Genomic DNA, 138,764 nt, shown 5'->3' with positions numbered 1-138,764 from the left:
TTCCCTCCTAGCTGCTGCCACGGTATTGCTCCTCGGCGAGCGATATATAAGCCCTGCAGCAGCACAGGGCTGGTTTTCAGGACACTCTTATGGCTGGCTTTTCAGCATGAGGAATAGCAGCCCAGCTGCAGACGGGAGGATAAAAAGTCCCTCTAAAATTCCTCCAGCAGATCCATACTCCATTTCTGGTGGTGCAAAAACAAGTGCACAATTGATCGGCTCTTAAGCCCAAATTTGTGAGTTGCAGAAAGTTGCTGGCTCCAAAGTCACTTAAATTCCCGGCATGTCCCAGAGGAGCTGTTAGTTCTTGAGCAGCTGAAATCATTGAGCTGACCCCCTCTCCTGCACCCGCACCAGCCTGGAAATCACCTGAGCCTCACAGAGCTCGCACAATCCAGCTGCTAGGAATGGGTCTTGCTCCACATGTGACAGCTCCTGTTTCGTTATACAGGATGAGATGAAGAATCCCAATCTTCTCCTTAGTTATTCCTTCCCTACTTTCTTCCTGATTGCTCAATACAAAAGCTTCGAGCCATCTTTAAACCAAATTGCTTCACAAATGACAAATAACAAGGAAATAGGCTTCATAACCAGGAATAATGAAAGAAATCATTCACTTTGATATCAGGAGCTGGTCGGTGCTAAAGGAGCCCTTCAGCCTGAATAGCAGAAAAGCACATTGCAATTTTCATGTGCTTACTAGGATAAAACATGTGACTCCATGGATGCTGCAGCTGTCATCTCACACTGGTCTTTACACTTTGATGCTGAATTGCACAGGTTATCTTGACACTTGCTGATAAATTTTAAATCACCTCTTTTGCTGTATGCGAGAAGGGGCAGGGAGAGCACATCTGAATACAAATGTTAATGATATTTTTTAGACCTTGCCAGAGAGTGGGAGAAGTGGTGGGGATGGTGTTGACCGCTGTGCCCCCAGCTCTGACCCTCCTGCCACAGCAGGGCTCCAGAGCACAGCTGCCAGCCCCAGCTCTGCCAGCTCTGCCTAGGAGGGGGCCCTGCTGCCCTTCCCACCCCCCAGCTCCTCACCTACACACTTCAGACCAACGAAATACTCTTGGCGCAATTAAGCAAATTCCTGAGCAAAACTGACTAATTTTCCAAAGCTTTTATCTTGGCAGCTACAATAATGGCTGTAAGAAGATAATGGCTACAAATATGTGTGCCCACACCAACTGGCAATTAGAAAATTGTAATTTTGATTCCATCCTGGTTTTGTCCACAGAGAGCTCTGCCGAGAGTTAGATTAGCTTGATATGGAAAACTTTCTATTCAAAATATGACAAACAGTGAGGACACTCAGAAAAACACCAGAAGCAGCCCCTGCCGAGCTGCCTGGGCAGATGTGCCACAGTGGAAGGAGGCTGGTGCTGCTGGTGTTCAGCGTGGGACTCGGGAATGTGGGGCACAGAGCTGGCACCCAGCTGCAGGGCTCACAGCTCCCTGGGGAGCGCCCAGCTTTCCAAAACCCCTTCCCCATTCTGATCTGACTGAAGCAGCCACAGCAGCAGGACCTTTTTTCCACCTCGACAATGCCTTTGCCCTTCTCCCCTTTCTTCCCCAACTAAGACAGAACACTCAGGGTTCAGAGAGGAGTTTGCCCCAAGGATGCTCAAGCATTAGGAAAATCTCTAGTGCAAACAGATTAATTAATCTAATCAGACACATCTCTCTAGAGGAATTGGATTAGTCTTTTTTAAGGATGGCATTAAGCTGATAAGTAACACATGCAATGTGATGTTGATTTATTGGAAAGGTAGGATTTGAAAATTCTCACAGGTTCCTGATCTCATCCTGGGGCTCCAGGTTACTCCTGAGCAAATAAAACAGCCACATGCTCCGAAGGTCCCTTTGACACTGCAGAAGGCCCTGAGCCCTGCATGGCCAGGGAGTCACTTCTGCCCTGGCACCTGCTGGCAACCCCTGGCACACAGCACTGGCCTGGTCACCTCCATCCCCATGCTGCTGGGAACCAGCCCTTTGGGATGTGTAGCCAGCATGTTCAGCTCGGGGTAAGCGGGGCTGAGTGAGCATTGGGCACACTCCTACCCTGCAGGCTCTGCTGGGGTGGGGATACCCCTGGGATGGCCCAGGGGGTGCTTGGAGGGGGCTGCAAAACATTTAACTACTCCATGACATCAAATGCTCTTTCTTCCCAGCTGAAGATCTGTTCTATGGGGGCAAGGGCTGGTGAAGCAGGAAGGACAGCCAAGGTTTGATTTTTTTAAAGTTTTTTGCCAGAACATGAGCATATTCAGGGGAAGATTTTATCTGAAGATAGAGAATTCTGCTCTTCGCCTAGCTCACACTTGAAGTGCCAGAACAGACTTCTCTGCTCTCGTCTTGTGTGAATACAAAGCACCATCTGTTTCCTCTTGTCCCACAAGTCTTGGCATGCAAAGAGTTAGCAGGTGCTGCTCTGTCTGTCTTCACTGAGATGGAAAAGTCCCCAAGACAATCAGGACAGCACATCCTTTACAGTCTGTCCATTTAATGACTGTCCACAAGACACCAGACATCCATCCCCATTTAGTCAGGTGTCAGTGGTAGTTCTACCCATATCCGGCATGCTTAAAAGCACAAGTGCAGCTCTGTGCCCCAGGGATCCACTGCCATTCCAGGGGCTCCCCTCTATGCCAGCTGATGGCACCAGGACTTGCTCAGGCACTTTGGGGATGGATGGGAATGTTTCCAAGGTCCTTGTTCCCCAGGCAGGGGACAGCATGGGTGCACTGTGGCAACAGGAGCTGGCTTCACAGCGTACCTGGGCACAGCATGGTCCTGGCTGTTACAGGGAGGAGCAGTGCATCCATGGAGAGGCATCTGGTGACCGATGTAGGGAAGGCACCAGGCCAGAAGGTCAGCTTGGCAAGTAGGGCACGAAGTGGGCAAGAGCCCATCTGCAGGGCCAGGTGCCCAAGCCTAGTGCCAGCTTTCATTAGGTGCTCAGAAAGCTGTGCCACAATGGCTTTGTCACAGCTGTTTTCCCCGCCTACGGATTTCCCTACAAAGCTGTTGTTTTGCTTGCTGCAGTTTCCTCAACATCACCTCAGGAACCTGAGTGTCTCTGCGCAGCCACTCGTCCTTTGCTTGGCTCTGTGCTGCCAGCACAGCAAAAATACAGGGGAACTGCAGAGAGCAGCAGCTGCCTGGGGCCATGCTGTCGGTCACGGTTACAGGTGCTTAACAGGGTGGAATGAAGTGGCAGGCGCTGCTTTCAGAGTCCCATCTCTAGCAAGGAGGGCAGGTGAGTGCTGATCCCCCCCTGCCCTGCTCCCTGCCGTGCTGGGGGCTGCAGCTCTCCAGGTCAGAGCACAGCCCTGGCTCCCCACGGGCTCCTTGGCACCCACTCCCCGTCTGTCTTCTCCAGACACCTAAACAAAACCAGGCACTGGCGAGGGCTGGATGGACACATCTCCTCCTCCTGATCCTGGTCTGGCCTTGTCTGTGCCCACACAAGGATCTTCCACACAGAGGCAGCCTGGCTATCCCACAGGGAATGCAGCAAATCCTCCTCTTCCAAGCCCCCAAGTCCCCTCCACTGCCATTCCCAGGGTGACTGTGCAGTCTGATATAAGTCTGAGGAGCCTTCAGCACCATTAAGAGTAGAGTGGATCCCCAAAATCACTGCACTGCCGACCTGTGTGTGACAGATGTGGGCTGCTTGCACACCACTGGAGTTTGCAGGGTAATTCAGCTGGGAAAGCTCTTCATGAGCTGGCAGCAAACACAGCTGCTCACTGCCGCCCACCTCACCTACAGTGCCCTCTCCTGCCTTAGGAAAACAGAATAAAAAGTTCACAGAGTGAATTTCTCAGCTGGAAAAAAATGCAGAAACAAACACAACTTACTTGAACTCTCACAGCAGGTGCAGTGTTGCCTGCTGCTCGGGAATCAAGCAGGCAAGTGCCTGATCCTAAACACAGGCAGCTGCTCCCTAGCAGCCAACAGGGGCATCCTGGAGAGGGGGAGCTGCCTCTGGCCCAGGACCAGCCTTTGCTTCTCCCCCCTGAGCACCAGACAGGACAGGAGCCTCCCACAGCCCCAGCAGACAGAAAGTTCAGTCAGCCCTGGAGGCAGTTGGGCCCTTGGACAGAAGCATTGCCCAGGCAAAGCCTCCTGAGCAAGCAGATCCAGCTGCAGTGCTCCTGCTGCTGCTCAGAACTGCCATGGTGGGCACTGGAACCCAGCTGAGCTGGGCGCAGCTGCACAGCAGCTCCCTCCCATTGTTCGACACTGCTGCCACCCTGCCTGGGGCTTCTACAGCACCTTCCCTAGGCAGTAAGGTGTCACACAAAATTAAAGAGCCCAGAACAGAGAGTTGCCTTTCTTTGTGTTCTTTCGGGCAGAAGAGGTAAAAGAAGAAGCTGTTGCAACCCAGCCTTGCTCCACAGGAGCACATTGTGCCCATGTACCAGGCAGCATGACAGGCAGCTAGACTGCACCGTGCGCAATCACACACAGACAGCCGAGGGAACGGCTACAGTTCCCACCCAGCAAGTGTGTCAAGGTAGTTTCTGCTCGTATGGGACTATGCAGCATGTCATTCTCCTCGGGGACAGGCAGCTCCTGGCCGCTGGGGAGAGGCTGTGATGGTGCCGCAGCTGGACCAGGCTCCCCCAGGCCAGCAAGCCTCCAGCCGGATTTGGCAGGACAGCACAGGGGCCAGCACAGGACCACAGGGTACAGAGCCACAGCAATGGGCAGCACCTCTAGGGTCTCTAGGGTCTCTGAGGCCCACCTGGGCCCAGAATGGCTCAGAAGTTTGCAGAGGCGGCGCTGAAGCGGGCAGGATGAGCGGTGACCTGTGCGGCAGATGGAGGCACGAGGCAGCCCCTGTTCACGCCTGGCCTCAACTGGTGCCAGCACATGTTTGCATGTTCAGGGCCGTCAGTCTCTTATCACAAGTAACAAGCAATAGGATCAGAAACAGCAGCCTGAGGTTTTGCCAGAATGGGGTTTAGATGGGATATTTTGGGAAATTCCTTCCAGGGCGGCTCAGGGCCGTTCCCTGCGGCAGGAGCGGCTCAGCCCGGGCAGAGAGCGCCCTCTGCTGAGGCACCGCGGGACGGCACCGCCGGCGCCAGGGGCTCCGGCCCGTCACCACCGCAACCGCCCCGCGGCCATCCCCGCTGTCATCCTCGTTATCCCCGCTGTTATCCTCGTTATCCGCGTCGTTTTCCCCGCCGCTATCCCCGTTGTTGTCCCCGTCGCTGTCCCCGCTGCCGCCGCCCCTGCGCTCCGCGCCCGCCAGGGGTCGCTGCCGGCCGCGGAGCCGTGAGGCGCCTGAGGGGCCGCGCCGCCTCCCCGGCACAAAATGGCGCCTGAGGGGCGGGGCAGGGCGGCAGGGAGGGTTCTGGGGGCGCCTCCAATTTCAGTTTGATTCATACGTCGTTCTGTTAGTTTGTGTGTAATTAACAAGATTGAGAGCAGAGGTTGGAGGAGCTGCATGGGCTTGTCCCTGGTGTTTAACGGAGAGGCGGGACGGTCGGACACATGCCCAGCAGCGACTACTCCCGAGGAGCAATGGCAGCTGCTGCCAGACTGCAGCTGACTCTGGCTTCAGCTTCCCCAGAGCTGCTACACAGCCAGGGGAAATCTTAAAACACATCCCTGGAGGTTTAGACACAGTCACCCCAGTGCGATCCGAGTCCCAGAATCCCAGAACCATTTCGTTTGGAAAAGACCTCCAAGACTATTGAGTCCAACCCTTGGCTGACCATCACTTTGTCCACCAAACCAGAGCACTGACTTCCACATCCAGTCGTTTCCTGGACACCTCCAGGGATGGAAACTCCATCCCCTTCCTGGGCGGCCCCTTCAGTGCCTGACACCCTTTCCATGAAGTTCTGCCTCATGTCCCATCAGTCTCCCCTGGCACAGTTAGAGGCCGTTTCCATCATCCTGTCCCTGGTTCCCTGGGAGCAGAGCCTGACCCGCTAGAGGTTGCTACAGCCTCCTGTCAGGAGCTGTAGAGAGCTCCCACCTTGTCCCTGAGCTGCGTGCTGGGGCTCCCGTCCTTCCCAGGCCCTGACCCTGAGCCCTGGCAGGTGCCTGGCAGCAGGCTTGCCTCTCTGCAGGGACCAAACAGCCCTGGCCCCACTGGCCACGCTTGGCCATGGCTTAACCCCAAGCTGCCACTGAGGAGAGTGGGTGAAACTACAAAAACAAGTGGTTTTCCTCCTGCATTTCTCTCTTTTCCTAACGGCCCCAGCACAGTGATCTCAGTGGCATTGTTTAGCCAATTACTAATTTACTAGGAGTTTAGTTTAATGCATTAATAAATGTTGTCATTTTCATGACAAATTATCATAATAACACATTTTAATGGGCTCCAAGAGTTGGGAGAATAGTGGGAAACAAGTATATTTTAGTATTATTCACTACATTTGTACCTAATTATATTTGCGGAATAATTACAGTGGCACTGTTCCCCACACTGAGTTTGTGTTGGCAGCACAGGGGCGATAAATCCCTGGCAGCCACAGCAGCCCCCTGCCGTGGCCATCCCAGCCCTCCATCACAGCAGGGCAGCCCCCAGGTGACACTGGCCGGCCGGGCCCTCTGCCAGCTGCTGATTTACCTGCTGATTCCTCTGCTCAGGGGAACTTGTCAGGGAGATGGATTGCTGCAAGGACCCTCTGTGCCAGGCATGAATCACGCTTTAATCACAGCCTCCCTGGGCTAAAGAGCGCAGAGCCAAGGCTGCCCCAGGCGAGGAGCCCAGGTGATCTCAGTGCTGCAGTGCTGGGCTGGAGGGACCCCTGCATCCACCAGGGTCCCTTGGCAGCCCCCGAGCAGCCCCTGGATGCCAGGGTGCCACACGGAGGAGGGATGGTGGGACAGGGTGGCTGTGCAGCAGCTCTGGCAGTGCCTGGCACACGGGACCCGCTGCCAGCCAAGGGATGGGCGATGGGCTCCCTTCTGAAGAGTGTAGAGCAGAGACCGCCAGACGCTGGGCCTGGCCGGTCTGAGCTGCTGCTGCTGAGGGTTGTGTCACCCCGTGGTGTCACCCATCAGCCTGTGGGCGCTGTGTCACCCCACAGGGCAGGGACAGGCTGGAACAGACCAGCTGGGCTGTGTGGAGGGCACTGGCAGGGAGAACCCAGGAGCACTGGTGCACTGACAGAGCTTCCCAAGATCCAGGAGGACAGGAGAGCAGCAGGACAGCAGCAGGACACGAGGGCAGCCCTGCACATACTCTCATAAAGGTCAGCACTTGGGCTGGCGGTGGCACCGCTCCATCCTGCCACTTTGTGTGGGCTCTGAAGGGTCCTGGGCAGCAGCAACGAGCAACAATTATGCAAGACCTTTTGATCATAACAGATTTATTCAAAACTCATGCATAAATATTAATGTCCCTGAAGATTTTGAACAACTATTTGGCATAAGCAGAGCAAATATTTAAATCAAACCTGACGGCTGTGCATTGCAAACAGAAGGGCAGCTCTGCACACGATGGCACCTCTGGCAAAGCCTGTCTGTGCACTGGCATTTCTGGGAGCCCTACAGGCATGAGCCTGCCCCCACAGCTGCCCTCCTGTGCCCTGCTGTCAGGGGCAGCCGTGTGGGTGGCACCTGGGTGGAGGGGAGTCCCTCTGCCCAGCCTGGACCTGGGCTGCAGCCGGGGCAGCCCCCAGCCTGTGATCACCCTCCCGCAGCTGGCAGCACAGCCAGCAGCCACTGGTGCTCAGGGGGTCAGCAGGGACTGGCCACAAGCCCCTTTGCCCCATTTTGCCCCACTCTGAGGGCAGCACACGTGCCTGGTAGTCCTGCAGTAATGAACACAGATGTGTGTGCTGTCATCAGGCAGCATGAAAGGTTATAAAACTATACTCAGCTCCTCTTACCACTGATGAAGCGTGTCCACTTTGGGCAAATTGCCATTTTCTCGTTTAACAGGATTTCAGCTGCTCTCCAGGGATCTGCCCAGGGGCCTGTGTGGGGCTGTCCCTGCACCACTGCCAGCTGCAGCTCCTGCCCCACGGGTCCTGGTACCATCCTCAGGCTGATCTAAAGCCTCCCTGCTCCTGCTCTCTTCCTGCTCAAGAGGGCAGGTCTGCAGCCCCCGGTGCAAGGACAGTGTTCATCACCCTGCTCTGCCCTCATGGAGGGGGGAAGCTCCAGGCTGTGGGAAGTGCAGGTCTGTGGCGGGTGCAGCTCCTGACCAGGCTGCTCCCATGACCTGTCCATGTGCATTGGCTGTTCATGGCCATAATTCCAGGGCACTGCTGGTGAAGGGTCAGTGTCAGAGACCCGCAGTCTCTGGCAGCTGCAGTGTGAAGCAGGGATAACAGAAGTCACCTGTTCAGCCCTGATGAAGGGACCTTTTGGGCTTGGCCATGTGGTGCTGCACCCCACGGCTTCTGGCTGAGTGGGGCCATGCTCCCTCCTGGCCAGGGCTGTGCAAAGGAGCAGGAGTCATTTGGGAGATCACTTAGAAAGGAACACCTTCTGCTTTGAAGTGCGTGGGGGTTCTTCTCCCCGTTGACACCTCAGGGTTTGTCTGTCCCCCTCAGCTACCCGAGGTGGGTCAGGCTCCAGCCCTCCAGGATGGCTTTGGGCAGCTGGCGGCCAGGGCTGCCTCCCGAGGGAGGCTGGAGGGGCAGCTGAGCCCAGCACACAGGGCAGGACCTGGCACTGCCCCTGCGCCCTCCCCGGGCACACCCTGCTCCCTCCTGCCCTCCTGGTGCCCCGCTGGCATCAGCAATGCAGGAGCAGCAAATACCTTGGCCATGCTTGCAGCTTATGCAGAACTGGAACAAGATGAAAATGCCCCGAGAGGTGCTTGAAGTGTGTGATTTCACAGAATGGTAGAATTCCTTGTGAGGTTTAGAGAACAGCCCTAATTCTGTCCCTTTGAACAACAAACATCCTCTTATATGGGGGAAACTGGCAAATTGCAGCAATTTTCTGTGAAATGGGCTGTTTTGAGGCTACAGATGTTGGCACCAGTCTGTCTAAAATAAAAATAATTGCAGACCATTACAATAAAGTAATCTTTTCAGATGAGAAACAATTATGTTTTTCAAAGCAAGCACACGTCTTTACACCTCGTAATTATCAATTACAGAGATACCTGCTCTGTTATCTCAACAGCATCTCCAGTTGGCTTCTCAGGGCTAATTGCAGGGGATTTAATTCAGAACTCAAACACTAATGATTTTGACCTTTATGCCTATTCCTGAGGTGTGATAACACTTTAAAGGCTGCGCAAAACTGATCTGCCTGTGGTTTGCATTGCACTTGCCCACCTTTTAGCATGGAGAACCTCTCTTAGCCCTGTCTGGCCTTCCTGTTACCCCTGGCCTCTGTGGGGGCTGGACAGGAGGGGACAGGCCCTGGCCGCAGTCACAGCTCCAGAGCCCCGGGAATGCTCCTGCCAGGGCTCCAGGGCAGTGTCAGGCAGGCAGAGCCCAGCAAGGAGCAAATTCAGGCACGGAGTAACTGCAAAGCAGCCAAATGTCAGGGATAAGTGTGCCAGAAGTCCCAGCGGTGGACGGGCTTCCATCACACTCCTAACGGTGTCATCAGCATTCCATGTTTTCTGTAGAAATGAGCTTGGAAAGTCTAGTCTCCAATACAAATTGTCCTTTTTTATTGCAGAAGGTGGGAACCTGATCTCACAGGGCCTTTGGGGCTGGCACAGGCCCCCTCCCCTCTCCTGCTCTGTGTTACATTTCTGAGTTTTAATATTTAATTGGTGTTGTTTTGCTATTTTGGTCTACTGGCACTTTGCCGCAGTTGAGAGCTGGAGGTCAGCAGCGGGGGGAGGCTGTGTATTAGTTCATCAGGTTTTTATGATTTATTTGTTATGGATGCGTCACCAGGCCTTTCCCAGAACTCTTGGCTCCTTCCCTTACCTGTTATTTATAGGCTTGTCTTCCCCTCCCCAGTACCCTGAGCTTTGGCAGGCTCACTGATGGAACCCACCTCGGGGGGCTGGGACCCCACAAACCTCCCAAACAGATGCTGAGGGGAGGAGAGGGCAGAGCCAGGGGGAGATGGAGGCTAGGGAATGTGGGGGAAGCCCTTTGAGAACCTCACCCCAGTGACAGGTTAGTGCCCGGGGGGATGCAGCCCTGCAGCTGGAGGCACCCTGGTCTCAGCCAAGCCCCGCTGGCGGGATGGTGCTGCGGCCGGGGCAGGGTGGGGGTCACGGTGTGGCTCAGCAGGGCTCTGGGGCCATGGGGCCACGGGCAGTGACTCACCTCACTCCCTCCTCAGCTCCACTCCGCCCCGGGGCTGAGCTCCTTGCGCCAGCTGGCATTGTGCCTCTGTTGTCTAGGCAAAGGTTTCCATGACACTAAATAAAGCAAAATATGGTTTTGCACAGCTGGATTCTGTCTTAGATGCAGGTTAGGGACAAGAAATGCACATCCAGCAGAGAGCTGTGGGTAGCAAATTATAAGGGCTGTGATCCGTGATGGCAACAAGCAGAAAAATACCAATTTTTAGGAGTTATTCAGCTGACTCCCAACCAGATGTTTACTTCCAAAGCTGTGTCTTGTTTGTTGGTCTTGCATAATCAGCTCATGGCATGAGGATGGAAAGTGTTCAAGCCGTGCCATGGAATAAATGAGTAGCTGGAGGGGATGTTTATCTGGGCCTGGGCTCCCACACAGGGAGCTCACGTCGTGCCCGGGATCATCCGGCAGCCTTGGCCATGTGCTGAGCCACCGGCCCAGTTCGGTACCAGTGGCACCTGCAGAACCTGCTGCTGGGCAGGTGCATCTCCCCACAGAGGGCTTAAACTGCACCTGGTGCGAGGGTTTCTTTAAATACCTTTGAGATGCAGCATTTGGTGGGATCGTCTCTGTGAAGATAGAAGCTTTACGTGTCTTATTTTAGGAAATTTAATGGAATGTTATGGGATGTCAAGTATACTATGTTAATTGCTGTTAATTGGGAAGTTGTCTGAGTTCTGGAGACTCAATTAGAAGGAATTAAAATCCATTCTCATTTATTCCTGCATACGAAATACATACTGCCTTTCCACTCCTCCCTTCCCATGAGAAGCCAACAGCATGTCCAGGCCCAGGGTGCACCCCATTTTCTGGGGAGAAATAGGTGAGAAATGCCAGACTGGGAAGGGAAATCAGAATAGAGATGCATTACAGCCTTAGGGAGGTAGCTGGAAAAGAGCCTTCTGTGGTCACAACTCAACTGATTTGCAGCAGATCAGGAGTTAAGAGCAGCTCCAGGTGCCTGCCAGGCAGGGATGGGCTCAGCCAGAGGTGAGGAGAGGAAGAGAAGACCGTGCAGGATACCTGGCAGGGGCCAGGCAGGGCTGTGACCATGGGAGGGAGGAACAGGAGGCCTGGCTGTCTGGGAGCAGGTGGATTGCAGGTGAGCAGGGCCCTTAACCCTCCCTTCCCACTTATTGTGTAGACAAACACCCAGAGCTTGCAGAATGATAATGTAAACATAAATAAATAAATATATACTGGGAGGAGGCAAGGAGTGGGAATGCCTGGCCAAGAGACTGCTGCCCCTGCCCACCCAGCACTCACAGTGCCTCTACAAATTAGCCAGGAAATCAGGACATGGTGGGAGCTTTGAAATAGGGAGTTTAGGGAGAGTTTGTAAAGTGTTTAAAAGGCAGAAGCAACACAAAGCCTCGATTTTAATTATTGCCGTTTTAATCAGTGGAATAGTTTATTATGCCCTGAATAGTGAAGTAATTGGAAATGAGAACAGAGTTGGCTTGTGGTGTAAATTACAAAGTCGGGAGAGGAGCAGCCGAGCCCGAAGAGGCTCCAGGCTCTGGGGAGGGAAGGGGATGCAGGAGAGAGGAGAAGGCTGGGGGTGCAATGGGGACAGTGCACTGGTGCCGGCCAGTTGTTGGGGTGGCAGGTGGGCATTGAGCCCCCACCTCCTTTTCAGGGAGGTCTGCCAGCTCTGCCACTTGGCATGGGCAGCTCTGCCTGCTGCTGTCCCTGGGGGCTGGTGGCATGTGCACGTCTCCCATGGGTGGCAGTGCTGGCAGGGCTGCAGGACACTGCGCCCATTCCTCACTGCAGGAGCTGTGCAATGTGCTCGATGCATTGCAGGCCCCGTTACCCCTGAGCTGCCCTGTGGGTGCCCTGGGTGGGCACTGGCTGCACAAGGGTGGGTCACATTCCCCCAGGACTGATGGATCGTGTGCCCCCAGGGCAGGCGGGTCGCATCCCTCTGGGGCAGAACTGCTGCCTTTCCCAGGCAGTGCTGAGCTGTGCCACAGGGTGCCAGTGGGCAGCCAGGGGCTGGGAGTGTCTGTGCCCAGAGCCAGGGTGCGGGCAGGGGGCTGACAGCTCCTCTGGCTGCCGCAGGGACAGCAGCCTGCTGCCATGCGTAACATGGAAGGCATTGATAGCGAGGAAGGGATATTCCTGCTCTCAGTCATGTTTAGGTAATTGGAAGTAAATAACTCCTTTCATCCTAAAACCGGATGACTTCATACATGAGGTAAATGGAAGAAACAAAATCCCGATTTTCGTTCGTGTTCCACGCACGTAGTAAAAATGAACCTTCGTCTGCAGCAATTCTGAGCTAATGAAAAACGAATGAGGTTTTAAATCAAGCCCAAACGCAGAGCTCTGCTGCCAGAGCCACGCGGGGCTGCTGTAGGACAGCCTCCATTTCCAAGGCTTCTCACAGAATCCTGAATAATTTTATTAGATTTTGAGCAAGGCTATTGCCAAAACATTCATTATTGCACCCAACAAACAGCGGGAGACCGGGAGACACAGGGATGTCTGTAGGGCTGATGCCATAGACAAATCCTGGCTTTCTCTTCTCTCCCTGAAGTTCCAGAGGGCTGAGGTTTATTTAGTGGTGTCTGTACATCACTCAGATGATGCAGAGTGACCGGCCCTGCCTGATCACTTCTTCTGGAAGGGTCCCTCCTGCACAGCCTTAAATCATGTCTGAACACGTTATAATTCTCCCATGTGCCTGGTGACTTCTGTGTATTTGATCAGTTCAGATTCCATAAAAATGTAAATAATCAAAGCCCTTCTGCTGTTATTTATAATGCCTCACTCTGGGCTGTAATTTATGAATTAATTTCAGCTGCAAGTTTCTGGAGGGAGGGGAAAAAAAGATGAATAATCGGATGTGTGGCTGCCAGTAACAGCCATGACTGCCGGTGTCTCCTCCAGCGTACGTCCCCCAAACCCTGCAGACCTGACTGTGGCCCCTGGGGAAGCACGGGCCGGTCCCTGCCCTGGCATCTGCCATTGGGGTGCCCACAATGGGTCCCATGGGTGCTGGGAGGGTCCAGGCCAAGCTGCTGCTGGCTGGGATGCTACCCTCAGCCCCAGCTGTCACCAGGCGCTGTCCCAGCCATGGGTGCCCCTGTGCTGGGAGCCCAAGGGAGCCAGCAGGACCCTGCAGGCATCAGCACAGCACAGAGCAGCGTGGGGTGGTGGCAGAGAACCCACTCCTTGGCACTGGCACCTGGTGTGCCATACAACCTGCCAGCTCACTGCTCGACACTTGTGGGGGTCTTTAGAGCCAATGGTCCACCCGGCAGAGGCTGGCAGAGGCAGCTGTGGTGGGACCTGGCTCCCTGTGGCCAAGGACGGCCACAGGCCCCAGGAACCAGCACAGGTCTGCCCAGCTACAGCCAGCAGGGAGCTGCAGGCTGGCCTGGCCACGCCAGCCATGCCCACAGCCCACTATTACCTCTCTGTTAAGCGTCCTATCTGATCCAGACACAGCATTATATGCATTTCTCTGTGAATAAGCCCTGCTTGACACAGTCTGTGATTGCTTTTTTAAAACCATGTGGGGAGGATCAGTTCTTTCATCCACTGATAAGGTATCAGGTGACAGAGGGATCAGCATCCACCACATAAATCTGCAACTAATCCTTTGGAATCAATATTTTTCATTAAGAACCTGTGAGAGTTGGGCCATTATAGGGAAAAATCTGTTTAGGTTGACACCTTGATGAAGTTATTCAGTTCAGGGGCTTAAGTCATTGGAAGGTAATAAAGAGCAAAGAGCACAGAAAGATCGAGGTGCCGGTTATGAGAGTTCACGACGGGAATAGGGGCTTTATTGCAGAGAGAAATTATCATACTGATTTATTGTGGAATTATGGGAACTTTAAAAGGCTGGCAGCACTGCCCCGATGTCACTGCTGGCTGGGGACACTGAGTGCTCTTGCTTGTGCCAGGGACTTGCCCCTCCTGTGCTGTGCCGTGGGATCACTGTGCCCTCGCACAGCGCTGCGTGCCAGCCAAGAGACCATCTGCGATGCCCAAACACTGCTGCCAGTGTGGGCACCGCTGGGGCTGGAGGAGCTGGTGCTCCATGGCTGGGGCACAGGCACTCCTGGGCGCTCAGGAGCTCGGGTGACCCCCAGTGTCACCTTCCCACACTGCTCCCCCCGTGAAGCGCTTCCAGCCAGCAGCACTGTCTGCTGGGGCTCCCAGATGGATTTACTCCCAGCCAGCTCCCTTCCTGGCCCCAACGGGGGCAGCAGCCCCATGACTGCAGGGGGGACGGGGGGACACAGGGAGTGCAGGGTAGTGGGGAGCTGGGGCCCTGTGAGGAGCAGCACGGGGCTCGGCAGGAGAGCAAAGGCTTAATCACTAAATAAACTGTAAGAGAAGGAGCGTACACAAACTCGTATACACTGGGGCTGCTTTGAATGTGCAGGGTGCTGCTGGATCCTCTGTGCAGAGCGAGCAGGGCACTGCACCTGCTGCCACTCTGCAAACCCAGCTTTAATAACCAAAGAAGTCAAACTTATCCGGAAGTTTCCTTTATAGGTTAACCAAGGTTAATTGTGTGAGCTGCAAATGAAAATATCTTATTCATAAATCCCCAAACCTCATTAAAGAGGATTAAATGATATGACTACTTTGTAAATCCTAAAATTTCACACAAACCTCTCATAAACAAACACGAGGCCCCTGACATGCTCAGTCTCTGCTGGTGCAGGTGCTTTTTCCAGGGGCAAGTAGAAAACAAGCAGCCCCCTTTGTGCAGCCACGAGGGTGGGCGCTGCTGGCAGTGCAGGAGGACGGTGGCTGCATGGCCAGGGCTGCATGGCCAGGGCTGCATGGCCAGGGCTGCATGCCCAGTGCTGCATGGCCAGGGCTGCATGGCCAGGGCTGCATGCCCAGTGCTGCATGCCCAGTGCTGCATGGCCAGGGCTGCATGGCCAGTGCTGCATGCCCAGTGATGCATGCCCAGTGCTGCATGCCCAGGGCTGCATGGCCAATGCTGCATGCCCAGTGATGCATGGCCAGTGCTGCATGCCCAGTGCTGCATGCCCAGTGATGCATGCCCAGTGATGCATGGCCAATGCTGCATGCCCAGTGCTGCATGCCCAGTGATGCATGCCCAGTGCTGCATGCCCAGGGCTGCATGGCCAGTGCTGCATGCCCAGTGATGCATGCCCAGTGCTGCATGCCCAGTGCTGCATGCCCAGTGATGCATGCCCAGTGATGCATGCCCAGTGCTGCATGCCCAGTGCTGCATGGCCAGTGCTGCATGCCCAGGGCTGCATGCCCAGGGCTGCATGGCCAATGCTGCATGCCCAGGGCTGCATGCCCAGGGCTGCATGGCCAATGCTGCATGCCCAGGGCTGCATGCCCAGGGCTGCATGGCCAATGCTGCATGCCCAGGGCTGCATGCCCAGGGCTGCATGGCCAATGCTGCATGCCCAGGGCTGCATGCCCAGTGCTGCATGCCCAGTGTGCACATCCTGCACCCAGCCAGCGCCCGCAGCACAGGGCAGGTGTGAGAGCACAGCCAGACAGCTCTGCCGGGCCAGAGCTGTGCCAGCTCCCATCACTGGGCATCCTGCTCCACCTGAGCCAGCAAACAGAGGCACATCATAATCCCTTGGATCTGGGTAATGCCACGGAAATTCTGCAATAACCACCTTGGCTCTGAGCCATCACTGGTGTTTTTTCTTCCAGAAAGGTTTTGTTGTGCAGCTCCTCCAGCAATAATTTGTTTCTATCCTCACTGACTATCCCCAGCCAGCACTAAATGCAGCGGGGAGGGGGAGGTACAGGGAACAGAACCGGAGGGCAGCGCCCAAAGGGGAGGCAGCGCCCGAGGCAGGCTCAGTGGGCAGGCACTGCCAGCAGCAGCCGTGCTGCTCCCAGGAGGAATGGGGTCCACTGAAGGGGAGTTCTGGCCAGCATCGTCACAGCCCTGCAGGGATGCTGCTCCTCTGCCACGCAGAAAAGGCATAAACCACCCAAATCTTAATGAGCAATTAAAAGCTAATCAAAGGCAAATCTGTCAGATAAGGGTTGGTGTGTGTGTTTTTACTCGGCTTTGCATCTATTTGTGGAACAAAACATATTGTCAGTGAGATTTGTAGCACTGAGCTTTTCATTGTGGTTCCTGGATCTAATTCAGCTTTGTATCGATGGGTTGGGAAGGATGGGATTCTTCTGTTAACAGCAGCCTTTAGTTTAGATTTAAGCTAACTTCTACGTGCTCTGTAAATTCCTGCATGTGCCAGGCACATTTCCTTAATTTATGATGGTGCTGTGAACTGCTGTCACTCCCTCTGCTCTCTCCCAAAATTCCCTTCCATCTGGCTACTGGAGCAGGGATGTCAGGGACCCCCAGCGCTCCACTGGCTGTGGATCTGCATGGGGCACTGTCCCCCCACCCTACTGCCATGGTTCACAGGCACCTGCATTGCCCCATACCCTGGGGCTCAGTTCAGTGTCTGCTGGGGTTTTAGCTTTGATTGGCTAAAAAAACTCTAAACATTTTTAAAGAAGAAGACCAAAAGGCCTGTGTCCAGTGTGATGCAGCGGTGACCCCTTGCCAGGCCTACTGTATTAAGTGCAGTGAAAGGCTTGGCAGTTCTGCCCACCCCCTTGTGCTCCAGTCACCACCAGTAAAGGATCCAACATTCCCAGTTCAGATGTGTATCAGTGTTTTGCTGAGCGAATGCTGCTCTCTGAGATCTGAATAGGAACAGATTGTTCAGAGTATCTTCCACATTCCTGATCTATTGATTAACCCGGGAGTGGGAATCTATGTAGAAACACTCTCCCAATTCACTCCGTCTACATCACTTCAGCTTCTTAACTAAATCCCTTCCAAATCCTTGCAAAAATCTAACGGAGAGCTGGTGCCTCTGGGTGGAGGAGCCGCAGCCTTACTCAGCCAGTAAATGGCGTGTGAATGTGAGGGAGCCTATTGTTGCCCAACACGGTCCCATCAATAATAGATTCACAAACCTCTGAGGGAGCTAAAAATTTCTCCTTTAGGTATGAATTATGGATGTAGTTTAGTGTAATGTAGACATATCTCAGAGGTTTTTCCCAGTTTATATGCTAGTAAAAGCCAGCAATTTGCTTGTGTTCCATCTATAGGTTTTGTAAAATAAAGAAATCCTCTCTTCTGCAATAAATTCTGGTATTAATGAAGGTGAAGACAAATCTTTAACATGAATTTTATGCACAGGATGAGTGTGTCCAGGTGGGAGGTGTGCAGGGCTGCCAGTGAGGGTCCAGTGCCAGCAGTGCTGGGCATCACCCAGCCACGTGCTGCAGGCAGTGGGAGCGAGCTGTGTCCAGGGCCAGGGCAGCCCCACAGGGGCACTCACCTCCTCCCTGGGGCTCTGGGCTGAGACCGTCTCTGCCCCAAGTAGATTTTGGATGTGGTGGGGCAGGGGAATGGGGTGGCACCAAAGGTGCTGAGCAGAGCCTGCTCCAAAGTGTGCTGAGCACAGCCTGCTCTGAAGGTGCTGAGCAGAGCCCGCTCCAAAGGGTGCTGAGCAGATCCTGCTCTGAAGGTGCTGAGCAGAGCCCGCTCCAAGGGGTGCTGAGCAGAGCCTGCTCCGAGGGGTGCTGAGCAGAGCCTGCTCCATGGGGTGCTGAGCAGAGCCTGTCCCGAGGGGTGCTGAGCAGAGTCCGCTCCAAGGGGTGCTGAGCAGAGCCTGCTCCAAAGGGTGCTGAGCACAGCCTGCCCCGAGGGGTGCTGAGCAGATCCTGCTCTGAAGGTGCTGAGCAGAGCCTGCTCTGAAGGTGCTGAGCAGAGCCTGCTCCAAAGGGTGCTGAGCAGAGCCTGATCCAAAGGTGCTGAGCAGAGCCTGCTCTGAAGGTGCTGAGCAGAGCCTGCTCTGAAGGTGCTGAGCACAGCCTGCTCTGAAGGTGCTGAGCACAGCCTGCTCTGAAGGTGCTGAGCAGAGCCCGCTCCAAGGGGTGCTGAGCAGAGCCCGCTCCAAGGGGTGCTGAGCAGATCCGGCTCCAAGGGGTGCTGAGCAGAGCCCGTTCCAAAGGTGCTGAGCAGAGCCTGCTCCAAGGGGTGCTGAGCAGAGCCTGCTCCATGGGGTGCTGAGCAGAGCCTGCTCCAAAGGTGCTGAGCAGAGCCTGCTCTGAAGGTGCTGAGCAGAGCCTGCTCCGAGGGGTGCTGAGCAGAGCCTGCTCCAAGGGGTGCTGAGCACAGCCTGCTCCAAGGGGTGCTGAGCAGAGCCTGCTCCAAGGGGTGCTGAGCAGAGCCTGCTCTGAAGGTGCAGAGCAGAGCCTGCTCTGAAGGTGCTGAGCAGAGCCCGCTCCAAGGGGTGCTGAACACAGCCTGCTCTGAAGGTGCTGAGCAGAGCCTGCTCCAAGGGGTGCTGAACACAGCCTGCTCCATGGGGTGCTGAGCAGAGCCCGCTCCAAGGGGTGCTGAGCAGATCCGGCTCCAAGGGGTGCTGAGCAGAGCCCATTCCAAAGGTGCTGAGCAGAGCCTGCTCCAAGGGGTGCTGAGCAGAGCCTGCTCCATGGGGTGCTGAGCAGAGCCCGCTCCAAGGGGTGCCTAGCAGAGCCTGCTGCGAGGGGCTGCCTGGAGCAGGGTGTCCGGCTCTGCACAGAGGGCAGGGGGCTGCCAGCAGGGATGGCCTCAGCACAGAGGGTCAGCAGGCAGCGGTGCCAGCGCTGCTGCCGGAGGCTCCCACTGCCCAGCACCTGCCCCTGATGCCTCAAGGCATCACCCCCATCCTGAGGAACAGCCCCTGGCCCCATAGATCTGTGGGAGACACTTGACAAGCCCTGAGCATCTCCAGGGGTCAGAGGGCTAATGCTTTTCTTAATACCCTCTAATAATTAATACTCTACCTCTACAATGAAAAATCATTATAAAAAGATTGGTTATAACTAAGTAGCTCCTTCTCAAGCACAGAATGAGCAGCAATCCCGAGGGCTCAGCTTCTGTCAGAAAAAATCCATAGCTGCAGATTCATGTCAGCGTTTCCTGCAGCTCCAACAACCGCGGAGCGACCAGTGGGAATGAACAACGCTGGCAGCTGCTGGCCCTGGCGGGACCAGCACAGCAGCATCCCCAGCACAGCGGCATCCCCAGCACAGCGGCATCCCCAGCACAGCGGCATGCCCAGCACAGCAGCATCCCCTCCAGGCCTCCCTGGGCAGCAGTCGGGTGCTGTGGGGTGCTGCGGGGTGCTGCTGGGTGCTGTAGGGTGCTGTGGGGTGCTGCTGGGTGCTGCTGGGTGCTGCTGGGTGCTGTGGGGTGCTGTGGGGTGCTGCTGGGTGCTGTGGGGTGCTGTGGGGTGCTGCTGGGTGCTGTGGGGTGCTGTGGGGTGCTGCTGGGTGCTGCTGGGTGCTGCTGGGTGCTGTGGGGTGCTGTGGGGTGCTGCTGGGTGCTGCTGGGTGCTGTGGGGTGCTGTGGGGTGCTGTGGGGTGCTGTGGGGTGCTGCTGGGTGCTGTGGGGTGCTGTGGGGTGCTGCTGGGTGCTGTGGGGTGCTGCTGGGCGCTGCTGGGTGCTGCTGGGCACTGCTGGGTGCTGTTGGGTGCTGTGGGGTGCATTGGGGTGCTGCTGGGTGCTGTTGGGTGCTGTGGGGTGCTGCTGGGTGCTGCTGGGTGCTGCGGGGTGCCAAGCAAGCCCAGCAGCAGCACTGTCTGTCTTGGCTCTCACTTCCATCCCTGGTGGGAGTCCCAGATGTCCTTTGTGAGTGGCTGAGGGGATTCCTTATGCATCCAGGGCGTTGCAGGATCCACTGTGGTGCCAGTGCCAGCGGCTGGCTGTCCTCGTGGTGCTGGCATTGACATGGAACAGGGGACAGCAGTAGCTTTGCAGCCTCTCCAGCCCTGCTGGAGTGAGCATCAGTAGTCCTGTTGGCTGGGGGTAACCCCAACAGAGCCCTGCCGCCCAGGAGAGGGGCAGGGCATGGCTGCTCTCCTCTGTGGGATGGAGTTCGCGGTAACTGCAGCATTTCCACAATATGGGGCCAGAACTGTCAGGGAAATTCCTAGTTTTCCAAAGGCATTGGCTGAAACACAGTTTATACACAAAATCTTTTTCATTTCCTATCAGCCATAAAGAGGGTCTTTAAGCACATCTCTTGCAGACATAATGTTTCAATTTGCAAGTTTAATTTTTTTCCATTTTTTTCCAGTGAGGCGTTGTCAAATGTGTATTTATTTTTTAAAGAAAGATCAAACTTTTACAGACCTTCTGCAAAACCTTGTAAAAATATAATCTCTCCTTGTGCCAGACAACTGGTGCCTGCTGACTCAATTGCTTTTATATATGACAAGGCTTGAAAAAAAATGATTGCTACTGCCTAACTCCGAGCAGATTGGAGTGAAGTGCGGGACTCATCCATCAGAGGTGCCATGTTGGGTAGTGCAGAGCCCTGGGGCTGGGAGGGAGCACCATGATGGTTTTCTCCTAAATCTTCCCTTCAGCCATGGCACGGAAGGGCCGGGTGCCCCTGGCTGCGGCCAGAACAGCACCATGGCAGGGTAATGCCCCAGTGCTGCCAGTCAGGCGCTGCCTCCAGCCGCTGGCGGCTGCTTGTCAGGCAGAGTAATCACAGGCATAAACTGTCTTCAATTTAATAAATATGCAAAGCAGTGTTTAACAGCCCTGAAATAAACTGCTGAGCGACGTGGCCCATAGAGCTGATGTCATCCTCACCCCCAGCGCCGCAGCCGGGTGCATGCACGTTTGAGGGTGTCACATGTGCTGCACCCACTGATGCATCCCCGCTGCCCCGTCCTGCCCCACTCCAGCACCCCAGGCTCAGTGACAGCGGGCAGCGGGCTCCTGTCCCCTGGGTTAGGACTAAGGGGCTTGGGGGCAGCATCCTGCTCACCCAGGGACAGGGGGTCTCTGCTGGAGCAGGAGGAGCCAGACTGGAGGTGGGTGTGATGGGAGTCGTGTCTGTTAATAAATTGAGGAAGTGACAGCCCAGTGCAGTGTGGCAGGGTCGGGGTGGTATTTCTTGGAAGTTTTGTGGTGCAGGGACTTAGGCAGGACCATTGATCTGAGTGCAGGCGGAGCAGCACAGGAGCCAGTCATGGGTGCGTTATTAACGGGCTCTGCTCATACCTGCTGATGGCTCATGAATAAGTGCCCTTGGCTGGGGCCAGAGGTCAGGCTGCTCTGCCATGATGGATGCCTTTTGAAATTGCTGGATTTGAGTTGTCAGTGTTTCATTCCAATGGGTCCTGTGTGTTACCTGTCCTTTGCTTCCCACTTTTCCACCCCCTTGACGTGGCAAATCCAGTGGGCAGAGCCACACTGCTGCTGCTTCCCTTAGAGCATATTGCCCTTCCCTTAGAGCAAAGTTGTGTCCCAGGAAGGTCCCACGTGCCCTGCAGGCACCCCTTTCTGCCGGAGGGGCCCTGGCTCTCACACTGTCATCAAGGGCTGGGCAGTTCTGCTGCTGGGGGACCAGCACAGGTCACTGTGGGTTGGCGTGAGTCATCTCAGGCCCAGAGCCCAGCCCAGGCTGCAGCCTGCCACAGGGACTGGGGCACCTTGCAGGGACTTGGTTTGATGCTGAGGCATGGCCCCGCTCACTGCAACAGGACCCTGGCATCACCAAGCACTCCAGTGCCAGTGGTGCCTGCTCCTCCTGCTCTGGGACCAGGGACAGGTAAGGGGTGGCAGGGGGCAAGTGAGACCTCTCAGTCCATCTTTGCCACTCTCTGAGGGGGAAGAAATTCCCCTAGAAAAGCTGTTCCCTGCTCCTGTTTCCTGCATCCAAGATTCAGTGCTCGAGAGATGTCCCTGTGCCAGAGCTGGTGTCAGGGGCCAGCCTGCAGTGGGGGTCTGGGTGAGGTGCACCCATCCCATCAGCTGCCCGAGCCTTTGGCTCAGTCCTGCAGCAAGGACAGCTCATCCCCTTGCCTAGAGTGCCCATGGGGACCCACAGCATGAGAGGGCAGGCTGAACTGGGGAGTGTTTAACCGACTAATTAAGCACAGAGCTTGCATGTGGGGACTTCCTGAACAGGGAGATGCCAGGGGGACATTTCTGACTGCTGCTCTACTGCTGAAAATTAATTCTTTGAGATGTTGTGTGGATTAAAAGGCAGAGGCAGGCTGGAGCTGGTAATTAGCAGCTCTGGGATCAGGCAGTCACAGCTAATGGGGCAGCTGCTCCAGGGTGGAACCTGCCTGGACAGGAGCTCCAGAGGGCAGCAGGTGTGCTGGGGACAGTGGGGTCAGGTCCACCACGGATGTCAGTGCCCATGATAACCAACACACATGATCAGAACTGGGCAGACAAAGCATAACCCCATCCCTGGAGCCCCACTCAGGGGGCCCAGATCCCCAGAACCAGGGACAGGAGCTGCCAGGCCCTGTGGTGGGAGTGGGCAGGAGGCGCTTGCCCCATCACCACCCATGCTGATGCTGAGATGTTCTGAGGGAAAGTGTCAGCACTGATGAAACTCCCAGTGGAAAATACTGGCAATGATTTGAGGTATAAATGCCAACTTTCATTACAGCTTTCCTGACTGTTTTGTTACAGCTTCCCTGTAGCATTTTCTATGAGACAAGATCACATTCATATTATCACTGAAACATTCCTTCCTCAGCCTATGAACTCACTTTCTCCCCAGCTGCCCACCCACAAGATTCATGAGAATTTGACTTTGTCCTGGTTTGTGATGACCAACAGTCAAGGAAGATCTTTGCCCAGAAAGATGTGTGTGAGTGGACCTGCAAGCCCACAAAGCAGGAATCTGCAAAGCTCTGGTAGGAAACGCGCCCTGAGCCTGCTGAAGGACAGAGCAGGAGGGGAAGGTGTTGTACAGCAGAGATGAGGGGATCCTCTGACCCCTCCAGGGAACGTGGAGGCTGCTGAGCTGCTGCGTGATGAATGAGAAACCCAGAGATTACAATAATTTTGTTAAAGGGTTCTTAGCTCTGCTCTGCTCTTTTGATTAATGGGATTTTATGAAGAGTGCAGGGAAAGGTCATCTGACACGTGTTCAACAGCTGATGGCATTATTCAGCTCAGCCGGGAGCTGCTGTTCCCAAGCACCTGCCCATGTGCTGCACCGGCAGCTGTGAAGTCCTGCAGCCTCTCCCCAGCTGCACCGGGCATCCCCAGCACGCCCACAGGGATGAGTGATGCTCCAGACAAGCCTTGTTACCCGAGTCTGCAGGACGAGGTGGCACAGCCCCCTCAGTGCCCTCACTGCACTTCTTGGGAAGGGCTGGTAAATAACTGGCTGTCTGTGTGCTTCCCGTGGCAGGCAGATGCGTGGTGCTTCACACATGTTATATCCATTACACACAGTGCATTGCACAGCGGCAGCAGCTGCCCACCGGGTCTGTGCCTGCCTCTCCCCGGCTGCAGCTGCCTCTGGGGCTCAGTGCCTCAGTTCCTGGGCACTCACTGGTTTGGGAGCTCAGCCCTGCACAGCCCAGCCCAGCTGGGATTCCCCAAGGTCAGGCTCATCCCAGAGCTGCTGCTCCCAGCCCAAGCTGACTGCTGCCAGCTCCTGGCCCTGTCCCTGCAATCCATGGAGCGCCCGCCCTCTGGAACACATCCCAAAAGCGTGAGGAGATGAGGCAGTGATCCCCAGCCCCGTGTGTAAATCTCAGCCTCACCGGCGCTCAGTGAGGGCTCCCAGCAGGGCTGGCCCAGGCTGCTGACATCCCTGCTAACGCTCCTAAAGCACTGCTCCCTGCTGCCTCTCCAGCTACCGCTCAGCCACAGATTTACGGCCGTAGCAGCAGCGAGCACGGTGCCACTGGAGCTGTGCCTCAGCGCCACTGCTTGCCCCAGGCTGGCACCCGGAGCAGACACTGTTCTGGGTGCCCCACACCCTCCATCCCCTCTGCAGGGACAGGGGCACAGGCTGTCTCAGCCCTGCCCTTGCAGGGAGCCTGATGCAGCTCAGGGGCTCCTCGTGGTGCATCTGGCAGAGGCTGGCACATTGCCACCCAGGGCTCGCATCACCATCGGCTGGTGCTGAGGCTGCAGCGTGCTCGATGGCAGCGCCAGCTTGGGCTGCTGCTCCTTTTTATTGCAGGTTGTTTCCCCAGGGGTACTGAGTTCTCTGCAGGAATCTGGGTCGATCCTGAAACTAATTAGATATCACAATAGCTCTTAAAAACAGTGCATATTATTCAGTGTCTGGGAGCCCCTCTTCTTCCAGGTGAGGATTCTCCTGGTGGCTGGGGCACACAGGTCAGTCATCAGCAGGATCTGTACACGGTCTGAGGGCATTGGCACATTCCTGGCAGGCTGATGGCACAGGTGTTATTCCTCCTTTCCTATGCTGTGTCTCTGATGAGTCCTGTCCCCTCCCAGGGGCTCAGCACCAGCGTGGAAGAGCAGGAGTGCCCCTTCCCCACTTTGCATGTTCTGCAGCTTCCACTGTTCTTCCGGTAACAAAACTTCTGTATTGTGATATGATAATCTGCTGGGTGTAAATGGCTTGTCCAGCCAGCCCTGCAAATCACCTCTTATCATCACACTCAATGGGCTGTGTCAACCCAATTTCACAGACAAACGCTTCTCTCCCTGACCATGGGCACTGACACGGATAACTCTGATTTACAAAGCCAATAAAAATAAAATCACTAAGAATTACTAAGAACCACTGACTTAATATAGGAGATTAGAATCTCCAAATTTAGGGTGACTGAAAGCCATTTGATACATGAACAGTGGCAAATGGGTTATAGAAATGTCGGCCATGCCAGGGTCAGGTGCCAGAGCACGATGATTTATTTGGTGAGAGAAGGGCTAATTGGTGAGTTACCTTTGATGCTTTCCACAGAGGCCAGGTTATTTGTATCAGAGTTTGTTTGTCGTCTTTTACTTTTGGGGTCGACCAAAATTTTTTATGGTAAGACAAACCTCAGCATCGTGTTCATTAAAGTAGCAAGGTCAGGCCAAAGGGTGGAATTGAGCTGGAAATAATCAGGTTGGTGTGATTAACTCCAGCCTCACTGCCACTCAGAGCGAGCCTCCGGCACAGCCACCCTTCAGGGGACAAAGCACCAGCCACCAACCACAGGCAGAGAGAACTCCAAAAACCACCCATCAATAGGCAGAGGAGGTGATGTACAGCAAGGAGAGGGAGTGCCTGTGTTTCTTACCCTGTCTCTGTCCCTCACTGGGAGCTGCTCCTGCCTGGGGAGGGTCCCATGGTCTCCTGTGTGCCCTGCAGGGGTGAGAGGGTACCCAGGCAGCTGCAGGAAAACCCCAGGAGCTTCCTCTGGGATCCCCCTGCCTGGGGAGCTCAGCCTCTCCCCACCTCTTTGCATGATTTTTACCCTTAAAGATCTTGTTCTGTCCCTTGTCCCGCACCCTGTTTGCAGATGTTTGCAGATGTTGTTTGCCGTCACAGCAGAGTCTCCAGGCTGAAGGCCTGCCCTTCAGGGCAGGAGATCGGGGGCTGCACCCTCCATGGGCACAGGCACAGCCAGAAAAGGGGATCCATGAGCCAGATGGCAGCACAGTTCCCAGGTGCTTGTTAGGAGGGATGGGAAATTGCAAATGAAAGGCTTGTGTAGACTTTAAACTTCACTCTGCCTTCATAAAGGTGTCAGCTGGAATTATTTTGGGCATTTACTTGCGTGGTCTAGTGCATCACTAGCTAAAACAGTTTTTTTTAAATAATGGAATTTGCTGCTTGGCTCATGCATAAAAAATAGCAGGAATGCGACCCAGTTGCATAATTTTTTAGTAATAAATAGAGTCAAAAGTGTTGAGCTCAGCTGCTGGCACAGTGAGACACCCTGAGCAGGGGCAGAGGGCAGGGTGCCCTGGGGGGCAGCCCCCCATGACATATTGGGAACACATCCTCAGGCAGCATGGAGGGGACACCCTGGGACACGTGGCACCTCAGTGGCCAAAGCACAGGGGGACCCTTCCCACAGGGCTGCCCTGGCTTCCTGTCGCTCCTGCTTCCACACATCCTGCACACATCCTGCTCAGTCCTAGCATGGCAAGGCTCCTCTTCCCACTCCAATTCTCCATCTCCAGGAAAGCCACTCTCTCAAATGTAGAGCATGAACCATTTAATCTCTGCACTGTTAAGCTATTGGTGCATGAAGCACGTTTCTAAAGGAACACCCACAGACATTCCCTGGACACAGCCCAGCGTGAATGGGGGAGTCACTGAGGCTGCCAGGAGTGCAAGGTGTGGCTGGAGGGACGTGGCGGGAATGACAAGGCCAAGGCCAAGGCCAAGGCCAGCCCCTGGGCCCCGCTGGTGTCAGGAATCTCCCGTGGCACTGCCTCTGGGCTCTGTCACACTGGGCTCAGCTGGGCCCTGCTGCTGACAGGCATCACCAGGGGTCTCTGGAGCTCTGGGTGGACACAGGACCAAAGGGACCCACATTGCAGCCTCCTGCTGCCTGCACAGCCTCTCCTGCCCCAGCACACCGGGACACGTGCTGCCCTTGTCCTGCTGACCATTACAAAGGATTGCAGCAGCTCATGGTGCCTGCGATGAACCTGGAGAGAGCACGGGGGCTGGTTATGGCCCCCAAGAAGCCATTCTGTTCCTCTTGGCCGGAGGAGGCCTGGGGAAGGGCACAGAGAACCCCCCATGACATTGCCACCCAGTGCAGGAGTCTGGGGCACGGCACAGGCTGGTCCTGGCCCTGCTGCCCTGTGCCATGGGGTGCTCGGGAGCCCAGGGACTGCAGTGGGAGAATGCCCTGCCCGAGGCAGAGCAGTGCCCTGAGCACAGGGCCAGCAGCCCCTCCTCCTGCACAGAGGCCGTTGTATAAGAAGTGGCATTTTGATTGATGCCATTTGACATATGGAGAATTCCCCACAGCAGGCAGTCACTCACCCAGCTGATTACGGACTCTGACTTCTTTCTCTAATTAAAACTCTCCCTCCCATTTTAATTCCTTTGCCCCAATCTCCCTGTTCTGGATGATTTCATAATGTGACACTAACTGCCTGAGACAGGCAGCAGGGACGCCCCACGCCCAGCCAGCCCGCTCTGGTGCCATCGAGCACAGAGCCCAGCCCAGCCCCACGGGCTCGGGGGTGAGGGGACACCCCTGGCACCCCTGTTCCCCTACAGGCTGCTGTGATCCAGCCAGCAGGGCCTCTGCCCTGGCCAGGTGTGACCCAGCCCGACCAGATGGGCTCCTGCCCCTGCTCCAGCCAAGGCCTGTCCCCCTCTGCATGTCCCCCTCTGCATGTTCCCCTCCCCATGTCCCCCTCCCCATATCCCCCTCTGCATGTCCCCCTCTGCATGTCCCCCTCTGCATGTTCCCCTCCCCATGTCCCCCTCCCCATGTCCCCCTCTGCATGTCCCCCTCTGCATGTCCCCCTCCCCATATCCCCCTCTGCATGTCCCCCCTCTGAGTGTTCCTCTCTGCATGTTCCCCTCCCCATGTCCCCCTCCCCATGTCCCCCTCTGCATGTCCCCCTCTGCATGTCCTCCTCTGTGTGTTCCCCTCTGCATGTCCCCCTCCCCATATGCCCCTCCCCATATCCCCCTCTGCATGTCCCCCTCCCCATGTCCCCCTCTGCATGTTCCCCTCCCCATGTCCCCCTCCCCATATCCCCCTCTGCATGTCCCCCTCTGCATGTCCCCCTCTGCATGTCCCCCTCCCCATGTCCCCCTCCCCATATCCCCCTCCCCATATCCCCCTCTGCATGTCCCCCTCCCCATGTCCCCCTCTGCATGTCCCCCTCTGCATGTCCCCCTCCCCATGTCCCCCTCCCCATATCCCCCTCTGCATGTCCCCCTCTGCATGTCCCCCTCCCCATGTCCCCCTCTGCGTGTCCCCCTCTGCATGTCCCCCTCCCCATGTCCCCCTCCCCACGTCCCCCTCCCCATGTCCCCCTCTGCATGTCCCCCTCCCCATGTCCCCCTCCCCATATCCCCCTCTGCATGTCCCCCTCTGCATGTCCCCCTCCCCATGTCCCCCTCTGCGTGTTCCCCTCTGCATGTCCCCCTCCCCATGTCCCCCTCCCCACGTCCCCCTCCCCATGTCCCCCTCTGCATGTCCCCCTCCCCATGTCCCCCTCCCCATATCCCCCTCTGCATGTCCCCCTCTGCATGTCCCCCTCCCCATGTCCCCCTCTGCGTGTTCCCCTCTGCATGTCCCCCTCCCCATGTCCCTCTCCCCACGTCCCCCTCCCCATGTCCCCCTCTGCATGTTCCCCTCTCCATGTCCCCCTCCCCATGTTCCCCTCCCCATGTCCCCCTCTCCATGTCCCCCTCCCCATGTCCCCCTCCCCATGTCCCCTGACTGTTGTCCAGTGCCCATAGGGACACTCAGCCCACAGCCCCTCCTTGCAAGCCCGAGGTCGGGATTTTTGGTGGGCATCAATTTGCAATAGCCTGACCAGGAGTATTCCTGCACAGCTTCCCCTGCACCAAGTGACATTTCAATGACTAAGTTGCAATAATTTCCCTCTGCCCCTAAATCCCACACTGGATAGGAGCCACTCCAATCAAATCCCTTCCCTTAAAGCCATCCCACCTCCCTGCAGGCAGGGCAAACAGGGTGGGCAGGCAGGCTCAGCTGCAGACCACATTTCAGCTCTCTCTGGTTCGAGCTCACCGAGGCAGGGTGGGTACACCAGGGTAAAACAGGTCCTTCCTTGCTGAAGGAAGGCAGCAGTCCTCCCGGGGCTGCCGAGCTTGACAGGTCCCACATGGACTTTTGACCTGCTCAGACTCAGTTTTAATGTAACTAAGAGAAAAACTGTGTTCGAACATGGGATTTAACCCTCTGACAGGAGCTTCATTCTAGCTGAGAGTAAATCCCCAGGAAGCAGAGCCCGTGCAGAGGCTGGGGGGAGCTGGGCAGAAGCAGGGGCGGCAATGCCAGCAGGACACGGTGCTGCCAGGACAGAGCCCACCCGCAGACCCCTTTTAGGGACCATGGCCACCTTCCCCCTTCCTGCTCAGCTGCACACAGCCTTCCCAGTGTCTCCCTCCTGTGTCCTTTCTGCGGGGGGGTTGTTGTTCCAGAACATCTGTATTCAGCCCCAGCACCCGCCGGATTGAGGCTGTTTGCCACAAAAACATGTGCTGTTGTTTTATATAAACAAGTTGCCAAGCTGGAGTTGGACTGCAGCGGTAAATACTGGGTCAGACCCCTTCTCAGCAATGTCAGTCCCACCGTAATTAATATTGATTTTGTGCAGCTGAAATATGGCTACACAATTTAATTTTGCTGCTAAGATTTTTGACATCGCTGTTCTTAGAGATTAATGTGGGATTTAATGAAGGATTTGGGCTCTCATCTGTGATGTTCCCTCATCCCGTGGTGTGCCGTGGACCTGCTGCTGGCTGCTCTGGACACAGCTCACAGCTGCTGGCGCCGTGGGCAGTGCCTGGCCCGTGCCTGCTGGGGCCGGGGGTCCGGGGACCAGGGCACTGAGCACACTGCAGCACGGGCAGCCAGTGACCTGCCCAGCCACTGGGACAGTGACACCACGGACAGCAGCGCCGGGGACAGGGGAGGCTCCTTTCCCGGACCCCTGAGGGAGCATGATGGCTCCCAGCCTCAAACAGAAGTGTAAATTGTCTTGTCTCAGCTCTAGGTCCAGAAAGAGCAAGGTGGGGCATGTGGACCCTCAGCCCTTTATTTAGGGCTGGGACCAGGGACAGCACAGCAGAGCATGGCGTGGCACGGCTGGCAGGGCCAGAATCCTCTGCCACAGGAAAGGGCCATGCTGGCCCTCGAGCTCAGGGTGGCACTGTCCTTGCCAGCGTCTCTGTGGGGACACAGCACATGCAACAGAGACCATGTGGCCAAAGCAGATTTTTTGCTTATCAAATCAAGGAGCAGCTGGATTAGAAGATTAGAAACCAAATTAATTACTAATGACTTCCTGGGGCCTGGGTGGTTCTGACAGGAGTCTCCAGGCAGCGGCAGTGCCGGTGGCGCCAGGCAGGCACAGGGGCACCGTTCACCAGTGGGACAAATGTGTGGAGCCAGAGGCCACAACCCGGTCCCTGCTGGGGCTGTGTGCCACACGGCCGTGCCACTGCAAGCAAGCCTGGCAGGGCTGGGGGAGCCGTGCAGCCCCCAACTCCAGCTCCTGCTTATCCATGGTGAGATGTGGCCCCCCAGCCCAGGGGAGTTCAGGTCAGGGGGCTCGCCGTGGCGGCACTCCCCAGCCCTGGGATGAGCGGGCACTGCCCCCATTTCCCTGAGGGATTCTGCTCTTGAAGCAGCATGTGCCCCAGCCTGCCTGTGCTGTCAGCGCCCATCTCTGCAGTGTGGCCTTGTGGCCCAGCCTGCTGGGTGCTGCTGGAGGGCAGAGCAGGCGTGGGAGTGGGCGAGGGCTGGTGCTGCTGGCATGGTCAATGGAGCTGGCACAGCCAAGCAGGCGCTGGGAAACAGCCGCTCCTGTCCCTGCTTGCCAGGACAGCCGGGCTCCTCGCCATCTGCTTCCTGACCTGGATATTAAACTGCACTAGATGATTAAATATGTCAATGGGAAGAAAGTTTTCTTCTGCCTGCCAGAGCCTTTTGCTCAAGTGAGCAAGGGCCAGGCAGAGGGATGGAAGAATAGAAGGAAGGCCAGAAGGATGGAAGGACAGAAGGACGTCATGAAGAAGAGTGAGCCAGGTAACAGGCTGACCTCTGGATGGAGGCTGGGCTGTTCTTAACCACTTCCCTCAGAGCCTACAGAGGAGCTTCCCAGGGACCTGGAAGCCCCTGAAGTCCCTGAGGAGAGCATGGGGCATCCCAGTCAGTGCAGGGCACTTCAGCCCCTGCCACCACTGCACTTGAGGGCCAGCCCACCGTGACCAGCCATCATCTCCCAGGATGTGGGACATGAATCTGAATATGTGCACAGCTCTGCACAGATGGCACCAACAGGCAGGGCCCTGTGTGAGGCTGCTGGAGCACCCCAGCCTGCTGGGCAGCCCCCAGCTCCTTACACTTGTTACACTGGGCTAATTGGTTTAACAGAGATTGCTGGGTCACTAATTACGGAGCCTATTGAACAGTGTATCTCAGCTAAGGGATACAATTAAAAGTTCACCCTAATTAATCAGAGGTAATTAACAGACCTTGCATTTCTCTGACATTAATTAATCAAGGAATCCCAAGCAAATCAATGTAGGCAGGGGGGAGTCAGGGGACGCAGGGAGTGGGTGTTGCAGAGGTGATGTGCTCCCTGACCCACTTTTCTGGGCTGGGAGCAGAGCTGGGGTCCCCACGGCAGCCCCAACAGCATCTCTGTCTGCATCACCCCCTGGCCGCTGCCAGAGCTGGACCCCGCTCTGCTCCCTCCTCAGCGTGAAGTTGGTGTGGCCACAGTGACACAGGACCTGGGTCCTGCTGCGGGTCTGGCCAGTGACAGAACTGCAGCATTGCCACCAGCACCGCAAAGGTCTGGTCCTGCAGGGTCCTGCCCACCAAAGCATCATGCCCCGCTCCACCCTTCCTCAGCACATCACAGGGGCAGCAGTGGCCATGCAGGCTGCGAGCCCAGAGGACACAGGGCCAGCGGCCAGAGCCCCGCGGTGCCCTGGGCTGCTGCAGCTGTGCCAATCGTTAGCCGTGGTTTGGCTGCAGCTGCCTCATCTCCATCTCCCCGAGGAGATGTGTATGGAGATAATCCAGACAAATGATAGATGGACATCGGTGTCTTGTGTATGGATCTGGCTGGGGGTCTGCAATATTTTGCTGCTAAGGAAACCCTCATTTGTGGCATGATCGAGGACCCCATGCCAAATCAAGGAAATTGATGTGCTTGTAGTAGGAAACTTAATCACCAGAGGGGAAATGCCCACCTCGTTTTTCTCATGAAAGAGGAATGCAGTGCTTTGATTTTTGGCTCTAGTATAAACAGGGTGTGATTAAATATTGTTTCCCCACTCTTTCTTGTCATTAATCAGGATATAGCTGCAAGCACTGGGCGTGACGTGGGGACACTTGCTTTGATTCCTCAAGTTCTTAAATGGTTTTGTTCTCTTTTCAATCCCATTAAAAATAGCAGGCGGGGTGTTCAAAGTACTCCTGCTGGAGAGAACTTCTGATCTGAAGGATGCGCGCTCATGGGGGACGCGCCTTCGGCAGGGAGCGCACCCCGCGGCTCCGCCCGCGCCCGCCGGAGCGGCACCGCCGGGCCGAGCCGAGCCGGGCCGAGCCAAGCAGGGCCAAGCCAAGCCGGGCCGAGCCGGGCCAAGCCGAGCCGAGCCGGGCCGAGCCGAGCAGGGCCAAGCCGAGCCGGGCCGAGCCGAGCCAGGCCGAGCCGGGCCAAGCCGAGCCGAGCAGGGCCAAGCCGGGCCGAGCAGGGCCAAGCCGGGCCGAGCCGAGCCGAGCAGGGCCAAGCCGAGCCGAGCAGGGCCAAGCCAGGCCGAGCCGAGCCGAGCAGGGCCAAGCCGAGCCGAGCAGGGCCAAGCCGGGCCGAGCCGAGCCGAGCAGGGCCAAGCCAAGCCGGGCCGAGCTGAGCCGGGCCAAGCCGAGCGGGGCCAAGCCAAGCCGGGCTGAGCCGAGCCGGGCCAAGCCGAGCAGGGCCAAGCCAAGCCGGGCCGAGCCGAGCCGGGCCGAGCCGAGCCGGGCCGAGCCGAGCAGCCTTGGGAGGAGAACCCCCAGCAGCCGCGGCAGCGCCAGCCCTGCCGGGGCAGTCAGTGCCCGCTGTGCCAGCACAGGCACCTGACCCGGGGAGCTGCAGGGCAGCCCGTCCCCAGGACCCTGCTGGAGCTGCATTATCACCTGGCACGGGCACGGCCGGAGCCTTGCTGCAAAGAGCCGTTATCCACAGAGCCCATGGGCTGCGATCCGGGCGGGATCCGGACGGAGCTGCTGCAGGAGGGCCCCAGGAATGGGCCAGCGCTGAACACGCCGAGCTGGGAGCCCTCTCGGCTGCCCGCCGCCTCTGCCACCCCCGGCAAAGACAGAGAGCGCTGCCGGGAGAGGCTGTTCCGGGCTGTTTCCACAGGTGCAGAGCAGCCACAAAGCCGGCAGGCTGCCGGGAGCGGAGGGCAGGCTCAGGGCAAGTATTGCTGCTGGGAGACCATCATCACACTGCTGATCGCAGCCCCTCCGCCCGGCCGGGCTGGCAGCGATCCCTGCCCAGCAGCTGCACCACGGGGCACCGAGACGGGAGCACGTCACTTCTTCACTCCCACCTGTGCCCTGCACTCACTCACAGCTCCGGAGCCCATGGAAATGCACCAGAAACTGCTGTCAAACGAGTTAATTTTAGTGCAAAGCTGCCACCAAAGCTTCTGCTGTTCTGCCTGCCACAACCTCCCGTGTACCTGTCCCTCCCTGGTACGGCCGTGTACCTGTCCCTCCTGGGCTGCCCCCGAGCCTGCAGCCATGGCCCTGTCCAGCATCCCCACGGCGAGCCCGTGCAGGTGCAGGTGCCCTCTGGGCCCCCGAGCCCCAGGTGAGGTCAGTCAAGACACTTCAATTGGCTCTTGGGGAGGCTTTAAAAGCCCCCAGCAGTGCAGGGCTGTCAGTGCAGGGGTTGGTGTTGCCTGGACCTTCTGCGTGTGCTGGCTCTGTGGGGGTCAGGTGGGTCCCCTGAGCTGTGCCCAGTTCCCCCTGCACCAGAGCCATGGGTTGGTCACCCAGAGGGAACAAGAGGAGGGAACCACTCCCAGATGCCCAGCAGTCCCCGAAGATGGCACAGGTGGGTTGGGGTCAGTTTTGCAGGGACCCCTCCTGGGAGAGGAGCTGCTGCCTCCACAGCCTCAGACCTTTGCCAGCACGTCCTGCTCTGCTGGTCCTTTGTGGCTTTTTAGCCAGCCCAAAGCTTTCAACATGGGCAGTGACACCTCCTGGTATGTGGAGGGGGAGCCTCAGTGAAGCAAGGAAGAGGAGGGCAGGCCTTCCTCCACCCAGCAAGGTGCCAGAGGAGGCAGCAGTGTTGGGAACAAGAGTGAGTGACCCAGTCCTGTCCCTTCGGTGGGAACGGGGCAGCTCAGTTCTGATTTTCTGCCTTCAAGTTTACGTAAGGCAAGGACGGGGTTACAGAGCTGTGGAAGAGCTGGGCTGAACATGAGGTGACACTGAAAACAAGCTTCAAAAAAAATTTACCAGCTTGTGTTTGAGTACAGATTCCTCATTTGCAGTTAAATATAATTGTGAAGGTCTGTGAGCCAGAGAGATATTTCTAGTTATTGGAGAGCTAGCTCCTGCCCCTGTGATCCCCGAGGAATGATAATGAGATTTACCCTAAGCAGGCGCTGCGGAGAGCCGGGAGAGCTCCGTGCTGGTGTGTGATGAGAGCAGAGATGGTTACAGGGTCCCCGCCTGCCGCAGCACACAGATGAACCCTGCCACTGCATCATTTCTGTGCTGTTCACACCGTGCCTGCGCTGACAGACCCAGAACAGCCGCCTGGAGCCCCTGGCACCAGGGAGGCGGCTCTGGCTCCTTTGGGGCAGGAGGGATGCTCATGGGGAGAGGGAGGATCCAGCCACCCTCCCTGGGCAACAGGACACAGGGAACCTGTGGGTCACCCTCGCCTGCCTGCACTGCCTCCTCCCAGAGCCCTTCCCTCCTTTCCTTCAGGTTCTGGTGCATTCCCAGCCCCGCACGGCCAGCAGGTGCCCAGTGCCATAGATTCAGCCTGCAGGCCCACAGCTGCTGCCCTCCCTGCCCAGGTGGTCACGGCTGGGACAGAGGGCCAGGCCCCCCCCGGCATCCTCACTGTCAGAAGGCAGCACCGGGGTCAGTGCCCGCTGGACCTCACCCCAGCAGGAGCAGCAGTGGCCGTGGCATGGTGGGCAGCATGAGGGGCAGAGCTGGGAGGGGGCGGCACACCCGTGCCCACCTCGGTTATGGTCTTTGCAGCGTCAGTGACAGATATGTAAGGATTAAATTGCAGTAATCTGTAATCTACTCAGTGAGATTAAAACCTCCCCCCGCCCCCAGACTTTATCCCTTTCATTCCAGGACTCTTAGCAGTGATTACAGCCGGGGGGAAGCCATTTAGCTTTTAAGCACCACTCCATCCTGCTTAAAAATGCATTTCAGAATCAAATGAGTTTGTGCAGCACAGCCAGGGCTGGCTGCTCCGGCTGGGCAGGAGGCTCAGAATTAGGACCAAAGTAGCTTGAGTCAGAGTCAAAATTAAATTTATTGTTTCTGACCTTATTGAGAATACAGTGCATTTACAACTGATTAATGAGGCTTAACAGGAGTTCAGACCCAATTGAAGGCAGCTCCACAGCCTGCACTTCCATCCTGCTGTCTGACGGGCACTTTGAGACTCCCCTGGCCTTAGGAGACCCCGAAGTGCAGAGCTGGGAGATGTGCCAGCCAGCGCTGGGAGGGCTGTGACGGAGCCGAGGGGCTGTGCCAGCCAGGAGCAGCCCCCAGGAGCAGCTCAGGGGCCGGGGCAGCTGAGTGCCAGTAGCTGGGACTGAACCCCCACCCTCTGCAGCACCGAGCCCGTGGCTCCCACCCAGGGAGGGCACCACTCAGATGGTGTGAGTGGTGCCAGTGAGTCACCGGTGAGTGCTGAGGGCTGACGGTGCCACGGTGATCCTGGAGACTCTGGGAGCGAGGATGCAGTCCCAGTGTGCTTGCAGTGCTTGGGAATGGCTGAGTCCTGCTGGCCTGTGCCCCCACAGTGTCCACAGTATCCTGGGGATGTGCAGCAAGTCTCTGAGCGCCATCAGCCCCGATCCCCATCCCTGCATCCTCCTGGCCCCTCACAGCTGCCCATGGATCTGGCTCAATGCATCCCTCTGCTCCACTGCCCAACTCCAAAATGCCAAAATGTCCTTTTAGCAGCTCCAAGTTTCCTGCCAGGACAAGAAGAACAGGGAGGCACTTGAGCAACAGGCCTGGAGTCTGTTTCAGGACCTTATCAGGGCCACGGGGCTGCAGCAGCTCAGCTCTGGCTGCCCCGCAGCGCTGAGGATCTCCCTGTCCCTGCACGTGCAGTGCTCAGCCCCTGATTCCCAACACAAGGGTAGGTGGCAGTTTGTCAGCCCAGAACCAAAAGGTTCTTAATGACATCAATATTAGATGCAGAAAACTGGACTAACAGTGACACTTGGGCACTGAGCAATTTCTTTGGCTCTGGAAATAAATTCTAAACTTGTTCTGTTCTGCCTTCAACACAGAGACATAACTTGGGCAGGACACCACTTTTAATCATATTTGTTCTTTCTAGTGTGCACTTTATTGCTTCCCTATTCTTTTAGGTTTAATGTGATCCTGGCACAAACTTTGTGTATTTCTGTAATAATCTCCTGATCCCTACACTTTGTAGGGAGCTTTTCTCTCTGCCTGCCTGGCAGCTGTCTGTGCTTGGGATGAGCCCTGGACCAGGTCCTCCCTGGAAAACACAGAGCTGTGAGCCCCCAGCAGTGGTTCCTGCTGCTGTCAGTTCATGCTATGGTGAGATCAGTCTCTCAGAGGGGAAACAAGGCAAAGGGGCTGGCCTGAGGCCTGAAGACAGGCCCCAAACCCCTTCTGTGGTGTCTGTCATGAGCGCTGTTTGGCCACAGCCCCACAGTCCCATGAGCCAAGCGCTGCTCTGAGCAGGAGAGGCTGCAGGAGCCATACTGGAGAAACTGCCCTGGGCAAAGCAGCATCGAGGAGCTGCAGGTGGCCTGGGAGGGACAGGATGCTGGGGTCCTTCAGGGTTAGTGTCAGACAAGGCACTGGGGTCCCTAGCTGCTTTGGTAAATGTACAGCCAGAGATTGGAGAGCTTGGGAGTGATGAAGGAGGCAAGATGGGAAAGATCTGCTTGGGAACAGAGCCAGGGACCCAAGAGGGATGGGGAGGAGAGGGAGCACTGGTGGGACTCTGAAAAGTGGCAAAGGGAGGTGGGGAAGAGAAGATGAAGGAGAGGATGGTATCAGGCTGGGAGCAGGATGCAGCAGCAGCTCCACAAAGGACCAGGTGAGGGGGCAGAAGGAGGCAGGATGTTTCCAGCTCTTCCTCCAGGCCCCATGCTGCAAGGCACTGGCTGAGGAGGGGGTATCTTCTGCAGTGATCCAGTGGGCTCTTTCCCCCTGCAATGCCAGAGCCTGGCACCCCACTCTGGGGATCCCACTGGGGGCTGGCTCCCAGGGCTCTGTTAGCACAGGCAGCAGGGCCGGGAGCGTGCTGATGGCACCAGAAAGCTGTTGTTTATGTGGAGTGGGGCGTAAACAGCAAACATGTCATGGAAAAGACGTGCCCTGCACAGATACAAAGACTGGAAGCAAAATTGTCGTCTTTACAAAACATTCCTCCCTTGCAAGTAGAGAAACGTGGAGGTGTTGAGGCATCCGCAGCAGCTTTATTTATCCAGACGCCTCTAATGTTCATGCTTAGGCAATGTGTCTGCTGCCGAGGCTGGATCACCACATGGAGGTGGTGATCTAAAACGGAAAAAGCAACTTTTCCACAGATTTGGCAGTTTGTCATGGAGAGGAACTAAGTGACAGATACTTTCCTCCGTAGAAAACAGAGCCTGCCAATGCCTGGCCCCTCAGGTAGCTCCACCCTTGCTGTTGCTGCCCAGGCAGGGCAGTGGCCCAGGCTGAGGTCCTGTAGGCTCTGTCAGTGCCAGGGCCCTGCCCAGCCCTGTGCTGGCTCTGGTGCAGCATGTGAGAGGGGGAGAACCAGCCCTGGGTGCATTCACATCAGTCAGGGATTGCCCAGGGGCTGGTGCTGTGCCCCTGGCTCCATCCCCCTGCTTTGAGCCACACAGAGGGGCTGGGGCTCAGCCCTGCCTGCCACAACCTGCTGCCACACAGACCAGGGCACACTGTACCCAGTGTCCCAAAAAGAAACACCCGTGGGTCACTGAGGAGGATGAGGTTTGTCTCCACAAGGACTCAGCCCATCCTCTAGATCCAGGGCTCTCCTGAGGCAACAGGACATGTCTTCCTGGAAACTCCATTCCTGCTCCCAGGGAGGAGCAGTGCCACGCTCCCACCCCAGCCAGGTGAGAGGCTGCAGGCAGCACTGCTTTTCATTTTTTTCCATTGTTTCTCAGGTCTGCACCGAGTTCTGGGTGTTGCACAGGAGGGAACCTGGTCCCTGCCCTGGACTGGCAGCCAGGAGCCTGCGGCATCCTCGTTTGTGTCGGGCTGGCACTTCTTGCCTGTCTCTCCCTGTCATCATCCTTCTTCCCAAGGAACAAGACAAGTACTTTTCTGCAGCCGATCAAGCTTCTAGTGCTGAGAAAGCAGGAGCGATGGCTGCTAATGTCTAAGCGGTGCCGCACGCAGCCCTTTGGCTCAGCAGGAGCAGCCAAGCGGAAGCCTGGGATGTCGGGGCGCAAGGGGAAAGGAAAGAAAAGGGGAGCCGGGGATGGGGATGGAGCAGTCCGCATTCAGAGTCTGCCGCAGCCGGTGGGCTTCCCGGCTCAGCCTGCATGTGGGGCATCGGAGCCGGGACAGGCGGGGCTGAGCAGCCCCAGCCCGGCAGTGAAATTTAATTCATGCGTCACTTTAAAGCTTTCCCTCCTACTTACCGGCGGCACGGCGGCGGCCGATGGCTGCTCCTCCTGCCCTCCCGAGGACAGAAGCGACTGCTACCGTGGGGCGGCCCCGCCGCGCTCCCCTCGGGGCCGGATTGTTGGGGCAGCGCGGCTCTGGCACCGGGCTGGGGCATCCCGGGACCGGCCGTGACCCCGGCAGCCCCGAGCCCCGGCTGCCGCTGCCGGCGAGGGCTGCTCAGCCCGCTCCGCCGCTGCTCCCCGCTCCCGGGCGGAGGGTGCGCGGCTGCGGGGACGGAGGCGGCTGCCCCGGCTCCACAGCGCTGCTTCGAGCGGTTCAGGGCTGGATGTGGGGGCAGAGCGGGGCAGGGCCGGCCAGGACAGCGCGACCGGGGACGGGACGAGCGCAGCGGCACCGGGGCCGGGCAGGGCGGGCCTCGGCGGGCGGCCCGGTCCCGGGAGGAAGGGCTGTGCGCGGCGGCACCCCCGGCCCGGCCCGGCCCGGCCCGGCCCGGCCCGGCCCGGGGGAGGCACCGGCCGCCGAGCGGCCGCGGGGGCTCCGGGAGGCGCTGACGTCAGGCGGCCCCTTAAATAGCGACGCAGCCGCCGCTGCCCCGGCACTTCCCGCGGAGGCAGCGCGGAGCCGCCGCCGCCCGATGGCGGGGATGGCCGCGGCGGGGCGGCGGGCGCAGGGGGGCCGGGGCGGGCGCGGCCCCCTCGGGCGGCCCGGCCGCGCCGCCGCGTAGCCGCGGGCGATGCCGGAGCGGCCGCGCCGGGGCCGGGGCGCCGGGCCGGGGCCCGCCGTGCCCGGCGGCGCGGCCCCATGGAGCCATGGCGCGTAGGGCGCCGAGCGGGCGGGCCCCGGCCGTGGCTCCGGCTCCGTCCCGGCGGCTGGCAGGGAGGGTCCTCGTCCTCTTCACGCTGTCGCTGTCCTGCTCGTACCTGTGCTACAGCCTCCTGTGCTGCTGCGGCAGCCCCGCCGCGCCCCGCGCCCGCTGCCCGCCCGCCCGCGCCGCCGCCGCCAAGAAACTTCTGCAGCAGTCGCGGCCGTGCGGGCGGGCGGCCCCCGCCCCGCCGGCCGGCAGCGCCCCGGGGCCCGCCCGCCCGAGCACCAAGCGCCTGCCGCGGGCCATCGTGGTGGGCGTCAAGAAGGGCGGCACCCGCGCCGTGCTGGAGTTCATCCGGGTGCACCCCGAGGTGCGCGCCCTGGGCACCGAGCCCCACTTCTTCGACAGGAACTACCACCGCGGGCTGGAGTGGTACAGGTGAGGGCGGGGGGCTGCGGCACCGGCCCCCGCCCGCCCCGGGCACCCCTTGGCCGTCCCCCGTCCCGGAGCATCCCCGTCCCTCCGCACCGCGGGCACTCGCCGCCCCGCTGCCCGTCCCCTCTCCTCTCCCGGCGCTCTCGCTGTCGTTGCGGACTCGGCTCCGCGTTCCTCGGTCGCTCGATGGAGCCGGCGGGGCCGGAGCGGTTCCGGCGGGCGGGCGGGCGGCGGGGGCTGTCGCCCGCCCGCACTCCGGGAGTTTTCCTTAATCTCCTCTTGCTGTAGCCCAGCGCGTCGCGGCTCGGTCCTGCCCGTTCGCCGGGGCTCTCGGCGGCAGCCCCCCGAGCCCCGGCCCTGCCGATAGGCACCCCGGAGCCGGGACGATGCCAGGGCATCCCTTCCATCCCGTCTGAGGAAACGTTTGCTTGGGTGAACGGTTCTCCAAAACGCGTGAGTGCCTGCACGGAATGCACTGTCCTCCCGCCGCCCTGCTCGGTGCGCCCCGGCACCCTTCTGCTGCCGGCTTTGATCGCTGGCTCCTGAGAGGGACACTCCTTGTCCTCTGCCATCCCCTCTCTCCGAACTCGAGTAACTGTGGATCTATTGGAATCTCTAATCATTTGCAGAGGTCAGCGAGTGTGTCTCCAGCAGGAGATGGTGGGATTTTAATTTCCATGAGGGCTTTTGTGAGGTGCAGTGGGCGCTCTGGGAGAGGCAGTGCTGCTGTAAGCAGGTCACGGCACCCATGGGCTCAGCCCCTGCTCCCCGAGCGGCGCTTGCTGTGCTCTGGGACGCTGCTGGGTGCTGGTGCAAGGCCACGGCACTTCTGCTGGGCATCAGCCTCGGGAAGCAGAGTGGGGCTTGGCCTGGCCCTGGCTGCCTGTGCTCAGAGCAGGGGAAAGGGCTCTGTCCGTGTGTCGGGGCACCGTGGTGGCAGAGGAGGCGGCCTGTGGGTCACACCAAGCTCTCCTGCCTCCATCTTGACGGAGCTTTCCTGGCAGGGATGTCCCCAGTTCCGAAGCAGGTCAGTGCCCAGTGGCAGGCAGGTGGAAGTCAGGGTGACGTTGTGCTCGCTCCCAGCTCTGCTCGGGTCCTGGTGGCCGGGGCTCGTGCCTTGAGAGGCAGTGCAGGCATGCATGGAGACCTGCAGCGCTGCTGCCCTGTGTTCAGATCCTTTGGTACTGGTGGCAGGTGACAGGAGAGCCAAGACAGGCACAGGTGAAGCTCATGGGAGCTATTTCCTTCTCTTGAGGGTGTCCTGCAGCATGCCCTGCTCCTCCTGCTCTTCAGAGAGTAGCTACAGCAATACTCTTGATCTGCTCTTGCCTCTTGGCAGGTCTGTGTCATTCCCACGTCCTCTCCCAACATCAGGCACTGTCACCCCTCCTGCATCCCCCAAAAGCCTGCAGCTGTGAGCAGCCCTGCAGCACAGGCATGTGAGGACAGTGCTCTCTCTGAAAGACACCCAGAGTGTCAGGATGGGTGATGGAGCAGAAGATGGGTCCTGGCTGAGCCCCTGGCTCAGAGGGGAGCTCCATGGGCTCAGCACCTAGCTGGGAAGCAACCCCCCAAATCCTGAGCTGGGATCCTTCCCTACATCCCTGTGTCTGCGACTGATGTGGGCTGTGCTTCCCCTGTGTGCTGTCAGTGTGGGAAATGTGGGGCTGGGAGCCTCATGGACAGTGCAGGACTGAACCTGTGACACTCCCCCCTTACGAGGTTTGGGACACGGAGCCTGCCCTGAATGAAGTGACAGACCCTTCTGGGGCATGTAGGAGCACCTGGGGACCCCAGGGATGGTGCTGACCAGGAGCTGTGCCCTCTCCCCTCCCACTGGCACTGAGGGGCTGCAGCAGCGTGCAGCTGACCAGCCAGCCTCCCACCCTGAGCCGTTGTTCCATCTGGGATTCTCCATGTGAAGGAACTTGTCCATGACCAGGAGGGATGCAGCCTGTGGCCGTGGCAGGGTGGTTTTGGAGCAGCAGTGGGAGCGTGGCCAGGTGAGCAGCGCCCTGCCCCAGGGCCCAGCTCTGTCTGGATCAATAGAGAGATCACGCCAGAGCAGCGGGGCCTGCAAATTAGTTCAGCTAAAACAATTAAATGACACTTCCTTGGTTTTATTACCTTATTTTTTTTAAACTGACAAATGTGCCAAAACTTAAGCGCAGAGGCTTCTAAAGTATAAAATGTGGAATTGATTTTTCTCCTTGCAACTGGAGCAATTAATGTGGAGCAGGTCTAACCCACAGTGGGATAAGCTGCTGTGGCTCTGCCAAGAGCCTGGGAGCAGAGAGCAGAGTCCTGCCCGTGGCCATGGCCCAGAAGGACAGAGCAGAGGCTGGGGCAGCAGATGTGGGGGCTGTGAGGGATTGCAGGGGCTGCCTGCCCGGAGCCCGGGGTGGGGGGCTGCCCCTGGCCTGGCTGGGGCTGTGTTCCAGCTTCTGGCTGGGGAGAGCCGGCGCTGCCAGGCTGGTGGAGGGTGGTCCCTGCAGGCTGCCCAGAGCACTGACCCCTTGGAAAGGCAAAGGTAAAGGTAAAGGCACTCCCTGGTGTGAGTAGAGACTTTGCCTGTGGGAGCCCTGGCTGCTGATGCCAAGTCAGCTGTGTCTTTCCCTCGTGCCCCAGTGGGGACCCAAGTGGAGAGACCAAGGTGGTCTTTGGTGCGGTTGCAAGTAGCGTGAGAACTGAGCCCCTTTGATGCTCCAGAAACGTTGGTTATCATTTTCTCACGTTTCCCCCTGCCCTGGCATTTGTCTGACGCAGAGATGGCAGAGCTAGCGGGAGGGGACACCTCCTCATCTGCCTGCCCTTGCCTCTCCAAATGTCATGCTTGTTCACAGCTGCTCTCATGGTGCCTCTGCCTCAGCTGCTGCCATGGCCCGCAGCAGCCCCAGCTCCCCGTGCAGGGGGATGAAGGCTGGGCAGAGCCAGCCCCAGCTCCCCCCGTGTGGGACCAGCACCCAGGGCTGCCGCTCACCGGCTCCACACCCTGAGCCCCGTGCTGCTTCCAGTTCCCATCACTCTCTAATCCACCTCATTAGCTACAGATACACTACAGGAAAGATATTTTTAGCAAGGTCTGTTTTAAGACAACTGAAACCAAACAGCAGCTTCTGGGGAATATCGATTCATTACCAATTCTGCACTAAATGTTCAATATTGAGCTTTTTCCTGCTGCAAGTCGTGTGGGCCAATAACCTTCAATATTTTCCAGAACACAGGGAAGATGGTGTGATCTAAACTGCCGTTAACTTTGAGCAGTGGCTCTAATTGCAGCATCTCGGGGTGCCGTTTTCCTGCTCAGGATTCCGGAGTGGTCCTGTCAGGCGTCCCAGAGCTGTTTTCGCAGAGAGGGGCTGAGCCCGGCTGCCCCCATGCCGTGGCTCCCACAGCCGAGCCCTGCCTGAGGCGGTGCTGGCGCGGGGCAGAGCCCTCTGGCTCTGTACGGAGCCACCTGCCGGAATGCCCTGACCGCAGGGGTGGCACCTGGGCCGGGCCTGGCTCTCCTGTGCCGCCGGTCCCTGGAGCTCGGCGCCGCTGCGGCTCTGCCCCGGCCCTGCCCTGCTCCGGTGCTCCCGGCGCTGCGGCTGCCCCAGGAGGGTGGCTGGAGCACCCTGCGGGACCCGGCCGTGTCCCCGAGCCCCGGGGCTGCGGCAGGGCAAGCACGGAGCCGGCAGACGCTAATTGCTCCCGGCCACTGCTAATTGCTGCCGGCTAATGGCCGGGCTGGCACACGCACAAATGGGAGCCCATTAGGCTTTGCCCGGGACTTGGTTGTGGGCTTTACTGACAGTGCATTTGGGTGAAGTTAATTAGCGAGAAGAGAAGAAGGCAGCAGCTTCAAGGATGCTTTGAAATTTCCTTGACTTCAGAGAGTGCCCTGGCTCTGGGGAATGTGCCTGGAAGCCGTGGCAGAGAGTGCTGCATGCAGCTGTGCTGGGCAGCGCTCCCTGGGCACTGCCCTGCCCCTGCTGCCCCTGCACGGCTCCTGCTGACCTGCCCGGCCTGGGCCAGGGGCTGCTGGGCCCTCACTCGGGCCAGGAGAGCCCCCCTGTCTGAGGAGCTGGGGGAGATGCTGGAGATGAGCTCATGCTGGGTGCCTCACCTTCGGTGTTAAAGATGTGTATGCCAGCTCCGTTCCTTCACCTTGCTTGTAATCTGCAGTTTGTTCTCACCTTGCTTTGGAAGCACCAAATTCTGCTGGTGGCCTGGCACACCATGGGAGGCTGGTGAGAAAAGGCCGGCAGGCCCTGGTGGCCCTGGGTGTCCATGGTGGGGCAGGCTGTGCCCACAGCGTGTGCCCAGAGATGAGCACACAGGGAGCAGGGCCAGAGCTGCTCACAGGGCCTCTGGGTGATGGGGAGCCCACAGGAGCCATTGCTGGGATGGAGGGGTTTGTGTTTGGTCGTTCTGCACTCACCTGGCACAGGGAGGTCTCCGTGGCTCTGCCACAGGTCACTGGCTCGGGAGTTGCTGCAGCAGCTGGGGCACGGGCAGAGGTTTTAAAAACGAGTATTCAGTTTTGGAGTTTCACCTGTGGAAGGAGTTGCCTTGGAAATGGGAAAGGGGGAGCCTCCGGGCAGTGTCCATGAGCAGAGAGCAGTCCCCAGCAGGGCTGAGAGCCGGGCTCTGTGCAAGCTGTGCAGGAAGCCCTCCCTTGCCTCCTGCTCCTTGCCAGCTCCGCTGCCCTCAGAGCTGCCTTGGCCTCTGCCAGACCCTCCACCAGTGCTGAGCGATTACTGAGGAAGGTGAGAGTCACACATAGGTGTGTGTCTGTGAAGGGCAATGGCAGTGTGCCCTCTGGAAAAGAATCTCTTGACTTAAAGGACACTGCAAATCTCTGGAGCATTTAAATGATTAAAAATGAATCAGCAACAAAGTTAATTACTGTGTTCGCTCTGCTTTTATGCATGGAAATGTCCCTCATTAGCTGTCTGCAAGCACTGGTGTAAATTCTTTGAACATAAACATTTATTAAAGGGAGCTGCTCCGTCATTAAATCGTGGCTGCAGTAGAGTGGGGTGGTGGCAGGGGCCGTGGGGCTCAGCCACTGCTGCCAGGGCCAGGGGCCCTCGGGGGGCGTTTGTGGCTGTGGGCACGGTGCTGTCCCTGCAGGCTGGGCATGCAGCCCCTGGGTCCTGCTGGGCATGGCAGTGCCCAGCTCTGGCCAGCTGGTCCAGCCTGTGGGGTGCCAGCGTGGCAGAGCTGCTGGGGATCCCCTCTGTCCCCTCAGCCCCTCGCAGCCCTTGGCAGGGTGGTGCAGCCCCCAGCCAGGGCGTTGCTGTCCCCCTGACCCCGGGATATCTCTCAGCCAGAGATTTTTGTTTCCATCACACCTCGGTTCTCACACGTTTAACCAGTTTTGTTCAAACTTCCCGGAGCTACCAGAAGCAGCTTTGCTGGAGCTTTCATCCACCACTGCCACCCACGGTCCTGCTTAGCAGAGGTGCCAGGCAGGAGCTGAGGGTGCTGTCAGCTGTGTGTGCACCCGTGGCACGGCATGGCACGGCATGGCACAGCATGGCATGGCCTGGCACAGCACGGCGTGGCACAGCATGGCACAGCACAACCCTGCTGGGAGCAGTGCCAGCTCCTGTGCCTCCCCTGCTCACCTCCCAGCACAGCAAGCTGGAGACCCGCTCACAGCCCACCCTGCTCTGCTGCGGCCATCAGCTGGCACAGGGGGACGCAGAGCCCTCACCCCAGGAGCTGGCACTCGGGGCTTTTGCCAAATTAAGCAGTTTGTTTCTATGCCACTGAGCAGATGGAGCCAGGACCCCACAGGCCAAGCTCTGCACACAGCAGGGGCTGACCCAGAGCTGCTCCGGGCAGGGCAGTGATGGGATTATCAGTGGGCACTGCCCTCCTCACTCTTATCTGCAATATTTCAATTGTTTGATGAGATTTGGTACAAATTCCTCCCTGGGAGAGTGTTTCAGGCATGTTCAACATCAAAGCAGTGCAGCCAGTGAGGGAGTGCATGTTTCTTTAATGTGGGAGTGTTGTAGGGGCCGCAGGGTGCCCAAAGGCAGATTATAACAAAATTAATAATTCAGGCTCGGGAAGGTGCTGGTGAGGAGTTAACCCCTTCAGGGCAAGCCGCTGCCTTCGTGCTGGCACAGCCAGGCCAGGCTCTGCTGCTGCTGCCCAGCACCTCTGGGGTGGCGGGGGCACAGCTGGACACAGCTGGGCACAGCAGCTCCCCTGGGCTGTCACCCACCTGTCCCCGTGTCACTAACATGGGCAACCCCTAAATCTGGGCTGAAGGGAGTGTCAGTGCCCGTATCAAGTGGCAATTAGGGGCTTTAAGAACTGGGCAGCTCTAATGAAAGCAGTCTCTAACTGGGGAGGAATTAATGCTGTCCCTGCAGCCAGAGCAATGTGCCCAGCGAGTGCCCCAGCCATCCTCCCCCTGCCAGCGTCACTCGCGCATCACTGTCCCCAGGCTGGCACCGCTGGCTCAGCACATGCCAGGGGCCAGTGCCAAGGCCAGCTGGGGACATCAGCAGAGCCAAGGGACGTGCCCTGGAGCAGCAGGAGCAGCTCCTGGCTCAGCCCTGGCCACGCACTGCGGGCCAGCACCAAGAACCTTCACACCTACACCTGCCAGCCTGGGCCTTAGAGCTGTGTGACATGCTATTTGTATGCAAATAACCCTGTGAGTGCAGAAGTCCAAAAATATTATTTTAAAGTCTGGTGTAATTAAGTTTGCCATGCATTTCCCTGCTCCTGCAGCCCTGGGGATCCTGCTGTTAGTGGGAAAATGAATGCCTGGATGACATCTCTCCCCCTTGCATGGCTTCACTGGTGATTTATTTATCTGCCCGTGCTGTGTTTTGTTGTCTCAGCAGTCTCTGTTTCTCATGAGCAGCAAACACTGGGAGTCCATTTAAAAAAAACAACTCTTGTCTCATTTCAGTAATTTACTATGCAGAGGTTTTGTGTTTTTCATAATAGATTAGAACCTGTAATTTTGTATTTTGAATGCATGGACCTAATAACTCACGTAATGAAAATCTAACAGGCTTGAGGATGAGCCATTAATGAAACAGCAGTTTTATGATCCAACACAATATATTGTAATAGTGAATCACTTACAGAGCTGTCCTGTGCTGATTTATGATGAAACTTGTTTGTGATGTGGAGATAGAACCATGTGCCTGTGCTTCCTGACAGTCATTAACCAATGGGAATCGTAATCGGGATTTATGGGGTTTGAAGCAGAGCACTGGGAAAGGCCAATTAAGCACCATCCATGCTCAGGTACCTCAGTGAACCAGCCCTGCTAATTTATGCTGACTAATTAGTTTGTTTTCTCTCAAATTAGGAGGCTGGTCAAGAGCACATGAGGGTGCGTGGGATGGTGCCCTGGGCAGGTGCCCCCACTCCCCTCCGTGCCCCGGGTTCATCTCTGTCCTCTGCTCACACAGGTGCTCTGGGCTGCTCTTGGACCTCCTCCCAGTCAGGTCTTTCATCAGCCCAAAGCTGCTGGCCATGGGCTGTGTTTTAGGGATGCTGGAGGTGCCGGGTCCTGGTCACTGCCCTGGCCCGGCCTGGGGAGCCCTGGTGGCCCTGGCAGCTGTCTGGGTTTGTGGCACGGATAACCCAGTGCCCCGGGCTCTCCAGAGGGATGGCTGCAGGCAGGGATGCACAGAGGGACGGTGTGTTTGCTTTCCCTGGCTGCTGCTGGCCTTGTGTTCAGCTCCACAACCTGAACTGGGGCTGTGCCTGCCCACAGCACAGCAGCTGCTGCTGCCACAGGGCACTGCTGGGGTGTGGGTGCAGCAGAAGGATGCTGGCCTCATCCTGGCTGCCACAACTCCCTGTGCACTCCAGCCAGGCATTCCCTACCTGCTCCCTGCCTGCTCCAGCCAGGGGTCCTCCAGTGCCATGAATCTGACTGCAGTGGATTTGATAGTTTACTCTAGTAATACAAGACCAATTTATAAATCTTTCCGTCCCATTAGTTTTTATTTGATTTGGATGTTCAGATGTCAAAGCAAATGATTTAATTAGTGCTAAGCTGGGCTGCAGGGATGCTGCATTTCCCCCAGGCTGGTGCTCCTTGCCTGGCCTGCAGCCCAGCTGCCAGTGCCAGAAACAGATGTGTGTACCCAGGAGCCCATTTGGAGCTCTTGGGCCAGGCCCTGGTGGGGTGGATGATACCCTGGTGGGCACAAGCCCCACATCCCTGTCCCAGCTCCCACCAGCAGAGCGGCACAGCCCCCTGGGGTCTGTCATTGCTCCTCAAGGCTGCTTGTGGTGGTGGTGTGGCACAGCCATCCCACTCCTGCGTCCTGGCTCTGGACACACACTGCTCTGTGTGTGTGGGGCTGCTGGTGCCCCCATCCTCTGCCCAGGCTGTCCCCTGCGACTGGGATGGACCTGGAAGCCATCCATGGGTCCTCCACAGAGCTGCTGGAGGGGTCTGTGCCTGCCTGGTCCCACTGGGAGGGGACGTGTCACCAGCCCCATGGCGCCGTCACCACCTCCCGGTGCCTGTCCCGGCTCCTCCCTTACCATCACCCTCTGCTTCGCCTGCAGGAGCCTGATGCCACGAACACTTGACAGCCAGATCACGGTGGAGAAGACCCCCAGCTACTTTGTGACCAAGGAGGCCCCGCGGCGCATCTTCAACATGTCCCGGGACACGAAGCTGATCGTGGTGGTGCGCAACCCGGTGACCCGCGCCATCTCGGACTACACGCAGACGCTGTCCAAGAAGCCAGACATCCCCACCTTCGAGGGGCTGACCTTCCGCAACCGCAGCCTGGGGCTGGTGGACACCTCCTGGAACGCCATCCGCATCGGCATGTACGCCGTGCACCTGCAGAGCTGGCTCCAGTACTTCCCCCTGTCCCAGATCCACTTCGTCAGCGGCGAGAGGCTGATCACGGACCCGGCGGGCGAGATGGGCAAAGTCCAGGATTTCCTGGGCATCAAACGGGTTATCACAGACAAGCACTTCTACTTCAACAAGACAAAAGGCTTTCCGTGCCTGAAGAAGTCAGAGAGCAGCGGCTTGCCCCGCTGCCTTGGCAAGTCCAAGGGCAGGACTCACGTGCAGATAGACCCCGAGGTCATCGAGCAGCTTCGGGACTTTTATAGACCTTATAACATCAAATTCTATGAAACAGTCGGGCAGGACTTCAGGTGGGAGTAAGTGTCCAGGAGCAGAGCTGCAGTGACAGGAAGCTGCGGTGTTCTCTGAGGAGGGCCCAAGGGGGCTGGAGCCAGGACCCCTCAGCCCATCCTGCCCAGAATTGTGGGCAGAGGCAGGCAAGGGGTTCCCCTGTCCCTGAGGAGTCTGCAGCGCTCCGGAGAACCAAGACAAGGAAGACTCAGAGTCCTGCTGCAGCCCCCAAGCTAAGGGATGAGTGCCCAGCAGCACTGCCTGTCCCAGCTGCCTCTGTGGGGTCCTGTTTGCTCTGAGCACCACATGGTCCCCAGGCCACGGGGATGGCCCTGTCCTGCGGCCTGTGCTCAGGCTGCTCCAGAGCACATCCCTCTGTGTCCCAAAGCAGATGGGTGCTCCTGGACAGTGGCAGTGGGACTGTCCCTGCCAGGCCCTGTCCTGGGCAGGCAGAGCTGCTCTTTGTCACTTGCGCGCCATGTGTACCCCTGAGGACAGTGAGATGTATCTGCTTGACACAGAATCTATGGAAAATGTTGTACTGATATTTTGTCCTGTGAATAAAGCACAGAATCCTGCTGTTACGGGTACAATAGTGGCACTAATTTCCTTGTTGAGCTTGTGATCCCTTCATGTAAATAAAGTGGCTTCCACCAGTCCGTATGCATGGGCTGTTCTTAGGACAGGGCTGGGCAGAGCTGGGGGGCCACGGGGAGCCCCCCCACCCCCAGACAGGCGAGGGAACGGGCAGGGGCTCGGGCAGGACAGGGGCTCAGCCCTACACAACCAAGGGGAAGCTGTGGCACAGCCCTGCCTGGGGCTGCCCAGGCTCATCCCCTGGCACGGGGCTGGGATGTCTCAGAATGGTGCACAGGGACCACACAGGGATGCAGCACATCATGGACCAGTTTGCAAGGCCTTACTGAGAGTGATTAGTAACCAGTGAGCTCTAATAGGAAAAAATTGGAGTTAATTAGTGGCCACCTAAGAGAGCCCCATCTGCATCTCTGCCAATGCCAGCCGCAGGGGAAGACACAGCAGAGAGGGGACCCAGAGGCAGGTATGGGCAGGTGGAGGGAATTAATGGCCATTGACAGGAAAATGGGATATTTGCTTGTATGATTTTTCCTTTAAAGGAGAAAAACATTCATAGCGAGACTCACAAATCCCAGCCTCACAGTAGAAAAGCCATTTCCAATCCACTCCAAGGAGGCAGAAGGTGCCAGGTTAGATTGATCCTCCTGACAATACTGTATTAGTGGGAAATTAGAGCTGGAGCCTGAGGAAACTGCTGCGATATCAAACAATTACTTTACATTTGTCCTTACAAATGGAGGGAGCAGAAATGTGCTTAAATCAAGTATTAGCTTTCCAAAGGGTGAGCAAATGAGGGCACAGGCAGGGCTGCACTGAAAATGCAGAGCACATTAGGAGCTCTTAAAAATGGCTTAAAAAGCCCCAAGCAGGCAATTTGCGTGCCGAGGAGGCAGGGCAGGGGTTTGCTGAGGATGGCAGGGTTTGGTGAGGACATGGAGTGGTGCTGGTTTGGAGATGTGAGGCTGAGCAGAGGGGCTGCCAGAGGGAGCCCCCGTGCTGGCCCAGCCTGGCAGGGCACAGGGAACAGGGGCTCTGCTCTCAGGGCTGTCACACCACTGCTTGCAGCCATCCCTGGCACAGCACGGCCCCAGCTGTCCCCACAGCAGCCACCCCGTCCTGTGTGCTGTGTTTTGATGGGTTCACTCAGGCCTGAACCCCAGAGAGCAGCTGTTCAATATTTATCAGCTCATAAATAGTTAAACATAATGAATGTGGTTTAAGTGGTCCCTGATCCAGCTGAAGAGCTCTTGAGATGAGCTGGGCCAAGGGAGTCCTTCCCTGGCCCGTTCCCATCAGCGGTCAGTGCCCTGCCCAGGAGAGCAGAGCCACTGGCACATCCACAGAGTCACAGCTCCACTCCGGCCTGGAAGCAGCCTCTCCTCCCAGAATGGTCCTTTCCCCACTGGGACTGCCCCAGGCCCCCCAGTCAGGATCTTACCTGTGACAGAGCGTCCCCTCCAGTTCCTCACCCTGCCTGGCCCTGATGAGCACACCTGACCCAGGGGGGAGCACCACGACTCCAGTGTCTCCCATGGTCCCTGGAGCAGCTCGTTAAATTCAGCCCTGGTATTTCCACGTGCACAAGGAGCGTTGTTATCCCTCTGACCATGGCAGGATCACAGCACCGTGAGCACCGAGAAAATTTGATTAACTTCTTATTAAGCTAATGTGATTCAATTTCAGTGCTGGCTCCATGTTTACTGGAGCAGGCAGAGTCCTGTGAGTGGCTGTGGGGGACTCCCAGCCCTGTCCCCCCACTGCAATGCTTGGCTGTGTGCTCCCAACTCACCTCCTTCCCCGCACACAGAGCGGGCAGCAAGTGAATACACTCATTAATGGAGACCTCCAACCCCTCGGCGACGATGGATGCTCAGGGCAGCTGGGATGCACACACAGTCAAGTAGGTCAAGCTTCCTCCTATTATTCCATCAGGCTGCAGCAAGGAACAGGAGCATGGGCTGGTGTGACTCAGGGCTCTGTCACTGCTGCCCAGCACAGCTGGATGGGCACAGCTGGGTGGGTACAGCTGGATGGGCACAGCTAGATGGGCACAGCTGGATGGGCACGGCTGGATGGGCATGGCTGGGTGGGTATGGCGGGATGGGCACAGCTGGATGGGCACAGCTAGATGGGCACAGCTGGATGGGCATGGCTGGGTGGGTATGGCTGGATGGGCACAGCTGGATGGGCACAGCTGGATGGGTACAGCTGGGTGGTTATGGCTGGATGGGCACAGCTGGGTGGGTATGGCTGGATGGGCACAGCTGGATGGGCACAGCTGGGTGGTTATGGCTGGATGGGCACAGCTGGGTGGGTATGGCTGGATGGGCACAGCTGGATGGGCACAGCTGGATGGGCATGGCTGGATGGGCACAGCTGGGTGGGTATGGCTGGATGGGCACAGCTGGATGGGCACAGCTGGATGGGCATGGCTGGATGGGCACAGCTGGGTGGTTATGGCTGGATGGGCACAGCTGGGTGGGTATAGCTGGATGGGCACAGCTCCCACAGGGACAGGGGACATCGCTGCTGGGGCTCACAGGGTGTGATGCTGAGTCCTGGCCAGCCCTGAGCCGCAGCATGAGGCTGGGTCAGAGCAGTGAATAGGTGTGTGAATAGGTGTGTGAATAGGTGTGTGAATAGGTGTGTGCATAGGTGTGTGAATAGGTGTGTCAAGGTGTGTGAATAGGTGTGCATAGGTGTGTGAATAGGTGTGCGAATAGGTGTGTCAAGGTGTGTGAATAGGTGTGTCAAGGTGTGTGAATAGGTGTGTCAAGGTGTGTCAAGGTGTGTGAATAGGTGTGTCAAGGTGTGTGAATAGGTGTGTGAATAGGTGTGTGAATAGGTGTGTCAAGGTGTGTGAATAGGTGTGTCAAGGTGTGTGAATAGGTGTGTGAATAGGTGTGTCAAGGTGTGTCAAGGTGTGTGAATAGGTGTGTCAAGGTGTGTGAATAGGTGTGTGAATAGGTGTGTGAATAGGTGTGTCAAGGTGTGTTAATAGGTGTGTTAATAGGTTTGTGAATACGTGTGTGAATAGGTGTGTCAAGGTGTGTGAATAGGTGTGAATAGGTGTGTGAATAGGTGTGTGAATAGGTGTGTCAAGGTGTGTGAATAGGTGTGAATAGGTGTGTGCATAGGTGTGTGAATAGGTGTGTCAAGGTGTGTGCATAGGTGTGTGAATAGGTGTGAATAAGTGTGTGCATAGGTGTGTCAAGGTGTGTTAATAGGTGTGTGCATAGGTGTGTCAAGGTGTGTTAACAGGTGTGTCAAGGTGTGAAGGGACCTTATCGTGCCCGCTCCCCCAGCTGGCTCCTGCGGCGAGCACGGCGTGGGGACAGCAAAGCGTCTCTGGCACGCTCCAGTGGCTGGAGATAAGGACAGCTTAGGGATAAATATTTACCCAGTGACTGAATGGATTCAACCGAGTTCATTCCTATTAGAGAATCTGTTAGTAATTATCTGAAGACTCGTTATTACCTGGGGACCTATAATCTCCCACAGTAATGAGTTGGAGTGGCTCCTGTGGCATATCAAGCAGGAGGGGGAAGGTGGGAAGGGGCCACTGCCACTGCAGCAAGGGCAGGCAGGGCTCAAGGACAGGGGAGCTGGCTCGGCCTTGGGCAGCTGGCACCATGGGGCACAGAGCTGCCACTTCACCTCCCTGCCGGCCCAGGGGCAAGCCCCGGGCAGAGCTCGGAGAGCCCAGAGAGGCAAAAGCTGAGACTTGGATGGAGCTGCTGCATCCCCAGGCAGGCGTGGCTGCCGGGGATGTGCTTCAGGACACGGCCCCTGTGCCAGGCATGGGTGAGTCCCAGCCCCAGGGGCAGCCCTGGCAGTGGGCTCTGTGCTGGACTGTGCCTCAGCAGCATTGTCCCAGTCCTGCCCCCATAGGCACTAATTCTGCAAACCTGAACCCATTTTGTATGGCTCAAATGAAGTAACTGAAGAGCAAGGTGCAAGGCAGGGCAGATATTGACAGATCCCACACCTGCAAGGGAGGAAAACCCCCTCCAGGGACACATATCCAGGGTTCCTGCATGCCAGCAGAGGGATGGTCCCCACTGCCACTGCCGCTCAGGGCATGCTCATCCCCCTGTCCATCCACAAACCCTGCAGGGCACAGCAGCTCTGTGCCACAGCTCTGTGGATGCTCAAAAGAGCAACCCAGGAGGGAAAGTGTTGGTAGGTCCTGGTGGATTTGTGTGTTTTAAATAATTTGTGTGTTTCTTTATTTATTTTAAACACACCAATTTTATTTCGAACACCCAAAGAGGCAAATGCTCTCAGCCCCATCTCTGCCTGCCCCAGAGCTGCCATGTGGCAGTGCTGTGTTTAGTCACAGCACTGTTATGAGACCAATCCATTCATTTAGCTCTAATCTCTAAAACAAAGATAAAATTACATGATTAAGATCTAATTAAAGTCTGACTACCAGCACCATGAATCACTTCAGCACAACTTTAATGGATGCCTTTCGAAGCCATCATGCATTTGGTTTCCTTCCGTGGCCAGTGATTTCCCTGCAGGGACTGGGTCTGCTCAGGCTGATGTTTGCTCTCACTGGCTCTGATTTGGCTGGGGACCACTAAAAATGTTTACATGTGAGCGAGGAGCTCGAAAATCCATTTCTAACCAGACAGAAAATTTCATTTGACAAGCTCATTCAGATGCGCTGTGTCTCTGCAGAGCTGAGTGGAGCAGGGGGGCACCTCAGCCACGCCAGCCCCGGCCCCAGCGGGGGACAATCCCCCCAGCCCTGCCGTGTGCTTGGTGTGGCACACAGGGTGCTCGGTGCCCCAGTGGCACCAAGGGTGGCTGATGGCCAGAGCTGCACTAAACGCCATTAGCTCTCCTTGGGGAGAAAAAGCAAATTAAATTCCTTCTCACAGCTCTTGGGTTGTCCACCCTGAGGCACAGCCCTATAATAATGTTGATGGAGAATACTGTCATTTCCCTCTTTCCCAGCAAATCACTGCCTGTCGTTGTCCCAGCGCTGTCCCTGCCAGATCAACACAAGCATTTTAATGCCCTCACTCCTGTGCTTGCAGCTTGTCAAGGCAGAGACTCTGCCAAGGGCTGCCTCTACCAAAGGGCTGCCTGCCTGGGACCAGCAGCCCTGGCAAAAACTGCAAGTCCAAATTATCAGTGCAATGGCCACCATTAGCCCTGCTGATGGCATCTTGTCCAGGGGAGCAGCTGGGGGATCCCCCCACAGGATCCCCCCACGTGCAGCCCCACGGGATCAGCCAAGGGATCCCCCCACGTGCTTGGGAGGGCACACCAAACCCGCTGCTTCCCCGTTGCTCACCCGTGGGGGACAGATGAAATGGGTGTTGTGGGAAACAAGACAAAGAAAACTTACAGCCCATTCAGGTTTGTGCTGTGTCTTTTTCAGCAGAAGGATGTGTAGTTTTCCTGACGGTGGCACATTAAGTGCACAGCATCCTCTGGGGATGGTGGCTCTGCAACAGGTACCTGAGAGGCTCAGTGGGAGGGGAGATTATCATCATTAATCACCACTGGGAAAAAAGGCACTTTCTCCAAACTGCAGTCCTTGTCCTGGGGATTGTACACACATGCAGCCATACGTCAGGGGAATGGTCCATCCCTGGATGACTCAGCCAACCAGAGGAGATAAAAGAACTGAAATTCAGGAGTGCTGCTGGCTTACATCTTCAGAGGGATGAGCCTTCTGAAACACTCATTGCTACACAGCAGGGCTCAGCACTGGGTGGCTCCTGTTACGGGCCAGACAAACACACCCTTGGCTTTGGGAAATACAGAAGAGCAGCAGGACAAGCCCAGGGACAGGTGGGCTCACGGTGCCCAGGGGGCCTTGGTGCCAGCAGCTCCCCCCACCCCTGTGCCAGGCCACGGGCGCTCACTCATGGCCACTGAGAAGCTCTGGTGCCGCAGCCACCTGCTTAAATCAGCGTGGGCCAGCCTGCCTGCAAGCACAGCTTAGCTCAGAGCCCAGCGTGGCCCTGTCCCATCTGCTCAGGCTCTTCCTGCCTGCAGAGCTGGGGTGAGCGTGTGCTGGTGAGCAGTGTGGCGCTGCAGTGACCAGTGCCAATCCTGTTGGAGCGCAGGTGACTGGGCAGCTGTGGGAAGCACAGCAGGTTTGCACCTGGCGGGGCCAGGAAGGGACAGACTGGGCTGGGACCGACGGGGAGGAAGGGGAGAGGATTGGCACAGGTGGAGTGGGGCAGAGGATGCTGCAGAACAGCACCACAGCCCTCCCTGCCAGCTCCAGCAGCCACGGCTCACCTCCACACCAGGACAGGGCAAACTTCAAAAGGGGGAGAAAATGTTATTTCTCAGAGTTAATATTCCCTTGAGGATCTTGCTCTGCTCATTATTCTGGTTGTTACTTAAGCAGCAGCTGCTCGTCACTCGTGGTGCGGTGCTGAGAAGGGCTGAGTGCAAGAGGCTAATTTATTTTCTTTTAGTGCTTCTCATCCATGGCAGCCCCTGGCTGCTCCTCACCACTGGAAACCAATCGGAGGCATTTCAGATATTTCTAATGTATGACAGCAACTGGGAAACAGAAATTACCCTCTCTGAAATAATTCCTGAGACAGATTTCTTTTGGCACTTTGCAATGGAGACGCAGAGGAAACGCGAGCTGCATGTACTAGTTTGCTTTTCCTGGGCAATTTATTAGCCCCACCATCTGGTTAGACCCTGTTCCTCTCCCCAAACACCCCTCACTGCAGGGAGAGCACCTGGGGGCACCTGGGAGTGCAGAGGAGCACGAGGAGCCTCCTGCCCTCCGTGGCCTCAGTGCTCCAGCAGCCCCAGCACTGCCACTTCTGGCACTTTGTGCCCTGTGGGGCTTTGCTGAGCCAGGCTCCCACCTTGAGGGTGCTCCTGTGGCACGGGGGGAGTGTGGTGGCCCCATAGGAGGGACCAGAGGGTCCCTGCCCGTGAGCCCTGCCCCAGAGCCCTGCCCCGGCAGCAGGGCCCTGGGGGCAGCAGGGCTCGATGCCCTCCTGCTCCGGCCATCCTGGCTCCAGCCATGAGGAGCTGCTGGCAGTGGGTCCCTGCCAAACCCAGAGCAGGAGACAAATGATCTGCTCAGGATGCGCTGCCTCCGCTCCACCTGCTCAGCCCAAATGAAATTAAAATATTGACAGAAACAATTTCCAGAGGGAAATTGGAAGCGTTAGTGGCAGTGCTGGAGCCAAGTGCCTCCTGCAGCCCGGCTGCTGTCACCTTCCCAGGCAGCGGGGACAGGCAGCGTCCTCCAGCCAGGCAGGGCCAGGTGCCCAGGCACGGGGCAGAGAGTGCTCTGGCTGTGACATGCCATCCCACCATGGCATCTCCTGCCAGGGCACCAGAGATGTGGGCACAGTTTCTGCTGCTTTCACAACACTCAGAATCATTTTCACGTAATAGTTTGAATAAAGCAAACTTAACGTTTTGTGCGCACACGTTTTCCCCAGGGAGCCAGTGCTGTGGGGAGGGGAGTTCTGCTCCTGTGCCAGGCAGGCAATTCCCTGCCCCAGAGCAGCAGCAGCAGCAGCAGCAGCAGCAGCAGGAGCAGCTCTCGTGTCTCTCCTCCACTCCCCCTGCCCAAGCACCAGACATCCCTGCCCCACAGCACCACCGCTCCCACCCCTGGACGGAGACTCAGCTCCCCAGGAAGACACTGCCCCTGCCAGCTGCAGAACAAGGCTTTCCCTCCCCTTCCTCAGTCCTGCATTCCAATCCTTTTTCATCACTTATTGCCCAGGGCATTGTGGCACTGAGGGAAACACAGGCCATTGCTGTGCCACCACCAAACTCAACCTCATCAAAGAACGAAATCAGGTCGGTTTGACAGGACCTACTTCTGTTCAACCACGCTGACAGGCATGAATTTATATTCCCAGGCTCTAATTCTCCCATTAATTGAATTTTGCAGTGATTTTTCCACATGTTTGCCCAGGATTAATGTCAGGCTAATTGGATGCAGTTGTCCGAACCATCTCACTCGCTCACTCTGCTGTCTCTCCGTTTACGCTCTCCTCCGGCCCAACACGAGGCTCCAGCTCCTCAGGATCAAGAGGGAAACTCCAAGGGGAGCTGCTTCTGACTCTGATACAAACCCCTCTGGTCCAGGCTGCCCAGGACCCCGCAGCAGCACCCAGCAGCAGCTCTGTGCTTGCCACACAGCCTCGAGTCCCCCGTGTGGCACTGCCTGCCCTGCTGCCCTGCACACCACAGCCCTGGAGGGCTTGCAGAGCTGCTGCTTTCCTTGTGCTTTTTTTTCCCCATTTGAAAACTTCTTCTTGAGCATTTAATAGATAATTTGCATCTTGCAGATTAATTTTTAAAAAATGTTTTTAATGAAGGAATGAAGGTTCTTGGCTGTGCACATATCTGCATGTGCCACCCATCCTGGCCATATAAACCTCTGCTACTTGTGGAAAAGCTAATTAAAGGTAATCATGAAAACCTCATTAGTCCTCATTTACATAAGTTACACAGAGAAATTTCCTAACCTTTGATCCTGGCCATCACAGTCCATGAGACCTCCCTGCACATTGGTTGAAAGGCAGGAGCACATCTCCAGCCCTGCACAAGCCAAGCCCTGAGCTCTGCTCTGGGCCACAAGGGGAGAGCTGGCCTGGCTGCCTCGAGTGCAGCTGGCAGAGCCCGGGGCTGGCACAGGCCAGGGGCACGGCAAGGGGAGCCTGTCCTGCAATGCAGGCACAGGTCAGCACGTCCTGCCTGCCCTGAGCCTGCGCTGCTGCCCTGCACGAGAGCACACAGGGCCTGACCCTGCCCTGGCATCCCCTTGTCCCAAGAGGTGCCACCTCTGTCACCCCCACCTGACCCGAGGCTTTGCCCCAGCCCCAGCCCAAGTGTCCAGTAACAAGAGCAGCTCTGCTGGGGAGAGAAAAGACCAAGAAATGGCCCTGGGGAACACCAAGTTCCTGTTCCCTGCACATTTCCATCATCTCCAGCATCAGCCTCATCATCACCTCAATAATCCCTGCTAGTGGCTACACTGGGGATCAGCACAGCAACTGGTGACAGTGACAGCCACGCTGCCAAGGTGCCCACAAGCCACCGTGTGCCAGCACAGCTCCCTCACACCCCGCAGACCCTGGGCTCTCATGCTCCTGGTACTGCAGCAGTGCAATTAGAACCTGTCATGCCATAAAAATATTGGAGCATTAAATGTATTAGATAAAACTCCCTCTGCTATTACAGTAGCTCACATCCTGGAAATCTGAGCAGTGAGCAGTGCAATTTCACCCAGTGATGGGACTGGATTAAGTTCTCCCCACAAAAGCCTCTTGTTGTATGAAAAAGACCATTAGCAGCCATGGAAATCAATAGGGGCCGGCCGCGGTGCTGCAGCTCAGCCGAGAGCCCCGGGGCCGCTGCCGCGCTCTGGGATGGAGCTGGGCTGGAGCCGGGGCTGGTGCCGCGCTGCTGCCAGCACTGGCAGCTGGCTGGGAGGAGCGATCCCGGAGCCCAGGGAGCCTTCCCGGCCAGGCACAGGCCGGGGGGATGGAGCGCTGCCAGCCCGGAGCAACACTGCGGGGCCCTTCCCGTCCTTCTCCCCACCGCCTCTGCGGCTGCTCAGCTCTTTTCTCTGCAAACGGGGCTGGGAGCTTTCCCCTCAGCCCTGCAAGGGGCCACTCCAGAGCCCTCCGCTCCAGGGGCCGGGCTGGGAGCTCACGGGGCACTGGGCACTGGCCTTGAGATGGAATTTCCAGTGATCCTCCCAAGGGAATTCACACCCTACAACAAACAGATGCAACGCACAAGGGAGAAGGAAAAGTTTCCTGGGTTTAAAAAAAAACACTCAGTAACAGCGAGTGAGGGCAATACATTATTTAAAGGCTTTTCCAAGGAAAGAAAATAATTTCAGCTTAGTTAGCTTTTTAGGACACGCTAGCAGGGAGCAGGGAGCGCGGCGCTGCGGGGCGATGCGCAGAGCCCGCGGCCAAAGGGCACCGGCACCGCGGGCCCGGCCCGGACACGGGCACGGCACGGGGGCGACACGGGGACGACACGGGGACACGGAGCCCAGCTCCGTGCTGGGTGCGAGGCCAGGCGCTGTGGGACGCGCTGTGATGGAGGGTGCGGCACGGCAGCTCTGTGGTGCGGGCACGCTGATAAATTAGGTGTCAGCGGCGTTAATCCAGAGCCATTAGCCATGCTGAACGTCCGCATATCATTTGTTAAACTAATGGATCGCTGGAGGTCATTCGGTAATAAGAAAGGGAGAGGAGGGTTATTAGTTTTTATCAGACATTAATTGGCCAAAATCGATTGCTTGTTTGGTGTCTGCAGTGCTGCGTTTCCCCCAGCAGCCCCCGCCCGGCGGAGCGGCACCGGCAGAGCCCGGCCCGGGCCGGCACAGCCCCGGCGGCGGCGCTGCCTGGGCCGGACCTGGGGCGGACCTCGCCGGACCTCGGGAGGACCTGGGGCGGATCTCGGGCCGGACCTCGGCCGGACCTGGGGCGGACCTGGGGCGGACCTCGGGCCCGATCTCGGGCGGACCTCGGGCGGATCTCGGGCCGGACCTCGGCCGGACCTGGGGCGGATCTCGGGCCGGACCTCGGCCGGACCTGGGGCGGACCTCGGGCCCGATCTCGGGCGGACCTCGGGCGGATCTCGGGCCGGACCTCGGCCGGACCTGGGGCGGATCTCGGGCCGGACCTCGGCCGGACCTGGGGCGGACCTCGGGCCCGATCTCGGGCGGATCTCGGGCCGGATCTCGGGCCGGACCTCGGGCAGATCTCGGGCCGCTGCCATCGCGAGCGGCTCGGGCTGAGCGCATCCCGGCCCCGGAGCAGCCGCAGCCCCTCCAGGGCAGCGCCAGCAGCCGCGGACCCGCAGTCCCCACCTCGCCCCATCCCTCCAAGCTCCCCCGGCTGCGGCTCGGAGAAGCAGAAATGAGCTGGGAACCACTCAGGTGATGTCACATTTATCTAACAAGTTTCCAAATGAAAACTAGCATTTGGACTTACTGCATTCAGGCTCAAAATTTGATTACATTTTTCTACAGCTGTAAATCTGCTTTCCTTTCTGCAACATTATTATTAAAGCCAGTATTGAATTGGTGGTGTGATACGTAAAATTTCAATCCTGGCTTTGACATTCCAGGAAGTTAAAAACCAATTACAGTGTGTGCTTTGCCTCAGGACAGAATGAATCATTGAACACAGCCACTTCACCGAGAGAAATTAAAGGCTGAAGCAGCAACATGGGGAAGGTATTACGTTAAAAATCAAAGGTCAATTAAAGAAAAACTGAGTCTATTTTATTTTTACTATTTTGCTTACATTTTCATTCCTTTCTGATGAGCAGGGAGACAAAATAAACCTGCACTTGTATTTGTCTGCCAGGTAATAAATCCGGGCTGAAGCTGGTTTCAGGAGCTGAGGGGAAACATTGAGGTGATAAAAACTCCCAATAACCAGCATTAATCTCGCTGTAACGAAGCCAGCACAGCAATAGGGCAGCCCCTGCCCTCCCTGCAGTGGCGGCCGCCCCCGCAGCAGAGAAGGGGTACCCAGGGGACAATGTCCAGTCGCGGTCACTCTGAGCCCACAGGGCCCCCTTTTGGCCCAGCTTGGCTGTGCCACACGGGGACGGGCGGTGCCGACTGCAGAAGGTGTGAAAGGGGGTGCAGGGCAGACCCTGGAGGGCAAAGAGCTTCGTGCCCCGCAGCCAGCGCCTTCCGGCCCCCGCCGGGTCACGGATGGGGCAGCACCGCAGGTCCCGGGGCACGACCGGCCCTGCAATACAAATCACCTGAGAAGGCAGTGAAGCAGCTGCCCACCCGCCTCCCTCAGAGCTGCAGAGGTGATGCCACAGCCCATGAACCATCCAGCACTGGGGGAAGCCGCCACCAGGTTCCGAACTCCTAGCCAGGCACGACAGGAGCTCTGGGCCGTGGCAGGACAGGTGCCACCCGGCCAGGGACAGGTGTTCAGCGCTGTCCCGAGGGCACTGAGCTGTCTCCAAGCTGCGGCAGGAGGTGCTGACCCCTCCTGCCACTCAACAGATCGCTCGTACTTGCCTCGCTCGGCAGCAGCTTGTCATCGCAGATGCCTTCAACATGAGCTCTAATAGATAATCCACACCTTGAAATGCAGTCTATCATCTGCTCGTTACCCTCAATAAATCATTCGCAAAGTATTAAAGTGCTTCAAGACCGTCCTGGGGGCTCCGGGAGTTGCTTTGCAGCGCTCACACTCTGGAGCAGAGGGAGCGGGGCGTTATTCACAGTCTGGAGCACAGAGCGGCGGGGCGAGCCCCCGGCCCCATTGCCACTGCCAACACAACCTGAGCCCAGCTCTGGGAACTCATCAGGGCTGTTGGGAAATGCAGCGCCCTCCGGGGAGCCGGGTCCACAAGATTAAAAACGGGAGCGTTCTGCGGAGTGCTCGCATCCATGCGGAGTGCGCGCCACAGGGACACAGCGAGCTAATGTATTCCCAGACAATTTAGACTCATTTCAATAAAACCACAATTAGATGGCAGCAAATGGCGGGGAGAGCAGCTGTTACAGCACCGGGACACCCAACACAACACGCCCTGGCGCTGCGTGACACAGACAGGGCAGAGCGACCGTCTGCAGGCTGGGAGGCAGGGCTGGAGCTGGGCTGGGAGTGAGGGATGCTCGGGAGCTCCTGCGGGGGCTGGAGCCGGGCTGGGAGTGAGGGATGCTCGGGAGCTCCTGCTGGGCTGGAGCTGGGCTGGGAGTGAGGGATACTCGGGAGCTCCTGCTGGGATGGAGCTGGGCTGGGATTAAAGGGATGCTCGGGAGCCCCTGCCGGGCTGGAGCCGGGCTGGGAGTGAGGGATGCTCGGGAGCTCCTGCCGGGATGGAGCTGGGCTGGGAGTGAGGGATGCTCGGGAGCTCCTGCTGGGATGGAGCTGGGCTGGGAGTGAGGGATGCTCGGGAGCTCCTGCGGGGGCTGGAGCTGGGCTGGGAGTGAGGGATGCTCGGGAGCTCCTGCGGGGGCTGGAGCTGGGCTGGGAGTGAGGGATGCTCGGGAGCTCCTGCCGGGATGGAGCTGGGCTGGGAGTGAGGGATGCTCGGGAGCTCCTGCCGGGATGGAGCTGGGCTGGGAGTGAGGGATACTCGGGAGCCCCTGCGGGGGCTGGAGCCGGGCTGGGAGTGAGGGATGCTCGGGAGCTCCTGCCGGGATGGAGCTGGGCTGGGATTAAAGGGATGCTCGGGAGCTCCTGCGGGGGCTGGAGCTGGGCTGGGAGTGAGGGATGCTCGGGAGCTCCTGCGGGGGCTGGAGCTGGGCAGGGAGTGAGGGATGCTCGGGAGCTCCTGCCGGGATGGAGCTGGGCTGGGATTAAGGAGATGCTCGGGAGCTCCTGCCGGGCTGGAGCTGGGCTGGGAGTGCCAGGTGCCCCCTATTCCCAGGGCCCTGCTCCCCAAGGACCCCACGCCCCCAAAGCTGCAGGAACACCCCAGGGGGGTGAAGGCCCACAGGTCTGGGAATCCACAACCAGCCTCAGTCCACAAAGCCACCAGCATCCATCACCAGGGGAGAGCCCCAGGGGCTGGGGGAACTGTGCAGGGACATGTGAAAGGGTTGGGGAGGTTGCCCAGCACCAGAGCCCTTCACTGCCAGCAGTCTCCTGCAGCCCCAGCCCAGCCTGCTGCCCACCAGCTCCTGTCACACACAGCAGAGACCAAGCTCCAGGCAGGAGGGGGACATATCGTGGACCCAGGTCCTGTGGGGTCAGGGGACCCCAGCCAGACCCTCAGCCACCATGGGAAGGGGCACAGGAGACCAAAAAGGAGCGCCCCACATCTTCCAAAGCCCCTCAGGCCACCCCTGCCCACAAGGCTGCCCAGCCCAAAGGGCTTCTAATGGTCCCTTTCCCCAACAGCCCCTGTTCCCCTGCCCTGGGGACCCACTGTAAAATGGTAAACCCACCTTGGAATCAGGCTCTGGCTGATGTTGCCATTTCTTCGTAAAGGCTGGGTTTTTGCTCTACGATGGACTAGTTTTATGTTCCCATAAATTGCCAACAGTTAGCCAGATCCCCACAGAGCCAGGATCGATACCTGGCCGAGGGGAAAAAGTGCTGAGGAAGGAAAAGCAATACTCCAATTAGAGCAAAATTTAAGAGTCCAGGGGTAGGGGTGACAGTGCCTAACGTGTTACAATTTATTGACAGCCTCCCAAAGCCTGGTTTGTTCTGGCTCTCAGAGGCAGGCAGGCGTCCCGCCAGCAGCAGCAGGGACTCACACACCCACTCTGCACCCTCAGTCCCGACTGGCACAACCAGGGCCCATTGCTGTGTGGTTTGGCACCTCCAGCCAAACACAGGCTGTTCTTGGCTCCTCTGGTTCACCCATCAGCAGGGCAGCTCTGCTGGCAGCACCACCCTGCAGCCCATGGGACAGTGACAGCCGGCCAGGCCCTGGGGGCACAGGGCCAAGGAAACACCTCAGGGACACACGCCCTCCCCAGGGTGTCAGAGCCCTTGCCCAGCTCTGCATGGTGCAATCCCAGTTAAACACAGCATAATCCCAGCCTGGGAGCGCCAGCTGGGAGCCCCGGCCCCGGGCTCCCCTCCCGAGCCACTCTAAGCATTGCTGAGTCCTGCCCTGCCCCGGGTGCTGCCCACGGACCCTCCGAGTGGGAGGCAGCACAACTGAGCACTCCAAAGTTCCCAGGCGTTCTACAGGGACCTCACACCCCCCTCCCAGGATGGCAGTGGGCTCACTGTTAAATCCTGTGGCCAGAAAACCCAGCTGGATTGGAGAAATGTTGGCAAATACAATAAACACAAGTACATTAACTCTAATTCTGTGAAGCCTTCGGCTATATTAATCTCTCTTTAATGTAATCACCTATAAATAAATGATGACCCCGTGATTTAATATGACATCTGCCATCCCCATTTCCACACAAGCTGTGAAGCAGTGCCTCTGGTACACGGTAGGGGTGGGACTTGTGTGCCAGGACTTGGGCCAGGGCAGCAAGCAGCTCCTCAGCTCAGCACCCAGGGCTCAGCTCCAGCTCACCACTCCCAGCAGGATGGATGGAAACACAGACCGAGGCTCCCTGGCAGGGGCCATGTGTCCCCCAAGGCCCCAGGACCCTATGGGCAAGGGATGATGCAGCACAGCTGTTGATGAACACACCAACATCACCACCTCTGTAACCACCACCAGGAAAGGGGACAGGACAACCCATCTGGGGATTTGGGGAACAGGGGGAGTCACTGACAACTTCCCCTTTGGTGAGCACTGAAGGGCATGGGGGTGATAATGCTGCTCACCTGTGCAACAGCCCCCTCCTGCAAAAATATGCACAGAGGAGGAAAGAGAAAAAGAACCCTTGAGAATCAAAAATCGTGTTGAAAGGTGAGTTTGTTATGCCCAAGCCAGCCCCTGATGCACTGATCCGAGGGCTCACTGGAGCAGGAGGATCCGAGTCCACAGCAGAAAGGGCTGCAGGCACAGGCTGGGGGCACATCATCTTCCATCCTTCGGCCCAGAGGAGACCCTGGGTGGCCCAATCTGTGCCCCCTTTGCCCCGCGACTGGGCAGCTCTCCCAGCCCAGGGGGGTCGCTGCAAGCAATCCACCAAGGACAGAGGTTTCCATTCAGCACCAGGACAGGCAGCCTGTCCTCCTTCTGCCTTGCTCCATCCTCCTCCTCACTGGGCTCAGGGGTGGCAGCAGGAGCAGCCCATCCTCATCTCCTCTGCATCTGGAGCCACCGCTGCACACCCTGCTAAAGGACAAATGATCTTTAATTAGGACAGAGCTGGAGGAGCTTCAAGCCTCCCGTGTCTGATGATGGCAGAAGCCCCTGAGGGCCACCCCAGCCCTCAATACCTCTGGCCATGTTGCAGTCAGGGCTGGCCTCAGGGTCTCCTGGACAAGTGGGGATCTGGCTGGGGGTCTCCTGGCCCCAAATACCACAGGACCTGGGGCCATGTATCCCTCGTGTGGGGAGCTTGGCCTCACTGCCATGGGTGGCAGGGGCATGGGCAGGGCTGGGAGTGGCAGGGACTGCTCTGGCACTGAGCAGCCCCTTCACATGGGGGGCTGAGACATGAGGGATGGATGGATGGATGGATGGATGGATGGATGGATGGATGGATGGATGGATGGATGGATGGATGGATGGATGATGGATGGATGGGTGGATGGGTGGATGGGTGGATGGATGGATGGATGGGTGGATGGGTGGATGGGTGGATGGGTGGATGGGTGGATGGGTGGATGGGTGGATGGGTGGATGGATGGATGGATGGATGGATGGATGGATGGATGGATGGATGGATGGATGGATGGATGGATGGATGGATGGATGGATGGATGGATGGATGGATGGATGGATAGGTGGGTGGATGGGTGGATGGGTGGATGGGTGGGTGGATGGGTGGGTGGATGGGTGGATGGGTGGGTGGATGGGTGGATGGGTGGATGGGTGGATGGGTGGATGGGTGGATGGGTGGATGGGTGGATGGATGCATGCATGGATGGATGGATGGGTGGATGGATGGGTGGATGCATGCATGCATGCATGGATGGGTGGATGGATGGATGGATGATGGATGGGTGGATGGATGGATGGATGGATGGGTGATGGATGGATGGATGATGGATGGATGGATGGGTGGATGGGTGGATGGATGGATGATGGATGGATGGGTGGACAGGGAGCACTCCCAGCTCAGCCTGAGCAGGTGTGAGCCCTCCAGCACCAAAGGGGAACCCGAGCACATCCCCCTGCCCTGGGGCTCAGGGCCCAACTCACCAGCGCGTGGCTCTGGTGCAGGTCCCACACCCCTCCGGGCAGAGCAGCACGGGGCTGAGGGTCTGTGGAGAGAGAAGCATCAGGAACAGCACGGGGCAGGAGGAGCCCGAGCCTCCCCTCCCCAGCACGCAGGCTGTGCCCAAGCCAGGCTCTGGGGCTGGTGTCCCCACAGGAGCCCTGGGGCACACGGGGCAGCTCCCGTGCTCCCGCCCTGGGCCCGGAGCAGGCAGGGCAGGAACACAGCAAGGCTGAAGCTGCAGCCTGGAAAAACGCTCACTCAGGCAGGATGCCTAGTAATAAATTTATTGTATTTTATTACATATTCCCCTTTTTGCATTTAATTCCAATTCCTCATATTCAAACTCTTCTTTCTGAAAGAAAATGATTTTCAACATAAAAATATAAATTCTGCATATTAAAAGTGCATACACCTCGAATAATAAAACATACAAATAAATAATAAAAGGCATTGACACAGTCTCATGCAGTTGTCCTCAAATAATTTAAAATTTATGGTACAATGTTCAACCCCAAGTAGACAGCCTGCTTTCCAATTACTGTACAGGTCAAAAACATTAAAATACAGAGGAGAATATCAAAGGTGTGGGAAAGCCCCACGTCCCTGTACCAGGTACAGTGATGTGACATGCAGTTTGAGAACTGTAGATATTCCAGTGTAAAATCTGACATTGTGTCCAGAAGAGAAATTGCATTTGCAACAGGACTTAAAATTCAATTTTAACCAATGGTGAGGCACAGGTGGTGAGCAAATCTGTACAAATTCATACCTGGAAGGCCACAGGACAATAAAGGAGCCACTGGTGGCCTGGATTCCCTTGTGTTACCCTACCCAAGGCAGTGTAGCACCTCCAAAGGGGTTATTGCACTCACAATGGCACACGGGCCTGAGGCCAGCACGTGTGCACTGCAGGGCTGAGTGAGCCGGGACTGGTGGTTACACTTAGTTTTAATCTGTGTCTTTTAAAAAACACTATTTGCAGATAAATTGAGTGCTATCACCTTTTAAAAAATAGAGTCCCTAAGCCTTCAGGTCTAACACAGACATTGTACAAGTCTTCTTCAGGTGCTTTTCTTCTACAAAATAAAGCTCTTAACAGTAACTGCTTTACGATGCTTTTGTTGAGAAAACCATGTAGGACTTTCATCTCACCACAGATTAAAACTAAATTTCAGTTCCCTCCACAGGTATCATTAGATACTGCCAAATTCTTTTGGATTAGTAGGCAAATGACAAAGATTTAAAAAATCCAAACCAAACTAAAATTAAAAAAAAAAAAAAAAAACAAAAAAACAAAAAAACCACAACACCACCCAACAGTGAAATTATTTGGAATGTTGTTTCCACACCCTCTCCATGCCAGCTGACCAAGAGGAGGGCACCAAAGCTGCAGGGCCAAGAACCAGGAGGAGTCCTGGGACCTGCAGGAAGCCCAGGGCAGCTGCCCTGGCCATGCAGCACCCAGGGCTGCCCCGCAGGACACGGCTCCAAGCCCAGCACCAGGGCACTCTGAGCACGGCCAGGCAGCCCAGGGGCTCCCCCAGAGAGAGCAAAGCCCAGGAGCAGCCTGGGCAGCAGGGAACGGCTCCCCTGCCAAGGACACTCACAGCAGCTCTGTGTGCCCCGGGCACCACCCTGCCCCTGCTCACAGCCCCTCACACCGCATGCAATGCCAGGCGGCACACAGAACCCCGAGCAGCTCGCCCTGCTAACAAAAGGAAAAACAACACAAAAGAGAAATCAGTTTGTTCTCATTTCCCTGCTCCAATCCCTCTAACCTTACGTTACGCTGCAGCCTTGTCAGTAACGCAGAATCCTGCAAAGGAAAGAGCCAGAGATGTGCAAAGGAAGCAGAACGCAGGGACATGCTCCTGTGTGCCAGCAGCAGCCGCGCCGAGGCCAGCACAGGCTCCAAGCCTGCTCCAGAGCCACGGCTGGGCTAGAGGCTTGCATAGTTAGTAGGGACATGCAGGGGGACAGCAGGGCCATGCAGGCTGCCTCACACCGAGGACAAGGGCTGGGCATGCTCCAGTTTCAGCTTCAGAAAGCAAAACCCCTGCAGCGACGGCGGATGAGGGCACTTGCAGTGGGAGAAGTGCAATTAAGCTGCTAGCTTTCTATCCTAAGCATCTTGTTTTTATTAATCCGTATTTGATAAGTGTGAAAGGGTTAACAATTTACACACCCAAAGTGAGACACAAGTTACAGAGAACTGCAGGCACCAAATTGTCTATCAAATGTGATTAATACAAATAAAAGGTGCCTCTTCAATACACGTCATTGAAAATGTGCTTATAACTTGAATACTACTAAACACTGTCCAAAAGACACAGCCCAAAAAGGGTAAAAAAAAGTCTCTAGGTGACTCCTGTAGGAATTGAGCACTGGAATGAAGGCGCCGCTCTCCTGCGCCCAGGGGGCCAATTCCAGCAGCAGCAGCAGGAGTGGCAGACTGGGGATGTGAGGTGAAGTGCAGGTCACAGGCTGGCACAGGCAAACCAACCCAAAGCCAGCTGGAAACACTCTGCCTGAACGCCTGCTTTGCCTTGGAGCTCGCCTGTCTGGGAGCAGGGGCATGCCTGGCCTCCCTTCCCAGGCATTGCCCATCACTGTGAGCCACACCTTTGCTGCCAGGACCTTGGCAGGAAGGTCCCAGACCCCACCACCCCAGCCAGGCTGGGCAGGACAGACCTGGCAGAGCTGTTCCCATCACACTGAGGTGCCCGTGAGACTTCCAGGCCCTACATGCCACCACCCAGGGGAGGCAGAGGTCCCTGGGCAGCACAGCCTCTGGGAGATGGCAGAGCCCACCTCCCCCGCAGCCATGAGCGCTTCTGATGGCCAACAGGAACTTTAAGACGTGACCATGTACATGCAGCTGCTCCAGAACAGCCTCAAGCCACTGCTGCTTGAAGGATCCATATGCAAAGCCACGGTGGTGTTGGCATCTAGGACTTGGCAGATCCCTCTCTTGAGTGTTCCCTGGTACCATGCCACATCCTGGCAGCTGGACAACACAATACCGTGGACAGGAGCTCCTACACGTGAAAGGGACAAGAGAGAAGTCTGCTTTAAAGCAAGGAGAGAAGACTGATGATTTTCCCCAAATCCCTTTAAGTAGGGCCTGTAATAACCTACATTCCATTTCAGAAACATTTCTCCTACTTCATTGATGGAGTCAGGACTGTAACAGCAACAAGGCTTTGATTAACACTCCCAGACCCACAGCCTTCGACCCTGTCCTGTGCAAGGAAGCTCATTGACTGCTGAAGACGTGTGACAGGGACAGGCAGAGGTGTGCAGTGACAGGAGTGGCTGCTCCCAGGGGCCCTGGTACGGACACAGACACGAGCAGGACTGCACTCCCCACAGGCTCACACTTCCACGCTCTGCCCAGTGCACGTCCCACACGAACTCTGGTGCAGCCTGGTAAGCCAAACCACTTTGCCTGAAGACACCCCAAGCCAAGCCCCCGAGCAGGAAACCCACCAGGAGCAGCCCTCACCCGCTCAGAGACAAGGGTACTGCCAGGGCAGCCCCTCCTGCCTACTCACACTGCACAGCAAGGAGCCCGTGCACAGAGCTGCCCTTCCAGAGGGACAGAAATCCAGGCTGGCTGCATAGAGAGAGCAGATAGTGCTGGAGCTGGCAGCAATTAGCATCAGGAGTTATGGACAATGTGCAGAAAGAGAGTGAGACTGGCTTCTCATGGGATTGCAGAGGTTCAATTACTTTTATCAGCTGCTGGAATACCAGGACCTCCATCTCCCTTCTACCCAAATGAGAGCTCCAAGGACCATTATCTTGCTACAGATACAAACATTGAACTGGTGTTCAGCTAAAACATGGGTTTGGACATGGTTTCAAATTCCTTTCAGTCAGGCATGCAGCACAGGAGCAAAACCACCTCAAAACCCACACACCAGCTTCCAGTTTAAACTCCTTCAGTGAATGATGACATGAAAAAAAAATGCCATTTGATAAAAATAACCTTTCACAAATGTCCATGGCAAAAATGCACAGAAAGTATTTCTGTCTATTAAAAGATCCCAAACCGAGTCAGTGTAAGCCACCGGAATTACATTCTTGCTAGAAGAGTTGTTACAAGAGAAGAGCCAAGACAGTGTAAGACCTTAATACAGATAAAACCTTAAACAAATACTTCAACATCAACATTTCAGGGAGTAATTTAAGTACTGCAATGTGAAGCAAGTCTTATCTGCTCTGCTGGATGTAACAGAAAATAATCCATGAATAATCCAAGTCATACATTTCAGAAGCAAGCAATGCAATCTTTGCTTCTCGTTGCTGCAATAAATGAGACTGAAACAATGCCCGGGTGAAGGAATGCATGAGGGGACAGTCATGTCTGGGTTGGAACAGGCAGGGCATTACACCTCAGGCCGTGGGCACTGCTGGAGCACGGGGAGGGGATGCAGCAGGACATCACCAGGACCCTGCAAGGGCTCCATGGCAGGTGGGCTCATCCCACACTGACCCAGCCCGATGGCACTGCCAGCCCAGCCCCACACACATGAGGAGCCTGCTACCCCCAACCCCTCCCTCCCAAGCTTGCTGCAGGTGTGTGGTGAGCAGAAAACTGATGATAGAGCAGCAAGGTGTCCTGGGGGCAAGGCTGCCTGCAGGGCAAGCAGGACCTCAGCAAGGGAGGTGGCAGAGGCCAGTTTGTTATGCTGATGGGACAGAGCACACACGTCCCTGGCCCCAAGCTCTGCCATTGGGCTGGACAGGCACAGACCTCGCTCAGCACATTGCCCAGCTTGTCACAACCTACACGACAGGCTGTGGATAAAGGATATGCAGCACATCAATAAAAACTCACGGATTTAAAAAGAAAAAAGGATTACACCACATATATGTAAAAGGACTTAAGAAATCCACCTTAAGAGGAACCTTACAGAACTTGAGGAATCTCCCCTGTAAGAAGGGCATGTAAACAAAGACATCAGTAGATGTAGTGTTTTGACCCTGGTGGAGGCTGTCATCCAAACAAGAAGGGGAACCTTCCACTGAGGGACATGTGGCAGCCAGTCCCATGGGGAGGGGACAGGCATGCCAGAGGGAAGAATGTACAGCACTCTGGGGAACAGGAAAACTGCCCCTCCAACCCACACAAAGGGGCCTGTCAAAGCATGCTCAGAGAGGGCAGGATGACACTGGATCTAAACATCACCCCTAGAGATAACGGAGGCTTAATTACACCACTACGATAAGGGTCTGAGCACATTAGGAAATGCTTCCCAGGAGTTGGAACAGGGGCATCCTGACAGCATCATGGCCATCCAGGTGTGTGGACATAACTCTCCCATGGCACTGCTTCCACAGGACAAGCTGGCCAGCAGCTGCTGCCCAGGGATTTCTTCTGTTGTTTAGTAGAGCATTTCAGAAGAAAGTAGTGAAACAGGACAGGCCAGAGGCTGCCTTAGGTATGGACAAAGCAAAACTCTCCACAGACACAGCGACAAAAACTGCAGGTTACATTTCAAACTTCCTGCTGTTGGAATGCAAAAAGGAAAACTATTACACAGACGTGCACAGAGACACACAGGTACCTTTCTGTCCGTCACTAATGCTAGTCCCTCCTATACTGGCTGAGTATATACCTGAGAAACAACATTAGTGTTGAAATATTGCCCTTTAGAAAGCTTGGAAATGGAGGGGAGCAGGGACAGAGAGTTGAGAGCAGAAAGAAGCGACAGTCTCTCCAGTTTCCTTCGCATCCTCCACAGCTCAGAACAAGGCCATACACCAGTGTGGACACAGCCCACTCAGAACAAGACCAAAGGAATATCAGTTCACAGCTCTACAAAGCACACCAGTGTCAGTACAACTGCGGGCAGGTCCCAACCCCCAAATCTGAAGAAAGTTGTTGCACTTTCGACAGAGACTCCTGTACAAGTGCTATGGGACAGCTGCATTCATGTTCAGCAATGACTCCAGCTAGGCTACTTGCACCAGTGCTGGCTGCCTGTGGCTATTTGGTTTGATGGCAGAATCAAAGGCGCTTTAACAACTTGCAGTTAACTTCTCCTCAAAACATACATTAGGCACATGAACAAAAATCAAGAGCTCAGAATAAATTAGCTTCTCAGCAGAAGAAAAGACACCTGGATTGCAGCATTTCACTGAGGTTCCAGAGAAGGCCGTACAGACACCTGCATGCTGGAAGGTAACTTTTTCAGCGGCTTGTCAGCAGCCTGCTTGCCACTGGAAGGAGGAGACTGGACTCTGGGATCTAGCTGGGAAGACTTGGACTTGCGACTGGATAGCAGAGAATGTTTGTTAGATGTGGCATCTTTTGAGACAAGTTTTTCTTTTGTAGTAATGTTGGCATTGGTTTGAGAGGCTGGTGGGACACCGCCTTTCTCCGGTTTGTCCTCCAGCACATTTTTACTGCCTGACTTGGAACTGACACTCCCTGTCTTTTTTGAAAGCATTGTTGTCTTCCCCAGGTCTGCCGACCTCCGTGTCTCCTTCTGCCTTAAGGCTGATTTAAAGAAAGACAAACCCTTCTCTTCTGACTTGCTGTCCCTCTTCAGCCCAGAGCGCGCGGCGGCGCTCGGGGAGCGCAGGTTGGCCATGGAGGAGCTGCGCACGTGCTTGCTGTCCACTGCCCTGCTGTCACTCCTGGAGTGGCTGATCCGTGGGGAGCTCGTCCTGGAGCCGCTGGTGACGCTCGTTTTATCCGAGCCCAGGCTGACCTTGGAGCCCTCCCTGCTGAGGCTGCGCTCCGAAGTCCGGCTCTTCCCAGAGGAAGAGCCCTTAGTCAATGAGCCTGATGGGGTTTTCTTGGCAGCCGTGGAGGATGGAGAAGAACCTGACTTCTGCTTCTGTGCAGCTGAAGGGACAGATGCCTCCAGGGGCTTTGTGCTGTGCTCCTTCCTGGCCTGCGTGGGAGCAGGAGACCCGTGTCGCCCGCTGACCCTAGAGGAGTCTGCCTTACTTCTAGACCGGGAAGCTTTCTGAGAGCTCTTCAGTGGAGGAGAAGAGTGAGAGACTTTGGTCTCTTGGGTAGCTAAGACTGTCCTTCCCTTCCTCAAACTTTTGTCTGGCTCAGAAGCTCCTTTGGAGCTGTGACCCTTCTTAGGGGTGTCATGTGCCTTCTCTGCAGCCAGCCCCGTCCCAGCTGGGGCTTTCACCTCCTTCACTGGAGAGCTGTCCACAGAATCGCTCTGGTCAACAAAGGCGATTTGATTGTTGTTATCAAAAGGGTCCAGAGCAGGGTGACTCCTGTCTGGCTGCACAGAGCTTTTACCATAGCCATCTGAAAGGTCTGAGCTCGATGTCCTTACAACGGACTCTTCCCTGAACGCCCCTTCCATGACAGCCAAAGGGGCTCTGCGAGCTGTCCTGTGCTCTCGCCGACTGCTGTCACAGGGCTCCAAGTAGCTGCTAGAGAGGTTCCTCAGGCTGCCAAAGCACGAGGTGGAAACTTTGTCATCAGCAGCTTCCCCAATCTTCTCCAGAGTGGAAGCAGAGGTATGTACTGGGGAATCTCCAGAGAAGCGTGATGGGGAGTTGGAGCGGAACTGCAGCTTTGCAGAGAGCGACCACGAGGGCCTGACACCATTTTCACTCACTGCCAGCGGGCTGGTGACAGAGGATCTGGATGACAAGCTCTGACGCTGGACACTCCTTACAAATGGTCGAGTTGAAAATCCTCCTGCAGAGAAAGCAAGTGACAGTCTCAATGGGAAAGCCAAGGCTGCAGCTGGCTTACCCCACCCATCCACATTTCCCCACGAGAGCCAAGAAGCCCACCCACACCTCACTATGTGTCTCCCCATGCAGGCTGCAGGCACAGCTTCTTGCACAGAAGCTGAATGAGGAATCCAACAACTGTTACGTGCTAGGGGTCACCCAGGAGCAGCTTTCTGAAGCCTCTAACTGATAACCCAGATTCTTTTCTCATCCCTGTGCACCAGATCAAACACAAGGTTCGCACCTCAGAAGTCCTTGAAACTGGCAAGATCACCAGCTAGGGTTATGATTCTGTATTAAAGAATATTTCCCAGAGCATTCTATGAAAGGCAAAGTAGGATTCCTACTTCTAGATCAAGTGATGTAATTGTATTTAGAAACACAAAATGTAAGTATTTTAGAAGTGTGACTTCCATGGTCAGACCTGACAGCTGTCACAGCACTGCTGCAGGGACATCTCCACACCAGCTTCCAATGCTCTGACTGACCCATGAAGCTCTGCATTTTCAGAAGTTACAAGACAATGTGTGGAGGAACCAGGCAAAGCCAGGAACTGAACAGTAACTTTCATACATGGGTGAGTTTTCATCTCCCTCCCTGAGACTATCCATAAGCACAGCAGCAGGTAATCAGTACCTATGCTAAATCTGTCAGGATTGTGTCAGCCACCTTGCAAAGGTGATGCAGTGAGACCCAGAGAGAACACTAGCACAAGAAGTTCCTGACTGAGAGGTTTTGTTGATGGCATTTGCTCTCTTTGAAAGGCTTAAGGTTCCTGCCTGTTCTCCTCCTCCTTTCCTATGAGACGGAAGCCCATCTGTGCTCCCACCGAGCCAGCTCCTGCCTCTCTCAGCTGGACTAACCATCCCTTGCAACCACGGATGTTGCAGCTGTTTCAGTAAGGATCTTGCCCCAGCGTGTCCCCAGGAGAGATACACACCATCATCTTCGCTGCGTTCCCCGGTGAGCTCCACGGACTCGGAGAGCGAGGCGAGCGAGGTGCGGCGCGAGGAGGCGGCCGAGGCCACGCTGGGCTGCTTGCTGCCCGGGAGCCGGCTGACCCAGTGCTCGCACAGCGACGAGCTGGTGGAGCCTGTGGGACACACACATACAGGTCAGCAGAGCTGGGCAGCCCCGGGTCAGGCACTGCTGCACTGCCCTGGGTCACACCTGAGCCTGGAGCTGGCCCTCGCAGCCTGCGGGACACACACACACACACACACACAGGTCAGCAGAGCCAGGCAGCCCCATGGTCAGGCACTGCTGCACTGCTCTGGGTCACACCTGAGCCTGGAGCTGGCCCTCGCAGCCTGCGGGACACACACACACACATCAACAGAGCTGGGCAGCCCCGGGTCAGGCACTGCTGCACTGCTCTGGGTCACACCTGAGCCTGGAGCTGGCCCTCGCAGCCTGCGGGACACACACACACACATCAACAGAGCTGGGCAGCCCCGGGTCAGGCACTGCTGCACTGCCCTGGGTCACACCTCACAGCCTGCAGGACACACACACACACACATCAACAGAGCTGGGCAGCCCCGGGTCGGGCACTCCTGCACTGCCCTGGGCCACACCTGAGCCTGGAGCTGGCCCTCGCAGCCCCAGCACCTAGACACTGGCACAGGAATGGGGATGTACTCTTGTGGAGCATTTATGGTCAGAACTGCACTTGTCCCAGTGTGCTGTGAACACCAGCATGCAGGCACTGGCATTTCAGTTGCCACCCCAAGGCCAAAAAAATCCCTTTTTTTCCAGGGCAGGTCACCAAGCCTGCACCTGCCCACAGCTCACCCTGGATTCCACCAACACAGGCACTATGGGCACCTCCTTGGGACTGAGAGTGCTGCCACAGGGAAGGAGTGAGTCACAATTTGATGTCCTGCACAAGGGCAGCTCTGAGCAGTCACCAGCTGGGGCATAGGGGCTCCCCCATGTCCCTGCCAAAACTGCCTTAGGAGAAGAGCTGGAAAGTTCCCATGGCCTCTGACACCCAGCCACAGACTCAGACAAACCTCGCTGAGTTCTGGGACACAAGAATGGGGGTTTAAGCAGAACTGGGTGGAAAATTCCCCAGAAGGACAAACTACCCAAGGAGGACAAGTTAGAGGCACCCCTGGACAGGGCCAGCAGGGCTTACCTGCCACCGAGCTGTTGGCAGACCACGAGGGGATCGCTGTGCGCCGCTGGTAGAACAGGATGTAAGCGGTCTGCTTGCAGACTTCACTTTCAGAAAGCTGCTGAACTTCACTGTCATCGAAGCAGTACCACTGGCCATCAACAGAATTCTTGCAATATGCTAAGGAATAATACATTCCAGTAAGACTCTCTCACTCCTACTGCTCTCAGGTTTGCTGCATGACATTTAACATAAGGTTCTCTGCTATGATGGACTCGGACAATGCGAGGAACAGATGGATTCTTGCATCATCTTCCAGTCTGACTGGCAAGACAGAAGCCTGAGGCTGCCAGAACATAATAAACAGCTTCCATTTCAGGACTTTCTTTGTCCACCATTACCACTTAGAGCAGAGTATCATTTGGGGTGGCTCCATTCCCTTCACCCTCTGTAACTTGTGACACTGCTTCCATCAGTGACTCCCTTTCTGACTCCATTCAGGAATATAACCAGCATCTTTGTGAAAGGCTCCCCCACAGACAGCACAGCAGGACACTTGCCTGTATAATGTCCCCCTTGCATGGTGCCATGGTGGTTGCAGACAGCATACAGGTCATAGATGTAGTCCTCAGGATCTCTGCCGAGGCCATAAGGTTTCCTCCAAGGTGACCAGTGTGATGGCAAGCTCCAGCTGCTCTGGCTGCGTTTCACAACGTGAGGAGTCATGTCCAAGCCACTCAAGGGAAATTTAACCATGTTCTGAAGTTTCATCCTTCGGTCTCCTTCCTGTGTACAGAGAAGAGCATGAGCTGCAGAGGCCAGGGCCACCATGCCTGGGAAACCCCAGGTGAGGAACACACAGGGCAGAATGGCTGCTTCTAAAGAGGAGAGTCTACTCACTTCACTCAGCAGTCCTCCAGCAACACTACAGGCATCCTTACCTGTCTAAACCTTTTGAGATGTATGATGAGAACATCAGGTAAGGTCCAGAGGCTCAGTGTGATGCTACCCTGCTGCAGCTGCTTACAGTGTGGGCATCGCCATGCATCATCTGGGGCAAGCTACAAGAACAGGCAGGAGTGGGTATTGCTTTGCAAATTCCAAGGCAGCTTCCACCACACCACTGTTCCCCTGCTGCCCCAAGCCCTGTGCAGACATTGACCCCTCTGCCTCATCTCCCTCCAGCACTTATCAAGCTCACTGGAAATGCAGGGTTCCCAATGATTTTTTCAAAGTGACAAGCAGGGATATGTGTGTCTCATTCAGGAGGCACTTTCTGCTGCAAGGCAGAATTCAGCCCGTGCTGCTGTGGAGAGGACCTTTCTGCACCTCATAAACACCAGTGCCTTGGAAGTGGAGAAGAAGGAAAAGGAAAAACCAAGGCAAAAAGCAGGCAGGCTTGGCAGCCTGAAAAGTATTCTCACAAGAAAACCAGCAGTAGAAAAAAAGCAGGGATAAAAAAGCAGAAAAAAAATCAGAACAGAAAAAAGAAAGGTGTACTTTGGATGCCCCTCTGACACCTCACTGCCCTCTGGGAACCCCCTCCTTCCTCTGTAGTCCCAACAGCACAGAGTTACACACTGAAGGCTCTCCCTGTCCCCCAAGCCTCCCTCCACAGCCCAGTGCTCAGAGAACTCAGCAGCCAGAGATTTAAACTGCCAAACAACTCTTCCCCCACCTCTGAAAGAACCAACTAGAGAGGTTCCCAAACTATCACAGTTCAGTCCTGGGTCCAAAGACTACCTCCAGACAAGCCCTTTGTGCAGCAGATTGGAGACTACCAAAGGAATTCAGATGGCTTCCATGCGCCAGGCAGGGGCCAGGTCAGAGCCCCCTCTAGCCTGCCTGTGCACAGCATCACTCCTGTCCCTCCAGCCTCACACAAAGAGCAGAGCCAGAGCAGGGGAGCAGCCACCTTCCTGCAGAACTGAAGCCATGAAGCCACACTGTCCTAACCCTTTATAATGTTCACAATATTTCACAGAGGAAATTGCCAAGGAGAGGACTAAGTTCTTGTATCAACATTTGGGCAGCAAAGAACCCAGGACCTCCCACAAGCTTCTCACTGCAGAGGAGCTCCGTTAGCAGCACAGATAACTAATCTTGTGCTACAAATCTATTCTCCTGTCACAAGGAATCAATGTTTGCACAACAGAGCTGCCTGGAGTGAGGGAGTTCCTGCAGCGTGTGAACAAGCTAGAGCACACAGGCTGTATCTACCTGTTCCTCTTTGGTGTACAGTTGGAAACACTGAGATAAAGTGCAGATCTGAGGTTGATGATGAAGCTCTCTCTGCTGGCGGACGCTTTCAGAGTCTGGAATATATTCCTCTTCTGTATTCACAAACAAGCTGCATCAGGGAGACACCACATTTACCAGCACATCCCCCTGCTCCCCAGGCTGCCCCTGCAGACAGGGGCTGGGCACAGGTGGAGTTTGAGTGATCTCATGTTTGCTGAAGGATGCACAGTTCACACAAGCAAGCTGCAAGCAGCAATTGTGAGGTGAACACAGTTTAAGGTTTTTTATTTCATACTTACTAATCTTTAGTTTCTTTGTCCCATTCTACCACTAATTTCACATGAGCAGTTCCCCCCTGTCCGCATGACTTCAATGCCCTGCAGGGAGGAGCAGAAATAAGTCAGACCATCTTTCAATCCAAAGTCTACATTATCTTCTACAGGCATGTAATTTCTCTCCACAAGCCCTTCACCCTTCCTTCACTCCCACAGCTGAGGTTTGCAAAGGAGTAAAAGGAATTCACACAGCAAAACACTTGGCAAAGCTGGTAAATGCCTTCACCCAAGTATGTGAGTTCTGTAAGGCAACATACACCTGTTACAGAACCAACATTTAATCAACATTTCAAAGAGCAACAGACACAAGAAAAAATTAAAAATAGCGAGAGTAATATTTTCATTCTGTTCTCCATTTCCAGGGAGGACAGACTCCAGATGGCAGGACACACAACTGAGGTATTCTCACACAGCTTCCTAAGGATGCTCCCTCATTTCCCTGCTCCTCAGGCCCCTGCAGTGCATGCCACACATCCTCACCAGGACTGTTCATTTCCGCATGGTAAACACCAGGCTCCCAGCTAACACACCTCTCTCCACTCCTGGGAAGCACCCAGCACTGAGGGCCTGCTCACCTTTCCACTGTTGGGTGGCAGAGGGGTCGCTCCTCCTGAGGTAGCAAGTATGTTATGCCCACAACACTGACCACTCGCAAGCTGAATGGGCAAACCTGCAACAGGAGAACAGAGACCACCTCAGTGCCTCCAACCCAACCTGCCACTGGCTGGCAAAGACTTCACCCTAGAACACGTTTGACATGACAAAGCAAATGTACAAGGTCTCGAAGATGCCTGTGCCAGTGAGCGGACAGAGGGCTGAGTACAGCAATGGAACCTGTGCATGCAACAGCTCACATTAGTCTCACCTGCAAGCAGGCTGCAGGCCGCAGGAAATACTGCATCTTCTCCAGTATTTCCTTCTGCAGAATATCCCAAGCAATTGTTTTTTCCAAGTGCAACACAAAGGGCAAGCCAAACCTATGGGAAGTAAAGCATTTGAGGAACAATTAAAATATTATCCTGTTCAGCAATCGGAACCCCAAACTACATGGGAGAACTTCATGTGAAGTTTTGTGAAGCTTCAGAGGCTGAGACAGTTCTCAGCCTCCAGCTGATACAAATGCCTTTGCCCTGGTTGCTTCTCACCTTGCTCCTTCCTCCCATTTTCACTCCAATTAAAAATTCCCACCCATAAGAGGGTCTGGTCAAACATGCTGCTCTCAAACCAGACAAAGGTGGTGTATCCTCTCAACTGGGCTGCATTTGTTTCTTTGCAGTAATGCAATACTTGAAGTTCACCAAAATTAGAAATATTTTGCTGCACCCATTAATGCTTTTTGATCAACATGTTCTTTAGCACCTGATGCTGCTCCTTCACCTGGAGCCTGTACTACAGGAAAGTAAAATCCAGGTCAGTTTAGGAAGCAGCCAGAAGAGTAACTCCAGCCATGCTGCTGCCAGTCACCTTTTGCTCTGCTGTCCAGTGCACGCTCTGTTACACACCAGCAAGACAATCTTGTCATTTGCTGCTAGTTTAGGAGAGGACTGTTCCAGTTTTCCAGACTTCACCATTCCTTGAGAGTAAGCTATTGTTCGGGAGTGCTCAGTGCCACATTTCAAGTTATTCAGGTTATTGTTCACATGTATTCCTGAAAAATTAGGAGAAAGGAAACATTTCATGATGTCATTTGCCTTTAGTGCCCGGATGCCCCCCTCAAGAAGCCCTCCTTGGGCTACAGAGGAGCATGTCAGTATGGAATCAGGAGCATTTTCATCAATTGGACAAAGGCTTCAAAGAGCAACTTCCTTTCACAGTGACTGTTTCTTTAGAGAAGGACATTATATGCAAGTGCTCCCCATCTGATTTTTCACAGCAGGTTGTACAAGCACTCCAGTTTTTACTGCCCGCAAGAAACCAAGAACCAAGAACCCAACTTGCTACTTTCAATAATAAAATTTGCCTTTGATTACACTCCATCTGCCCAGGATACCATGATTACATGTCACTGAGGGGCCATGCAGAGGCCAAGGAGTTTGAGCTTGGAAAGAGAAAGTGTTTGTTCATTCCTGAGACTGTTTATTCATCGCTAGCAATCTGATTTTAAATAACACGATTTCAATGGCTTCATCTGGTCCCTGGCAGGCCTTTAAATTAAGCCTGACAAGAGATTTCCCATTAAGCCAGCCTGGCCTGCAGCATCAGCCCCGAGAAGAGGCAGAAAGGAGTGTACAACACTGCTTGATAACCTCCCAGCTGACAACACTATTAAATCTTCCGGAATGAGCCCGGACAAAGTCAGAGCTGAAATCAATACACCAGAACATCAACAGCTTGTGGGACTCATTCTTTTCCCACACAAACCTCCCTCACTAGTCACCCGAGGTGGGAATTAAGAGTTATTGACTCACCTCTCTGACTGAGGATGCCCTCAGGCCTGAAGATCTCTGGGGTCTCAAAGGCAAAAATGCAGTCGCTCTCGTGGATGGTGTCCAAGTCGTCGGTGTCACAGAAGGAGCGATGGAACCCATCGTAGTACATCTCTGTCAGCACGATCTGCAGGCACCAGGAGCAAACCAGAACCCATCAAACCACCCACGGTTTCAGCTCAGTGCCCCATCTCTCAGCTGGGATTTTCCTGCTAAGGGATGGCACTCCTCAAGACACCCTGTCATCAGCCAGCAGCAAGGAACAGGGAAAAGGACAGCCATAAATGAGAAGCTGAGGTAAAAGCAACATATGGAGAGGTTTTGGTGGAATTCAACAGCTTTCCTGAAGCTCTTCCTACAAAGGAATTTGCTGTAGGTGCCCTGTGGTTGCCTCACTGCCAGCATGCAGACCATGGGGTCAGGCAGGTCTGCACAGTGCACTGAGGGCTATTCCAACATCACTAGGATCCAAACAGCCAATGCACAGGGAAAAGCATGATCCAGATTTCCACCACTACCTCGCTTCCCTGTTCAACCGTGGGCAGCCAATTTCGATTCCTATATATCCAGCAAGGGACAAAAGCCTCCCCTCTCTCCCTCCCAGTGCAGGGAGGGCAGCCAGGTGAGCAGCACAGCTCCTTACCTGCTCCGTGGGTATCTTGGTTTCCGAGGACACAGCCTCCCGCAGCCTGGCCACGGTTCCGGAGATGGGCACGGCCACCCCGATGCGCATGCAGTGCGAGCACTTGCCCTGGTACACCACGGTGACATAGAGAGGCCTGTGGAGAGCATGGCAGCACTGCCAGGCTGGGCTCAGCACCTCTGGGCACTGCCCGAGCAGCCTCAGCCCAGCCTGGGCACATCCAGGCTGCCCACCAGGTACAGGGCCCTCCTGACCGCCCGCATCCACCTCACTGCAGCTGCACTGTATGGCCTGGTGTTACCTGCTCCCATAAGGAGAACATCTCAAAGAGGCCCACAAAGTTAAAACCAAAACTGTCTAGGAGAAGGCAATCAGTTTTCCAGCAGGGATCCAGTAAGGAAGCTGGGGACAGTCAGTATAAGACAGCACCCTGAAGTGTTGGAGAGCTGCTACTGCGAACAGGCTGCCTCAATCCTGCCTCCAACAGCAGCAGCAGCACTACTGGAGACAGAAGAGGGAGGGGACACCTTCCCTGGACAGCCCACTCAGCCTCCACCCAGTGGTGAAGCAGAGATTTCCAGAGCAAATGTGAGACAAATGTTTAATCTGCCCTATCATCACTCTGTTCCACCGCTTCTGGAACCTACACAAGTTTTTTGGATGCAAACACCAAGTGAAGGAGTTTGTTTATACCACAGGTAGTTTTGCTGTGCATCTCTATCTTCACTTTGAATGTTTTATCTGGATTTTTTTCCTCCCCTGAAGTTTTTTCTTTATCTGCATCATCTGTCTTTCAAAAAAGCAAAACATTTTGCAGGAAAGATTTTAACTTCAATTTTTGAAATTGGAGTGATCAGTGAGGCTGTTCTCAAAAAACAAAGCGTTTCATCCTTTTCCCTTTTTTAATTTTAAAACTTATTTAATTATAAATCAAGTGAAAAGCAAAATATTTTGGTTATGTGAAGCAAAGACTTTTTCTCGCAAAATTAATTCTATAGGAAGGATAGGCCTTTCAAGTAAAAGCCTCAATTTTCCATTTTACCTGCAAAGCAAAACCTTAAATCCCCATATGGTCCTATTCATCTTTTTTAATGACTTATCAGAAATTTTGCTGGTGTTGTCTTCCTGCAGCAGCAAGTGAAGGAACAGGACATGCAGGGGAAAGAGCCAAGAGCTCGGGACAGCTCCGTACCGGGTGTGCGGCAGAGGGATCGGCAGCGAGATGCACAGGAAGGGGTCAAAGGTGTTGCTCTGCTTCTGGCAATGAGGGCACGTCAGGGAGGACCTGGGACAACATGGATAACAGGGCACAGTTACACCTCACCTCACTGGGAATGTATAAACCATCAAACCCCATATTCACCATCAGCAGATCCAACAGGAAACCCTGGAAGGGTTTTGTCTTTGGAGAGAGGTGAAGTTACAGGACAGGGACAGAGAGCCAGCACTGGGCAGCACTGACTCACTCTCAGGATGCACAGTGGTACATATTGCAGATTTACACAGAATATACCAATTTTGTAGCAGTGAAATTCTCTTTTTCCTCTAGAGCAAGGTCTTAGTTCAGCAGGAATTCAGAAACAGTTGTTAACAGTGACACCAGTCCCAACTGTACTGGGAGCCAGTGTCAGTTTAGAATTATACTGGGGTCACCCATACATTCAAGAAATTTACAAAATACCATACCTGTACTGGGCTTGAAAGAGTTCCTGCACAAAAGTGCTACTGATGGGAAAGGCTGGGCCCTCAAGCAGCACATCATCCTCCAGAGGTGGCTGAAAGAGAGAACAAACCCTTGAGACACACTTAGGGTGGGGGGAGCACCAAGCAGGTGGCTCCAGAACCCCAGTCAAATTCTGCTTTCCTTAGCCAAAAATCACTGGAAAAATGCCACAAGCATTTTTAACTCTGCTCCAAGGGGTGGGCATGCAGGAAGGTGAGGTGGGCAGGGCGGCCCCAGGAAGGGCACAGGGCTCATACCAGACAGGGTCTGGCAGCCCCCAGTAACACCTCCTGGCTATTGCAGAGCCATTCAAACACAACTGCCCCAGGGAGCACTCAGCAGGAATTAGTGGAACCTTCCCAGGGCAGAAACATACATTATTTTAACCCAAGCTTCTGTTCCATCTGAATTACTGAAGTTGAGAAGCCAGTGGGGAGAACTACTTTAAAAGGAAAGCCTGTGTGCAAGTTAGACTCCCAGAGTGTCCCCCAGCAGCATCCCTTACCTTGAGTGGAGGCATGCCACTGGAATTCACCACATTGTTCAGATCCTCGTGGACTCTGTCGAGCAGCCAAAGCAGGAACTCCTGGGCATCGTGCTGGGCGTTGCCGCGGTACTGCATCGCGTTCTTGGACACGATGTTCTGTGGGGAGAAGAGACACTGCAGCAACAGCCACTGCACAGCTGGGGCCACTGCAGCACACCTTCCCTGCCTCGCAGCACCTGACACTGCTGCCCTCATGAAACCTTCTGTTTGCTCCAACTGAAGCAAAACAACAATTTAGTCTCCTAATGCCCACACACTCTGTCTTGCTCACCGCAGTTTTGGCAGGGTCACACATTTCCCAAAACCTTGATGCAGGTGATCAATGCTAATCTAGGTCTACAGTTCCAGGACTCAGCCAGGATCAGAACATCTAAATCACAGATGCTTCTACAATCATCATCATGCAGGTAGAGCAAAATTACTTCCCATCAGCACCCTGTCAAGCACAGGAGTACAGGCCACCATGGAATTTTTTCTGCTGGGTATCAAGACTCCACTATGCATAACTCACTCATCCTAAACACTATCTTCTATTGCCATCCCAGCCAGGGAGGTGCAGCTTTCCTGGACACAAGGAACCATGGCATCCCAGAGCCAATGCTCCCAGTGCTGGAGCAGCACCCATCCCATGCTGTGCTGCACCTACATCCTTGGCACACCTGTGGAGAGAAAAACTCTTCACACAGGACTCTGACTTACAGAGCAGGGTCCCCAGGAGGGACAGGGGCAGGGCAGAGGCCAGACAGCACCTGCAGGGCAGGAATGGGCGGGAAGGCTGCAGAGCCCAGGCCCAGCAGGCTGCACATGTGCCTCGTGCCAGAGCTCCTCCACTCCTCTAATCAGAGTTTGCAACAGATTTGAGAAATGAGGTTGGGCTGCTCGCTTTATCCCTCAGAAAATGGGGTCACCAGAGAGGGGGGTGGTGATGAAAGAGGCAGGAAAGGACTGATAAACATACACCGTCTATGCTCTATAATCTGTCCACTGTCTCAAGGCTGCAAAATAATGGGAAACAGAAATAATCTGCTCTCATTACATATGTGCAAACCTTCTGACAGCAGATTTACTGCCCTTGCTGTGCAGGGACCAGCACTCTCCCACATAAAATATGTGCACACAGCTTGAACCATGGGAGTGGTCCCTAGCCAACACTCTGTGCCACACTGGTGTGACCCCAGCACCTCTGAAAAGGGGACATGGAGGGGTTCTGTACAGAAACATAAGGACTTTGGGAATCCAGGCTAGTACTTGTTATTGCCTCTTCCCCAGAGGCACATCACTCCAGTCCAGAGCCTCCCTGGCTTTTGCTGATGTGTGTCCCTGGTGTGCAGTGTGCCCAGAGAGCAGCCAGCCTGTACCAATCCCAAGCACAGGGAACCCAGGGATGCACAAGAGTCACGTGCCCTGCTCTGTATCTGTGCCACTGCTCGGCTCAGCAGCATCTCCATGATAATTGTTCTGGTTTCCTCAGCACTCTAGCAGCCTGAGTGGACTAAGGATAAAGAGCTGCCTGTGGAGACACATCACAAGATGTTGGAAGTGATTCAGGAAGCACTACAAAATATCAGATGCAACTTCCTCACGAGAGGCTCCGCTAAACAAACACTCCAGCACCAGCAGCGTGTTCCCAGCGCCACTCAGGGCTCCTGCCAGCACTGCTGCAGGTGGGTCCATGACTGCTGAAACCCCCGTGGCTGCTGCTGCAGGGGATGCTGTGTGTGTGCCCTCCTCCCAGCTCCTGCCAGCACTGCTACAGGTGGGTCCATGACTGCTGAAACCCCCGTGGCTGCTGCTCCAGGGGATGCTGTATGTGTGCCCTCCTCCCAGCTCCTTCCAGGTTTAAGAATGACTCTGGAACAATTCTGGTGCTGCTGGTTCTGCTGTGAGGCACCAGGAGTGGGCATGGACTCTGACACTGCCTCCCAACACCTTCCACAACGCACAGCACCTCCAGCCCTTTGCTCAGCTCAGCCCTTGTGGGCCTGGCAGGAGGTGGGTGGATCCTCCATTCCACCAGATGTGCATGCAGTGGTACACAGACACCCTGGGTGAAGTGGCTCCATCCAAAGAGATAAGGGGGAAAAGCAAAATTTCCCATCAACCCCACTTATGTACCCCTAATGCAAGCACCCTACAACCATATCGGTCCCTGCCTGTCCATGAAGCAGATCTATAGCAAAGACACATTATCATTTTTACCAGGCCACTGAAAGCTTAATAATAATTCATCTACTGCTCCAAATAGATGCAATAAATAGATCAAAACAGAGCTGAACTACTGGCCTCTTCTTTGCTGCTATTATTGTTCCAGATCACAAAGACAACTAGAGGAAAAATGCCAGTCTGCCACTTTCCAGTGTGGCCCTGCTAGGAAGCAAATGTGGAAGGATTTGCAGATACAAAGTCAGCTCAGTAGAGACCTGACCCAATGACACACATGAGCAGGAGAGAAAGGCTATTCTTTATCTTCTGTTCAACAATGAGTTATGCTCAAGCATGTTATTGCTCTTGTTCAAGCCCACAGCCACAGTTTTGTGTTTGAGTAAGTTCTACAGCAGACAACCAGTTACCTGAATCGCCCTCTCTGCTCACACCCAGCCAGCTCTTCCCCCTCTCTGGAGATGATCTTTTCTGGGGAGACCAGTACCCAGCCAGCAGCGCGGGTCAGGCTCAGGAAGGGAGCTCCTCCATTCAGGGGCAGAAGAGATTACTGTGGACTTGGCCTTAGCACAGGCAGCACACAGGGAGAAGGGAGCTTTGATGACAGGAGGTCTGTCACAGCGGCCAGGGCAGGACAAAACACTCCTTCCCTGCCCTCTGGGCAGCCAGAGGCACCAGGGCTCCGGAGGCAGCAGCCCACGGGACGTGGCAGCTCCATGGGCGGCCCATGTGCCCACACAGGCCCCTGTGCAATGCAGAGGGGAATAAGCACAGCCCTTATGAGAATACTTCAGGAAGCAAAGCCATGAGGAGCACTACAGGGAGCAGCACAGCAGCACCAGAGGGATTCTCCACCACGTTTAACAAGCCCAGACAAGAAGCATCATTGCCCTGCCCCTGCCTAACACCTCTCATGCCAGCAGCTACTCTCACCCTCCCAGGCTGAAGCCTGTTAATCCTCATTAAGCACCTTCCTTCAGCCGTAAGGAGAGAGTGAAGTTTGCCCAGATGATGCTGTCCAGGGCTGCCGAGTGTGCACAGACACAGAGGCAGGATGTGGTGCTGCATTCCCCAGCTGGCACACTCCCCTCCAGGCCCTTCCCAGGAGGGCAGCCCTTGCTGCCAGGAGGCACTGCCAGGAGCCAGTGCTGGCTGCCGGGGGAATTCACCCTTACAAGAGCAGAAATCCCAAATTGCTCAGCAAGAACTTGTTTTCCTGCTACTCTAGTAGAGCAACTGGTGGGATTGAAAAGAATAAGGGATTGAGGAGCAGGAGAATGCCACAAACGTGAAGCAGCCCAGTAAAGGACTATCAGTAAATGCTGGCACAGAGGGCAGAGAAGTGGGTCCATGACTGCTGAATCCCCGTGGCTGCTGCTCCAGGGAATGCCGTGTGTGTGCCCTCCTCGCAGCCCCTCTCGGGGAGGAGGAAGGCTGGGCTCAGCAGCCCGAGGAGCTCATGCTCCAGCTGCACACCTGCACCTCTCCTGCTCTCTCCAGGCTCTGCTTCAGGTCCCAAGTTGGGCACAGAAACTGAGATGGGGGATCCCATCATTACCACTCTGAGAAGCCTCCCCTTGCACGTTATAACAAACATTCACTTCAGTGACACAGCCATATGCAAACAAGTTCATTAGCAGTGCTTTGCTGAAATGGCAGGGAGAATGGGTTCACTCCAATGAAGTGTGGCCATGTACAAAGCACAGGAGAGCACGGATCCAGTTAAGCTGCCTGGGAACATGCATCCCCCTCACGGCTTCCACGGGCTGCCGGGCACCACACAGTTCTCATACTTTCACCATGTGTCATTTTGCACAAGCAGCACGGAAATAAAAACCTGGAAGCTCAGAAGACAAAAAACACATGTTGGCAATGATGTACATTTGCCCTCCAGCCTCACAGAGGGTCCTGCCAGCCCCCATGGCCACCTGGCAGTGGAGCAGGAGTGCTGTTCCACGCTGGGGTCTCCTCCTGCCTCAGCCAACCCACTGCTCTGGAAAGGAGCACCCACAGCACATTTCTGCTGGCCCCTCTAGCAGAACCCCCTCAGCAAACCACATTCGACCTCTGGACTCTGCTGCTCAGCCTCGGCTCCCCAGCCTTGTGCTGCATTCACTCAGATCAGAGTTTGAAGCACAACACAGAAATCCCCAGAAAGCATTTGGATTTCACAGGTAAGTCAGACAGCTGCCTTAAGGCAACCAGATCTGCTGCAGGAAACCCTTTCCAAGGGGTTTAGGAGTATGTGTGTAGAAAGACAGCAAAGCGATTGTAAGGAAAAATAGGCAAGAAAATAAGCAAAACAAAACAAACCATACATGCAATAATGGACTTACATCTTATTGATAATGGACATTTAAAAAAAAGGTGTAAAGTGGCAGGACTGCCAGACCTTTGTGATCCCAGTGAACCACATTTCTGTGATGTCAAGAACCATCAGAAAAATGATGTAGAAAATTTGTAACTTGCTTTTTGTTCTAAGGAAAGTGTTTCAACTCCAACTCCCAGAGCAGCCCTAGGACAAATCTCCTCAGTTTGATGCCACCACTGGAAGCACCTGGACTGAACTGCAACAAGCACTTCAACATCCCATATTACCTAACCCACTCAAAGCCTCTTTAGAGCAACACAGAAACTGAAGCACCAGGAACCAACAGCCAAGCTACCAGAAGGGAAGCGTGAAGGGTTTCACATTTATTCTTTCAAGTCCCTTTCTTCCATCCCTCTGTGCAGAGGGAGGACAGTTTGCTCTCTGCAGAAATATCTTAGGAATAAGTTGACCCCATCCAGAATAAAATAACTGATCCTGTGCTAGGCAGAGAGCAAGACAATTAAATACAATCCCAGAGATCACATCTGACACATCACTGGCCCCATTAGCAAGGCACTAGGGCTCTGGTGAGCAGAAGGGCCTGGGGCTGACAGCTCCGTGAGCAGGACCAAAGGCTCCTGACAGCCACACTGCCCCAGCAGCCCCCAGTGAGAGCTGCTCTCACTGCACCTTCAGCAGGAGGCAAAGATCTGACCATGACAACACCTCCAGGAGCTCCTTCATAACTCAGGAGTTAGCGATTAACTCCCAAACAAGTGCCCAACAGATTGCTTGTCCCAAAGTGAGATATTTGCGCCAAGTGCATTCCCAAAACACCTTGAAATGAGTTTCAAACAGCTACCGGGAAATCTCACACCAAGCATAAGTTTAAAAATAAATAAATAAATAAATAAATAAGGAAGCAGCACTTTTAACCTGGCTCAATAATCCCTGCTCTACCAACAGGGATTCATTCTGGGTTCAGATCCAATTCTGACAATCCAACCCAACTGAGTTATGGTGACTGTGCTGTATTTGCTGAACATGCTGCAGGTCACAGCCAAGGCCATCTTCTTGTAGGATGAGAAATGCAATCCCAGCTCTGGCGTGCAAAGGGCCTTGTTAAACATGGGCATGCTTCAGTGGTCAACTGCCCTAGAGCCTCAGAGAAAGTCTCAAAACAGTAAGAGCCTCATCATTCACAGAAAGCCCATACTCCACAGAAGGCAGAGGATTTGCATAAGAACATAATTTTTCAAGCCCAATTAGTTTAAATCAAAATCCTTCTCACTGCCGACCCCCACCATCACCTCCGAGTGCTGCAATACAAAGGGCACTCTGTCCTCCCTGTCTGACACTCCCAGGAGCTCTGCAGGCAGGACAGGACAGCTCCCTGCAGAAAAACAAGCCCAAAACCCTGCTTCTACAATAGATGTTTGTCACCATTGTCACCCCATCACAAAGGGGAAAGAGGAAGCACGAGCTGCAATATCGGCCCCTGTTATGAAAGCAGCAGCTTTGTTTGGGCAGGAAAACAAAACCCACTGAGCAATCGGAAGAGAAGGCTTGTGAAAGCAAACAGCAAAGGAGCACAGCACCAGTGGGAAAGTCACCCTCAGCAACTGCCAGCCCTGCCACAGTGCTCCCGTTCTGTTCCCAACAGGAACCAAACCCTTCTGCTTCCACCTCTCAGTCCAGTCCTTAGGGACCTTTTCCTACCACCTCAGCCTCCTTCCCCCTGCTCTGTCAGCACCCCTGACCTCCCCTCTCTGTGCACAAGCTCTCTGCCAGGCTCTCCTCTCAACCTGCACCTATAGATGAACCATTTATCACAAACCACTTGTTCAAACTGCATTTTGCTTAGCTTCAGCAGCTACATCATTCAGAGACCCATGACATGGGTCATTTCCTGAAGACCAACTTAAAAAGAGAGTAAACACTACCAAGGAAAACCAGCTGAGGGTAAAAAGCATGCCAAAAACCATCCTTTCAAAGGCCCCTGTCCACAAGGACTCTAAGACATGCTTCCTTGAAAATAATTTCCTCTCTTCCAAGACAGAAGCCTACAGATATAAGAATGAGCAAAAAAATAAGTATCATCCTTTGTCCTAAAAGACATTTAGTAGCTGCAGAGAAGTATTTAGGAATTAGCAAGTGCCTTTGCCCCATTACATTTGGTGCCAAAAGAAGAAAAATAGCAAACAAAACAACACATGGATTTGAAAGCATGCTGAATAAAGAGCCTTTTGCCTATCAAATAAATATTACTGTCAGTGGCTATTACTGTTGGAGGGAAAGCCCAAAATTACTCTGTGAAAACACTTTACACCCTTAAAAACAGTTACATCAAGGCAGATCAGGAATGTTTCACCCTCTAAGCAGAACAAGCTGGGGGGATGTTTTCCTTGTTTTGGGGAGAAGCAGCAGTTTCCAGAATGAAAACACTGATCTTTGCCTTTCTCCAATCCGAGCCCATTGTTTACATTTGTAAATGATCTGTGCAAATCTGCTGTTGAGAAAAAGTTTAATTAAAAACTGAATTTAATAGCAGGTTCAGGCAACTTAACTGTCTTTAGAAACATTAATTCCATATTAGAAGTAATTGACCTCTGTAAGGGAACAGCACTTGACACAATGGCACAGTCCTGCAGCAGGACCCAGGCTGCTGGCACTGTGCAGCGCTGAACTGGATCCACTGGGACCACATTCCCTCCAGCAAGAGGCTTTTCAAAACCTCCAGGGAGCTGGCAGGTAGGAGATGGATGGGCTCCAGCTCCATCCCAAGCAGAACAGCACTGGCTTACCGTCAGCAGCGCCTGCAAACAGCAAAGTTCTGCTCTCAGCACCCGTGGAACATGGCCTTAATTTAATCCCTGGCCCTGATGCTCTTCCTCCTGCTGTCACTCGTGTCCCAGCCCTGCTCCCACAGCCTAGCCTGCCTGAACAGCAGAGCCTGGCCTAGAAAGAGAGCTGCTCCCTCTTCTATCAGCTCTACTGCCAGAAGACAATCCTGCTTTCACAACCGTTTTTCCTGCTATTACTCAGGAGAAATCCACAATTCCTTCTCCTGCCACACCACCTCAGGAGCAGTGACAGGTCAAGGTGAGTGGCCCATGGTACTGCCAAGACTGGCCTCAGAGTGATCAGCTTTCCAAGCATTCCCCCATAAAAACCTCTCCTGAAAAGACCAGAGCCACACGTGGTCCTTGTGGCAGGCATCCTGAGAGAAGGCAAACAGCCAGGGTCTCCAGGGAATCCCCCTGCAGGACAGGTGGGTGCAGCTGCCTCAAAGGGCACAGGAGAAGCAAAGACAAGAGAGGGAAGAGGTGCTGGCCATGCAAATGACTGAGGGTGCCAAAGGCCACTGCCACCTCAGAGAACCCTCTAGGACATCCCAGCATCCAGCAGCGCCAAGGGAGAGCTGACTTTGGGACCCAGTCTCTACCTGCTGTGCACCCCAGCTGAACTGCACGCAGAGGGCCCAAGACTGTGTCAATATCCTCACTGTGTTCATGCATTTGAACATCTCCTCTACAAGTCACTCTGCAAGAAAAATACCCCTAAAAGTGGTGGAGACACTCCCCAAAGTGTCTCTAAGTTGATGGTGTGGAGGCTACCACCCACCCTCTGATCCTCTGACACAGACAGAGACTCTTCTGTGCCAGGAATAATACTTCTCCCTGTCCAGGAGGCAAAGCAGGCCTAGGGTACTTTTAAAACAGTTGTGCCCGATTTCATCCAAAGCCACGGCAGGGAGTTTTTACACCACAGCACAGGACCAAGCCCTGTGCTCCAACAGCTCCTGGGGCAGGCGCAAGGCCCGGGCAGGGCAGGGGCTGTTGGATGGAACCAACACCGCGGGGCCAAACACCAGCGAGTCCGAGCAAGAGAGGACAAGCAGGTACTCCTGAAACACACTCCCCAAATCAGCCCCGACTCACGAGTTCTTGGTTAGCAGACTTGAACACACACCTCTCAACAGCCTCCTTCCTTGCACGCTCACAACTCCCAAACAACAGTTAGTTGCAACTTCCCTAATGGTAGCACAGTAGAGGAATGAAACAGTAAAATGGGTATTTTCACCGATAAAAACCATGCAGCATCAGCCAGCATCAAACACCATGAGCAAAGAGCACGGCGGCAGCACCTGTCCCATCCCCAGGGCGCTGCCGTGGGTGCCCAGCGCTGTCACCGGAGCAGGGTCTGCTGCCCTGGGAGGATGCTGGGAGCAGGAGCAGCACTCCAGGGCCACGGGCACACAGGGCCAGAGGGCTCTTCCCACGGCGCGGCTGCTCGCAGCAGCGGCAAGATACCCACCACAGCTGGAGACCGGGGCAGCCTGCGGTGCCGGTGTGATGGTGACCCGTGGTGTCACGTTCGGACCTGCTGTGAGCCACGGCAGCACCGGCTGAGCCCCGAGCCCCGCCGCCTCCGCACCGCGGGCACCGGCCCTCCGGGGCTGCTCCCGGCGGCCTGGCGCTCGCTCCTCCCGCCTCGACGGGACGAGGCCCCGGCTCACCTTGAAGTCGCGGCTGTGCTGCGGGGTGTACTCGAGCGTCCAGAGCGCCCGCACCAGCTGCGCCAGCTGCTCCGTGACCTCGCCGGGCGCGGGCGGCGGCCCGTCGGCGGGGGGCGGCCCGCCGCGGAACTGCTCCAGCGCCAGGAACTCGGCGAAGAGCTCGGTGTTGCTGAGGCACTGCAGGATGGCGTTCATGAAGCAGGTGTTGCCGTGGTTGCGCAGCCCCGCCACGCCGGGCACGGCCTCGGAGCCGCCGGCGGGGCGCGGCGGGGGCTCGGGGCTGCGCGGCGGGCCCGGCGGGAAGCAGCTGCCCAGGCCGCCCGTCGCCTGCGGCGGGGGCAGGCGCGGGGCGAGCGCGCCGCGGGTCTCGGGCTCGCTGCTGTAGTGCGAGAGCGTGGAGAGGGTCTTCAGCACGCGGCTCATGAACCCGCCGAGCGACCGCCCGGACGGCGCTGGGGCCGGGGCGGCGGTCGGGGCCGAGCCCGCGCCGCCGCCCGCCGCCCTCCCGCGGAAAAGCCGCTTGCTGAAGGAGCGCTTCTCCTTGGCGCTGCCGGCCGGCCCGGGGCCGCTCACCCGCGACATGGCGGCGCGGCGCAGCGCGCATCCCCGCCCGGCGCTCGGCCCGCTCAGCCCGCCCGGCGCTCGGCCCGCAGCTCAGCCCGGCGGCCGCCGCATCCCGCCGGGCCGGGTCGGGCCGCGGCTCCGCCGCTTCACGGCGCCGCCATGCAGCGGGCGGGGCGGGGCGCGCCGCCACGTGACCGCGCCGCCACCTTGGCGACGGGCAGACGCTGCCGCAGCGCCGCCATCTTCGGTGCTGGCGCGGGGCGGGCCCAGGAGGGCGGGGGCGGGCCCAGGAGGGCGGGGCCGGGCCCCACCCCCGTGGCCGCGCCCCCGGTCCCGGCGCTGGTCCCGCCCCCAGCCCCGCCCTTCGCGGGCCCCGCGCGCCTCACCGGGGGCTCGGGCAGCGCTCCCGGGACCCGCCCCGCTCGGGCCCGTTACTCCGGGCGCCCCGCGCAGCCCCGGCCGCCGCCGTGGGGCGGCGCTGCGCGGCCGCGGAGCGGGGCGGGCGGGGCGGGGCGGGGCGGGGCGGTCCGGGGCGGGGCGGTGGCGGCGGGGGTAGGTACCGGGGCGGCCGCCCGCCGGCCCATCGGCAGCGGCGCCGGGACTGCGAGAGGAGCATGGCGCCGCCGGGCCCCGAGGGTGGCCGAGGTGAGGCGCGGCGAGCGCGATCCCCCCCTCCCGGGACGGTCGTCCCGGGGATCAAACACCGGGACGGGGCGGGATGGCGGGTGACGGCTCCCGGCGGGACGGGACCCTGCGGTCGCGGTGTGGCGGGGCACCGGGCGGGCGCCGATCCCCCGGCCGCCCCCTCAGTGCCTGGTCCGCCCGCAGCGGCCGCCGCGGCTCCCGGTAAGAAGATCACGGCGCGGCTGAAGCGGACGCTGCCGGTGCGCGGCCCGCAGGCGCCCACGCTGAGCGAGCTGATGCGCTGGTACTGCCTCAACACCAACACGCACGGCTGCCGCCGCATCGTGGTGTCCCGCGGCCGCCTGCGCCGCCTGCTCTGGATCGTGCTGACCCTCAGCGCCGTGGGGCTCATCCTCTGGCAGTGCGCGGAGCTCCTCATGAACTACTACAGCGCCTCGGTCTCCGTCACCGTCCAGTTCCAGAAGCTGCCCTTCCCCGCCGTCACCATCTGCAACATCAACCCGTACAAGTAAGGCTCGGGGGGCTGGCGGGAGGATGGGGGCTCCGCACGGCGCTCCTTGTCAGCACTTTCCCTACCGTGGCTTTTCCCTGTAGGGCACCTGGGGTGCCACATCCCCCTCTGTGCTGCGTGGCTTACACTCTCACCTCTCACTGCTGCCTGCTGACCTCGGCTCGCTTCGTGCTGCTTTCTGCTCCTGACAGTCCCTGTCAGCTCTTTGGCTCTCTTCGAATTCCCTTCTTCCCAGGACCGAAGTTCCAGGATTTCAAACAGCATCATCTCCTAAAAAGTGGAACGGGCAGATCTCTCACTCCTCTCTTGCTTCTTTCTTTCCGTATGGGATATTTTGACATGATTCATCATCAATACTTTTCCTCCTGTCAAATCATGCTTTACGTGGCTCTCTGTTCTGCTGCCAGATTCCCGGTCCCCATGGGGATCCAGCTCTTTAATGATGCTTCACTAGACAGATGAAGTCTTATTTCCACATGCTCTGCCTCTTCAGACTTCCTAACATAAGGAGCTTGAGAGTCTTGGGAGAACTTTCTCTCTAGTTCAGTCTGCTCTGCTTCCTGGGGTCCCTGCTCCAAGATCTCTCCATGGATGTAGCTCTGTCTACCCTCAGTGATGTGAGAACCTGGTGGGAGACCACAGGGAATTCTGTCTCAAGCCCCAGCATCCACAGTGCAGCAGGCAGAGCACTGCAGCTGGGCAGTGAGGTGGGATGGGATGTCACTGTCACGTTGTTTCCCGTGCAGGTACAGTGCCATGAAAGAATATTTATATGAATTGGACAAAGAGACAAAAAAAGCTTTGGAAACTTTCTATGGATTTTCTGAGGGCAAGTCCAAGGTGCGCCGGTCGGTGGATGACTGGAACAGCACAGGGAGCGACTTCTTTGAACAGATCCCTCTGCTGAAGGTCGAGGACTTCTCCAGGACAGCCACTGAACTGCACAGTGGGCAGAAGAGGAAAATAGAGGGAAGTGTCTTTCACAAGGACTCCTCCATCGTGAACTCGGGCGATTCCAACGACATCATTGGCTTTCAGCTGGTGAGTGTCACTGTGCCCTGGCCAGCAAGGTCCCTGTGGGCAGCAAGGGGCTGTGTTGGGGTCAGTGTCCCTCCTGCAGGTTTTATTGCCTGCTCAGGTGGCTTTGCAGTGCACAGTGGTGAAGAGCACCCTGTCTGCTCTTCTGCCTAAGCCTCCATGGCTGCTGCAGATCCACCTCCAGAGAAGTACCTTCCTGAAGTCTTCCCAAATAGTCAGTGCCATCTCTGACCTTTCTTTTGGTCCTGAAATATTTGGTCATATCACTTAGCCCTGCATAAAAGGTCTTTGATGCCCACTCTAACTTCATATATGGTTATTTCTGTGGAAGAGAAACACTATCGGATGTACGATCCTTAATTTACACCTGCCTTGTAGAATCCCTGATTTCAGTCCATCTGAATGCTTTTTCCCCTCTGTGCTTGTCAGTGTGACGCAAACAACAGCAGCGAGTGTGCCCTGTACACGTTCAGCTCGGGGGTTAACGCCATCCAGGAGTGGTACAAGCTGCATTACATGAACATCATGGCACAAATTCCCCTGGAGATTAAAGAAAAATTGAGTTATTCTGCCGAGGACCTTCTGCTGACATGTTTCTTTGATGGCCTATCTTGTGACAAAAGGTCAGTGCACAAAAAATTCCTGCCATCTTAACAGCTTATTTCCAAATCCATAATATGTAGGAATATTTGGTATTTGCTGAATTCCAGCAGGAGCCACTGATGGTTCTGTGAATCTGCCTCCCCCATGCTATTAACCCCCATTCCCACATTAAAACTTCCTCGAGTTTCCATCTCCTGAAATATTAAACTAGATCATACTGCCATGTAGTTTCAAGTCTCAGAAAGAGACCCACATCTTTCAGCAAAATAAACTTCTTGAAAAGAAGTAATAAACCCCCCATGCAGTCCTGGTCTGTCTCTGTCAAAACCAAAGTCCAAATGTGCTGCCTTTTTCCCACAGACTGAACTACAGGGAACAATGTCATGATATTCGATTTATTCCAGGCATTTCACTCGTTTCCATCACCCCCTCCACGGCAACTGCTACACCTTCAACAGCGGCGAGAGCGGGACCATCCTGAGCACCTCCACGGGCGGCAGCGAGTACGGTGAGTGCCCTTTGCCCGCCCGGGCTGCTCCGGGGCCCTTTGCACACCTGAGGTTTTCCGGGGCCCTTTGCACACCTGTGGTGTTCCGGGGCCCTTTGCACACCTGTGGTGTTCCGGGGCCCTTTGCACACCTGTGGTGTTCCAGGGCTCTTTGCACACCTGTGGTGTTCCGGGGCCCTTTGCACACCTGTGGTGTTCTGGGGCCCTTTGCACACCTGTGGTGTTCCAGGGCCCTTTGCACACCTGTGGTGTTCCAGGGCTCTTTGCACACCTGAGGTTTTCCAGGGCTCTTTGCACACGTGTGGTGTCCCAGGGCGGTTTGCAGAGGAACTGTTTGATAACAAGTGGTGCAGCAAACTGGATCCTGCTGGAGCGTGAGCGATGTGTTGGCTGTAGATGTACAGGCTGATTGGGGAAATGCCTGTTTGAACTAGTGCAAACTCTTGCCTGAGAATACAGATAATATCATTGCATCACTAATGTTTTCCAGCTGAAATTACTGCTGCCCAGTTATATAACTTTTTAAAGTGACTTCCAGCCACGTTCTCAGCAGACGTTATTTGTTTGCTGTACTCAGTACCACAGAGGGATGTTACTGGCTGCAGGTGTCTTGGTCTGGCTGGGCAGAGGCTGTGCTTGGCTGTTACAGTTCCACTTAAGGCCAGATAACATGAAACAAACCTGCCCTCCCTGAGGAGAAAACGTGGCTCTAGCTCCTGGTGTAACTTCTGCCTTGTCTCTGTGGTTCAGGATTGCAGGTTGTTCTGTACATCGATGAAGCAGACTACAACCCCTTCCTGGTGACATCCACAGGAGCCAAGATCATGGTCCACGACCAAAACGAGTATCCCTTCATTGAAGACATTGGCACGGAAATTGAGACTGCAGCAGCCACCTCCATAGGGATGCACTTTGTGAGTGGCAACAATCTCCTTTTTGGGCGCACCTTTGCCTTGGTACAGCTGTAAATAAAAACTGATAGGGTGATTTCAGAGAGCCAGCAGCTCGAAGGCCTTTAAATACCTCCCACTCAGCAGCTGAAGTGCCCTGAAGGAAATCCTGTGACAGCACTTCTCTGAAAAATAGGCCGTGGGAAAATCAGGTCTTTCTAAACCAAACTGGCCTGGGATATTGTTTGCTCTCCCTTTTCTTCCTCCCCTTGGCTTTCCAGGGGATTTTTGGTTTTGTTTTCACAGCAAAATCCACAACCACAGAAATGTATTGTCAAGTGACTTGACTGGCTTTAGCAATGAGCAGGGAGTTTGATCCCACGAGGGTCCCCGGACAGAGGAGCCAGAGCTGGAGCTGTGGGTGCCCATGCTGGGGTCGGGTCCTTAGGAATAGTGGCAACACAGCCCCTTGAAGTGTTTTGTGACTGTAAGCCTCACTTTGCCGGTTTTCTCTCTATCCCAGCAGTAAACCACTCCCCTGGGCAGCGGCTTTGCTTTTGCCAGCAGTGAGCAAAGGCGAGGAGAGCTGCAGCTCCTGCTTTCCCCATTTAGTGTAGTTCAGAGGAGGCATTCGGCCCGAGGGGATTCGGCGCAGCAGCGAAAGCTATGCCAGGTCCCCTTTCATCTGGATGGGCTGTTAAGTGAGCACTTCAGCTCTGCCTTTCTTTCTGGTGGAGCACCAGCTATCCTGCTTATCTGGATATGCCGAATATTGATAGGCTCTGCCTTAGAAAAGGCATTAAAAGAGGGCTGATGTTTCACAAAATGCAAATAGTTAACTGTCTTCCAGCTGTCTGGAAAACTGGCAGCAGCTCCTTGGTCAATCATGACTGAGAGGTTTGGGAACCAGGATGGTGTGAGGACACAAAGTCTCTCAAGACTCTTTTCTTTGTCACTGTCACACCGTACTGAGACTCTGTCACACAAGGCAGTCTCAATATTTAATGTAATATGTTCCTAGCACAACAGGGTTGAAGTTTTGCTGTAGTATAAAAAACAAGATTGGGCACATCTTAATGTCTGTATATAAAGGATTTGTCATGAGGAAGGGATCCAATTGTGTCCTAATGAGGCAGCCAAAATAGAAGCTGGTCTCAGAACAATTTCTGGTCTCAGAACAAAAGCTGGAGATCACTGTCCTGCTGGGAAAAGACAACTCCAGAGAGCCTGCCGAGTGCTGGGGGGTCAGGACTGTCAGGACAGGGCTGCAGCACCGAGGGGCCAGGTCAGTGCTTGTCCCCACATGCACGGTCACAAAGGAGGACACAGCAGCTGTGTCCCACACGGTGCTGCTCGCTGGGCTCTGAACATGCCCTCAGTGTCTGGTTAGTGCTCATGGCTTTCTGCTGCTTACTAGGACTGCCTCCCACCTCCAAAAATATTCCAACATGCTTGGCATGCAAACAAGGCATTGCTTGGTCAGAGTTACAATGCTTTAGTTAAATATTTAGTTTAGAAATTATTTCAGTACCTGATGGAACAAGTAAGTTTTGTAGGAGCGTAAGCCACAACAAAATAATTCTATACAAAGGATCGATCATCTCTTGGAAGCCCCAGGAGCAGACTGAGGTAGTGTCTTGGCACTGTGGATGTGGAATTTCAAAGCTGGTTTCAGTCAGTTTTCAGAAGTAATGCATCTCTAGTACTGAAGTCCCATCTTTCCCTCCAAAGAGAGATTTAAACATCTCTAAAAGTGTTGACTTGCAGCATACTGGCCCAGAGCCTTCTCTTGCTGTAGACAAGGTGGTGAGGTATGCTCTTATCAGGTGGCCTCAGGAGCTGCATTCAGAGCCTTAGGGGTAACGAGCCTTTCTCATGTTCCTGCTGGATTGATCCTTTGTGCGGAATTTTAAATTCTAATTTTAAACTCTGTAGAGAAAGATCGGTGAATGGATTCTTAAATGGATGTTTCTTGTGGTTTCAGGCCACTCTATTGTAAAGTGGATAATTGCTGCGGAAAGATAGCAGGGGCTGAGGGAGGTAGGGCAGTCTGCAGGAAGTGGGCCATGCAGCTGGAATCAGATCTCGGGAATTTAAGGGCTCCCAGCCCTGGTTTCACAGAGCTTGCGGGCACAGACTTGGCATGTCAGAGCTCTTTGCTCTGGGCAGACATTGGGAAAAGTCATTAGCATTTGAGAGGAAGGGTCAAAGCAGCACCTGGAAAAATGTTTGAGGGAGACACAAACATTTGATTTAGAGTGGATTGAGAGAGGTGCTGTTGAGCACCAGTGGAGCCTCAAGTGCTATTTGCCCACAGCACAGGAGCAGCCAGTGCAACAGCAGCTCAGGCAGGTGGGGATCCTCACAGAAAATAACCCAAAACCCTCGAAAACAACTGCCCTCCCTCAGAACACAAACATCCAGAGTAAAAACACAGCCTCTAAGACCAGGAGAGAACATGCATATGGATTACTGTGCTTTGAAAAATCCTCACTGCCATGATTACACCACCCTGCATTCCTGCAGAAGGTTTCCAGGAAGACAGCAGAGAATCCCAGCAGAGCAGTTTTTTTGGGAAATGGATATTAGAGACAAAAAACCCCTTGTTTTGACAAGGGATCGACAAATCACTTTAGGTAGCAAAAGGTAAACATTCTGCTCAAAGCTGCCTTATCACTTACAGTTTCAGAGTTGGGATAAAGTGTCACTGAACCCTTTGGTTTGTCTGTGAACTCCAAGACCACAAGTTTTTTCTTTTCTGTTTCCCAGACTCAGTCTCGCAAGCTAAGCAAACCCTACAGTGACTGCACAGAGACAGGAGCTGACATACCTGTGGAAAATCTCTATAACAAGAGCTACTCACTCCAGGTAAAGCCATTCCACTTGGGTTTATCAGTTGCTTGAAAACTACCTGCATGAAAAACTTTGTAACAGTCTGTGGTTGAGGACCTGAGACTGGGAATGGTCCGAGCACAGGCTTGTTGCTTTTACCACTGATGTAAAATGCAACAGCACTTCTTAAAATCCAACTTTTATTCCTAAGTGGTTGCTGTTTGAAGTTCCCTCAGGCACCCTGTTAGATAAAGAGAGAACATGAGCTCATTAGGCAATTTTCAAGCAATGTGAGACTGGAAAATATTGGCCAAGTAAAGGTTGCAGCTTAGTAACCCTTGAAGCCAGAAATTGTGACCTTTAGGACTCCAAGAATAACAGAAACCATCTAATCAGTATCCAGATAGCAGGATGTTTGTTTACAGAGTAAGTTTCCACTAATTTTGCATGGTTTCTGTAATTGGGTCCTCTTGGAGAGTGTCAGTTGTTCTGGCACTCTCCCCTTGAAGAATTGTACTTACATTAGCTCCTGCCTGCTGCAAAGCCCAGGTCTAGGCTGAATTTCTGTTTTATGAAGAATATGAAATCTGCTCTGGTGTAGTGCCAGGTAGGATCACCCAGACATTATCTCAGGTTTTTAATAACAGTACTTCACCGAAACTCAGTGCTCAGGAGGGCTGGGACTGGGACCGAAAAGCTTGACTGGGATTTAAAAGAGAAGTTCTGTTCCTGCATGTCCCAGTGTTGTAGCACAAGCCACAGCTCTGCTGCCCTGTTAATCCTCCCAGCTTCACCTCTCTTAGGCACCAGCAGGGTTTGGTGGAAGCTGTGAACGTTTGCTGCTGTGAGTCACTTCCCACACCTAGTTAGTGATTCATGGGCCACGTGCCATGGCAGGCCTAAAACCCTCTCCTTGACTCTGTAAAACTGCAACACTGAAGCTTTCGGTGGCTATAGGGGAAGTGGGGGCATTCTGCACAGGAGCCTGGAGCTTGGTGCTGCCTCTTAGCCCCCAGGTGTGTTGTTTCTCCCCAGATCTGCCTGCACTCCTGTTTCCAGAAGGCCATGGTGGAGTCGTGTGGCTGTGCCCAGTACGCACAGCCCTTACCTGCTGGGGCCGAGTACTGCAACTACAAGAAGAACCCAAACTGGAGTTAGTATTGAAACACTCTGGCACTGCCCATGCCTCAGCTGCCAGTGCTGTCCCCTGCACCCCCAGTGTCCCTGTCTCAGCTGCTGCACACCCAGCATGCTGGGATGAGCCAAATCTGCCTTAACCCAATTAAGCCCCCACACCCAGAGCCAGAAGTGCCTCCCTTGCTCACACTGACTGGTTTGTGAAACTTGCCCTGATGGCTTGTCACCTGTGCCCACCACAGAGCAGTCGAGTGGAGGGCTTGACCAGGTGTGGCAGTGTTCATGCCTATATCAAGTGACAGCCACTTCTCAAGAGTCTTTTGCAATATTTATAGGATAAATCTTTTTATCCCCACAATGTAGGCGATGGCCACAAAGGCCACCTATGCCCCAGATGTCCCACCCCAGCCCAGGTAGCAGGTTTTTTCTTTCTGGCTTCTCACACACGTCCTGCTCCTCCCCTGCAGTGTACTGCTACTACAGACTGCATGAAAAGTTTGTGAAGGAGCAGCTGGGCTGCCAGCAGATCTGCAAAGATGCCTGCAGGTAAGTCCTTGCCACAGCCAGAGGTAAAGTGTGCGTGGGAGTTGGAGTTCACGAGTGACACCCTGCCTCTCTCTGCAGCTTCAAGGAGTGGGCGCTCACCACCAGCATTGCTCAGTGGCCATCCGTCGTGTCAGAGGTCAGTCCCCACTTGCACTCCACCACAACAGCAGCCTGGCACAAGGCATTGAGTAACCCCAGAGGCTCAGCACTAAAGCAGTGATACTATGCCCAGAGATCAGTCTGTAATTTCCAGCTCAGGGCTTCCCCTCCAGGAGTTCATCATTAAACTGAAATTTGTCTTGGGAGATGCCCAGGCTCAGCTGGCCTGTCACACACTCAGTTCTGGTCCCCATACTAGCCCAAGGAGATGTGGAGCATGAGTCCCTTCCCAAGGGTCTCTGCACAAGAACCTGCAGCTAGAGCAGCATTTTCTGTCTGTTCTCCAGGACTGGATGCTCCGAGTTCTCTCTTGGGACAAAGGGCAAAAACTCAACAAGAAGCTGAACAAGTAAGTCCCCCTGTGTGTTCCTGCCTTGCACCTCCAGCTCTGATACGATCTCAGCAGCCCTAATGATGGCAATTGGGGAAAAAGCTCCCTTGGAGCAGCCCAGCCCTACTGGTCCAACTGGTTATTTGCATAGTTTTTCAGTATGTTTCATGTTATTGTTTTACTAAACCCTCTGCCTGCCTCCTTCTTCCCCAGGACAGACCTTGCCAACCTCATGGTGTTTTACAAGGACCTGAACGAGAGATTCATTTCGGAGAATCCTGCCAACACGGTGAGTGAGCATGCTGGTCCCTACTCCCAGGAGACGCAGCGCTTCCTCCCACGCAGGCTGGAAGCTTTCACCTGCCCAGGGGAGCAATCCCACACGGGCAGAGGCAGGAAGCTGATCTCAGATATGCACCTCTGGGCTGGTCCTGCCCTTTCCAGCCCTTATCTCAGGCCACGTCTCTGCCTCTCCAGCCCCGAGCCCCGTGCAGGGGCTGCGCAGCAAGCTCAGCTCCAAGCTCCTTCTGAAACTGAGCCAGAGACAACAACAGCAGAGATGGGCCTGCTGCACTGGGAGTGCTGAGCAAGCCCTGGGTGCCCCGGCTCCATCTCCCTGCCTGCTGTGATGGCTCCATGGCAGCCCCTAACCTTGTGCTCTCTGCTCCTGCAGCTCGTCATTCTTCTGTCCAACTTCGGGGGCCAGCTGGGGCTGTGGATGAGCTGCTCCGTGGTGTGTGTCATCGAGATCGTGGAGGTGTTCTTCATCGACTCGCTGTCCATCGTGCTGCGGCGCCAGTGGCAGAGGGCCAAGAAGTGGTGGAGCGGCCGCCAGCAGGGCAGGGCGGCCCAGGCCACGGCCAGTGATGTGGAGAGGCAGGGCCACGAGAACCCCGCGTGCATCGACGAGGACCTGCCCACCTTCACCACCGCCCTGCGCCTGCCGCTGCCCCAGGACAGCCCCCTGCCCAGGACTCCCCCGCCCAACTACAGCACTTTGCGGCTGGAGACGGCCTTCACAGAGCAGCTGCCCGACACGCTGGAGCTCAGCCAGCACTGACACCCGCCACACACACCCACCCGCCCCCAGGTGGGTGCTGGACTCGTGTCCGGGGCCGAGGCACCGATCCGGACAAGCACTGAAGGGCTGCCAGGTCAGACCCTTACTCAGGGATTGAACTGGCACTCAAAGCTGCCCCGAACAAAGCTCAGACACAAAAGCCGAGGGCTCAGAGACATTGGGAGCTTCAAGCAACATCAGTTCTCGAGTTAATGATGGCAGGAGATGGCTGGAGCAGGATGTGGTACTAAGCTGGGATGTCTCACCAGGCAAAGGCACGCATTAGCCACCAGCTGCACACACCCCATTGCATGTGGGCAGGAATTGCTCCACAGCAGCAGATTGATGCCACATTGAGCATTAACACTAATTGCTCTCTGCTGTGTGGCTGGACTTGTGGGAAAAACCCCAGGCTGTCAGGAATCCAGGATGGCATTTGTAGCAAGGGCATGACAGGGGCTTGGGTAAGGCACAAAAGAGCATGAAAGGAAAGCTCTCACTTGAATTTTCATTAGAAACCCGATTCCAATGGTGGCCTGAGGAGCTCTTTCTTGTGAGATGAAAAGCCAGGACAACCAAAAATGGGCTTGTAGAGCAAGTTACTACACAGCTGAGGTAGGAAAGCCCGAGTCATCCCCAAAGAATCATCTGAAAGGGCATGAAATCCAATTTGGAGCACAGTAATGAAGTGCATCCTCTGCAAGCCTGTTCCATTCCACATCACTCAAGCAGCCCTTAAACATAACTTCCAAGGCGCTCATTAAATTACTTCCCAGAAGCCTCACAGGGAGTTAGCTGGCTGCTCCTTTCCTGCTCAACCCCAGGCAAGGACTTCCTCCTGCAGCCATTTCCCCACCTACCTGCCCTGGAGCTGGCAAAGCCTGGAGGAAGTTTTGCCCCCCTGTACCTCATCGACCTTGCCCCCACACACTCCCATCCGCAGAGCAGTGTCAGCACCCGCGTTTTACCTCCTGTGCTGCTCCCCCCAGGGCCAGGGGCTGCTGCCTGTGCAGCACAGCCACGAGTGCTCCTGGGGCAGCTGGGGCCTCCCTCCTGCCACAGCCCCCTGTGCTGCCTTCAGCTCCCTGTGGAGAGGATGGGCAGAGCCCACCCCACACTGGCTGGTGGGGTCTGTAGGGCCAGAGCCATGCAGAGCATGTCAGGGGGGTCTGAGTGGAAGAGTCTCTCCTTTCCTTTCTCTATGACCTTATTTTATACAGGACAGTGAGAATCCAGAAAGGTTCTTTAATGTGCAATAAAACCTATTTTAACTGAATTATTTAAATATATGATAAACTGAAAAAATAAAGATATATTTTTGAGTAACTGCTTTGCCCTTTTTTGTTTTTAAATTACCACTGTATGAGTTAGTTCCCTGCAGGCAGCCTGAGAGTTGAGAGGACTTGTCTGTGCCTGTCCAGGGGCTGTAGGTTCTCAGCGACCCCAGGCCTCTCAGAGAGCTGCAGCAGGGGGGTTCTGTGGGACCCAGCTCAGAGCAGGCAGGAGGAGCATGGGGTGCAAGCAGAAACAGTGAAAAGGCCTTTCACATAGCAATGTTAACCAGCAAGAGACCTAAACCACTGGAACTTTCATGTCCCCAGACAGCTCTGCACCTGAGCAGTCCCTTGGAGGCCACAGGAGAAGTGGGAAGTGCCTCAGCCCCTGGTGCAGCCCTGGGCGAGCCATGGCTCATCCCCATCACCTCTAACAGCACCAAGTACCAGCTCATCATGGCAATCTTGCCTCATGGGCAGCGGTGGCAGGACAGAGCTAGAGCAGAATAGGGCAGCCCCACCTCCCCTTGGTGTTACAGGCATGAGCTGTCCCCCTACAGCAGGGACAGGAGTAACAGCAAAGTGCAGAGCTAAGGAACACCACCACAAACCCCTTCCTTGCCAGCATGGTGGTGCTGGCACAGGAGCTGGTTTGACCCCATTACACCTGACTGAGGACCTGCCTTCCAGTGCACAGGGGTCAGCTGCCCCCAGCTGCCATGGAGCACAGCCTACAGGGACCATTCAGGGGCTCACCTCCCGGGGAAAGCAGCAAACATCACAAAGTGGGCCATAGCACAGTTCTTCAACTCCACATCTGTACCTGCGTGTGCAGCAGCACCTGAGACCACAGCTCTCCACAGGGTTTGCTCATATCTGCTGCAGGCAGTGCTAAGGAGAGACTGCCCAAGCTCAGCTTGATGCTGGTTCTGGGCTTCTTCTTCCCCTCAGGCTACTCCAGCATCTCTACCCAGCCCCAGCAGCCCTCAGAGCTGGGTTATATCAGGAGTGCTGATCATGCAATCATCGAGTGCTAATCATGCAATCAGCCCCCTGACAGGAGGGAACCCCCCAGCCCCGCTCCAGGGCTGGGGAAGGCCCTGGCAGCCGGCACAGACTGGGATGGGTCAGGGGTTTGTGCTTCTAAAGCCTCCCCAGAGCAAAACAAAATCTTGCAAAGTAAACAGAGTAGTGCCAACCCTGCACAAAAGCAGGTGCAGGACTGGTCAGACATTATAGGAAGAACTGCAGTTCCAATAAGGGGAATATCCTTTGATGGAGAGCAAAGCTGCTAACCTGTTGTGGTCCAGCAGCAGAAATGTCAGGGCTCTCCCACTGAAAACCCAGGATATGTGTCCTGACAGGTGCTTTTCTGGGAGAACACTTGCTTTAAATTCTTTGGAAAAGCACAGGTGTTCCACAGGTGTTGTTTGCAGTTACTCTTGGGCAGGTGCAACACCTTTTCTCTGTATGAATAATCCTCAGAAGGCAGAGAGCCATGGAGCTACAGAAATGGCTTACTTCATCATGAGTTAAACGCTGAACTGTGCTGAACTCCTGAGTCACCTCAAACACAGAAAGCCACTGAGGATGGTCTGAGAATGAGGACTGGCACACGCTGAACATCATAAACCCACAGTTCCTGAGAAACTCAGCTCGGAGTTTACAGGAACAACACACAGTAAAACCCAGGGCTCAGCACCATCCCCTGCTGCACTGCGCTGGCTCTGGGCTCAGCTGGGAAGCCTGGTGTCCTGCCATGGGGACAGTGCCCCATGAGACCCACGGCAGGCACTGGGAGCCCAGCCAGCCCCGCTCGGGGCTCCAGAGCAGGCACCCCTCACTCACAACAGCCTCTGCCTGCCTCCCGTCCCTGGGGTTCAGCTGCAGCCACAGTGGGCACTCTGGGCAGGGATGGCAATGTTCCCAGACCCACAGACCCACAGCTGCAGCTCTGTGGCACCGCAGGGCTGCGGGGAGCAGCTGCAGTACCCAAAAACACAGCCAAGGTGCAGGCAGCATGGCAGGCACTGCCTTGGCCAGGGACGGGCTGGGGAGAGGTGTTGAAACAAACCTGGGGCAGCAGGTGCTGGTGACTCAAGGGAAAGGCTGCTGGCACCCGGGACCGGCCCTGGAGGAGAGGAGGCACAGCAGGAGAACCTCGCTCTGCTCCTCCACAGCCACTGCCAGCGGGGAGAAAGCCAGAGGATGGAGGGGCTGTGGGGGAAAGTGGCTGAGGAGGAGGAAAATCCAGCTGCACGGAGATTTTCTGGATGGCAGGAACCTGCCCGTGTGGGGCTGTCAGCCTGGAGGGGTGACCCCAGCCTCCCTCAGAGTGGAAGGAAGGAGCAGCTGCCCAAAGCTGCTCCCAGCAGATGTAGCCAGGCAGCACCCACAGGGTTAAAAACTGCCCAGGTCCCTTCCAGAGAGGTGACATCTGGGTGACATCCAGTGGTCCACAAACAGGTTTGGGAGTTAAATGCCTCATTAATGTAAATGGGCCTGGGCTGGGGAAAGGCATCTCCAGCACATGCCTATGGAAATGGAAAATCCATCCAGGCTCTGAGCCTCTTGTGCTCAAGCCCAGCTCTGGGCAGGCCAAACATTTTACCCCTTTGCCTCCAGGGCAGGGTGAGCCAGCCCTGGAGCAGTTCCACATACCGGACAGATGGCCTGAGCCATCCCCACCAGCCTGTTCTCAGTACTTTGGAAGCATTTTCCAGCAGCTGGAGCATCCCCAGCCAAGGCCAGGCCATGGCAGGGCAGCCGTGGTGGCACCACAGCAGTTCCAGGTGAGTCAGGGACATGCCACCACAGGGCCCACACTAATCCCCATGGCAGTGTGGCCCAGGCTGCAGCAGGGACATGCCACCACAGGGCCCACACTAATCCCCATGGTGGCATCTCCCCAGAGCAGGACGGGCTGGGACATGCAAAGCCCTTGTCAGCTGCCCACACCCCCTGGCACTCATGGCACTGGGCACGGCTCACCCTGGAACCAGACTGAGAAGAGAGCGGTGCCCAAGGCAGGAGGGCGAGCAGGAACCCTGGCCGAGCTTGGGCACTGCCATCCCAGCCGCCAGACTGAGCCTGCTGTGCCACTCCGGCCTGGGCAGCGTGGGCACGGCCTGCACCCGTCCCACATGGCTGGGCACCCCTCTCCAGGGCAGTGGGGACCCGGGGCACCCGGCTGGGCAGGGATTTGGGGTGTGCCCGGTGTGCAGCAAGGGGCAGTGGAGGCCCTGGGGCAGTGGTGGTGGAGGGCAGGGGCTCTCCAGCCCTCCCTGTCCTTGTCCCTGCGGCCCCTGCGGGCAGCGTGGGCCCGATGCTGACCTGCAGCCATGCCTGCTCCCTGGCCTGGTTGTAACACAGCCGGGGGTGTAAACAGGGAAACACACCTGGCCCCAGGGCTGTGGACACAGTGTTCCTGCCTCTGTCCTCTGGAATCTTCAGCCAAGCCTCAGCACTTTCCTGTAACACTCTTGCACTGCCTTGTCCCTCCCAGTCGTACACACCTACCTCAGTTCCCCTGGGTGGGAGCTGTACCCTGTCAGGACCCGGGCCTCCCTCACTGCTGGGTATGTGCCTGCCAGCCCTGCCAGGCCCCCAGGACCGTGGTGGCACTGTGACCCCAGCAGCCTTGCCATTGGCAGTGTTCCCAAAGCTGTGAGATACAAACTACAGGAGGGGACACTGTGGGGAGAGTGACAAAAACCCAACCCAACCTGCAAAGCCCCGAGGAACTGAGCCAGCCAGGCCCCATCCAGCACCAGGTGTGGGATGCGGGGTCACATCTCTCTCTTCCACTCATGTGCTTTGTCCAAATGTGTTTCCAGGGATTAAAACCATGTGTTCCCTGTATTTATTCACCTGCCGCAGAGCACAGCGCAGTCCTGGCGGGATGTGATCACCCAGAACACAGTGGAGGTGGCAGCCGGCTCCAGCCGGGGTGAATCACCCTGTTGTCACAACCAGTGCCATCCCTCTGGTTTTAAGACCTTCTCACCCAAGTTTACATAATGAATCCTGAACGGTACAAGCTGTTCCCCTGGGTACACAGGGCTAATCACTCCTGGGCTTGCTATAAATCAGCTCTGGTCTTGTTATAAAATGTCATCAGTCACAAAATAGTTCACATTTGCCCCAGGACATGGGAGGGGACCATAAAGCACCAGCCCAGGGCACCTTTACATTGCTGCATCCTGCTGGAGCCACACTGGCACTCCCGCCTGTACCAGGGCGGCCTGGAGGCATCCAGAGGACCTGAGCTGCCACATCCCAGGATGCTGGAGTCACAGCAGGAGGGATATTTTTTCCAGTAAACTTGTACAGCGGAAAAGGCAGATGAGTGCAATTAATGCTCTGTCACCATTAGTTACAGAGCTGGTCAGGGGAAACCCCACCAGTGACAAATGATCACCGGGCTGTGCTGAACCTGCCCCGTGTCATCCGCAGGGGAACCAGGACTCGGTGCCCAGGTCACCGTGCTGAGGCTGAGCAAGCAGGGCCCCAGAGGGGTTTGCCCCCTCCCTCTGTCCCTGTGGCCACAGCTGGGCTGGCAGGGCCACACACGGTGGTGCCACAGCCCAGTGCCCGAGCCTGGCACCGAGCAGCCCTTGCTGTGCCACCGGCCCCTGAGCTGTGCCACCGGCCCACTGAGCTGTGCCACCGGCCCACCGAGCTGTGCCACCAGCCCCTGAGCTGTGCCACCGGCCCACTGAGCTGTGCCACCAGCCCCTGAGCTGTGCCACCGGCCCACCGAGCTGTGCCACCAGCCCCTGAGCTGTGCCACCGGCCCACCGAGCTGTGCCACCGGCCCCTGAGCTGTGCCACCGGCCCACCGAGCTGTGCCACCGGCCCCTGAGCTGTGCCACCAGCCCCTGAGCTGTGCCACCGGCCCCTGAGCTGTGCCACCAGCCCCTGAGCTGTGCCACCAGCCCCTGAGCTGTGCCACCAGCCCCTGAGCTGTGCCACTGGCCCACCGAGCTGTGCCACCGGCCCCTGAGCTGTGCCACCAGCCCCTGAGCTGTGCCACCAGCCCCTGAGCTGTGCCACCGGCCCACCGAGCTGTGCCACCGGCCCCTGAGCTGTGCCACCGGCCCACCGAGCTGTGCCACCGGCCCACCGAGCTGTGCCACCAGCCCCTGAGCTGTGCCACCGGCCCCTGAGCTGTGCCACCGGCCCCTGAGCTGTGCCACCGGCCCACCGAGCTGTGCCACCAGCCCACCGAGCTGTGCCACCGGCCCCTGAGCTGTGCCACCGGCCCCTGAGCTGTGCCACCAGCCCACCGAGCTGTGCCAGGCCAGCAGGAGCCACGGGGCCCCTTCCCTCCCTCTGCTGCGCCTTGTAAAACAAAACCAGTCTGGGTTTTACTGCCTGATCTTTGTAACGCAAACACAAGCCAGTTAACAGGTTTGACACAGGGCTCCAGCACATGGTGGTTGTGAGATGCTCATTGTCACTTCACGGGCTTTTACTGGTCACAACGAAACGACTCTGTTTCATTTAGTGACAGCGTCTGTCTCTGGAAGTGCACACGAGAGATAAACCTGGCAATTACCGTGCTGGGTGAGCCTGGGCTGGATGCACGGCTCCCTCAGCAGGGGCAGGGGCAGGGACAGGGACAGGGGAAGGGACAGGGACAGGGACAGGGACAGGGACAGGGGAAGGGACAGGGGCAGGGGCAGGGGCAGGGGCAGGGACAGGGGAAGGGACAGGGACAGGGGCAGGGGAAGGGACAGAGGAAGGGACAGGGACAGGGACAGGGACAGGGGAAGGGACAGGGACAGGGACAGGGACAGGGGCAGGGACAGGGGAAGGGACAGGGACAGGGGCAGGGGAAGGGACAGAGGAAGGGACAGGGACAGGGACAGGGGAAGGGACAGGGGAAGGGACAGGGACAGGGGCAGGGACAGGGGAAGGGACAGGGGAAGGGACAGGGACAGGGGCAGGGACAGGGGCAGGGACAGGGGAAGGGACAGAGGAAGGGACAGGGACAGGGACAGGGACAGGGGAAGGGACAGGGACAGGGACAGGGGAAGGGACAGGGGCAGGGGCAGGGGCAGGGGCAGGGGAAGGGACAGGGACAGGGACAGGGACAGGGACAGGGGCAGGGACAGGGACAGGGACAGGGACAGGGGCAGGAGCAGGGACAGGGACAGGGGCAGGGGCAGGGGCAGGGACAGGGGCAGGGACAGGGACAGGGGAAGGGACAGGGACAGGGACAGGGACAGGGGAAGGGACAGGGGAAGGGACAGGGACAGGGGCAGGGACAGGGGCAGGGGCAGGGGAAGGGACAGGGACAGGGGCAGGGACAGGGGCAGGGACAGGGGCAGGGACAGGGGAAGGGACAGAGGAAGGGACAGGGACAGGGACAGGGACAGGGGAAGGGACAGGGACAGGGACAGGGGAAGGGACAGGGACAGGGACAGGGACAGGGACAGGGGCAGGGACAGGGACAGGGGCAGGGGCAGGGGCAGGGGCAGGGGAAGGGACAGGGACAGGGACAGGGACAGGGACAGGGGCAGGGGCAGGGACAGGGACAGGGACAGGGGAAGGGACAGGGACAGGGACAGGGGCAGGAGCAGGGACAGGGACAGGGACAGGGGCAGGGACAGGGACAGGGACAGGGACAGGGACAGGGACAGGGGCAGGAGCAGGGACAGGGACAGGGGCAGGGGCAGGGGCAGGGACAGGGGCAGGGACAGGGGCAGGGGAAGGGACAGGGACAGGGACAGGGACAGGGACAGGGACAGGGGCAGGGACAGGGACAGGGACAGGGGCAGGAGCAGGGACAGGGACAGGGGAAGGGACAGGGACAGGGACAGGGACAGGGACAGGGACAGGGACAGGAACAGGGGCAGGGGCAGGAGCAGGGACAGGGGCAGGGGCAGGGACAGGGGCAGGGGCAGGGGCAGGAGCAGCCTCCCTGTGTGGGGACACAATGCCTGCACCAGCACTGGGCGGGTGACAGTGACAGGGACTGATGGGGACCGATAGGAACAATCACCTCTGCTCTTCTTCATCTGTACATCCAGACCTAACAGCATCCAGCAAAATTCCAGCTGCCCTTGTACCAGCCACAGCCACCATCAAAACGTTTTCCTTCCATCAGACAAATTTAGGAGCAGCTGATTGTTTTGAAAGGTGGTGGATCGGGCAGATGGAGTCCCTTTCAGGGCTGATTTTCCCCGTGGATCTGGTGTCCCAGCTGTATTTAGCTGCTGTCAGCAGTGCATCATGCCAGCACCACACACCACTGGGGAAACAATGCCTGGGATGCAGGGGAGCTTCCTGTGGCGTTTCAGCTGTATTTTCAGCAGGAGGTTTTTGCTTATGAAATAAACTTCCTCATAAACAATTGAGAGATGATGGAAAGTCAAGCAGCTCAAGGTCATTTGGCCTTGCTGGCTGCGCAGCTGATGTTCCAAACCCTGGAACAAACGCCAGCTGCTCTATTTCCAGTGCTGGAGCTGCCAGAGCTGGTAACTGGCTTTGTTCTCTGGGAGAGCAGTGGCCACAGCAGGGCAATTACTGTGACAGGACAGAGGAACCCGGCAGGTCCTGATCCATCCAACCTGTTCATTCCAGCTTCCCTTGGAGATACTTCTCAAACACAATCCCACATTCCACTCCTGACATAATGGCATGAGCTATACTTGTGCCAGTTAAAAATAAAAATCCCTTTTGTTCCCAAATAACAGAACACGGGGACATTTGGGAAAGTCTGACCAAGTCCTGATTGAACAAGAATCTGCCATTACCTCTCCTAGCAAGAGGCAATCACTCCCCTGTACAATGCTGTGCCCTCAGCAGTGATTTATGGTTCCAAGGAGGTTTGCACAGGTTCACTGTTCTGTTGTGAGGAGCTGACGTCTCCCACTTTGCTGGAGATGCTCGGGATTTTACCCCCAAATGTGTTTGTACAGCAGTGCTGGGCTGAGGGATCCCAGCCCGTGCACACACCGGGCTGGCTCTGGGCTAGGAGAGTACAGAAAAGGGGGGGAGGTCTCTCCAGCCCCCCGAGGGATTAATTATGGGATCAACAGGAGTCAGCGTGCAAGACACATAATATTGAGATTAAGTCATGAAATCACAGAGCACATACTAATCACCGTGAAAATCACCGAGGACAGCTGGGCTGGGAGGACCCTGGCCCCTCTGAGCTGCTGCCTCCCAGCCCTGAAACAAACAGAAAAGCTGCTGCCATGTTTATTTCATTCTGTCATTTTATAGAAACATCGCTCATTTCTCCCGGAAAGAGATAGTCAAGGTCCAGATCAGTCCATTGGTGGCTCTGAGCTCTGCCCCTTCTGTTTGAAAATCAATATCTTGTCTAGTCCACACTTGACAGGCTCGAGGTGTTCCGACTCCTGCCAGGAGTGTGCCCAGCAGCAGGCAGGGGAGCAAACAGCTGCGAAGGCAGGCTTTTTACAGAAAAAAATAAATTAACATAGAACCAAAGAATCATTCAGGTTGGAAAAGCCCTCCAAGATCATCAAGTCCAACCATTTCCCCAGCACTGCCAAGGCCACCATTAACCCTCGTCCCCAAGTGCCACATCCACATGGCTTTTAAATCCCTTCAGGGCTGGGGATCCCATTACTGTCCTAGGCAGCTTCTGCCAAGGTTATAAGGTTTTATTATTATTTTAAATAGAAAAAAGATTATAGGATCTTTCTAAAACAGCTTATAAAACTGTTTCAAAACACTAATGCACCTCACCTGCATTTATTTACCCATGTCAAAAGCCTGGCACCAGGGACAGCTGGCACCAGGGAAGGTAAAGTGGTGAGGTGACAAAGGGGACAAGGGGGAATGGCTTCCCACTGCCAGAGGGCACGGTTAGATGGGATATTGGAAAGAAATCCTTCCCTGGGAGGGTGGGAAGCCTGGCACAGGTGCCCAGAGCCCCTGTGGCTGCCCCTGGATCCCTGGCAGTGCCCAAGGCCAGGCTGGACAGGGCTTGGAGCAGCCTGGGACAGTGGGAGGTGTCCCTGCCATGGCAGGGGTGGCACTGGGTGGGCTTTAAGGCCCCTTCCAACCCAAGCCACGACAGGATTCTGTTCCTAAGGTCTCTTCCTAACCAAGTAATTCTGTGATTCTGTGAGGTTCGTGCCACCGGTCCCGGGCTGCGTTTGACGCGGCGGGAGCAGGAGCAGCAGAATCAGGCGCCATTCCTCGGGATGTGCTGGGAGGAGACCAAAGCGGTGCTCCAAGGAACCGGGCCCGGCCGGGGAGCGCTCTCGGCACGGGAGGGCGGGCCCAGCCGTGCGGCCGGGGCGGGCCGGGGCGGGCCGGGCGGCGGGGCCGGGGCCGGTGCCGGTGTCGGCGGGAGCGCGGCCGGAGCCGCACGGGCGGCAGGTACGGGGCACCGGGGGCCGGGCCGGGCTGTGCGGGTGGGCGCTGCCGGTCCCTTCGGCCGAGACGCTGCCCAGGGATGCCCTGGCATCTCTCAGCGCCCGCGGGCATCCCCGGGCAGCGTCTCGGGCCGAAGGGACCGGCTCGACGGGACTGGCCGTGGAATCATCTACCCAGGGAGGTCGTGGAGTCACCATCCCTCGAAGAGTTTAAAAAAAGACTGGATGTGGCACTTGGTGCCATGATCTAGTTGAGGTATTAGAACATGGGTTGGACTCGATGATCTTAAAGGTCTCTTCCAACCTAGAATTTCTGTGTTTCTGTGTTTTGTTTCTGTGTCTTTGCTACACTCCTGAGGTCACCCGGTCTCTGCCTGGTTTGGCAGCAGCGGGGCAGGTTTTCGTGCTGGGCAGGGGTTTGGGGTGTACCCGGCGTGCGGCAAGGGGCAGTAATTCGCATTTAGCCTTTATTTACCCAGGGGTTTCCTTTAATCTTTCTGATAAAAGAGAATGGGAGCAAACTGCATCTTCGTGGAGTAGTTCAGTGTTTGGTTTGGCGTTGGAAATGTGCCATCTCCCGCAGGATGGTGCTCCCAGTGAGGCAGAGTGTGCCCGCAGCATCCCAGGGGATGCAGTCGCTCTGCTCGTCTTGGGGGTGTGCTCCTCTTACTGTCCAGGATTCCTTGCCCAAGCAGCCAAGAGAACTCACAATGTGACCTTCCTGGCACATGAGGAGCACGGCTTGTGATTGTCCCGAGAGACAGGGACATCATGGGAGCCACAGGATCATGACTGGGTTGAGTTGGAAGGGACCTCCAAGTCCACCTCATTTCACCCCCTGCCCTGGGCAGGGGCACCTTCCACTACCTCAGGCTGCTCCAAGCCCTTGGCACCCTGTGCCAGGGCCTCTCCACCCTCCCAGGGAAGGATTTCTTTCCAATATCCCATCCATCCCTGCCCTCTGGTAGTGGGAAACTATTACCCCTTGTTGCCCTTGTCACTCCAGGCCCTGTCCCCAGTCCCTCTGCAGCTCTCCTGGAGCCCCTTCAGGCCCTGGCAGGGCTCTGAGCTCTGCCTGGAGCCCTCCTTTCTGCAGCCCCAGCAGCCCCAGCCCGGCTGCAGAGCAGAGGGAGCTCAGGGTTGGGCAGGGCGGCGGGAGCAGAGTGCCTGGCACGCGGCACAGCGTCAGGGCAGCGCTATCTGACTCCAGACTGTAAATTCTCCTGAGTGCTGCACGCCTGCCCGGGGGCTGGAGCCCCGGAGGCGCCTGCGTGGGCTGGAGCCGTGGGCGGTGGAGCTGGCACGGTGTGCCCTGGCCACTGGCCCTGCACCGGCAGCACAGAGCATCTGCTGGGAGCTCTGACCCCACCTTGAGACAGGCTTTCATTGCTCACTGGCACGTGGCTGCTCCACTTTTCAAACTGCCAACCTGTAAACTTGTGAGGTAATAAAAGAAATTCCTCTAATTTGCAAAAGTACCACTAGGGAGATGTCTCATTTAGGAAAACTAGGCTTTTCCCTCAGGGTTCAGGGGAGATGGCAGATGAGCAGCTGGTCATCATAGAGGAGTGACTGGTGTGTCTCAGGAGAGAAAGTGCTGAGCAATCACAGTGTCATCAGGCTGGTAGTGTCAGCGTGGTTTTGCTGCCCATATCTGACTCTGGAGCTTCCAGGAGTGGGGCAAGTTTTGCTTATGACTTTATTTCCTTCAAGTGGCAATTGCCCTAGGAAAACCCCAGAGGAGATTCAACAGAGTCAACAGGATCATTTCGTAATGTGGGAGTCTGATGTCACTGTGAGGTGGAGGAGTTTCACCCAGGGTGATGCTGGGATGAGGCAGGGCTGGATCAGCTGCTGGAGACAGGGAGGACACGTCCACAGCACAGAGAAACCCCACTGGAACCAGGAGCAGGTTTCTCCTAGGATGGCTTTGGTCATCACAGGGATGCAGGTGCTGCCAGGAGAGGGGCCATGGCACCCTGTGGGCACACACAGGGTCTCACAGCCCTGGGGTCTGTGACCAGGGCAGCCTGGAGCAGAGCAGGGATGTAATGCAGTGCTGGCTCCCCAGAGCCACCTGCAAAGGCTTCAGGGATGTGTGTCTGTTGAGGGGTGGCCCCTCTGTGCCCCCAGCCCTGCTCAGCTCCTGCTCCATCACTGCTCCTCTTCCTCCCTCCGGAGGGGCTGTGGGAAGGAGACATGGTTGTCAGTGCACGGATGGAGAGTGGGTCCTTACACCCCTCATTTATCACCTCTCTGCTCAGGTGCAGCCCACTGATGGGACAGAGCAGGACCCACCCCAGGCTGGCACCAAACCTGGCACCAACCCTGCCCTGAGCAGCTCTGGGCTGAGCTCTGAGCACTGTGCCAGGGAGGAGCCCCCAAAACAGGGCCTTGGGGCTCACCTGGGGCAGCTTCCAGCTGTCAGCAAGGAAGGAGCCTGTTTGGAAACACTGGAAATAAAGGTAGGAAGAAAACTGTTAAAATGAGAATATACATCGCAAGAAAGTCATCCAGGCATATTCAAATGCAGCTTTTGCTTCTTGCCATTTCTTTTATTCCATATAAAAAGGAATCATTTCTCCCAGCACTGGCAGGTTGATGAGTGACCCACAGAGACCAGCACACAAGTGGGGTCCCCCTGTGGCAGGAGCCAGTGGTTGGCGACAGCAGGGACAGCCGAGGGCACGCAGATGGCAGCAGCAGCCAGGCAGGGGCTGGAAACTGCAATCTGATCTAAATCTGTTACTGGATTTGTTAAAAGGCAGAAGGTATTTCCTCGTCGGCCTCGCTGGGCTCCCAGATGTAAAGCAGCTCTGGGCTCTGTAAGGCAGGGCTGGCTCACACTGCAGGGCTGGGGCAGCACCGCCCCGGGGCTCGCATCTCCTCACAGCCTGGGCAGCTCGGACAGGCTGAGGGCACTGGCCCCCCTCTGCTGGTATCTGCCCAAACCCCAGCCAGGCTCTGCTGCAAGGTGTGCTCCCTCCACGGGCAGGGGAACCTCAGCGGCACAAGGGCATGGAGGATGGGACGGTGAGGTTGGGAGTCCAGGGGTCCCAGTCCCAGGACACGAGTTCCTTGGAGAACAAAGCCTTTGTCTAGAGGAGTACAGCCTGCCCTCGGATCTTAGAGGAAGCAGCTGGGGTTTGTTCTTCCCAAAGTCCTCTCCCACAGAGGATCACCTACATCTAACATCAGAGGTAATAGGCATGCAATGAAAACCATCACCTCTCTTTGTGTCATGCAGCGAGACTTCAAAATCTGTTGGGTTTATAGTGTTATCAAACTCTCCGTGTGCTACTCAGGAGAACTTGCAGATCTGGCCAGCAGATCAAGGAATCAGTATCACCTTCTTTATTTTTGAAAAGTGTGAAGAACCCACCTCCTTTCACTCCCCAGGGCCCGTGCACACCTTTGCTGCCTTCTTTGCTCACCTGCAAGTAATGCTGTGTCACTCTCATTCCTGCCCTGCCGAGTGCTGCTCCTTGGTGAACTATTGCTGCATTATTCCGCCACTCTTCCTCCCAGGATGGGGCTATTCCCAGCATTAATCTTTAACTCTGCTCTCCTGCAGCTTAAATCTGACAAATGTTCTGAGTGGCTGCCTCAGGTTCTTTTTGAAATCCTGCCTCGGGATGTTAAGATTTAGTAACACAGATTCTAACCTTAAAATAGCAGCACAAAATGTTCTATTTACTCACAACATGAATGCCAAGTATGCAGCATCCCTCACCAGAGCAGAGGAGTGGGGGGGCATACTGATAATATCTGACAGACAAAGGAATTTGGTGGAAAAAAACAATCTGGTTTCCCTCCTCCAGCAGGCAGCAGCCCTGGACAGCATTCCTGGTCCTGGGAAAGGTGCTGCTGCTTCCAGCTCCTCTTCTTCTGTCCCTCTGAAAGCTGGATGTGCTCTAATACTTCTTACTTTAAAGAAAAATTGTCTCAGGCTCCATGTGAGGTTGATCCCTGAGCACTGTGAGCCCGAGCTCTACCCAGGCCAGCTCCTGCGTGTACTGCTTGGTCCATCTAGCGTTGGCTGAGGCTGGGACAGCATTCCAGCTGTATCAGAGTGCACACAGCATTCCCACTCCCCGAGCAGCACCTGGGCAGGCACTGCCACACTGCAGGGCCCTGCCAGGCTCGGGAATCACCGGGCACGGCCACGTCCCGCAGGTCACTCAGCTCTGGTGGGGCCAGCAAGAACCCAAATGTGACAAAACCATTCACCACCCGTGGAACTGCCAGTCCCAAAGCTCTCCTGTAGAGGAGGCTGGGTGCCATGCTGCTGCCATGGCATGACCCTGCAGAACATTTGAGTGTTTTCTGGATTACAAACCACGGCCGTGCCATTGCAGTGGCTGCCCCACTCCTGCTGGGCTGCCCAACCTGGGGCACCTGGTGTGGCACAGGCCCTGCTCCTCTCAGAGCTGCTCTGATGTCTCTTCTCCTGCTTGCAGGCAGCAGCATGAACCTGAAGAAGTACCTGGTGCGGGCACTGCACCGCCTGCAGAAGGGCCCTGGCTACACCTACAAGGAGCTGCTGGTCTGGTACTGCGACAACACCAACACCCACGGCCCCAAGCGCATCATCAAGGAGGGGCCAAAGAAGAAATTAATCTGGTTCTTCCTAACGCTGCTCTTTGCATCCCTGGTGTTCTGGCAGTGGGGGATCCTCATCAACACCTACCTCTCCTACAACGTCACCTCATCCCTCTCCATTGGCTTTAAGACCATGAAGTTCCCCGCAGTCACCATCTGCAACGCCAACCCCTTCAAGTAAGCTTTTCTTCTCAGGATTTCCCCATGTGTGCCCTAACCCCTCAGAAACATTGCCAGTGTGAGGTACTGAGGGCCCGTTCCTGTCTGAGACATCACATTAGGAGCATCAATGGAGTCTCCAGGTGTCCCTAAAAACAAATAAAGAACAATGTGAAGATGAATGGCTCAGGGCCAGAGGAGGGTTCATCTCCCCACAAGTTCTCCTGGGCTTCACAGAATCCCAGAACAGTTTGGGTTGGGAAGGGACCTTCAAGTTCATCTTATTTCACCCCTTGCCCTGGGCAGGGACACCTTCCACTATCCCAGCCCTGTCCAACCTGCCTGGGACATTTCCAGGGCTCCAGGGGCAGCCACAGCTTCTCTGGGCACCTGTGCCAGGGCCTCCCACCCTCATGGGGAAGAGTTTCTTCCTAACACAGTTTCTGCACCATATCAGTCAATCTAATGAAGGTTTTTACCTCCCTGCAAACTTTCCTCAGCTCATAAAAGAACCAAATTCAGCTCACCCTTCCCAGCTAGAATCAGTCTTTCCATCTTTTCCCACACTTTCCTTCCCTTCCTTGCTGTGAGCATTCTTCTCATTGTTCGTACTCCAGTCACTGAGAGCTGGTTCCACAGTCCTGTCTGCCATAGAGACAGAGAACTGAATTGTGATTTCAAAGGAGTCACTGATTTTCGTTAGAGTTGCTTTAAATTTATCATTGTTTTAAATCCATGCAATAGTGTAACCCAAGGCAAGACTATCTTGTGTAGCTCCCAGCCAACACAAGAATTGCTTAGGGGTAGTTTTTCCTCCACTTGCTAGAGATGTTTTGTGTAAACTGCAGTGAATTACTGAACTAGAACCAACGTGGCCCAGCACGGGTGTGTTCAGCCCTGCAGCACTCCCTGTTTATCCTCTCACTGCTCTGCCCAGCTGCAGCTGCTGGGACACCAGGGTCCGAGCTGGCCGTGCTGTGCGTGGAAGCTCCCCTTGTCCTGCAGTAAATTGAGGCACACTCTGAGGTGCCCAGGAGGGTCCAAGCCAGTGGTGTGGCAGGTGAGCTGCCACGTGTCCCCACACGCTGGCACTGCTGGTCCCACTCCCTGTCCCGCAGGTACTCGGAGGTGAAGCCCCTGCTGAAGGAGCTGGACAGGCTCATCGAGGCAGCCCTGGAGAGGATCCTGCAGCCCACGCCAGGCAACAGCACTGAGAACATGTCCCTGCCACTCGACCTGGAGCTCTGGAACCAGATCCCCCTGGTGCTCATTGACGAGCACGACAAAGACAATCCCATCATCCTGGACATCTTTGAGACCAACCAGACTGCTGTGGACAACGAAACTGCCATGGACAGCAGAGCCAATGTGAGCAGTGACACTGCTGAGGGCCACCAGCTCTATGGGACCAATGGAACCATGGACAACGAAACCACTGAGGGGAACCAAACCACTGCTGCACCTGCCCCAGCCAACACCACGTTGGAAGAGAAAAAGTACAAGCTGGCAGTGAAGCTGGTGAGATGAGAGGGGTCCCACAGTGGCAGCGGGCAGAGATGAGGGATGGGTGCCTCGGCAAGGATGCAGCGGGGAGATCTGTGTCTCCTCTGCACCAGCTGCCCATGGCCCTCTGCCCTGGGGTTCTGCTCTGGCTGTGCCACGTCTGGGGACTGCCTGTGCCCAGACCCTGCTGCAGGCTGAGCCCAGGACAGAGCCAAGGCAGGGGTGGTCCCTGCAGGCTCCCAGGCACCTTCATCCTTTCCTGGGGTCAGGCACCCAAAATGCCAGGGAGAGGCTGTGGCTGCTGCCCCATCCCTTTCCTGCTGCAGTCCACAGTGCAGAGGCACAAGGTGATCCTGGAACCCCTCACCCCTGCTCCCATGGAGGCTCCAAGGACCCTGCCTGGGCAGACCTCGGAGGCTGGGGAAACTACAGCCTTAAAGAATTGGTCCAAAACTGACATTTTCTGTTAACTGGTGGGGTCACCCTGGGGATGATGTATAACCTGCCCAGCAGGGAAATGTCCCTGGGGAAGGACCCTGTAATGACAGCCAGCTCAGAGTGACAGCCAGCTCAGAGTGACAGCCAGCTCAGAGTGACAGCCAGCTCAGTGTGACAGCCAGCTCAGAGTGACAGCCGGCTCAGAGTGACAGCCAGCTCAGAGTGACAGCCAGCTCAGTGACAGCCGGCTCAGTGACAGCCAGCTCAGTGTGACAGCCAGCTCAGAGTGACAGCCAGCTCAGAGTGACAGCCAGCTCAGTGACAGCCAGCTCAGTGACAGCCGGCTCAGTGACAGTCGGCCTGTGGCCCCGTCAGGCTGAACCTCTCAGTCCCTGGAGCTGCAGGCAGGGCTGGCATGCGGGTGAGCACATGGGGAGGGGTCCCCCACGGCCCTGCTGTCCCCCAGGCTCAGGCTGCCTGCTCTGTGTCCCCAGTGCAGCCACCAGGGCTCTGAGAACTGCACGTACAGGAACTTCAGCAGCGCGGCGCAGGCGGTGACCGAGTGGTACATCCTGCAGTCCACCTCCATCCTCTCCAAGGTCCCGCTGCACGAGAGGATCAGGATGGGCTACCAGGCAGAGGACATGATCCTGGCCTGTCTCTATGGGGCTGAACCCTGCAACTACAAGTAGGTGCACACAAGCTCCCTGCTCCTTTCTGTCCCTGCGCAACAAACAGCACACGGGTTCCTTTCTCTTTTTAAGGTATATATCAGCTGCTAATGAGATTGGTATAGGTCAGCTGATAATGAGCTTGCTGCTGATTCTCAGCTCTAGCAACACTTCCCAGTGTTGGGAAGCACAGCTGCTGAGCTGGGCCCACCTTCTGCTTTATGTCACACCCCTTTAGTCCTCCCGAGAGTCACAGTTTTCTGTGTATGATTCCTCCAGGAATTTCACCCAAATCTACCACCCAGACCATGGTAACTGCTACATCTTTAACTGGGGCATGGATGAAGAGGCTCTGAATTCTTCCAACCCCGGGGCTGAGTTTGGTAAGGGAGCTCTGTGGTGGAGGAGGGGGCTGGAGGGGCAGACGTGAGGGCTCTGTCTCTTGGTGCCCATTTCTGTCCCTCAGGACAGACTTATGATTCCTCTGTCACTGGAGCACTGCAACAGGGAGCAGAGGCTTTCCAGAAGGGGATGAGCCCCAAAAGGAAAATGTGCCACACAGAAAAAAGTGACTACAGACATGTAGCAGAAGGGCATCCTCTGATGTTTGAAATATCTGAGGCAACACGCGACTGTTGCCAGCTATTGCAGTTCTGGGCATTCACCACCACAAGTGTTCCTCCCCAGATCAGGCTGCTGTGGCAGCCAGACTCTGGCTCTTCCCAAGGAACAGGGAGGAGAAAATAGACTCCCTTCTTTCCCCAAGCCTCACCTTCCAATACAATTCCTGTTGTGAGTGTTTTTTCTGGTGTCCCAGGGCTGAAGCTGATTCTGGACATCAGCCAGCAGGACTACATTCCCTACCTGTCCTCTGCTGCTGGGGCCAGGCTCATGCTGCACCAACAGAAGAGCTTCCCCTTTCTCAAGGATCAGGGCATCTACGCCATGGCTGGGACAGAAACCTCCATTGGAGTGCTGGTGGTATGTGTGGCATTCCTCGGGAGCAGATTGTCTGAGAATAATGTTATCTGATGGGACCCAAACCAAGTTTGCTTTAAGTCTTGGCTGAACTGGCTCAAACCAAAGGAGACGAGGTACACACCTGTCAGGGGCTGGAGCGCTTTATGGAGGGTTTTATGTAACGGTCCTGGCAAAGTGCTTGATTGAGGCCGGGATTCTGGGCTCGGGTCGTGGTTGTCTCTTTCTGCAGCACGTCAGAAGGGGCTTTGGCAGCCTCTGAGCAGCCTGGCCTGCCTGGATCCACCCAGGGAAGGGGCTGCAGCCTCCTCAGCTCTGCCACCGCTGACTCTCATCTCTAGCAAAGCCATTGGGGAGCACAGAATTACAGAGCTCTGGAGAATGGGCGCAGGGACCTGTGGAGAAGAGATGAGCACAGTCTGGTGTTTGGGTTTCTCCGCAGGACGAGCTGGAGCGGATGGGTTACCCCTACAGCGACTGCACCGTGAACGGCTCCGACGTCCCCGTCAGAAACCTCTACAGCCAGTACAACACCTCCTACTCCATCCAGGTGAAACACCCTCCGGATCAAACACCACTCTTTAGGAAAAGCCATCAAAGCAGTTAGATCTTTGCCTGTCATGTAAGGTACTGGGGAATCATAAAACCATAAAACCTTTCAAGATAATCAAATCCAAGTATCAACACAGCACCAGCACTGATAAACCATGTCCTCAAGTGCCACATCAAATGATTTTTGAGCACTTCCAGGGATGGTGACTTCACCACTGCCCTGGGCAGCCTGTTCAAATGCTTTACAACCCTTTCCATGAAAAGTTTTTCCTCATATCTGACCTAAGCCCTACATGGTTCTGTAGAAATAGTCATTGAGGCTCTGGGAAACTTCTGCTGGGACAATGTCAAAGTGACACTTCTCAGGAACCTGTGTTTCGTGAACACAAGTGATATTTACCCCTGAAAGGAGAGGAGTACAAAGGAGAGAGTCTCCCTCTGAACACTCCTGTGATCTTTAACTTTTTTCTCTTTGGGGGAATCAGGTAATTTTTCACCCTGAAAATGCAGCTGGTTTGTGCAGGAAGGGAGACAGCCCTTTGTTTCTTCATCACTCTGAAAATTGGATGAGAAAGTTGAGTGTCAGTAAACCTTGCATCTGTAGAAAATTAGAGGGCCAACATTAAGCAGAGGTTAATACAAATTAACCTCTAACAGGCTGTGCTGGAGAGAGAAGCAGCTCTTGAGGGTGCAGTGTGATAATAAGGGAAACACCCAAACCATTTGGGGTGATTCACAGATGCACCTGGAGATCAGGAGGACTTTGGGCTGGCAGTGGTTTTGTATTTCTACCTTTATATAATATAATAACAACTGGACCACTTTAGCCAGCTTTTGAAGATGCTTGTATAAGGTTTAAGCAAACACTCAGGAGGATTGCATTATTCCCTGGAAGTGCAAATGCTGACGGAGTTCTGTGCCCACGTAACGCCACTTCAGAGCCCTCTCAGCTAAACCAGGCTCTCCATCACTGCCTGGCTGCTCTGCACTCTGTGGACCCCTCCTATCACACGGAAATTCTCTGCCTGTCCTGCCCACACCGGTTAAATTTAATTATCTTCTCACAGACTTTGCTATTGCTTTGTGCTGCCTCGTGCAGAATCCCTCTCCAGTCTTGGGTGATGAACTTCACGCCTCACCAAGCTAATGGCAGTGCAGCAGCTGGAGCTGCAGCCACAATCCTCCCCAGAAGAGCAGCACCTACACAAAGATCATTCATTTGTCTGCTCTTTATGTTGAAGGATTTGGAAATTCCTGGCCTTAAAATGTAAAACCAGCCCTTTGTCAGTATTGTGTAAAGCCTGGAGAGCACAGCCCTGTCTGTGGTGGAAGAGAACATTTGTATTCCCTTTTGGAAGCTTGAATGTTACTTCTGTGAAGCCCTGAAATAACCGAGAAATGAGCAGTTTCTTGTGTGAGTGGGAGCAGGTGCTGAGCTCCCTGCATTGCCCACGAGGTCTCACGAGGGGCCTGAAGGACTCCAATGCCCAGCAAGGCTGGCAGGCCCTGGCAGCGCCAAGATCACCTGTTCAGTGCAGGAGAGGGAGCTCCTGGGGGCAGAGGGGCTCTGGGGCCGCTGCCATCCCAGCAGTGCACAGCTCCCCAGGGCTGAGCGTCCCTCTTGCCTCCCCAGGCCTGCCTGCGCTCCTGCTTCCAAACCCACATGGTGGAGATCTGTGGGTGTGGGCACTACATGTTCCCTTTGCCTGAAGGGGTGAATTACTGCAACAACGAGGACAACCCAGGCTGGGGTAAGAGCTGCTGGGGCTTTCTGGGGCCGGGCTCTGCTGCTGTCCTTGCAGGTCCTGCACAGCTGCTCCCCGTGGGACGAGGCCACCTGGGCCCGTGCTGGGGAGAAGGGGCCGCGTTTGGTCTTGGCTGTGGGCTGGGGGAGCCCTTGGGCACCAAAGAGAGAGAATCGCTCACAGGGTATCACTCCAGGGCTCTGCACCAAAAATTCTGGGTCCCCTGGCAGGGGCAATGGAGGGTCCAGTGCCCGCCTGGGGTAGCACAGCTCTGTGCTGGCAGAGGCCAGGGCTGTGCCAAAAATACCAGCCCTGGGCAAGCTGGTTCTGTAAGAACTGCCTCCAGAAACTGACAGTTTATTTTTAATTTATTAGCAAAGTGCCTGAATGTTTTGCTCAAGTTTCTCAAGGAAAGGAAAGATGGGAAATCTGTGCTGAATGGTTATACCTAATATTTATTTTGATAAATGGAACTGATATACCTCAGTAACTGAGTCCTTATCTAAAGAAATACTTTAATTTTGTTTTCACCAAACAGCATATTGCTATTCCTCACTGAGATCCAGCATAAAACAGCGTCAGATCTGCATTGACTCCTGCAAAGAAACATGCAAGTGAGTACCTGAGCCTGATCTGGTTGCTGTGGAGGTGGAGGGATCCTTCCTGTTGACTCCCATCAGCCCTGACTGTCCCAAAAGGGCAGCAAACCCTGCAGGGCTGGTTTGCTGTGTGAGAACTGAAGTTCCAGGGACTTCAGAGGAGGGGAAATCTCCCTACTAATGCTGTCCCTCTCCACTCCAGTGACACCCAGTACAAAATGACCATCTCCATGGCGGACTGGCCATCAGAAGCCTCTGAGGTAACCCCCATTGCTTGGCTTGTAGCAGACACTGCTGGCTCCTGTTCCCAGGCACATGGGCCCTGGCTGTTGTCAGAGCACCTCTGCTGCAGTCCATGTTTTCCACACGCAGACCAGCCCAGCACCAGGGCATGAGGCAGGGAGGGACCCCCAGAGTGGCCCCTCCCTGCTGGGTTCTGTCCCAGTGTCAGCCCAAGGCTGTGCCCACATGGGACAGGGAAGGAGCACCCACTGCCCTGCTGAGGCAGAGCTGCCCTGCTCACCTCACAGTGTCCCCCTCCAGCTGCACAGGGCGCCAGGGCTGCCTGGCATGTGGCACAGCACCTGCAGGGCTTGTGCTCTTCAGGAGCACAGGATGTCTCTACTCTTTCTGAACAGATTTTGTTTCCCTAGGACTGGATTTTCCATATTCTGTCTTATGAAAGGGATATGTCAACAAATGTGACTCTGGACAGGTGAGTGAAAGGAACAACCACTTTATCTTCTCTGCTGAGCCTGTTAACATCAGCCTGACACGAGCCCTGGCTCTGGGCCAGCGCGCGCGGGTGCAAATGCTCAGGGAGGACAAGGTTTGCAGCATGTTCACCTGGGACACACAAAAAGCAGATCCAAAAGGCACTTCATGCATGTCCTCTGCTCTCCAGAGCTGCACACTGGGCCAGTCAAACGCAAGCATGCAGCAAAGTAAAATCAGCCTTAAGGACAGTTCCAATGTCATAACGTTTGTCACGCTGTACTGATGTCTTGGTGTCTCTCTGTCCCACGGCCAGGCTGGAGCAGAGGTGCAGGGCATTGACAGCCAGCTCCTCACTGAGGTGGGTTTTGCTCTTTACAGGAATGGGATCATCAAGCTGAACATTTACTTCCAGGAGTACAACTACCGCACCATCTCAGAGTCAGCTGCCACCACGGTGAGTGCCCATGCCAGCCCTTCTGGCAGGGCAGGCACAGGAGCCAGCCAGCGGGGACAGGCAGGGCTCAGTGCCCTGGGGGACACTCTGTCCCTCGAGGCTGCTTCTTGGCACACCTGCTGAAATGAAGTGGATGAAGCCACCTCTGCCTGGTGGCTCACAGCCCTCAATTCCTTCCCCCACTCCACCTCTCATCCCTGTCCCAGCCCTGCAGGGCAACACCAGCACGGGAGGGGCCCCAGCAGGCAGGTCCCAGGTTCAGGGGCATCACCCACACCAGCACTGGCACGCGGGTGATGGATCGGGCTGGGGCACATCTGGGGGGCTCACTCTGCTCTCCTCCCACAGATCGTTTGGCTGCTGTCGAGCCTGGGAGGCCAGTTCGGGTTCTGGATGGGGGGCTCGGTGCTGTGCCTCATTGAGTTTGGGGAGATCATCATCGACTCGCTGTGGATCACCATCATCAACGTCATCAGCTGGTGCAAAGGCCTGAAGCAGCGGCGGGCGCGGGCGCGGTTCCCGGACTCGCCCCCGACGGTGTCGGAGCTGGTGGAGGCTCACACCAACCTGGGCTTCCAGCCCGAGCCCGTGGGGGCCGTGCCCGGGGCCCCGGCGCTGCCCCCCGAGCCCGGCACGCCCCCGCCCAACTACGACTCCCTGCGGGTGCAGCCCCTGGACACGCTGGGCCCCGAGAGCGACGCGGACACCGAGTGAGCGCAGGGCAGATGTCTGTCCACAGTCAGAGGGAATTAAAGCCCAGGCTGTCCTCTCCTATGACTGATCGCTGGCAGGAAGCTCTGCCTAATAAACCCTGCAATAAACCTCACAGAGTCAGGCTTTGGCTTTAGTGTGTAGGGCTTGTGTACATCAGTGTTGCTGTAAAATCATGTCACTGTTTCTCGTCACCAGGTGGGTGGGAAGCAATTCCCAGTGAGCAGAGCAGGGTGGTGGCAGGGAGAGGACAGGATGTGCTCACAGTGGATGCAAGGCCGTGGCCTGGTAGATCACAGAACCCTAAAAGAGTTTGTGTTGGAAGGGACCTTAAAGACTGTCTCATCCTACCCCCTTCTCCAGCACTCTTGGCTGCAGGGATGTGGCACAGCGTGTGCCATACCATGGAGCAGAGCCTTGGGATGGCACCAAAGCTGCTTCTGACTTCTGAGGCTGCAGAATTTCCATTCCCAAAGAACTACAATGGAAACTGAACTCTCCCTTCACTGCTGGAGCCCCTGGGTGCCCTGTTGTGCTGCTGCCCGGGGTTTGTACCACTCACGGTGCGGGTGGGCACAGCTGATGGTGTGTGCCAAGAACACCACTCCACAGAGACTCGCGTGGGAGGAGGCACCAGCCTGTTTAATTATCATTCTTGCAATAATAAAAAGTTGCCATTAGCTTCCCTGCTGGCAGTGGGGGTAGTGCAGTGCTGGCAAGAGGTTGATGGCAGTGGCTTGGGAGGAGGAGAACACAGGGTGCCCACCCTGACACGGGGGCAGCCGGGGCCCTTGGGTGGTGCCTGTGGGGCTGAGCTGAGTGGGGCAGGGAGCTCACCTGTCCCTGGCTGGCTATGGGCCCCAGGAGCTTTCCCAGGAACCCATCACGGGGGATGGCCTTGCTGAAGTACCTCTGCAGAAGTTCAAGAGGAAGCACAATCCTGTGGTTAAACCTCGTAGCAGAACACGCTGTTCTGGGCACGGCGCCCAGCATGGGACAGCTGCAGAGAGGGGGGTCCAGGATCCCTCTGCACAGCAAGGTCCCCGAGCACAGGGTGCTCTGCTGCAGGGCCGTGGGGCAGAGCGTGCCCAGGGCCCCTCCAGCCCCTCGGCAGTGCTGGAAATGGTGGGGCCAGCTGCTGATGACCACCAGCAGCAGGACACAGGAACTGGGGGAGCATTTGACAGCTGAGGTGCCACCAGCACAGCTGACTCTGCCCCACACAACAGAACTCTGTGTTCAAAATTCACTGAATCCTGATGCAGGGAGTACCTCCTTCACATATCCACATTCTGCCCCAGCCCTTTCTCCCCCAGCTGGTTCTCATTTGAAGGAAGAAGGACCAACAGCCCCAAACACACTGCTCTGTACAGAACCACCCCACCCAGGCAGAGCCTGAGCTCAGCGAGCCCTAAACCCACCAGAGTGCAAAGAGGGCAAATGACAGCAAACACATCTGTAAAGACAGAGGAAGGCAGCCCTTACAAGCTGTCCTAGACTTTTCCTGTCTCCTGAAAGGAACATTTCCATCTCTGGGTACCACAAACTCACAAGCACAGCCTCCTTTCCCACAGGAGAGCTCTCATAGAGTGATGGCACTTGATCCCATATCACAGCTGAGTGGGAAACAAGGACCTGCCACCCTCCCCTCCTGAATCAGTGCTCACTGTATGCAGTGCCATCCTTGGCAAAGGCCTCCTAAGGATAAATCAGTGAAAAACCAGAGCACATTTCTTAAAACATGGGGAATGCTGAGAGCAAGAACCTGGGCATCATCTCTCACACTGTCACCAGCAGGTCCCTGGGATGATGGGCAGCAGGTCCCAGGCTGCTCACCCTGTCCTCATGACTTCAGCCCCAGCTGGCTGCCAGCCCAGGCCAACAGCAGCAGACAAGGAACAGCCCCAAAACCTTCCCCAGCAGCACTGGGGCAGGGGAAGGCTGGGAGAGGCACGGCCAGTGAGCTGCACCCTCCTTACAGCAGGTGAAGGGAACAGAGTGTTCTCTGCAGGACAGGGACAGCTCACCATTCCAGTCACAGCTGGCTCGTGGAGCTGTCTGACATCTCATAAAAGTGGGAAGTGTCTCCAGTGCTTGGCTCCAGCTCTGTCCCAGCCCGGCTGGACCCAGAGCAGCCTGAGCCCAGCTGAGCAAAGGGGATTGCAGCTGCAGCAGCAGTGCAGGCGCTCCAGACTCAGCTGCCAGCCCAGTCCCTGTATTCTGCCCCGCTGTCTCCCAGGAGAGCACACCAAGGCTAGACCAGCTGCTTCACAAAAATCTATATAACAAATGGTAATAAATTCTACAAGGAAGCACCACTTTCCTTAAATTCCTTACAAACTTCATGGCTTTCAGTTGAATAGTGAAATTGCACCAGGAACAACCTACAAAGCTGGTTCTAGTCTCAGGGCTGAGCTTTATCAAGCCTCGACTGTCAGCTGAAGAGACCCTTCCTGACCCTGTATTAACAACAGCCCTGGGCAGTGGCCACTGCCTAGAGGCAGCTCCCTCTGTGCTGCATCTACACCATCACCTCAGATACAGTAGATTAAATTCTCTGAAAAAGCTGCCACAAAGCATGAACTCTACAGCACCTGGCAGAACATTTCCAGCACTCCTCAACCTACTCAGGGTCATGCAGAGGTTTTGGGAAATTTGGCTGCAGGACATCTTTCCTTATTTCTAAAGATGGAAGAATGGAACAAGCTTTTCCTAGACAAAGACATTTATTAAAAGTTAGTCTGAAATAAATTTCCCTATTCCCCAGAGATCTTTTCACTGTCCTTGCAGAAATGAAAACCAGTCTGAGGAGATGAGTCCTTGAGCAGGGGCCAGGGGCAGGGAGGGCACAGCTGGCACCCCAGGCCTCTCATGGCTGCGATGCCAGGGGCAGGGAGGGCACAGCTGGCACCCCAGGCCCCTCATGGCTGCGATGCCAGGGGCAGGGGGGCACAGCTAAGCCTCCAGGCCCCTCATGGCCGCGATGCCAGCGGCCATCCGGCGGGGCAGGCTCTTGGCAGCCTGGCGAAACTCCTCTGGCTTGGCCTTCAGCAGGGTGACAATGTTCTGCAGCCCCCGTGAGGGCTGCAGGCCCAGCGCATCCATCACGTTTATGAGATAATCTGCAAAATTAAGGAAAAATTGGTATTTAACTTGCGATAGACACTGTGAAATGAAAGCTATCCTGGTTGTTGGTGACAGAGGGAATCCTGTCACAGAGAGCTCCCACCCAGGCAGGAGCCCTGCGTGGGGACAGAGCAGCTGCCCGTGGGTGACGTGAGCTGTGCCCAGGAGCTCACCAATGTCCGTGGCCAGCTGCTTGGTGGAGTGAGGTGTGAGCTGTGGGATCTGCAGGATGACCTCGCAGTAGGTCTGCATGGTGGCCCTGGCGATGGAGCCCAGCCAGTAGTCAGCCACGTTGTCCAGCTCGGGCAGCTCATCTCCTGCACACACAGTCCCGTTAGGCAGCACTCCTGAGCCCCTGGGCTTGCACAGCACACAGCCCTAACAGGTTAACAACATCTGAACAGCTAATGAACCACTGGTTAACAACATCTGAACAGCTAATTAACCACTAGTTAACAACATCTGAACAGCTAATGAACCACTGGTTAACAACATCTGAACTGCTAATTAACCACTGGTTAACAACATCTGAACAGCTAATTAACCACTGGTTAACAACATCTGAACTGCTAATGAACAACTGGTTAACAACATCTGAACAGCTAATTAACCACTGGTTAATGCTAATGAACAACTGGTTAACAACATCTGAACAGCTAATGAACAAGTGGTTAACAACATCTGAACTGCTAATGAACCACTGGTTAACAACATCTGAACTGCTAATGAACAACTGGTTAACAACATCTGAACAGCTAATGAACAACTGGTTAATGCTAATGAACAACTGGTTAACAACATCTGAACAGCTAATGAACAACTGGTTAATAACATCTGAACAGCTAATTAACCACTGGTTAACAACATCTGAACAGCTAATTAACCACTGGTTAACAACATCTGAACTGCTAATGAACAACTGGTTAACAACATCTGAACAGCTAATGAACAAGTGGTTAACAACATCTGAACTGCTCCCTCCACAGGACATCCAGGTAGCCAGAGTTTATCAGCTGGTTCTGGGGTAATCTAAGCAGTCATGTACTCTCCCCATGCTGCACACCACTGACATGTGGTGTACTCCCTGCATTACCCTCCAGGTAAGTCACTTCCAAAGGGCTGATGGGTGAGCAGCTGGGACAGGGCCCTGCCTGGCACCTCCTACAGGATCCTCTTCCAGGAGCAGTTTGCAAACCACAGACAAGGATTCACAAGAGGTTTTTTCCAGCCCTGAAGGCAGTCTGTGTTCATTAGTGTTTTGAAAATTATCAAGGCATTACAACATGTAAATGCTTCAAGGTGACATAATAGTAATGCAAAAGCCTGAACTGAAGAGTGTGTTTGTGGAAGGTTCCAGGAAGGCTGTAAATACCAAGCTCTATGCTTTCTTCACTATCTGTGGAAATAATAACCCCATAAAGACACTAAGCCCAGCAGACCAGGTACACTGCCAGCCTGCAGGGAAAGGCATTAGGTGGCTACTGCTGTTACCTGCAGCAGCATTAGTGACACAGCAGGCAGGGCCAGTCCCCTGGAGCAGGAACAGGAGCCACAACCCAACAGAACTCTTCAGACCCCAAACCTCCATTTTAATGAACATCAAACTCACACAGACCAAACCAAAGCTTCCAGTTTGAATGAAACAAAAACAAGCTTTACTCATTATTTAGAGGCTCCTCCTGGGTTTTACCAAAGGATTCTTGGAAGAAACAGTGTGATAGGAAAGAATCTCCAATGGTTTTGTCAGTGTATCACATCCCACCCGTGTGATGCCAGGATGGGAAAGCTTTCCCCAGACACCCAAGCCTTTGGTCTCACCCTACCTTGCTCTGGGGGGTATGGCAGTTTTCCAGCATGTAATGCCAGTTCCAAAGCAGAATCCTCTTGAGTGACAAATGGCTCAAGGTGCAGAGGAAGAGACATAATGTATTGCCCAATCTAGAATAAAAACACCAAAAGCTGAGTCACTGAACAAATGCAAGGCAAGTCCTTTACACAGAAAAGGTCACCTGCAGTAAATACACCTGAAAGCAGAGAGCTGAGCCTGACAGCCACTCACTCACCTACAAATTGGCTCTCGTGCATCATTACACTTGGTACAAGAAACAGTTTTTCACAAGGTCAGAGAAGCAGCCACTGAAACACTCATGGTAAGAAAGACCTGTACAGAGAACTGCTACTCCAAGCAAATCTTTGCTCTCTGGAGTGTTCCCAGCAATTTGTTTTCTAGAGCAGAAAGACAGATGAGTTCTCTTACATTGCTGATATATTCCAGAGGGGTCAGGCTGAAGTTTGGCAGGTCATCTGTCAGGGTCTCACCAAGGCCACCAGAACTCCAGCCCTGTAAGGCAGAAAGTGCAGGATGAATCAATGACCTCCCAGAGCACGAAGCCTGTCAGCATTTTAGAAAGGGGTGACCCAACAACATGAACTGTGACTACCCAAGGGATTCTAGGAAGCAGAACACAGATGGTGGGAAAACTGCTCACCACGTTATCCCTCAGGCCCAAAACACCCACTCTTTTTCTGCCCAACTCCCTGTGGGAAACATGCTCACATAGGTCAGAAAAGCAACACCTCAAACCAACAGTGGAGCCTTCAAACACCTGTGCTGCAAAGGCTGTGGGTGAAGGAAGGGAAACTGTTCCACTGCCTGCAGTAGCAGGGAGAACCGTTCTGAGCAGGAGACAGCCCAGCAACACTGACCCAAGGGACCCCCAGCAACACTGACCCAAGGGATCCCCCCAGCAACCCTGACCCAAGGGATCCCCAGGCAGCCCTGCCTGCTGGGCCCAGCCCCGTGCCCACCTCCATCCTGGGGAGCAGCAGCAGCTGCTGTTTGATGCGCAGGAACACCGAGTCGAAGGCCAGCTGGTGCGACAGTTGGTTCAGGCGCGCCAGCGCCGCTCGCGACGGCGCCAGCAGCGTGAGGTTACTGGTGCCCTTCTCCTGACACACACAGAGAAACAGTCACACACACCAGCCTGCAGTGCCACACTGGGCTGTGCTAACATACAGGGGTTTTATCAGGCCATCCCTGTGCACCAGAGCTTTCCTCCGTGATGGCACAGCCCGTTTCTTTTGGAATGACCTATTCCAACTCCCACTGCTCCCTGAACTGCAGGACAAGCAATCAGCATCACATTCCAGCCTCCTCAGGCTCTGGCACATGCTGGTCATTGAGAAACTTACAGAGAAGGTGGCAAAACTGCCTTTTACTCAAAGGGCACAACTGATACCCTCCATGGAATTAAGTTCTACCTGAAGAGGACCTGTGGAACTGGACAGTTCAGTCAAGGTTTGAAGTCAGACACATGACACTGAAGGTGGAACCACAAAAGAAGAAATCAAAACATTTTGAGGAAATAAACTCATAACCTTGAATTCACAACTCCATGTGACCAATGATGGCAAACAGAACTTAGATCCATGAGAAGATAACTAAAGCCATTCTACCCTGTTCACAGATCCATGCATGAATGATCCTGCAGAATTCTGTCTCAGACTGGACAGGGCAGCAGAGCCTAAGTGGCAGAGAAAGCCTCAGAAGGTGGTGTGTGGGCTCCAGAATTTGAGATGGCTCCAACACAACCTTCCCAATGCTTAGTGTGATAAAATCTCCCTCACCTGAGCTGATAAGGGCTTGTTCACAAAACAGAGCCAGGATCTGGGGAGAGATGGAATGAGTCCAGACTCCCTGGGTTTGGACATTTCATCTCTCTGTGTATCAGTGTCTCTGCAGAACACAGCCCATGGAAAGGCTGCAGCCCAGCATGAAAAGTCACTAGACTGGAGGGGGAATCCAGGTGTCATCTACCCAATATGGGCACAAGAACACACTGTAATAGAGGCAGGCTCTCCAGGCACCAGGGCTACCTTCAGAGTGTAAAGTGTTTCCATAAGGCTGGCATACTCGGATGGATTCTCCTTTGAGAGATAATTGTATTCCTGCCAGGGATTTTTTATGGAGCTCTTCTTTTCTGCAGAACTGGTGTCCTGCAAGCCAGAAAAACTGCAAGGGCTGTAGGAGTCTGAGAGATACTTCCCAGCAGTTGACAAAATCCTGAAAACAAGTACACGAAAGTTACCAGCAGAATCCTCTGGACTCAGCAGTCCTGTCCTCATGCTGGCCCAGGGACCAGCATCACCCTTGAGCGACTTCCAGGGAGAGCATTCACTGACAGAGACCTGCAGCCAGTCCTCTCATCCAGTGTGCAGCTCACCAGCTGCAGAAGTGCTGGGAGAACAGGGGGGTTTGTGTTCTGGGAGGGCAGAGGGGCCCCACTGAGCACTGCAGGCTGGGCTCTTCTCCAGTCACACCGAGCACTTCAAGGAACCACAGCCTGGGCAGTGCACTGCTTACAACAAGGAGTAGCAAACCCCACGTGCTGCCTGTGCCTACACTCCTCAGGTTACAGGGAACCCATCAGGTAAGGCACACCCACACATTTCAGCACGTGATTCACGCCCCATGTCACAAGGATCTTGCCAACTTGATCTGGTGGAAAATTCCTCCCTGACCCCCATCTGGCAGCCCAGTGGTGCCCAGCCAGGAATCCAAGGAAAAGATTCTTGGGACTGCCTCAGGAACATGACTGGGCAGAACAGTCTATGCCCCATCTCTGACATGTCAAAGCCTGGGGAAGGGGAATCAGTGGTGCCTTTCCCTCCATGGTCTCTGCAACCAAAGCACCTTGGAGTTTGTTTTCTTTCAACTTGGTTTCTACATTGGCAGCTGTGAATTAAGGTCACCAGTGCCCACCTGTTGGCCAGCTGCTGCTCAAAGTCTCCACACTGATGAAGGAGTTCACCACAAATAGAAATTATCCTGGGAAAGAACAAGACAAAAACACACTGTGAGATTTCAGGCAGATGATGCCAGACCCCCCTCAGAGATCCATCTCAGACCCATGTCAAGTAATTATGAAAAGCCATAACCAAACCACAGCCCACACACCAGTCAAGAGTCAGTCTGGCGGTTAACTCTGCATCCATTTGATAACACTGAATTTTTTTGCCCAATGGCCTCATCCATATGCTACTTCTTGTCATTGTGGGAAGGCCAGTTCAGTGTCACTGGGAAGAATTCTAAGAGCTGCTAATATTACAAGTGACATGAGATCAGCCTTGCTCCAGGCAGGGTGGGGAGCCCCACAGCCCTCCCTGTGCCAGGAGCAACCTGAAACCCATGACTGACACTGGTGCTCCCAGGAGCACAGCGAGCTCAGCCCTGTGTTCTGCACCGAGAACTTGTGTAAACTGACCCCGAGTAGTTCCCTTTCAGCTTTGATACAAAAATCAGCTCTGAGCCAGACAAACAAACCCACACCCTTTACCGGACAGAGTTTTGGAAGGCAGTCCAGTCCTCCTGGAACGGGGAATCTGCCAGGACATCGTCCAGTTTACATTTCTTTCGTATGGACTGCAGTGTGTTCGTGAAGTCAGATGTGTACCTGCAGTGAGAAAAGCAGCAGAGAGAAGCACCAGCATAAGGGAACAGGCTGGAGAGCAGCACAAAGACATGTCCTGTGATCTGTTCAGTCAGTCCTCTGCAAGGCCCAGAAAGAACCAGAAAAGAGCCAGAAATACTAAAAGGAGTACAGAAGAGACATTCTGGCTCCACTCCAAACAGGTGGATGTGAAGAACTGATCAGCCACAGCCCACTCCAGCCCAGACCAGAAGACAAGGAGCACAAAAGATGCTGTGTGGCTGCCTCAGTTTTGCTGCCTATGGATTACCAGGAGCTCTCCCTGCCCGTGAGAAGGAAGGAGTAAGATATTTTAGTTACCACTACATTGGCCATCTCCTAGGAAAGACCAGGAAAACTTTATACAGCTCCTTCTACTCCAACATCACTTGGCTCTTACTCCAGGAACATGGTGACAACAATCTCATGAATTTGTTTTCTCAGCTACTCCCCAGATGAGAACACGGATAAAGAGAAGAACATTTTGTTTTCCACCCACCCCCATTTTCTTTTTAATAATGCCCATAAGCCGGAGGCAGGTACATTGCTCTCTAATAGCCTATAAAGAAGATGAGATCAGAGACTTGTGCTTTCCTCTTTCCCCTTCCCAAAGGGCAGCAATACCTGATTCATACCTTGTGAGCAGCTCTTTAAGCATCGTGAAGGAATAAGGAGTAAATCAGTATCAGAATAGGAAAGTGATACTTTAAAACAAGAACTAAGAGTGAACCTCACTCTGTGGGGTATCTCAGACTTACAGGCAGATCCTGAATGTGAGGTCACTTGTCCCAGTAACTGTGTATTCACAGAATCAATATGGTTGGAGAAGACCTCCAAGATGAACAAGCTCAACCTCCAGACTTATTTTCCCGCTGAGATCTACTTTCATCAGCCTAATTTGCCTTATTTTGTTTTGGGAAACATTTTCTCCTTCAAAAGTATTTATTAAAAATGAAAACTCTCCCCATCTAGAATGGAAACAGCTGGCAAGCCTTTGATTTAGCCATAAAAATCTTCCATTTTTCCTCTAGAAAACAGCCTGTGCTCAAATGAAGCAGCAAGGGGGATATTGATGACTCATGGTACAGTCAGAGACACTTTCTGCTCTCAGCCATTTTCCATAAACTACCGAGTCCTTGGCCACAAACTGCACGCTCAGGATGAAGGGAGCAGTAGCTAAAGGATGAATGGAGCAGTAGCTAAAGGCAGCTTACTTGGAGAAGAGGGCCTTGAGGGCCTTGAGCAGCCCACACACCCCCAGGCCGTCCGTGAGCTTGAGGCAGCTGTCGATGGCTCCGGCCGCCAGCGTGAACAGTTTGCTGACCGAGTGGCTCAGCTCCTGGACACAATCAATCACCTCCCAATGCTCCTAAATAACAACAGGAACAACAAAGCTGAGCCTGGCTCTCCTTCCAGGCAATAGAGAAAACACACCTTGTGTAACACAGCGCTCTCTGGTATCCTCCTTCCCTGTGAAACTCCCAAGGCAGAACCACGCTGGGGCTCCCACCCTCCTGCCCACGGACTGTAGCAACAGCCAGGCTGCCAAACCCTGCGCTCCCCACGTGCTCAAGGAAAAACAGCTCTGCAACAGCAGAATCTTCTGCAAGTGAAAGGAAATATAACCAAAAAGGAGAGGGGCAAAGACAGCAGTAACTGTGACAAAGACCCCAGTGTTTAGGGGAAGCTTCAGCCTCTCCCAGGACAGCTGAGCAAAGGCTGGTACATATTACCAAGGGCACTGCACTGATCTGGATGAGGAGATTCTCTTCTTCCAGGTCTCCATACTCGAGCTGATAGGGCTTGTAGGGAGCATACACCACTTCCACGAGCTCCATCACTTTCACCAGGTTCTGCTCCTCTACAAAGAATCACATGTTTAGTCTACAAAGAGATGAATATGCTACTAAAAGCCTCATTTCAAGCTACTAAAGCATGCTGCCTGCACAGGCTTGGAATGCTGCCCAACAGCTTCAATCTCAACTACACAGATTGGGTTTTTTTATTTTTTTAGAAACAAGACTATTATCTCTACCTGCTTCCTAAAACCAAGATGTTCTACCTCAACAAGTGTCTCAAGAAAATTAGCACTCACTGACCCAAAACAGCCTGGGTGACAAAAATCTATCAAACATTCCAACCTACAGCAGAAGAATTGAAACCATCTGAGAAGTGAAACACATTACTCCCACGGCATCAAACAGGGGCAATCCTCATTTATCAGAAAGCCTAGTTCACACTTAAAATAATTGACACTAATTCAATTCATTCAGCACTACTGTGCCAGTGTTCATCACCCAGAGCTGAACATGAAGCACAAACTCAGCCTCTCAGTGCCATGCCTGAGCAGGGAGCTGCCAGCCCAAACACAAAGCAGGGCTGAATGATTATTGCCCAAATCAGAACTGGACACCAGCTGCTCTCACAAAGCTCTGCCAAACTCCAACCTGCAGCAGACCAAATTTACTTTGAATCCTGGCCATCA

The 138,764-nt window shown here is 55.5% G+C and overlaps 5 protein-coding genes and 1 long non-coding RNA gene across 8 annotated transcripts in view; 3 read left to right on the top strand and 3 right to left on the bottom strand.

Moving 5' to 3' along the window:
• Positions 1 to 35,261: 35,261 nt before the first annotated feature.
• Positions 35,262 to 39,040, bottom strand: LOC136563556 (uncharacterized). Its single transcript, XR_010784634.1, has 2 exons — positions 38,624 to 39,040; positions 35,262 to 35,950 (listed from the first exon to the last, which is right to left on the bottom strand). It is a non-coding gene; the product is annotated as an uncharacterized lncRNA (long non-coding RNA).
• Positions 39,041 to 39,408: 368 nt separating this feature from the next.
• Positions 39,409 to 49,641, top strand: HS3ST2 (heparan sulfate-glucosamine 3-sulfotransferase 2). The gene is made up of 2 exons (XM_066561008.1): positions 39,409 to 39,852; positions 48,397 to 49,641. The coding sequence occupies exons 1-2, from the start codon at positions 39,419 to 39,421 to the stop codon at positions 49,013 to 49,015; spliced, it is 1,053 nt and encodes a 350-aa protein (XP_066417105.1). The 5' UTR covers positions 39,409 to 39,418; the 3' UTR covers positions 49,016 to 49,641.
• A 19,660-nt stretch (positions 49,642 to 69,301) lies between these two features.
• On the bottom strand, positions 69,302 to 93,681 carry USP31 (ubiquitin specific peptidase 31). Of its 2 annotated transcripts, XM_066560739.1 has the most exons (17): positions 93,100 to 93,681; positions 84,068 to 84,205; positions 83,526 to 83,614; positions 83,032 to 83,124; positions 81,840 to 81,975; positions 81,179 to 81,323; positions 80,235 to 80,418; positions 79,636 to 79,747; positions 79,346 to 79,440; positions 78,735 to 78,812; positions 78,415 to 78,544; positions 77,136 to 77,255; positions 76,755 to 76,980; positions 76,216 to 76,374; positions 75,016 to 75,168; positions 72,482 to 74,037; positions 69,302 to 69,391 (listed from the first exon to the last, which is right to left on the bottom strand). In XM_066560739.1, exons 1-16 carry the CDS (start codon positions 93,679 to 93,681, stop codon positions 72,497 to 72,499), a joined length of 3,981 nt encoding a protein of 1,326 aa, XP_066416836.1. In that variant the 3' UTR covers positions 69,302 to 69,391; positions 72,482 to 72,496. The 2 variants fall into 2 exon arrangements, with proteins under 2 accessions (XP_066416836.1, XP_066416835.1); XM_066560738.1 differs by lacking the exon at positions 69,302 to 69,391 and having other exon boundaries at positions 70,325 to 74,037.
• A 557-nt stretch (positions 93,682 to 94,238) lies between these two features.
• Positions 94,239 to 105,249, top strand: SCNN1G (sodium channel epithelial 1 subunit gamma). Its single transcript, XM_066560753.1, has 13 exons — positions 94,239 to 94,308; positions 94,492 to 94,816; positions 95,566 to 95,860; positions 96,287 to 96,480; positions 96,865 to 96,968; positions 97,719 to 97,882; positions 100,628 to 100,726; positions 101,726 to 101,843; positions 102,295 to 102,373; positions 102,452 to 102,509; positions 102,820 to 102,881; positions 103,077 to 103,152; positions 103,537 to 105,249. The coding sequence occupies exons 1-13, from the start codon at positions 94,278 to 94,280 to the stop codon at positions 103,921 to 103,923; spliced, it is 1,992 nt and encodes a 663-aa protein (XP_066416850.1). The 5' UTR covers positions 94,239 to 94,277; the 3' UTR covers positions 103,924 to 105,249.
• A 9,269-nt stretch (positions 105,250 to 114,518) lies between these two features.
• SCNN1B (sodium channel epithelial 1 subunit beta) lies at positions 114,519 to 127,800 on the top strand. Of its 2 annotated transcripts, none has more exons than XM_066560877.1 (13): positions 114,519 to 114,560; positions 119,017 to 119,335; positions 120,436 to 120,835; positions 121,753 to 121,946; positions 122,209 to 122,312; positions 122,747 to 122,910; positions 123,350 to 123,457; positions 125,093 to 125,210; positions 125,743 to 125,818; positions 126,006 to 126,063; positions 126,457 to 126,518; positions 126,899 to 126,974; positions 127,323 to 127,800. In XM_066560877.1, the coding sequence occupies exons 2-13, from the start codon at positions 119,025 to 119,027 to the stop codon at positions 127,686 to 127,688; spliced, it is 2,037 nt and encodes a 678-aa protein (XP_066416974.1). In that variant the 5' UTR covers positions 114,519 to 114,560; positions 119,017 to 119,024; the 3' UTR covers positions 127,689 to 127,800. The 2 variants fall into 2 exon arrangements, with proteins under 2 accessions (XP_066416974.1, XP_066416973.1); XM_066560876.1 differs by lacking the exon at positions 114,519 to 114,560 and adding an exon at positions 116,937 to 117,021.
• Positions 127,801 to 130,392: 2,592 nt separating this feature from the next.
• COG7 (component of oligomeric golgi complex 7) overlaps positions 130,393 to 138,764 on the bottom strand; it is a 15,219-nt gene continuing 6,847 nt past the window's right edge. The window contains exons 8-17 of the mRNA XM_066560846.1: positions 138,013 to 138,140; positions 137,494 to 137,648; positions 136,148 to 136,264; positions 135,574 to 135,639; positions 134,688 to 134,874; positions 133,620 to 133,760; positions 133,069 to 133,152; positions 132,635 to 132,749; positions 130,985 to 131,128; positions 130,393 to 130,807 (exon numbers count right to left, since the gene is read on the bottom strand). Of these exons, the coding sequence (XP_066416943.1) occupies positions 130,641 to 130,807; positions 130,985 to 131,128; positions 132,635 to 132,749; positions 133,069 to 133,152; positions 133,620 to 133,760; positions 134,688 to 134,874; positions 135,574 to 135,639; positions 136,148 to 136,264; positions 137,494 to 137,648; positions 138,013 to 138,140 (1,304 nt within the window). The 3' untranslated portion in view covers positions 130,393 to 130,640. The remainder of the gene's footprint in view (positions 130,808 to 130,984; positions 131,129 to 132,634; positions 132,750 to 133,068; positions 133,153 to 133,619; positions 133,761 to 134,687; positions 134,875 to 135,573; positions 135,640 to 136,147; positions 136,265 to 137,493; positions 137,649 to 138,012; positions 138,141 to 138,764) is intronic.

This window comes from Molothrus aeneus, chromosome 16 (assembly GCF_037042795.1).
Source record: "Molothrus aeneus isolate 106 chromosome 16, BPBGC_Maene_1.0, whole genome shotgun sequence".
Taxonomy (NCBI): Eukaryota; Metazoa; Chordata; class Aves; order Passeriformes; family Icteridae; genus Molothrus; species Molothrus aeneus.
The sequence above is the reverse complement of the archived record's forward strand: the minus strand, read 5'-3'. Positions and strand labels throughout refer to the sequence as shown.

Coding starts and splice junctions, on each gene's coding strand:
- HS3ST2 (XM_066561008.1), top strand. CDS start 39,419: ATGGCGCGTAGGGCGCCGAGCGGGCGGGCCCCGGCCGTGGCTCCGGCT. Junction 39,853..48,396: donor CGCGGGCTGGAGTGGTACAG/GTGAGGGCGGGG, acceptor CTTCGCCTGCAG/GAGCCTGATGCCACGAACAC.
- USP31 (XM_066560739.1), bottom strand. CDS start 93,681: ATGTCGCGGGTGAGCGGCCCCGGGCCGGCCGGCAGCGCCAAGGAGAAG. Junction 77,256..78,414: donor TGTACACCAAAGAGGAACAG/GTAGATACAGCC, acceptor CTGTTCTTGTAG/CTTGCCCCAGATGATGCATG. Junction 74,038..75,015: donor GGAACGCAGCGAAGATGATG/GTGTGTATCTCT, acceptor CTTTCTCTGCAG/GAGGATTTTCAACTCGACCA.
- SCNN1G (XM_066560753.1), top strand. CDS start 94,278: ATGGCGCCGCCGGGCCCCGAGGGTGGCCGAG. Junction 94,817..95,565: donor TGCAACATCAACCCGTACAA/GTAAGGCTCGGG, acceptor TTTCCCGTGCAG/GTACAGTGCCATGAAAGAAT. Junction 102,510..102,819: donor GGCCATCCGTCGTGTCAGAG/GTCAGTCCCCAC, acceptor TCTGTTCTCCAG/GACTGGATGCTCCGAGTTCT.
- SCNN1B (XM_066560877.1), top strand. CDS start 119,025: ATGAACCTGAAGAAGTACCTGGTGCGGGCACTGCACCGCCTGCAGAAG. Junction 120,836..121,752: donor ACAAGCTGGCAGTGAAGCTG/GTGAGATGAGAG, acceptor CTGTGTCCCCAG/TGCAGCCACCAGGGCTCTGA. Junction 125,211..125,742: donor CGAGGACAACCCAGGCTGGG/GTAAGAGCTGCT, acceptor TTCACCAAACAG/CATATTGCTATTCCTCACTG.